The following is a 109,425-nucleotide window of genomic DNA, read 5'->3' on the forward strand; positions in this document are numbered from 1 at the left end:
TTCATTCAAACCGTCTTGTTTTGCTGATTCTGACCGTGGTTTTATTTCACTTTACAACTCGAAACTCGCAGAGATACAAGGATTTTAGTGTTTTCGTGGTGGGACCCAAAATCCGAAAATTTTCTAAACCTAGGCATGATTATACTTTTTTGAACCGTCTTGATTTGCTAATGACAAATATATAAATTCCAGAGCTTGTGGAGCAAAACGGATTGAGATACATCAAGAAATGTGTTTTAGTGTTTTCGTGGCGAGACCCAAAGATCCAAGATTTTCAAATTATTCAGAACCTAGGCATGATTATACTTTTCTGAACCGTTTTGACCTGCTGATTTCAAAAATATCAGTTTTAATTCAATTAGATAAAAGTTGACTGAGATACGGCTCTAAGGGGAATTTCGATTCAACACATACCGTAAAAACTCTATTTGAGTTGCATGCAACTCTATTGTTCAAAGGGTCCGTCGGAGTGCAACTCTATTAGAGGGGCAATTCAAATAGAGGGTGCAACTCTATTGTTCAAAATGTTTTTTAAGATGAAATTTTAATTTTAAGGCGTAATTTTTATAACTTCAATTAACAAAAAAACAACAAATTAAAAAAAAACAACAAATTTAACAAGATTGGATTGAAATGAGATTAATCAATTTAAATTTCATCAACATCAAGTGATTCGTCACTGGAAAATCCTTCAACTTCTTCAGTTTCAAAAAATGCGTCTTCGCTGATTTCCGAGTTATCGATCAATTCCTCAACTGTGTCAGTTGAAATTGCCGCTTCTTGTCTGCGTTTCTTCAATAATTCAAAACCACCTGGCATTTCTCCATCCTCCTTCAAACAATGGATTTTTGTATCATCGGTTCCATCCAACGCATTGTTCAGTCCACATCCAGTGAATGATTTTTCAATGAGTTCTCGTGGCAAATCGTTCCAAGCGCTGACAATCCATTGCAAATAGATGTCCATTGGCGGCGATCTCATGTTTCCAGATGCAGTGTAGGACTTCTCAGCATGCATCATCCAATCCTCATATTGGTTTCGAATTTTTGCCTTGAACGGTGAATTCCAGTACACGTCGCCCGCCTGAAAAACGAATCAAAATGAAAAAACAATTTATCTCTTCGCACCTGAAGAAATTTGGTAGTACCACCCGGAATTACTGCTGTATCCACTCTGAGTTGCTTCAGAACGGACTTCGTGTCAGAACTTATGTGGCAACGAAACGCATCCCAAACCAAAAGTCGGTGGCCAAAAAGTGTTGTTCCTATGATAGAATTCAGGAAATGCTTAGTTATTTCGTCGTTAAAGAATGTATGACCGGACCAGCTGAGTTCAAGTTCTTTTCCAAATCGCTTCTGGATAGCTGGGATCGGACGTTTGTTCGGAAGCAACACGAATGGACGACATTTAAATCCATCTGATCTTGCACACAACATAACGGTCACATGGAGCTTGTCGTGGCCTGTGCTGGTAACCGACACCTAAAGATGGATTGTTGAACTTCAGTCACAGTCAGTTTTTGAGTAGTCTCACCTGCTTTGCTCCTCTCTCTTCCACCGTCAAACTTTTTGAAAAGTCCAGATACACCGCAGTTTCATCGCAAGCATAGACAAATGAATACTTTTTCTCGCTCATTCTCTTTTCGATATACAGAATGAAGTTGATCACTTTTTCCAGAAATTCTGCTGGGACCTTCTGACATACTGTGGTTGGTCTTCTAGACACCAGATTATTTCTTTTCAGAAAACGTTCCAGCCAACCATTACTTGCCTATAATTTAATAGTTTCGCCTATAATTTAATAGTTTTCCTAATGTTTGTGCAAAAAATTGGCTTATACCTTAAAGTCCGAGCATTCACGAGCGCGTTGCTGGATCATTCTTCTTGTAACGCGTAACTTCTTTGCACGTTTTTCGCGAACCCAAGCAGAAAGGTTCTCATCGAAATCAGCGTCTTTGACATGTCGTCCTGCACCGTTCAATCTTCTTCTTTTCGCACCATCTTTCTCTACAGCACTTTCCAGCTCCGCCTGTTGTTCTTTCCAATTCTGGATGCACTGACGAGATACTGAAAACCTCTCCGCCGCTTTTACGTTATTTGTCTTGATCGCAAATTGCACAGCTTCTTTTTTGAAGTCGAGAGTAAAATTGAGCCGGCGTTTACGGAACAACGAATCCTTCGGAATCTCGACAGCTGAGGTATCCGTCATCTTAAAAATACAAGTAATATTCATAATAGGTGAAAAATCAGAAAAAAACAAGAAGTGGCAAAAAGAAGAAAAGAAAAATATAAGAGATTCAATAAGTCTGTACGCGAGAAATTTTAAATGCAGGCGCGGTGTTTGCGTACTGACAGGGGCAACTCTATTAGAGGGGCAATTCAATTAGGGGGTGCAACTCTATTGTTCAAAGCGTCCGTCGGAGGGCAACACTATTAGAGGGGCAATTCAAATAGAGGGGCAACTCAAATAGAGTTTTTACGGTAAATTTCAGTCCATAAGGACATCTGGACAAACAGAGGAACAGACTTCTTCGAAATATTCGCACATCAGGACACATTCAAATCGACAGTCTCAACGCTTTTATTTTAAAATTTTCTTTCCCGGACATCTGGACATCTATAAAGCACAGATCGACAAAAATAATGTTTCCGAGGATATCTGGACATCTGGGCACACAGATAGACACCCCCAAGAGTATTCTTTTCTATTTTGGTTGCAGACATCCGTCCGGACATTCGGAGAGTTGATATACGGAGATTGGGACACACAGACAGATGACACTAACGCCTTTGAAATGGTTTTGATTATTTAGAAACTTCTAAATAAGGAAGACATCCGGATCTTTGGAAACACAGACAGACTGCTATAGATTATCGTCATCAGGACAACTTCATAATTGAGGAAATCTGGACACTTGTACACACAGACGCCCCCTGATTTGATCTACACCTACTTCACACATCTCTCCTCCTCCCCCTTATTCTTCAAAACACTCTGCCACTCGTCCCCCCACTTCTCCCTGGGGACACCCCACCCCTCCTCAAGAAATTCTCCGGACCCGCATTATCTCCTCCTTGGGTCCATTTCGTGCTTTTTTCGGGGGGAAAAAGAAGAAGAAAATGTGCGAATGATCACTTCATTTTTATTTTTATTTTTAGAATCTTGCTGAGATTTTTCCGTTGTTTGTATGTCCTGGCCTAGGGTTTTTGGTCAAAAACGTTTGAACCTAGTGAAAAATTATTTCATCTTTACATGCTTGCTAATTTTCAAGGCTAGGCTTCAAAAAAAAAGTTACTAAATTTTTTACCAAATTTTTTGAAATTTTTTCGAAATTTTACCTTAAAAAATTCAATTTTTTGATGCATAACTAGCTTTTGACTGAATTCTGAATCTTAGTCGATAATTAGTTGAAAATTTTTCAGCCGGGCCGTGGAATTTCTCGTCACGGCCCAGCCTGCAGATACGCGTCTTTAAGTGGCCTATTTTTTCTCTATTTTATCCTAGACCACCATATTCACCACACGACACAAAGAGCACATTATTATTTGATTTGACATTTCCCTTTTCTTGGCCTCTCGGAGAATAGAAAACGTTATTATATACATATTTTTATGACATTCATATATATATATACGAAAGGAAACCTAGGAGATCTCTCCGATTTTGTTATTTTCTTTTTGTTTTATGACTGGCGGCTCTGCTAAGAAGAAACTGCGCTCTACCGCAAAACTGGTAAAAACAATTTCGGTGGAGCGCACTTGTTAAGATTGGGCTTACAGAATGAAAATCTGAAACATCATTTCCTAATCCCATTGAACCTATTGCCTATTTCCCACCAAAAGTTCTCCCAGAAAACAAAAAAATAGCGTGATGCCCAACATTCTCCAAATTTTCACACAGAAGTACACATACTTTGTTAACCAAACTTTTTAATAAAAAGTTTTTATTCTTACCAGAAAAAAAAATTGAGGATAATGTCATTACTAGCAAATTAAATTGTTAGCCGCTGCCTAGCCAGTGATAAGCTTCTGTGGAGTTGTAAGAATCGTTGCAAAGAGCCATTAATTATTTTAATACAGATTCCCATACTTGTCAACCGGGCCGGCTCGTAACTCGCGTCAAAATGAGTATTATGAGCTGAAAAATATACCAAAATGTAGATCTCGACGAGTTCTATGTCCGTGAACTACTACGGGCCGGCTGGCTATTCGTTAATATGTCGCGGGCCGGGCTAGAATGGCTTTTTTGGCCGTTCTCGCGTTTTTTGGCACTTTTTCCCGGCCCGCGGCACATTAACGAATAGCCATCCGGCCCATAGTAGGTCATGGACATAGAACTTGTCGAGATCTACATTTTGGTATATTTTTCAGCTCATAATATTCATTTTGACGCGAGTTACGTGCCGGCCCGCGTCGGCCCGTTTCGGCCCGGTTGACAAGTATGCAGATCCCTGTTTTTCTGAACGCAATCTGAAACATGGATAATATTCAAAATTTATCATAGATCTGCATTTTTTTGAGCTACCCTGAATTTTCTGGAAGCTTAAATTTCACCAAAACTGACGTCATCCTTCTCCCCACAATTAATCACCTACATAATGCCCTTCTGGCTCCTTCAACGTCTACGCCCATATACATTTTCAAAAAATCCTTCTCTTCTCTCTGGTCAAGCTCTCCCTTCCGCTCCGTCGTCTCATTTCAAATCCCACTCATAAATCATGCACACATTCTTCCTCTTCTCCCAAATTTCTATGGTCCACCACTTTTTCTGTTCCAAATGTCCATTTGCTTCTTTTGTTGGAAATTTTGCAGAAAAACTAAATTCTAAGGCGTCAAAGGTGCGCCAGAGTGTCAAAGACACCCCAGAAATGACGTTATCCGGAGTCCTCCCTAATTGTATGTTTGGTGGTGTCCCCCCCTTTCTCTAAATATACATAGATTATCTCATCAAATTGAATTCTGGGAGGGGGTGACATTTAAATTTATTCTCCTCCCCGTTTTTCCGAGAATTTTGTGGCGGACTTTGATGCTCGCATGATATGTCGATTCTTGTTGAAGTTGTGTTTGATACGGTAGTAGAGCTTGTATTCATGAGAAATCTGGAAATTACAAGGGACATGCTTATAGAGCAGAAAATTTAGAGTATTTTGATAGTTGGAAGTTTTTTGATAGCTAGAAAGGGTCAGGAGATATACCGTATTGAAAAGTATTGGAGAGAGAGTGAAAGCGCAGAGAAACGAGAGCTTTGACCGCCCGTATCTCCTCGGGGTTTAATGCTATCAAAAAGTTATTAACTCGTAAAATGTGTAGAATTTTAAGCTCTCCATTTTACTAGTTGACAACTTTTTGAAAGCGACAACTTCTGAGGAGATACGGGCGGTCAAAAGTGAGGAGAAACTCAGACAACTCTCTCCAATATTTCTTTAAACGTTATATCTCCTGACCCTTTTTAGCTATCCAAAAACTTCCAACTAACAAAATACTCCAAATTTTCTGCTCTACATTTTACTAGTTGATAACTTTTTGATAGCGACAACTCCTGAAGAGGTACATCTGTTTGAAAGCGCATGGTTTCACTTTGTTATTACTGTACCTAACGTGTTCCAATTTTTAAACCTCAATTTCTTATCCTATTCATTGTCTTTTTCTCCCTCTGGCCCAACATTACGTTTTGGTATCCTCTTGCACTTTTCACTTGGTTCTTCCTCCTTCTTCTTCTTCCATTTCCCTTCCAGAAGATGAAGCTGTTTGGTGCCCCATTATTCAACGAAGGAGGTGTCCCCTTTTCTCATTTCATTTCATTCGTCCCCTCTCTTGTCGTTTGCAGGAGAAAATGAAAAAAGCACTTGACGCCTTCTTTTTTAGTTTTGAAGAGAGAAAAACAGGAAGATTGCTTCAGTGAGTTTGAGAAGGGATCCTATTTTTCTATTATTTTTTTGAACGTTTGATTTTTTGGGATTTCAATTACATCGAATATTATAGTCTAGACATTGATGATACTTAAAATGAACATTTTTTTAGAATCGGACGAAAACTCAGCGAGTTATTACAGAATTAATACACTTGACTTCTCAATTTCACAAAAATTGAAACTCCGCCTCTTTCTGACATTTTCGAAATTTTTAACATTTGTTTGGCTGAAAATGAAATGCTTATACTCATTCAAACCGTCATGACACGCTAATACTGAAAATGAAAGTTTTTTTTCGAATCCGACCGAGTTATTACAGAATTATTGCAATAGACTTTTCAATTTAAATTTAAAAAATTCAAATCGCCATAACTCCGCCCCTTTCTAACACTTTCAGCGGATTTTTGGTGTAGAATTTCACGTTTTATTTTTTAGAATCTCCAGAATCCAGTACCCACGTATATTTTTTTTGTTTTCGTTATAGAAATGTAAGGGCTACTGATGTTTGTCATGGTTTCCAAATGTCTCTCAATTTAGGACAAGCATACTTGTCAAATCACGGGCCGGCCCGCAGGGCCCGGAGCAAAAAATTATTTTTGAAAATTTTTGAAAAAAAGAATTGAAAGTCTTGGAAATTAATTTTTGAATTACCGCGCACAATTTCTTTAAAGATTAAATTAAAAAATATCTGAAAAATGCAGAAAATGTTGAAAATCTCAATTTTAGTCATAGAAAATTGATCAAAACTTTTAATTTAATCTTTAAAAATATGTTTTCACTTGTTGTCTTTTTATAATTTCTAATCAATAATATGTTTGCCATAAAGTAGTAAACGACCAAACAATGGGAAAACGACGAAATAAAATTTTCATTATTTTGACGGGCCGAACGGGCCGGAAGATTTTTTTAGCGGGCCCGGCCCGGCCCGGCCCGTGACAAGTATGAGGACAAGTAATTCCGTAATTCCGAGGCGGAAGACGGAAGGAATTTTATAAACTTCCGATTGTATGAACAAAATAAATGTAATTCGTTCAAAATGTTTTTGATTTTACTGAAAAATTGAACCGTCCTGGCAGTAAGGACTTTTCAATTTCAACCCGTAATGTCTGCCCCTCTGACCTCCCGTTTTTGAACATATGTATCTCTTCAGTGGTTGTCGTTATCAAAAAGTTGTCAACTGATAAAATGTAGAACTTGAAATTCTATACATTTTACTTGTTGACAACTTTTTGATAGCACTAAACCCCGAGGAGATACGGGCGGTTAAAGCTCTCGTTTCTCTGCGCTTTCTCCCTCTCTCTCTCCGATATTTTTCAAAACGTTACATCTCCTGACCCTTTCTAGCTATCAAAAAACTTCCAACTAACAAAATACTTCAAGTTTTCTGCTCTATAACCCTATCCCTTGTCATTTCCAGATTTCTCAAGAATACGAGCTCTACTACCGTATCAAACACAACTGTAACTTGTATGTAGCTCCGCCTGTGAACTTCAAGACCACCCAATTTTTCAAAGATCTCTTCCCAACCTTACCTAACAAAAAACATAATGATCCCCCTGCTAAAAGTACACCAGCACCCAGTTCTCGCTTCCTTCTCTCTCCCCTTGTTTCCCATATTGTGCAATTCCGCCTACGCATAGTAGAAGAATAAAAGAAAAAGAGAAGAAATAATAATACCTTTCTCTCTTTCCTTTTTTCTATTCTCATTACTTATTCACTTGGCATACATTGAGAGAGACATATTATAGCTCTACAACTCTTTTTATGCTCTTGGCAAGAAAAGGAGAGGCTGGCGTGTCGTTGGCGCGATTTTTGGATTAAGAGATCTGGAAAATGAAAATTCCATGATTTGTTTGTCTGTGAGAGGCGTTTTTACTAATGTTTCCAGACTCTTTTACTTTTCGCAGAGCTGGCGCGCCTTGGGCGCGGTTTTTGATTAAGAGCACCCACTTGTCGGGGGCGCCTTAGTCGCATTTCAACAAGATTTTTCAATGTTAGGGCTATGATATATGTTTTCCAGGAAATCAAATTATTTTTGATTTTTCTGACTTTTTTCGCTCTCCTTCTCCAATTTTCCTTCTTTTCCCTCTTAATTTTTCTCGATTTCTCCCCGTTTTCAGATTTTCAGCGCCCACCACAATGGGTCTAGAAATGTTCTCACTGCATACGAAGGTGATGAATGGAATGGAGGGACGAATGCGTGAATCGAACATGAGAATATTGATTGGATTGGGTGTGGCGGTCGTCTATTTGTTTGTCGGAGCAATCGTTTTTGTTAGGTAAGGAATTTGAAAGTTTTGGAGACAGAAAAATTTGAATGAAATTTTTTTTGCTGCAATTTTCGGTCTGAAATTTTTTTGAGGTTTTGTCACTCATTCAAATCGTCTTGTCATGCTAAATTAGAAAATGTAAATTTTCTGAAAAATTCTGCATTAATTGAGCTAAAAATCAGGGGGAAATGTTAGAAATTAAGTAAGATATTGATTTTCAAAAATTTTCGAAAATCTGAAATTCCTTTGAGCTACTGTATCTCACTCAGTTTCAGCACAAAACAAAAAAAAAACTTATATTTTCAGAATCAGCAAGTTTAGACGGTTCAAATGACTATAATTATGCCTCATTTTAACATTTTGAAATTTTAAACCAAAATTTAAAAATTTTCAAACTTTTTTTCAAACGTAGGCATGTTTATACTCATTCAAACCGTCTTGACACGCTGATACTGAAAATAAATAAAAAATTCTAGAATCCGACCGAGTTATTGCAGAATTTCTGCACTAGAATTTAAATTTTTTTTAACTTTAAAATAAATAAATAAATTCTAATTGCCAAAACTCGGCCTCTTCACGACATTTTCCGCGGAATTTTGGCTCAAAATGTGTAGAATTTTACACTTTTTTTCATAAAGTTGCAAATTTCCAGAATCGAGTACCCACTGGAAAAAATCGAGCGAGAGACGTATTTGGAGTATCAGAACCAGTGGAGGGAGAGACTATTGCAGTTGGATATTGATGGTAGGATGAAAGTGATGATTCTGAAAATATCAGTGAAATATCAGCTGTGCTTTGATACGGTAGTAGAGCTCGTATTCTTGAGATATCTGGAAATGACAAGGGATAGGATTAAAGAAGAGAAAATTTGAAGTATTTTGTTAGTTGGAAGTTTTTTGAAAACAAAAAAGGCTCAGGAGATGTAACGTTTTGAAAAATATCGGAGAGAGAGAGGGAGAGAGCGCAGAGAAACGAGAGCTTTGACCGCCCGTATCTCCTCGGGGATTGGTGCTATCAAAAAGGTGTCAACAAGTAAAATGTGTAGAATTTCAAGCTCCACATTTTATCAGTTGACAACTTTTTGATAACGACAACCACTGAAGAGATACACCTGCTTAAATGCGGGAGGTCAGAGTGGCAGGCATTATGCTCTGAACTCCGAAAAGTCTTCACTTTCCGAAATATTGTAACTTTGCAAATTGATTACTCTTGATTTTTGACTCAATCTTATTATTTTTAGCACTATCTATAAAACGGTTATGTACACAGTACCATTGTCCTTTAAGATACCTTATAACCAACAAAAAAAATATAGATAAGATAGAAAGTGCCTGCGGAAAAATTGATATTGCATTGAATCTTATCAAATTTATATCCGTATGAAAATTCTGATTCAAAAAATATAAAATTTTGAAAATTTTAAACTGAAACTGACTGAGATAAGGTGATTTGAAAGTTGAAGAACAATTAATTTTTCGGAAAATTAATTTTTTTGAATTTGGCGCCAAAAAGGTTAAAAACAGAAAAATTTAGAAATAAGGCATGACTATACTTTTCTGAACCGTCCTAAAATGCCGATTCCAAATATATAGGTTTCATCAATATTGGTTCAGTTCTGACCGAGATACGATAGAAAATGTGATTTCGTGGTGAGACCCAAATTTAGAAAATCTTCAAAGTGGCCAGAAACATGGCGTGATTATACTTTTCTGAACCGTCTTGAAATGCTGATTCTGAAAATTCAAAATTTCTAAGTTTTGGTTTGAACCTGACCAAGTTACAACAGTTTTTGTCAACTATTTATTTTTGGAATTTTTCAAAGTTTTAAAAACTCTCCAGATTTCTTTTTTTGGAGGTTTTTAGCTTAAAATGTTCAGAATTTCATATATTTTTCGATTTTCTTTTTAAAAATAAAAATTTACCAAAAAACCTGACAATCCACTCTGTCTAAACCAACAAGACCGATAAGAGCACAGAACACACCACCACTTTTTTACTGATAACAATTGTAGACTACATCAAAAATTGATTTTTTTTTCTTCTCTCTGTTCTTTGTCTAATTCTTATTTATTTCTGATTTTTTTCGAAAAAAATTTCGAAAAACTAATTTTCCCAAAAAATGTGTCTCTGGTGGACGTGCAGCCGACTGGACCATAAGTATTCCCTACTAAATCGGGCGATATTTTTCGGAATTTTTTTCCAAACGTTCTTTTTGATATTCGGTGCACGGATTATTCAATGGATTGAGATTGACAATGATTTGAGGGCGAGGAATAAGTTTCATTACGAGTTGCAGCAGTTTATGGTTAGGAATCATGTTAGCCGTGGGTTTTTTGAAAGAAAATTTGTGAAAAATTGAGAAAAAATGGTTGAATTGATGAAAAATTGAAAAATGTCGAAAAAAATTTAGTTTGCGCTTTTTCGGTGCCTTGGCGCACTTTTGGTGCCTTGGCGTGTTTTCGGATACTTCATAGATTTGAAGGATTTTAGTATTCTCTGAAGTATTTTAGGTGCATTTCTAGTGTGTAAATGCCCTGACGCATTTTCAGTGCCTTGGCGCATTCTCGGTGACTTGAAAACTTTCAGAATCCGAAATCGATAAACTCTTCATAAATATCCGTGAAGCGGCCCTAAACGGAATATGGATGGACCGTAACCTATCGAGTGACCCCAACTGGACATTCGGACAAGCATTCTTCTTCGCCGGCACTCTTATCAGTACTGTAGGTTACGGTAGAGTCAGTCCAAGGACGGAACACGGGAAATTGTTCACGATATTGTATTGTGTTATTGGTGAGTGGGCGGGGCTTAATCGTATAAAAAATTCTGATTCTGAAAATGAAAAAGTCATGAATTTTGGATGAAAAAATCCGAAAAAATTAAAAAAAAATTTTTTGAATTTGGCGCCAAAAAAGGTCAAAAACAAAGAATTTAGAAATAGGCCATCACTATACTATTCTAAACCGTCAAAAAATTCTGATTCCAAATATATTGGTTTCATCAATATTGGTTACGTTCTGACCGAGATACAGTAGAAAATGTGATTTCGTGGTGAGACCCAAATTTGGAAAATTTTCAAAATGGGCAGAAACATGGCATGATTATACTTTTCTGAACCGTCTTAGCATGCTGAGTCTAAAATCTACAAAACTATAAGTTTTGGTTTCAATCTGACCGAATTACGGTAGTTTTTGTCAATTACCAATTTTCGGAATTTTTCAAAAATTTCAAAACTATGTAACTCTACTATTTCTTATCCAATTTCAATGATTTTTAGCTTAAAGATCTTTAAATTTCTCAAATTTTTCATTTCCCAATTAATATTCCAGGTATTCCATTGACCCTCGCCCTCCTCTCGGCAATTGTGGCTCGAATGCGTGAGCCGTCAAACAAGTTGCGTGGAATACTGAACCAGCGGTTGGGACACTTGTTCACGGTTAATCATATTCAGGTGAGGGGGGTTAAAAATTTAAATTGCAATTAATTAATTGAAAATTATGAGGGGATTCTGAAAATATAAGTTTCATAGATTTTGAGTGGAATTTGAGAGAGTTACTGCAGTTTTTGTAGTTGGGGACTCCAATTCTTAAATTTTGAGATGGTTTTGGCTGGAAATTGACAAAGTATAGTAATATTCAAACCGCCTCAAATAGCTGATTCTGAATTTATAAAAATTATGAAATTTGGATGAAATCTGGCGGAGATACAGAAAAAAAAGGTGAATTTTCAAAATTTTCCGTTAGAACTTTTAACTGAAACTTTGTAGACTGAGAATTTGTAACCTTTAATTAAAATTATACTCATTCAAACCGTTTTGAGTTGCTGATTTTAACAATAAAAAAATTGTAAAGTTTGGGCAAAATCTGACCGAGTTACAGAAATTTCAGTTGAGCAAAAAATTTTCGAACTGATATTTTTTATCTGAAAATTTATGGAGGCATAGTCATGAGTATACTCATTCTGACCGTTTTGAGTTGCTAATTCTAAAATTTAAAGAATTTGAAAGTTTGGGCAAAATCTAAAAGAGTTACGGTTTCAGCAATTTTTGTCTTAAAAAATTACAATTTTTTTATTCAAATCTTTATAACTTTCTTACTTTTCACCCGATTACAACAAATTATAGCTGAAAATGCTCCAAATTTTCTCCTCTTTAATCTCATATAAATATTTCCAGCTAATCCACGTGGGTGTCGTGCTGGCAGGTCTTCTCATCTTCGTCTTCGCAATTCCCGCCTGGATATTCTCATCCATCGAAACCGAATGGACCTATTTGGACGCCTTCTACTATTGTTTCGTCTCTTTAACTACCATAGGACTAGGAGATTTCGAGCCAGGAGACGATCCCAATCAATCATTCCGTGGTCTCTACAAAATCGGTGCTACAGTATACCTGATGGGCGGTCTGTGTTGTATGATGCTATTCTTGGCGACGCTTTACGATATCCCACAATTCAATTTGACTTCTTTCTTTGTTAAGGATGACGAGGAGATGCGGTTTAATGAGGTAAGGAAAAAATTTAAAAATTTGAAGAAAAAAAAATTTTGAATTTTTTTTTGGCGCCAAAAAAGGTCAACAACTGAAAACATAGAAATATGGCGTGATTATACTTTTCTGAACCGTCATGAAATGCTGATTTCAAAAATATTGGTTTCATCAATTTTGGTGTGGTTCTAACCGAGATACGATAAAAAATGTGATTTCGTGGTGAGACTCAAATTTGAAAAAAAATTCAAAGTGGTCAGAAACATGGCATGATTATACTTTTCTGAACCGTCTTTGCATACCGATTCTGAAAATTTTAAAGTTGTGAGTTTTTTTTCCAACCTGACCAAGTTACGTTAGTCTTGTCAATTTTCAATACTTAGATTTTTTCAAAATTTTCAAAGCCCCGTAACTTATTTCATTTTTGAAGGTTTTTTTCGATTTTTGGCTAGAAATAATCTTGTAAATTTGACTATTTATTTCAAAAAATTATTTTATTTTCAGGACGAGGGAAAATACGGAGCACTGGACTCGAATGTGGTGGAGAATGGATTATATGCTCATCAGTGAGAAATCGCGGATAATTTTTATTTATTTATTTATTTATTGACAGAATATTGTGATTTTTATGATGATCTCCGTGGCAATAATATGTACTAGAATAAAAAGTTTCCGATGCAGCACAAGAAAGACGTCAAGGCACAAGAAATGCGTCAACAAAAGAATTTTGGAAATGTATGTACCTATTGGGAATACCAGAAATGCGGCAAAGAACATCAACACCTCTGTAGTGATATAGCTTTCGACTTTGACTGAATCTGGCTACAGTACCCCGACGTGAAAGTAGGAAAACAAAAATTATGAGATTCTCAATCTCAATTTTCAAATCAACATTATTTTCTCTCATTGCAAGACCTGAAAATCGCATCATTGCTCTCTTGGGCTCCATAAAAGTTCTTATTACAAAACCCATCCAATTCCCAATGAGTTTTGATTGTTGATGGAAATTGGTTAACATTGGTTAAGATCGGTTGAGATCTGCTAAAATCCCAAAAATCCAAAACATCTCAAAACATTTCAAGACTATACTCATTAAAACCACCTTGTTTTGTTGATTCTAAACATATTTTTATTTTCCTTTAAAACTCAAAACTCGCTGAGACACAAGGATTTTAGTTGTTTTCGTGGCGAGACCCAAAATTCGAAAATTTTCTAAACCTAGGCATGATTATACTTTTCTGAACCGCCTTGATTTGTTAATTTCAAAAATATAGGTTTCATCAATATTGGTTACGTTCTCACCGAGATCCGATAAAAAATGTGATTTCGTGGCGAACCCCCAAAAAATCCTAAATTTTCTAAATTTTCTAAACCTAGGCATAATTATACTTTTCTGAACCGTCTTGACATGCTGATTTCAAATATAATAGTTTTAGATCCCGTGGAGCAAAACTGATGGAGATATATCACAAAACGTGAATTTCAGATTTTCAAAGCTTTTCGAAAATCCCTTACTGGATGGGTTTTTGTTCAAATTAATGAAATTTGGTATAGAAAATGTGAATAAATAAAAAATCAAATTAATTTTCATTTTGATTTTCTGAACTGACTTTGATGCAACACTATTTTATATAAATTTTATTTGTTATCAGTTCTGACCGATATTTCGACTTTCTGATCTCATATTTAATGACGAATTTAATAAATCAGCCGATAATTATCATTTCGTATCAATGTATTTTAATGAAAAGCTCTGTTTGGCCACCTACCATAATCTCTTCTTCTATCTGACTAAAAAATTCGTCATTACATTAAATATGAGATCAGAAAGTCGAAATATCGGTCAGAACTGATAACAAATAAAATTCATATAAAATAGTGGACACGTTGATTCAAAGTCAGTTAATTTGATATTTTTTTTAATCTTTCAAGTCACATTTCTATACCAAATTTCCTTAATTTGAACAATAACTCATCCAGTAAGGGATTTCGAAAATTTTCTAAAATCTGAAATCCATATTTCTTGATGTATCTCAGCCAGTTTTGCTCCACCAGCTCTAAAACTATTATATTTGAAATCAGCAAGTTGAGACGGTTCAAATGAGTATAATCATGCCTAAGTTAAAAAAATTTTCGGATTTTGGGTCTCGCCACGAAAACACTAAATTCCTTGTATCTCAAGAAGTTTTGAGTTTTGGAGAAAAATAAAAATATGGTTAGAATCAGCAAAACAAGGCGGTTTTAATGAGTATAGTCTTGAAATGTTTTGGAAATGTTTTGGATTTTTGGATTTTTAGCCGATCTCAACCGATCTCAACCAATCTTAACCAACTTTATCCCAAATTACAACTCTATATTTAGTGCCTAACACTTTTTGGTGCTCTTGACGCATTTCCTGTGACTTGACGCATTTCACGATCAATTTTCCAGACAAGCCGTGATCTTTGCCGCCTACATGGATTGTTTTGAAAATTTCTGGATTTTTGGATTTTTAGCCGATCTTAGCCAATATCAACCGATCTCAACCGATCTTAACCCATTTTAACCAACTTTATCAATTTCTTAATTTCCAGGTCATGAACTTGATATTTCTGTTATCTCTTATCACCTTAACCTCTGCAATTTCCTATTCCTCTCCTATTCAACGTACCGGATCCCTTAGAGCCAAACTGTTGAAAAATGGAAAATATCCGGAATTTCTGGCGGCACAAAAGAAATTGAGAGCAGCAACGTCACAACCCTTCTTGGACTACTCGGATGACTATTACAGGGTGAAGATAGAATTGGGAACACCTCGTTTTTTGAGTTTTTTGTAGTTTGTAGTTTCGTCATTTTCTTTTGCAGCACAAGGGTTCACTGTCTCCCTGGATACGGCTTCTTCTTTCCTCTGGGTACTTGATGTGAATTGTAAATCCAAAAATTGCAAAGGAGATCCGTCGCTCAATAACGAAAAAGACACCTACAACAATTCTGATTCCACAACTTTTCAATGTGGAGCCGGGACCTTTGTGGCACAATTCGATGGGCAACCGGTGACAGGGTACCTCGCCAAAGAGACATTCACATTGGCAAACTCATTGAATATTCGGAATCAAGACTTTGGAAGTGCCCAGACGGTCCCTGACCTTTATTTGGAACAACCTGTGGATGGTGTACTTGGATTTGGGTTGCCGGCAATGGCTGTGAATGGGACAAAGACTCCATTGGATACTCTGATGCCTCTACTTGATCTGAAACTTTTCACGGTTTGGATGGATAAAATTACTCCAAAATCAATGGCGGGGAACGCTGGATTGATCACTTATGGAGCATTGGATAGTGTTAATTGTGACTCTAAAATTAATTATGTGCCATTGAATGTGATGGGGTATTGGGGATTTGCATTGGATGGCTTCGCGATTGGAACTTTTACGAGGCAGAGGAAGGAGCAGGTGAGTTTCAAAGGGGGAATTTTCATCTGTATGTATTTTTTGAAGTACAATTTGCATATTTCGACATTTTGAGGCCTAAAACGTAACATTTGAGCGGAAAATTGAAAAGTTATAGATTTTCGAAAAAAAAACGAAAATCTGAAAATCACATTTCTTGATGTATCTCAGCCAGTTTTGCTCCACAAGCTCTGAAACTATTATATTTGAAATCAGCAAGTTAAGACGGTTCAGAAAAGTATAATCATGCCTAGGTTTAGAAAATTTAGAAAATTTAGGATTTTTTGGGTCTCGCCACGAAATCACATTTTCTATTGTATCTCGGTCAGAGCTAAACCATATTTGATGAAACCAATACTTTTAAAATCAGCAAGTCAAGACGGTTCAGAAAAGTATAATCGTGCCTATGTTTGGAAAAGTTTAGGATTTTTTCGAATTTTGGGTCTCGTCACGAAAACACTAAAATCCTTGTATCTCAGCGAGTTTTGAGATTTGAAGGATAATAAAAATATGATTAGAATCAGCTAAACAAGACGGTTTTAAGGACTATAATCATGGATTTTTGAAAATTTTTGGATTTTTGGGTTTTTTGCCGATCTCAGCCGATCTTAACCAATTTCAACCAACTTTATCTCATAAAACCTAATTTGCAGGTGATCTCCGACACGGCGTCCGGCTGGATCGGCGCCCCACCTACCGTAATTTCCGCAATTGTGAAGGCAACCGGAGCGAAATACGACTGGAACCTAGAGCTCTATACAGTACCGTGTAGTCAGATGACCACTCAACCCGACCTCATTTTCACTATAAATGGAATCGATTATCCGGTGAAATCAGTGGAATATATTCTGGATTTGGGATTGGATAACAAGCAGTGTGCACTCACTTTCTTCGGAATGTCTTCGTCGAGTTTTGGACCTGCTTGGGTACTTGGAGACACTTTTATAAGGTCTTATTGTCATGTCTATGATTATGGAAATATGAGAATCGGATTGGCGAAAGCTCATTCATCTGTGTGAACTTTTTGTATTAATAAATAAATGTATTTAATTAATTAATAACCTATTACCAAATCACTTGAGGTGAAAAACTGAATATATTTTTGGAATCAGCGTGTTTTCAGCTTTCCAATTATATAGGCCACGCCTATACTGACTCCATGACCTTCGCTACTATTCCTCATCTTAAAACCTCTGTAACTCGTCTCCAATTATTTTTTATTAAAAATTAAAAACAGATTCAGAATCCTCACGTCTTCAGCTTTCTAGTCATATAACATTCAACCGTGACTGAAACTGGCTACAGTACCCTAGGAAGGCATCAAAGAGTATGTACTTCAACGTGCCGTTCCTTACTCTTTTTTTACTGCAAAACTGCTAACAGCCGGTTATAAGAAAGCGTGTTCAATTTTAATGTTTAGTCATTTAATATGATAAGTATAATACTGTTCTAACTCTTTGAGGATATCAAATTAGCTTTGTTTCTCTTATCAATCACTAAACTGTCACTACAATTATCGAAACCCGCAATGAACCGAAATGTCCTTAAGTAAAATCACATTTTGTGAGGTTTTACTGCATTTTTTTTTCAAAATTTTTCTAGGAAACTCTGCAACTCATTACAAATCCAACCTAAATGAAGTTGGAAACCTGATTCAGAATCCTCACGTCTTCAGCTTTCTAGTGATATATTATAGCATTCGACTTTGTCTGAAATTTGCTACAGTACCCCCCCCACACGTGGAAATTGGAAGGCATCAAAGAGTATGTAGTTCAACGTGCCGTTCCGTACAATTTTATTCTCCTTTTTTAGTTCCAAATTAAAAATTCAAATTCAATACCATTTTTCTGTAAAATTGCATAATATAACTCATATGGCTGGGCTGAAAAACTTTTTTGTCAGTGCAAAAAATAAATTTGAATTTTTTGGTCGCGGACAGGGATTATGCAAATTAAGTGGAGGAAAAGGACAGGGGAAAGAAGTTTATAAACTGATCATAGTTTGCATGGAGACATGCTGCAGTTTTATTTTTAGTTTGAAACTGAAAAAAATTTTCAGCCAAAAAAAACTTTTGTGACAAAAATTGTTTTCCCAATCTCCAGAAAAAAGCATGAAACAACGAAACTTTGAATTGTTGTGTGCTGCCATGTTGGGCTTCGGTCAGCTATGCATTATGGTCGGGTATGATTCTGAATCCTTCATTTTGGAATCAGTGATCCATTCGATTCATGAGAGGAATCCGGAGAAAGTCAGCCAGTATGCTGGTTATTATGGGTTAGTTGGTGTATTGACGTGGTTTTGGTGTTTTGACGTGTTTTTTGTGAGTTTGCGCTTTTTTGGTGAGTTGGCGCACTTTCGGTGAGTTGGCGCGTTTCTAGTGTCTTGAAGCGATTTCGGTATTTTGAGACCTATTTTGAGCATTCTGGCAAATTTATCATTGATGTGAAGCATTTTAGGCCAGTTTTTTTAATGAATTGGCGCATTTTTGGTGAATTGGCGCATTTTAGGTGCTTTGACGCGATTCTAGTGCCTCATACTTTCTGCCACTCTTGACACATTTCCTATGACTTGTCAACATTTTGAGCCAAAATCCAAAGAATTTGAACAAAAACTCATCCAGTGAGGGATTTTCGAAAATTTTCGAAAATCTGAAATTCACTTTTCTTGATGTATCGCAATCAGTTTTGCTCCACAGGTTCCGATGATTACATATTTGGAATCAGCAAATCAAGACGGTTCAGAAAAGTATAAACATGCCTAGGTTTAGAAAATTTCAAATTTTGGGTCTCACCACGAAAACACTAAAATCCTTGTATCTCAGGAAGTTTTGAGTTTTGAAGGAAAATGAAAGTAAATTTAGAATCAGCAAAACAAGGCGGTTCTTTTGAGTATAATTATGAAATGTTTTGAAAGTGTTGAATTTTCTGACTTTTACCCGATCTCAACCGATCTCAACCAATCTTAACCAACTTTATCCCAAATTACAACTCTAGATTCAGTACCTAACACTTTTTTGCACTCCTGACGCGTTTCCTGTGACTTGACGCATTTCTAGTTCCACTTTCCAGACAAGCCGTGATCTTCGCGGCATACATGATCACTTGCCTATTCGCTCCATCAATTCTTCACATCAGCACTTCTAAAAGTTTACTGATCTTCTCCGCTGTCGCCTACACAATGTTTCCCCTTGGATTCCTGTTTTTCAATATTTATTTTTACTTTTTCTCTGCTGTTCTATTGGGTATTGGCATAGCATGTACGTAGGTCAAACTATTTTCAGGATAATATGTAGATCAAAAATTAAGTTTACTTTTCGGGAATGAACAGCTATTTGTCACAACACTCAACTAGAGAGACTATCGAATCGAATGTCTCGATTTCGTGGTCCGTTGGAAATTGTTGGTGAGTTGTTGGCGCACTTTCGGTGCCTTGACGCATTTCTAGATCTATTCAATTTCCAGCCTAATGATTAGTGCATGCATCCTTGCTGGTATCACCTCGTTCACCGTACCAACGATTCCTACAGTAACCCAAAATTCCAATTCCACGTTGCAATATCCACATAAACGGAGTTATAGTGATAATGAGATGTAAGAAGTCAATAAAAAGTTTTGTAAATCAAATTTTTTAAAATAATTTCAGAAAAATGTTATCCGCTGCATTTTCTGGAATTTCAGCACTTGCCATTGTGACATTCGCCTTGATGCCATCGAAAAGTGTGGAGAACTCACTGGAAAGCGCAGAGAAAAAGCACGGATTTATGGATTCTCTAAGTAAGTTACTTGCACCGAAAATGCGTCAGTGTCACTCCCCTTGACGCATTTCTCGATCCGATACCCCAAGTCTTTCAGAACTCACTTGCTCCACAATAATCTCCCCGAAACTAATGCAACTTCTTCCCTTGACAATTCTCGGAGGATTCAATGTATCTTTCTGGTTGGCTATATTTCCGACAGCAATGCATTTCACAAAAAGCAATGCAAGTTTGATCTACATCCCTGCGATCTACAGTCTAGGCGCGGGGCTTGGCGAGGTTTTGAGTAAGTCACGAGAATCGCGTCAGCACAGTACTCGTTTTTTTTCAGTAGGCATCCTGATCTCAGCTTTGTCCAAACGAATCAAGGGATTCGGGCTAAAACCAACTATGTTAATCGGTGCCCTCACTGTATGTATCTATTGTGGTCTGGTCCATATCTCAACACCGTTTGAAGCTCCAATGCGACCAACCAGTCAAGACTCGATTTGGATTCAACAGGGGTATGGTATCCGGAAACGCGCCAAGCGAACCGACACTGACGCATTTTCGGTGCATTGACGCATTTCTCGATCTCATCCTTTTCAGCTACCCTTTGGTCTTCATCATCTCATTTTTCTGCGGAATAAGTGATTGTTGTATCAATGGTGTCAGAAGTGTCATCTGTGCCCTCGTCCTGCCACAAAGACGTGCTCAATCCTATGCGGTGACTCGAATGTATCATGCAGCCGCCTGTATGATTTGTTTCTTCTTCTCACCCATTGTCCCATTATACATTTATACTTTTGTACTCCCCGTTCTCTCCATTTGCTCTACTTTTCTACTCTTCCGAGTCGTCGATAGCACGGTGATCATGGAGAGGAAAATGACAGAGCAGATGAATATTGTGAAGATTGAAGTTTTTAAAACGAATGTTCAATGAAGAATTTTGAATTCCACTGAAAACGCGTCAAGGCACGAGAAACGCGCCAAGTTACGAAAGACGCGTCAAGACACGAAAAGTACGCAAACTCACCAAAAATATTTCAAATCAATGAGAAATGCCCCAAAAAAGCTTAAAAATGGCCTCAAACATATTTTCACTAGAATCGCGCCAATTCGCCGAAAATGCGCAAACTCACGGAAAGTACGTCAAGACAGAAAAAGTGCGGGAAATTCAAAAATTTGCGCTGTTTAACAACTTTTTCCCCGTGACCCCACAACTATTCTCCAAGTCTCCAATTTTTTCACGGAATTCAAAAAAAATCAATACCAAAAACTTTTTCTCCTACTCGATAACATTTCTCATTTCTACTACTCGCCTTTATTCGCAACTCACAATGAGCAGACATTCGAAGGTAAGGCTATTCATCACTGACGCGTTTCTGGTGCCTGGCGCGTTTCTGGTGCACAGACACTGGAAATGCGTCAGCATCCGAATTTTTTGAATTTCAGAATAATTCTCACATCTGGGATCATATGATGTACCAACCAACCATCCGTCGTAACCCATACTATTTGAACAGTACAACTTTTTTTTCGCTAAATTTTTTTTTGAAAATTTTTTTTCAGCCTGTCACGACACCACGGGCTCTTCTATAAGTCTTGTTGAGTATTCACGTCAAGAGATTACGGTAGTCTCGCCACGTATAAAGTGTCCGGTCAAGGTGAGAGGTCAAACCTTTTTTTAAAATTAAAATTAAAATTTTCAAAAAAATATTTCATTTCTCGAAAACTCTTGATCTAGTCAAATACCATGCCTATGTATAATGAAGTCATGTGTAGAATTCCGTCGAAACACGTAACAAAAACCAACAGTTTTTGTAGATCAAAATATTTTCCAGCCGCGACGCATCGAGAAGCCACGCGACGCGTACGTCACAAATCGGGAGCGTGAACAGGCGGAACCACCGAAACAGCTGGCTGCGTGGAAGTTCTCACCGGTTCGAAAAGTTATGGTATGTTGGCACGGAAAGTGCGTCAAGGCACGGGAAACGCGCCAAGGCACCAGAAATGCGCCAACATCGTTTTACTTACAGTACAACCCTCACGACGTCTCCAACGCTTTTGAAGCTTATCAGCACCGTTTGCTGGTCAAAAAGTGGGCGGAGCCAAAACGGACCCATACTCATCACGCTCATACCCATCACCGTACTACTCACAAAAAACAAGTAACCATTAACGAGACGGCAACGGAGATCATCGAGGATAAATGGTAAGCACCAAAAAAGCGCCAGCAAATGTTGAGTTGACGCATTTCCGGATGATTTCAGCCCAAAATACCAGAAGTTCAGTCTTACTAACCAACGAAACGATGAGGTCCAAATCGACAAGTATACGAGTGCAAAAGTGGTTTCTGAAGTTTCTGAAGACGTGGAAAAGCACGATGACGTCGTCAGAATTCAGAAGCCACGAAAACCCGGATTCTATGGAACGATTGAGGCGGAGCTATCGGCGGAGCAGGCGGCCACCCACCTATCGTATGCATGTGAGAATCTGGAACGTCTTCAGTTTGTCACCGACGCCGTCTACCCGCAGGCTTCTGATCATTTGGTAAATGTGGTATCTAGAAAGCAAAAAAAAACATTCAAAAAAATTTCAGAAAAATCTGCGGGAAATCGAAGATGACGTGAAAGATTTTGGCTGTCAGATGAGAAGACGTCGCGTGAAAGTGCCCACGTCGGCAGGCACCGCCACACAAGTCGCCCACTTTATCATTAATGATAATTAATCGATAATTGGCGCTTCCAAATTTTACAAACAAAAAATACAGAGGAATTATTAATTTTCGGGTGTTATCGGGTATCATCACATATCAAAACAGGGGTAATTACACAGAATAAATCAAATAATGCTCGGAAATAATATTATCACAGATTGGGAAGGGTGGTTTTTGGATTATGAGTCGGGGGGAAATTGATGCTTAAAGTTGAATATCACAGAAAATATTATTCACAAAAATTACAAATTATCACAAAGTTGATGATGAGCACGCTGTCTTGGAACGTTCCTCGAATTCTTGAACTCGAATTTCTAGTTGAATCCGTACTTGAGCCAGTCGCGCCCGCTCCGCTTCGAGCTCTGCATTCTGAATTCTCAGCGCCGCGCATCGTTTATTCCATCGCTCCATTCCTTGTCCATCAGTGGCCGCTTGCTCTTCTCCGAGCAAATCGTCGATTTGAGCTCCGATTTTCGAGAAGAAACTCTTGACACCTTCTTCGTCATAGTAGATACCGGTGGTTTGGGTGGAGGCGTCGGTGGTAATGCGTTTTTCTTCTTCGATTACTCGCTGGAACTGGGAGAAATTAGTGGTGTTAAAGATTGCAACGTGGAAATTTAGCGCTGTTTTTTTTTAGAAAATCCACTTTGCCGCGTTTTAGCGCTGCTTACCAGCGCTAAAATCAACTTTAGCGCTGTTAAGCAGCGCTAAAATTAAACTGGTCGACTTTTAGCGCTGGTTAGCAGCGCTAAAATCCACTTTTCAAAATTTAGCGCTGCTAACCAGCGCTAAAATCCACTTTATCGAGTTTTAACCTGCTTAACAGCGCTAAAATCCACTTGACCGAGTTTTAGCGCTTTTAAGCAGCGCTAAAATCTAATTTTACTCACCGGCAATGGAGAAGGAGTGATTCTTTGTGGAATTGGAGGTGGAATACTATCTGGTGTTGCTGAAACTATTTATTTATTAGTTTTTACTCGAAAAAATAAAAAAAAAGAAATTTCTCACCTGGAAACGATGCGAAAGTAGTCGTCGTCGTCGTTGTGCTCACAGAAGTGGGTTGTGGCGGATCGGAATGCGAGGACCAGAGGGAGAGTGTGTTGGGCGGCGCGTCGGACACTTTTCCGCCATTTTTGCTGTTCACTGCGATTAGTTTCAGGTCGAGACTGGCACTTCGATTATGGCCACGCTGTTGAGGGCGAGCGGGTGGCGCTGGTGGAGGGCCTGGAAAAAAGTATATTTTATACGGTGAAACTCGGTTAAATCAGTGAAAATCATGCAAAAATCGAATTTATATTTGAATTTCAGCAGACTTTTAGCTCTGTTAAGTTTTACAAGACACTCTCGTTTAGCGCTGCTAAACAGCGCTAAAATATTTGACACGTGGAAGTTTAGCGCTGCTTAGCAGCGTTAAAAATGACATTGTCCTCTTTTAGCGCTGCTAGCCAGCGCTAAAAGCATCTTCTTTTTAGCGATTAGCGCTGTTTAGCAGCGTTGAAAGTCCAATGTTCGTTTTTAGCGCTGCAAACCAGCGCTAAACTCTTTTTTTTAAGAATACATTGCTTTTTGATGTTAAAAGCCCCTTCGGTTGCGAAGTAGCACATTTTTCTATTATTTTTACTGACCAAGTGGGCTTTTGAGTGCTAAAAGTGCTGAATGCTTGATAGCAGTCGGCCTGCTATCCACTAGCAACGGTGGTGTGTCGGAAAACTGTTTGATGATGGGTTGAGTTGTCCACTGAAACGAAATGTTTTTTTTTTGAAAAAATCATTTTGAAGAATAAAAAAACTTACACTTTTCACTGGTCCATCGCTGATTTCAACTGTTCCCAGACTTACAGCTGGACTCACTGCTGGTTTCTCTTTCTCCAACTCTTTCTCCCTTTCCCTTGGTTCTGTGATGGGCGGTCTTGCAAAAATCGGCAGTGCATCTGGAATCGGAACCTCTCCTTTCACTTTCAGCACAACCAGATGCATTGCAATAGAGAATTCATTTAAATCGAGCCATCCGTCTTCATTTACATCGGCTAGCGACCAAATCTTCGAAAGGGATCCCATGTCTAAAGCGGAGCGTTTGAAGAATGCGACAATCCGCTGATCGGCGCCACAAAGGGCTCCCGATAGGTCAACTGCGCCTTGTGTCGTTTTTATCAGATGTCTAAAGCATTTTGTGTAATATTCCTGTTGTTTTGGTGTGATTTTGAAGAGGGAATCTGACGTGGAATCGGCTGAAATTGATGGAATTCAGTCTCGACGGAAACTTGACTTTTGTTACCTGGGCTAGCATGTTTCAGCCTTCTGGGACTGCTTATAATATCGGCAGCGACCTTCTCGAAATCACTATTCGAAAAATAAGACGATTTTTTGTCGTTTTCTGTCATGGAAATTGATTTTTCTGTCTGTTTTGTGTAAATAAAGTGAAATGGCGACGGACACGGCAGGTGCGTCAATTCACGAGAGACACGCCAGCAAGGCGCGATTCTCGTGTCCGAATTTTTGTGAAGACGTAAGGTGCTTTTCGAAGGATTCTGAAAGCTTATTGTGAAGTTTCTGGTATAAAAATAGCCAAAAGATGTTCAAGTGCAAGTAATAATTAATTTTTATCAATAAAACTCTCAATTTATGCTCAGAAATGGGCTAAAATGGCTCAATTTTCAATGAATACCATTGTGGCAAGATTTCATGTAAAGTTATGTGTATTTCTATAAATTTTCTGTTATAAATAAACAAAAACAAATCAAATTCCTTTAAAAATTGTTAAAATTATTTGCTCTCTTTGGTTTTTTGGCTGAAAATCGATACTTTGCTCTGTTTTGGCAGCTTATCTTCATTCCCGCGTTGCCAGGCAACAAGAATCCAATCTCTCACATTCTATCACCTATTTTCAGGTAAACCATGTCTCAAAACAAGAAACTGACGAAAAAAGAGATAAAAACGCTGAAAAATGCGCTCGGAAAGCAAGGCATAACGATGGAAGAACACGAAAAAGCGCAGAAATCCACAAAACCGTGTGAAATTCTGCAAATCGATTGTTTCACGATTGGAGATAAGGATAAACTGTTGCTCAGTGACGGATGGTACATTGGATATGCTGTCGAGTATAATGGAGTTGGAATGGAAGCGGGTGGAGGTCTTCGCACTCCTCCCGGTGAACCAGAAGAATCGGATAGCAGCGATGAGTCAGAAGAAGATGTTGACGCAGAAGATAGTGACGAAGATGAAGAAGACACAGAAAACGAGACCAGCGGATTTGACTCAGATCCACCATCAGATGCCGAAAATGGTGAAGGTGCGGAAGCTGCACCGCAAGTTCGAAACCACCTTCGCCGTCGCGATAGTGACGAGGACAGTGATAAAGGACAACTTTTGTACGGACTGGACGAGAATTTTTATGTGGACAAAGGGCGGATGACTGCAGTTAGTACCACGTTGTACGATAGGGCAATCAAGAAAACTTTCAAAACTGGGGATTTGATGTAAGTTGTCTTCTTCTCGAGTTTTTTCACTGCTTTTCATCTTTAGCGCTGCTTCACAGCGTTAAATCCTGTGCTTGGCGGAAGTTTAGCGCTGGTTAGCAGCGCTAAAATCAGCGACGTGGAAGTTTAGCGCTGCTTAACAGCGCTAAACCATTTGCAACACTAAACTTTAGCGCTGCTAACCAGCGCTAAACTTTCATGCCATTTCGTGGTTTTAGCGCTGCTTAACAGCGCTAAACCCTATGCTTCGCGGAAGTTTAGCGCTGCTGAACAGCGCTAAAGCTCCACGTTGTCGCCTTTTAGCGCTGTTGACCTTTTCATTTCCTTAACTCAACGTCACCAAGTTTCAGAACAACCGAACGCTTTGTAACGGAGAAATCAAATCGCTACGAACTTCATCGAGGATACCAGCTTATCGGCGATGACGACATTCCTTGTGTGATGACGGAAGACTCCGAAGAAGAAGAGGAAGACCGAAGTTCGGAGCCAGATTACACCGCTCACTCAGGTCTCTGGTGTAACTTTGTGATTGCTCCGATTGAGTTACAAGATATTGAAACGAGGCGAAAAGCGAAGATTGCGGAGGAGAAATCGTCGACGATACCGTTGGATAAGGATAAAATTGCTCAAATATCCGCGGCTATGGCGAATATCAAGCTGCCGACACCTCCAGGATGGGAGGGTATCAGTGATTCGAAGATTTTGGAATTTGTTAGAGATAAAATGTAAATTATCGCATAATAAATATTTATTACTTTCTTTTATCTAATTTTCCACTTTTTTATATGGGTTTATCGCCCTACTTTTATCTTAATTAAGTGTTTTCCTCTCGTTCGATTCTCCGTTTTTTTTTCAGTCAGACTCAAAATGACGTCGACTACGCGGAAACGTTACGACAACGATGTCGATTGTGAGCTGGCAAAACGAAGCATTTGGCTGGTAAAAGTGCCCAGATACTTGTCAGAATTGTGGGAGGCCAACGAAGGACATGTCGTCGGAAAATTGCAAATCGGAGCTCAAGTGGAATTTCTGACAGCCAAAGGACTCATTCAACCGACGCCAAAGGACGAAGGAGAGGGAACGTCAGCAGCGGCATCTGCAGCCAACGCGGAAGCTTCAGAAATTCCAACTCAGTACTCATTCATTCTTCATGATGTCAAAAGTCAGACAATGAGTGTGTTGAGTGAGGATAAACAAGCACTTGGAAGTGAGGCAACCGTGAAAACTGGACGACTAGCTATCGAAGGACGAATCATAAAAAAGGCGGAATGTCGCCCACCGGCAACGTCTAAATATATGAAGATGAAATTGGCGCATATTGTCAAGAATACACAGCCAAAGAAGACGGTGAAAATGATTGATAAGGCGGCGGTGAAGTTCAAGCCAGTATCGGTGCACGCAGAGGATATGATAAAGAGTAAACAGAAGAAGGATGGAGCGAAGACGTACAGAGCTGATCGGGATGTCCTCAGACAGGCGTTGTTTAAGGCGTTCGAGAAGCACAGTTTCTACAGGTACGGGTTAAAGTGGCAATAACAACGCTAAAATACCACTTCTAGTCTTTTAGCGATGCTAAACAGCGCTAAAGCTCAACCTTGACATTTTTTAGCGCTGTTTAGCAGCGCTAAAGTGCCCTGCTGTCACCTGTTTGCGCTGTTTAGCAGCGCTAATGTGTCCCGTTGACATCTTTTAGCGCTGTTTAGCAGCGCTAAAGCTCCACGGTTTCACCTTTTAGCGTTGTTAAGCAGCGCTAAAACTCCACGTTTTCGTTTTTTAGCGCTGCTAAACAGCGCTAAATTGTGCAAGGAGGGATTTCAAACTAAAATATCGTAATTATGAATGTTTTCACATTTAATATTTCTAATTTTTCCAGACTCCAAGATCTCCAGCAACTCCTTCAACAACCGGTCAGCTACGTCAAAGAGGTTCTCCAAGAAATCGCCGTCTACAACACGGCGCCACCACACAAGTCACTGTGGTGTCTGAAACCCGAGTATTGTAACTACAAAGTCAATGCTCAATCTGAACAATGATCTTGTCAAATGTTTTATTTATTTTGTCTCGTTTTTTATTGGATTACACGAACGTTCTTTCGAAGAATGAATTGAAATATAAATATTTTTAAATCTGTAATATTTTGAATTCGTGTTGTTAAATTTTGTGTTGTGATGTAGGTAAAAACTGCCTATTTTACTTGAATTTTGTTAAAAGAGGATATCGGCACTGTTAAGCAGCGTTAAAATTATCGAATTAACAAATTTAGCGTCGAATTTTAACGTTTATCCGCTGATCGTTTGCAGTAAAGTTGTTCGAATAAAACCAACAAGTCTTATTTTTCAGAATGGTAAAATTCTCTATCGAAAAGAAGACTTTACTCGGACGTTTAGGTAAAATCGAGTCATGGGGTCCTGTAGAAGTAAATCATCACACCCCATCGTGCATGACTTATCTACGAGCCGGTCACATTCCTCATCTAACATGGGATGTTGCTGAAAACCAGCTAAAACTCGAGCAGACTCCAATCTATCAAATGACACTTCCATCTCTTGTCACGAATGCAAAAATCATTGAAAAATTCGGAAAAGGCGCCGCAAAATTCTGTGGGATGCCTGGGAAAAATGCGATTCATTTGAAACCTTTCGATCCATTAGGGAAGCTACCCGGAGGTTATAATGATTCGAAATCGATTGCTGTTTGGACGGCGAATGGAAAAGTTTCGTTGGATGTGAAGACGTGGCGATCGATTGTGAATTCGTTCGGATGCTCGTCGTTTGAGAGTTTAGTTGATTATGATACACCGAAAGACGCCGGACAGAAGAAGTTGGTGAAAGCGGTGGATAGAACGAAGACATTTCATGAACAACTCTTTTTACAAGTACTTTATCTCGGTTTCCCTCTTCAAATTAGATTTTTCTTATGTTTTCAGGACGAAAAAGTGTCTGGGGAGCGAGTGGTAGCGCTCGGCGGCGGTTTCAGCAAATATCACAGAAGAAAATGTGCAGTTGATGTAGGATTGGCAGAAAATACATCCGCTTACACTGTTGAATTCCATGAATTCATTGAAGGAAAAGAGACGGATGAGAAGGAGATGAAAGAGCTGTTAGAAGAGACATTTGTGAGTCAAAAAAGGTTTTTAGCGCTGCTTAACAGCGCTAAAATGTAGTCGATAAGATTTTAGCGCTGTTAAGCAGCGCTAAATATCCACGTTTTCAACTTTTAGCGCTGGTTAGCAGCTCTAAAAATCCACGTTGTCGTCTTTTAGCGCTGTTAAGCAGCGCTAATATGAAGCCGATTATGTTTTAGCGCTGTTAAGCAGCGCTAAAATAGAGTCGACAAGAATTTAGCGCTGCTAACCAGCGTTGAAACTCACTTCAAGCCATTTTTCAGTCACCACTTCCCCCGACAAAACTCCGTTGCATTTCCGGACCATTCAACCCGAAAACCGTCCTTTTCTTGGTTCAACAAGGAATCGACTTCTTCGACTCAACGTTCCCCATCAAATTGGCTGAAGATGGGCATGCATTCTGTCTCGCCGACGACTATCCGACGTCTTCTAAATATGAAGTTGTGGATTTCAATAATCAGAAGTTTGCCGACGACTTCACAACGCCTTTCGCAGGGTGTGCATGCTATACTTGTACGAAATACACGAAAGGATACCTGCAACATCTTCTTAATACACGAGAATTGCTGGCATCGATTTTGTTAGTAATGTAAGTGAATGCAAAGCGAATTTGTCTGAAAATATATGCTTTCTTTCAGTCACAACATGACGGAGTACGACCGAATGTTCAAATTGATTCGGAAGTCGTTGGAAAACTCGGAGGGACTTTGATACCTTGAAAATTGCTTTATTCTTGTTAAACTTATTGTTAATCTAATATTTCTGTTATTTTGTTCGTTGTTCTCAGTCTTAAAATATCAAAATGCATTCCAATCTTCTTGCTGTGTTTTATAATCTGGTTTTTATGCCAGTTTTATTTCTTTATACTCTAAAAACCACGACTTTCGCATGAAACTCCTTCAGATGCAATCCATCTCCTCATCTTCTGCAAATGTGCGAATGGATAGGCGATTCGATTGGGTTGGGCCGCCAGATAATGTATCGAAGATTCGCAAAATTATGTGAGTACTAAAAAAACACTGAAAATTCTCTGAAAACCCATTTTTTCTGCGAAAAACTGTCGAAAACCGACTAAAATCCGCAATTTTTTCACTGCCGCATGGAAAAGGGGGCGGGGTTTTGTGTTGCAACAGCATCGCACACTTTTTCATCTATTTTTTCTGTTAGTGGCGAAATTAGTTTTTAACGGTTTTCAGCGAGTTTTTAATCGATTTCTTTTGTTTTTCTTATCAACTACGTTCTCAAAAATTGATTTATTCATATTTGCAGGCTCCGCCGCGTCGCCAATGAATCCGAACTCGAGCGACAATACCGAACGGCTCGGGAAGAGCTGAACCAGTGGAATTCGGATTTTTGGGCGGAACACAATCAACTATTCGATCGACAAAAGTCGGATTTTGTTGAGAAGAAGCAGAAGGCGTTGGGAAGGTTGGAACATGTGTCGGCGAACGAGTTGAGCGAGTTTTATCGCGATTTTTTGAATGATCGGCATGTGGCAATGATGGCTTATAATAAGTGAGCGTTATTTATCGATTTTCTTCATTAAATGTTACTTTTCAGAGAATGGTATCGTCGGAATCTTCAATTAATTTGGCCAGCTCTCAAAGTCAACGTCATCCGATTCTTCCGAATGGCCAAGAAATAATTTTTTAATTTTTTGTAGCTTTTCTGTAGATTTGTAGCTATTTTTGTTGTTTTTATATGAAAATATCTTGTTTTCAAGTCTTCTATCAACTTTTTGAATCGGTTTCACAACCATTCTGTTATCTTTTTGTGATTTTCGACTCATTTTACTCAGTTATTGTTCTAGATGGTCGCTGGAAAACGTACAGGCGCCGCGAAAGGCTCCCGACACAACAAAAAGTATTGGAGAAAGGGAACAAATATCGATGAGATTGAGGATGCGATTCGTATGTGATATATAGAGAATACTGGCGGAAAACTACGATTTTTCAGACAACAAAGCCCGTCAAGTCGCTACCGGAGTTGTCGTTGAGGATATGAAAGATGAGGAACTCTTCGTCGTCGATCGTACCGCTAGCGCAAAGAAGGTCGAAGAACCAACGAGAACCCGTAAACAGCAGGCTGCATTGGATAAAATCGCCAAAAATATCACTAAAGAGCAGGTTTCCCTGCCGAAACCCATTGGAAAAACGCTGAAAAAACCAGCGAAGCTTCCACGCGGAAACGCGATTCTGATGAACAAGAAAAAAGTGGGAAAAGCTGTCAAAAAGGCGCCCAAATTCGATGTCTGGACTACCGATCTGACACCATCGATTCCAGCGGAAAAGTTGAATGTTCCAGAGGCGGCTGAGCACTTTTTGAAAGTTGTCAAGAAGAAGCAACCGAAGACTCCAGGAAAATCGATCACAACTCTGCTTCCAGCAGTTGAAGTGGCACAAGGAGGTGCTTCTTATAATCCAGAATCGAAGGAATACCATGATTATGTGATGAAGATTGCTGGAGAAGAGCAGAAACTGATCGATTCGGAGCAAAAGATCAAGAGAGGAATTGAGCCACAGTGGGAGAAGGTGAGTACTAAAATGCCGGAAAATGAGAGTAAAAAATATTTTAGCGTTGGTTAGCAGCGATAATTTGCCACGTGGAAGATTTTAGCGCTGCTAAAGCGAGCCAGTGTTGTGTGAAAGAATGACTGTTTACCAGCGCTAAATGTTCCTCCAATTTTCTGGTTTTAGCGCTGGTTAGCAGCGCTAAACTGCCACGTCGCTGATTTTAGCGCTGCTAACCAGCGCTAAATTTTCCTCTCGTTTGGTTTTAGCGCTGCTAACCAGCGCTAAACTACCACGTGGTTGATTTTAACGCTGCTAAACAGCGCTGAACATTCTCCTCCATTTCTATCAAATTTCTATTTTCAATTTTGTTTGTTTTTAGGTCACCACGGAACACGAGCGCTTTTTGGAGATGGCCGAAGGACTTCGAATCCATCCGAAATTCGGAAAAGACGATGAAGACCATCCGGCAACAGAGGGAACTGCTACTGAAGAGACTGTCAAAAGCGAGCCAGTGTCGTGCGAAAGAATGACTAAGGAGCAGAAAAAGAAGAAGGCGAAGGCAGCTGGATTGGAGAAGGAGGAGAAGAGACGTTTGGATGAGAAGGCTAGAGAACAGGATTCGCATAATGTTTTCCGGTAAGAAAATTAAATCAGAAAATCTTTTTTTCAATCCAAAAAATGTAAAATTGCAGCACGAAGCAAATTCACAAAGAGCTCGACGAGGAGGAGAAGCAACGTCACGAGGAATCAGAAGATCGCAAGAAGAAGAAGATTCTCAACAAACTAACGAAACGCCAAAAGTTGGGACGTGGAAAGTTTGTCGACGCCGAAGAGCCGTTCTTGCTGCAAGAGGAATTGACTGGAAATCTGCGACAAATCAAGCCACAAGGACACGTACTGGACGATCGAATGAAGAGTTTGCAGAGAAGAAACATGCTGCCGATCGGAGGAAACAAGGCGAAGAAGCTGAAGACAAGTCTGAAACATAAGATTGTGGAGAAGAGAAATGTGAAGACAGTCGTTAAGGGTAGTCGTGTTATTTGAGTTGTCAACTCTCAATATTTTTTGTTTTAATTCCAAGTTTCCTAAATTTTCTCGTTGTTTTTGTTGTTCCTTCCTTCCGTTCTTCATTTTATTGTTAACTCGAATATGAAAATGTCTTAAAATTCAATTCCAGAGTGGTCAAAAGTGCAAATAATTTTATTAATCCAAACCCTCTGATGATGATTCAGGTCAGGGCTGTGCGAAATTTTTTTCGAGAACTTTCTACCGAAAAAATCGGAAAACTTTTTTTCGATTTTTTCGGTACTGAAAAATGAAAAAAGTAAAATTTTTGACCGAAAAAACCAAAAAATTCGAAAAGAAAATTTCAAGAAAACTGTCTGAAAAATGAGTTCTTGTAGGCAAAAAAAATTGAATTTGTATCAAAACTATAATGACTCCGGAATTTAATTTTTTGAAAATTTTTAACTTAAAAGTAGAAATTTCCAAAATTTTTCGAAAACTATCGGAAAAATTTTCGTCGAAAATTTGTTTCAAAAAGTTTTAACCAAAAAATTTCGAAAGATTTGGACCGAAAAATTTTTGTCGTAAAATTTTAGAAGAAGACAAAACAAAGTGAAAACTTTATTCAATCTTTTTACATAACAATATATACAAATCGTACCATTCCATACTTAAAATACTCGAGAAACAACACTATTCCTCACTGTCGTGTTTCAAACAGTTAGCCATATCCTGAGCAAGGATTCCAATCATTGCCTGATATCTCTCATAATTTGGATCTCTCTCCGTAATATTATTATTTTTAAAGAAGAAACTACTAGAACGAAGTTGCAATTGAACAGCATCCAAACCAGCTACATATGCCAAATTGGCAAAATTTGCATTCGGAGTCGGGTACTTCACTTCAGGGAATTGCTTCGTGTACTCGGCCCAACAATCTGGTTTCTTGTACATTGTGCTGATAGTTTTCATATTATCATTTTCTATCACTACCAGCATCGCATTGTCCTTCCGGAGGTATGTCTTCCGGGTGAACATTTCTGTACCTCCACTCTAAAAAAGTTTAGTTATCGGGTTATCGAAAACTTGAGAACTTCACTCACCGGAAGATCCGAAGTAACTTTACAAACATCCGCCAGTTGTCCCCGATCCTGAATTTGTCCAGGTAGCTCACCAAGATAGAATTTCGGTGTGCACTTATTCATAAACTCCGATCCGTGCTTTCTATAGTGATAGAGTGCCTTGTAGGGATCAGCGAATTTCAGCTGATTCTTGTTTCCAATTTCCGTAACAATCTTCAGATCTTTCTGGATTCCAGCGGTAAAGTTTTTAACATCGCCAGTTCGAACAAAGTTGGAATCTTCTGGAATAACGGGATAATTGAATAGGAGTTGTTCTTAAGTTCTTACGTTTTGCCTGTGCCGCTACCATCTCCACGATTGACATGAAACCATCCGGGTTTTTAGTCATTTTCACTTCATTAGCTACTTTTGTTGCAAAGTTGACAACGTGCTCATCATACTTGGCAGCTCCTCCGAACACCTGAAATTATCTAGATTTTGTTGTCAGGAAGCCTCAGAATTCAAACGATAGAAGTTGCATTACATGGTGATATATGTGCTCACATTCTTAACTAATTAGTCAATATCTTGTTCTATTTGATGGTACACAAAAGCCATATCCTGAATCAGAACCGCTCGACCAAAAGTGCCAAAAAATATGTAGCTGTTTAAAAACTGCGCTGATTTGTATTAGTTCTGACACTGTCACCTCCCTGCTCACCTTATTCAATCTTCCCACTTGCTGGTCATTCAACTGTCCCAAATGTTGATGATCCTTATAGTCCTTCCCTCCAAGACACGCTTTAAGTTTTGCTGGTTTTTGAACTGATGGAGTACCAGACTGTCTATTTTCGGAATAGTTCACCCTGAAAAAATACCAAATGAAAGTATTTCGATATTACGCATTTAAACCTACCCGATTCCCAATTGATCCAAGTTCTTGACGCCATTGAAGAATGCATTCGGATCTTCCATCTTTAGGAGATCCCTCACAATCTTCGCACCATCATGGATACCTCCTTTCCCCTTATTGGCATCTAGATACTTCTTGAATGCAACTTTTGCATCTGCATCTGTCATCTTCTTTGAGATTTCTTGGATTTTTTGATTTTGTGCCTTCTTGATGATTCCAGTGGCAGTTTTTGGTTGGATCAACATGTTTCCAAAGAACAGAGTGCTCACTGAGAACTGAAGAACATCGAGGGTTGTTAACTGATCCTTGATAGCCTTATCAATCAGATTCGTCAAATTCAGCAAAAAAGAAAATGAGTCCACACCGACTACAGTGAACATCAGAAGTGTTGCCAACACACGTTGTGTCTGTGAGAAGATTCTTCCAGATGCTGCACCAGCTGCCAATTTGGCTCCAACAAATCCGTTGAGAAGATTCAACGGAGCAGCAGCCAAAGATAACCATAGAAGTGCACTTTCCAAATCAGTCAGACTCTCACCATGAGTTCCCTTGTCAATGAGTCTCTGAGTTGCTCTGCCAACACCCCATCCAGCTGATCCTGCACCCACTGACAGAAGAATCGGACCACTGATGAATCCGGCTGGTGTGAAGATAGCCACAACACCAACTGTCATTCCAACTGTCGTTATGATCACATCAGCAACTCTAGCTATACGGGAAACCAAGTCACACGCTGGAGATGTGTTGAATCCCAATACCACTTCCTCTTTCTCATCGAAATTGTAAGACCAGTCGTTGGTACAAGTATAGAATAGATTCTCTGGATGACAGTACTTCATCATTGGCATATGATTGTTTTCCTTCCAGTCTTTGGCACAGTCGTAGACACGGAGAGAAGTGTCAATGTAGCGATTGGTGTCGGTATTACCTTTCTTTTCCCAAAGAAGACGGAATAGGGGAACCTGAAACTGGCATATTTTATGGATGAAGTGTCAACTGAGACTGTAGCACATTCCGGTTTCACAAATGGCTATTACCCTTTCGCCGGTGACTGACCACTCATTTAAAGTTCGGCCCGGGGACCCGATTTACGGCGGCTCTCTACCGTACTTTACCCATAAAAACGTTTTAATACTACGGTAATCGCAACGAGACCCACACCTTGTCCCCAGGACGAACTTTGAGTGAATGGTCAGCCAACAACAGATGGGTAATATCAATGAATACGGTCAATTCAATGTGCCTTACTACTAACAAGGGAAAACATTGGAGGTGTGGTTTTCAAACGACCTATAAGTTTGGTCAAGGGTATTTCCGACTACGAGGAGTCCATTTCTAAAGTCAAAATCTGTTAAGCGTGTCTGTGAGCCTAGTTATGGGCTCTCTAACCTTTCATAAAGTTAAGTTTTTTCACATCGTGTTCCAAATCGGCAAAGTATATGCAAAGATGTTCTTATTTTTTAAAGTACGAGCACAGGTGAACCGCTGGGAAAAACATTTGGAAATGGGACTGATTTGGAATACCATGTTAAAAAGCTTGACCATTTGAAAAGTTTGGGAGCTCATTACTCGGCTCACAGACACATTTAATAGTTTTTACTTTAGAAATGGACTCCTCGTAGTCGAAAATACCCTTGACCAAACTTTTAGGTCATTTGAAAACCGCGCCTCCAATGACTACTCTTGTTAGACTTCAATACTCTCTCCCCCTTCCTTCAAGCTTCTCACCTGAAACTCCTTGTCCCCTTCCTTACAGAACACAAAAATGAATCCCAACTTGAATCTTGGCTCCGGCGCCTTCTTCCACATTTCCAATATCTTATCGTAGCACTTCGTCCCGAATTCTCGTTGATCTTTGGAATACGCTTCCTCCAGAGTGTCCGCCTCTTCAATTGGTGGTCCATAGATTGCATAACATATCTTTGTAACACGCAATTCGACGCTCAAATCAGTCAAATCGTGGAATTGACTACCTCCGAATTGTAGATAAGTGCATTGTTGCATGTTCCGAGCGGTCTCTTGCCATTTTTTCACGTCAGCGTTGTCCCAAGTACTTAGGTATTCACCGCCGAGAGTGTTGCCCATTTTTCTGTAAAAAAGTTGGTGGATTGAGAAGTTTTTAGAGAAATCTCAGAAAAGAAAGGGAAAAACAAAAGGTATGCAAGGTGACTGTTTGACACAATTTTAAAAAAACTGTAAAATTTAAGAAATGATATTTTTATTTATTCATTCGATTCATTCGATTCAAACCACCAATAATGAGATTTCGGTATTCCTGTCAAGTCCACTTCCTCCCATTCCACGTTTTCCGGTTCCACACCTTCCGTATTCTCAATAAATCCAATGATAGACTTGACATGTCTAGAATTGATGAGCTCCCGGAGCCCTGCCTCGTTTTCCAATTCTTCAGAAATGTAAACCAATCCGGAGAGAACTTTCTGAGCATCCTGTCTTCTATCGATATTCATACCAATATCCAATTGTTTGATAGCAGAATCCAGGAGAGGGATTGACTTGGAAACGGCAGACGATGCGATGAGCAACTCATTCGATTGGAATAATGGTTTCGGTTGGGAGAAAGCAGTGGCGAGACAGCTGAGAGCATCTCCGAAGGTGGTTGGAGAGGGATGAGCATGTTTGGAGAGGTTGATGAGGAGAGAGAGCACTGTTTTGGAACTCATTGAGTAGGCTGTCTGAAAGATTGGAAATATACATTAATTGGTTAATGGGTGTGTTTAGAGGCGTTGGAGAGAGTAACAGGACAATTTTGGAATCAATAATAAGTCTTAGCGTTGGATGAGTGCTAAAGCACAATTGCAGTTGATGACTGAGGAGTTTTCTGTTATCTGAGAAACATCAGGCCTAAAGGATGCTGACCTACAGTACTAGCCATAAAGAATGCGGTATTTGCAGTTTTTAGTTGAAAATGGTCAGCTTTGTTATTGTGACACGGTCTCCATGATAGTCTCACAATATTCATTGTTTATTGAGTGTATAGATCACAAATAGAGCTTCATTTTCGAAGTTGGCAACTTTTTTTTACGGACATATTCTAAGAAGTTATCAATCGTCAAAGAAAGCAGCTCAAAAATTTCTCCTTTTAGCACGGACAACAATTGCGAGAACTTTCTTTGACGATTGATAACTTCTTAGAATGTGTCCGTAAAAAAAAGTTGCCAACTACGAAAATGAAGCTCTATTTGTGATCTATACACTCAATAAACAATCAATAGTGTGAGATTATCAGGAGGCCGTGTCACACTCACAAAGTTGATCATTTTCAACTAAAAACCGCAAGTGTCGCTTTCTGTATGGCTAGTACTGTATACCATTGGAAAGCTGAGAAAACGCTAATTTCAAATATATATTTAGTTTTTGCACTCGAGATATGGTAGTCAAGAAAAACTAGGTCAAAAATTCGGAAAAATAGAGTTACTGTAAAAAAAATAAAGCTCGGCTAAGAATTTTCAAAAAAAAAATTTCGCGGGCAAAACACTTTAGCTCACAAATGCACTAAAGTGTTTTGCCCGCGAAATTTTTTTTTTTGAAAATCCTTGGCCAAACTTTATTTTTTTCACAGTATTACCTTTTAACTCGGAAATTGCAAAAAAAAATCAAGGAATTTTTCCGAACGTTGACGTTGTATTTCTCAAATACCAGATCTCAAGGTCAACAACTGAATATGCATTTGGAATCAGCGCTTTCTCAACTTTCCAATTATAAAGCTCACGTCCCATTGGTCCAAACGGACTTCATGACCTTCTCTAGTCAGTGGTCTACTGTAATCTCAGAAACAAAACCGACCGGTATCGGATACTATTAATGATTTAAGTATCAGGCCCCATGGGTGCTACCCTATATTGGAACGGATTATCTAGAAAAATACTAAAAAAAGGCATTTTTATTCACTCTTTTTAAAAAAAATTCAATTCGCACCGGTTTGTTATAGGAATAAGATCAGATCCAAATAAAAATACCACACCTTGAAAAAATAAACAAAAAAGGGTAACAAGAAAACGATTCAAATGCATTTTTCGAAAAAAAAGATGATGCAATGGGAGAAGAGACGTAGAGATGGAGACACATGTTTACTATTTATAAGTTAACAGTGAGCAAGAGTTAGCAAGTGGTGATGGGTAGCAGGAAAGAATAAAATTCAGTTTCAGGAAACAGTTGTGTGTATTGTTGTGGAAATAAGGATGAGCAAGAATGAGCAAAGTTTAGAATAGTTGTAATGAAATGACCACGGCCTCCAGCGGAGGCCCTCTTAATGCACTGCGCACAGTACTTTGAGAGGGCCTCTGTGGGAGGCCGTGAATGACTGAGAGTTTAGAAATGTATGTTGCTTTTGGGTTTCCAGGATTCACACGGATCGCACAATTTAGCTCTGCAACTTCGCAGTATCAAGCTCACAGAAAAACTTTAAACAAATTGATAAATTAAAGAAGAGTGAACGAATGGAGTGCTCTGTAATCAAAAATTTGAGACTATTTGTGTTGGTTGAGTAGATCTTGACCCCTGTTCCGTACAAGTTGCCACTAAAAAACTATGGATGATTGGAATTTGACAAACTGCAACTTTCTAGTACGGTATAGACAAGTCGACTATGGTCCCAACGAACTCTGACAATCCGATTATAGTTAAAATATATTGAAAACGTTCAAATACCGTAAGAACCGAGTCTCATAGAAGGGCCCTAGATGATAGAAACTCACTAGGGAAGGTCATGGAGTCAGTTTGGAGATATAAGACATGATCTTTATCATTGGAACGCTGAGTAAACGTTGATTCCAAATAGATATTCAGATTTTACCCTCGAGGTCTGGTATTCGAGAAAAGCAAGGTCAAAGTTCTGAAAATGACAATTCATTACCTTTTTGAATCGTGAAAAACTGCTTCAAATCAGTGTGCTCCACCGGTGAAGAAACCGGCGAAAACCCGGTTTTTTTTCACCGGTGAAAACCGTTATAATCACCGGTGAAGTTTTTCTCGGTTTTATAAAAATAAAAACCGGAGTCAAGTTTGGCGAAAACCGGTGTTCACCGAAATTCCCCGGTGTTCAAAATTGAAAAACCGCTTTTTCCCGGTTTTCATTTTTCACCGGTGCCCGGTTTTCCCTGGGGAATCCCCGGTTTTCACCGGTTTTCACCGGTTTTTTTGATGATGCAAACACTTCAACGTGAACGAACATAACAGCAACCGGCCATTTTGCAATCGGACATTTTGAAACAGGACATTTCGAAACCGGACACTTTGAAACCGGACGTTTTGCAACCGGACACTTAAAAACCGGACGTTTCGCAACCGGACATTTTGAAACCGGACGTTTCGCAACCGGCATTATTTTTTTTTTCGAAGTGTCATTCGGTTGCGAAACGTCCAGTTGCGAAATGTCCGGTTGCAAAGTGCCCGGTTGCGAAACGTCCGGTTTCGAAGTTTTCTGTTACAAAACGTCCGGTTTCGAAACGCCCGGTTGCGAAATGTCCGGCTTCGAAATGTCCGGTTACGAAATGTCCAGTTTTGAAATGTCTGGTTGTGTCGCGCCCGTAATATGCTATATTACAACCGCGACCCTTTCGGCGACTCATCTTCGACTCGTCACCTCACGATGTCTACACTAACCGCTTCCGCTCAGTTCCGCAGCTCATAATGGCTCAATTCCCCAATCGTCATCGTCCCAATCAATAATCCCCGCACCTCGCGGCCGAGGGACGAGGAGCAGTGGCCGAGGAAAGCCCAAAGGAAACGCGCCCCGCTGCACCGGCGGCAAAACATGTTTAGGCGGGATTTTCTCAATTCCTTCTAGAACAAACAAGTTTCCCTTCGCCTCACTTACTTTTCACTTCACTTCACTCGTTCACTTCCCTTTTAACCATACTTGCAAACCGGGCCGAAACGGGCCGACCCGGGCCGGCGCGTAACTCGCTTCAAACTCAATATTATGAGCTGAAAAATATACCAAAATGTAGGTCTCAACGAGTTCTATGACACTGACCTATTACGGGCCGGATGGCTATTCGTTAATGTGCCGCGGGCCGGGTTAGAATGGCTTTTTTTGCCATTTTTAGGTTTTTTGGTACTTTTTCCCGGCCCGCGGCACATTACCGAATAGCCATCCGGCCCGTAATAGGTCAGTGTCATAGAAGTCGTTGAGATCTACATTTTGGTATATTCTTCAGCTCATAATATTGAGTTTGAAGCGAGTTACGCGCCGGCCCGGGTCGGCCCGTTTCGGCCCGGTTTGCAAGTATGCTTTTAACCTGTTAACTTTCCCATCGAGTGGAGAGGTGAGTTTTCACCTCTCCCTCCAATAAGTTATCCCCAGCTGTTGGCTCTAACCAATAAATGATTATTCCCTAACTCGTATTCATTCTCTACCACCACTGAACCACACAATACCACCACCACTGAACCACAACTCGTCTTCAACGTCTTTCTATCTCCACCGATGCCTATTTATCTCTGCTCTACCCGAAGAGGGGAGTCGGCGGGGATAAATAGATCAACTTCAACCAACGGCGTCGCCACATGGTACATCGACCGGAAAAGGAAGAAGATTTTTTTTTTCCAAGAAGAACTCGAAGACTTCGGACGCCGATTCGCGCAGAAGAATCCTTTGGCTTTTCGAAGAGAAAAGTCGAAAAATTTTTTTTTCGGAAGAACACGAAGAACAGGACGCTGACCGATTGCGAAACAAGGACAATTTCCCAAGCGAGTAATCGATCGATAATGATGCAATAGGAGGAATTCGAGCGTCATGTTCTGAGGTGAAGAATCTCGGAGCATTAGCGCACAACATCAGGACAATTCCATCTGTTTGCAATTATCGGAGAAGGAAAATTACTCGCTGGACACAAATTTCGTTCAATCGAAGCGAAGAACAGGACAGCAGTGACAAAATCGACCGATAAGGATGAGGCGAGAGCGAAAGCTTGCGATGAGCCCCGGCGACGAGCCAAGGCAGTATTCCGCGGTGAAGAACCGAGGAATCGTCGCGTAAGCGTCGCTACAGATGTCGCAACGAAGAGTTGTGTCATTTGTTGCGATAATTCGCTGAAATTATCGATTTTTGTCGGAAGATTTCAATATTTCGTGATGGAACAAACGAAATCATTTACTGGAAGCGAGCCAGCACCCATATCTCGCGGAAACGGAGGAGAATGTTTCGCCTAGTGCGATTATTCATGCCTTCAAGTACGATAATCTAAAATTATCAGAGATATGGAAGCTGGGCAAGTGAAAAGTCACCTTAGCATCACACAGTCCACTACCTCTGCCTCCCCAGCTTTCCTGAGCTACAGCGACAACGCTGCCTTCTTGGGGCACCGGCGAGCAATCGAATTCGGTACCGGAAGGATTAGGGAAGCTGCTCGTCGGAACAACACCGAGCAGCGAATTCCACAGGATTAGTAAGGGAAATCCGAAGAGGATATCCCGTGGAAGTTTCGCGCCCGACAGCATGACGCAGAGGAGAGTGATGCATAAGAAGAAGACGTCTTGGGCTCCCTTCAGTAAGGAGCAACGTGGCACCAGACGCACCCGGAGCAGCTGCCTCTCTACTATATGAAGCCCCGGCCAAAGAAACTGCGTAGTTCTACAACGCTAGGACATACGTACTGGAAAGGCTATACTAGAGACGCTCCAAAACCTTGTACCAGTTTGTTAGGTGAATATCTGATTTAACAGAGAAGCTAGTCAGTGCGAAGAGCACAATTATTAGCTCAACTAGAAATTCTGTTAAACCAATCGGTTTTTCCACCAGCAACTCTCTATCAGAGCAATCAGCGGGTTTAATCCCCAAGCGCTTTGGTTTCTTGGATGTCAGAAGATGACATAACGCCAGAACAGGCTACGAGAACAGAGACGTACATTGTACCCCAGCGAAGATATCAACGGATCAAAGGATAACGAAACAACATTGGCATCAAGGAAGTGAGGACGTCAAGACTAGGCGATCCCCATCACGAAGTGTCATCGAGATTCTGAAGCCTTCACCACATCAGCAGCGACGGATTCTGGAGCCTTCCCTTCGGCCAAAGGGATACGGAACTGGAACTCGAAGCTAGAAGCAAACAATGCGAGGAAGGATCGATTCTACAATCCAATGTGTTGAGATTCATCGCTCCCGGAAGAAGGGATGATCAAAAATGGAACAGGGTCCCAAAGGCTAGATGGTCGGAGGGCGAAGAGCCGAAGACCCGCCCTGAGTCCTACCGGAACAACTTCAGAGCTGCCGATTAGCGGGTACCTTAAGCTAATCAGTATGCCGAGATGGCAAAAACCTGCCTAGAATAACACGCAGGAAGTTTCGGGATGGTTCGATTTGGACCATGATAGCTATCGAATCTACTTGGGCGGCGTCCCACTACAAACACCGTCCTTGGTTCAGGATCCACTACAAAATTCTACTTGGGCGGCGTCCCACTACAAACACCGTCCTTGGTTCAGGATCCACTACAAAATTCTACTTGGGCGGCGTCCCACTACAAACACCGTCCTTGGTTCAGGATCCACTACAAAATTCTACTTGGGCGGCGTCCCACTACAAACACCGTCCTTGGTTCAGGATCCACTACAAAATTCTACTTGGGCGGCGTCCCACTACAAACACCGTCATTGGTTCGGGATCCATTACAAAATGCCACTTGGGCTGCGTCCCACTACAAAACCGCACAAAGGATGGTAACCCAACACAATGCAACGTTACCCTGGGTTGTGAATCCATTAAAGATCACATGGTCGCCCCAGCAAGAACTCTTTGTTCTAGAGTTGCCGAAGAGGCATCTCGAGGACGAAACCAGTTCAAAAAGACCGAAACATCCCCACCCCATTACAAGGAACGTAACTCAAAGAAGGCAAACAATGTTACCTACGAAGAAATACGAAAGCTCGGGAAGATCTTCACACAAGATATCTCGAAAGAGAGCTACCGAAGAGGTAGCTTGAAGACGAGAATCATCTTGTAGAAGACGGACAACAACATCTTCATTCCCCACCGTCCAGTTCACATCTACACAAAGACAGCTTCCAGGATTCGTTGCGCAGAAGACACCATCGAAGGAGTTCGTCCCCTAGCGGATGCAAGATGGTTAGAACGGTACACTCTAACCATCCACGTGACAAATTCAAGTCAACTACTTCATGGACGTCTTCACCAACTGCCAGCAACAACGAAAGAAGCAAATTGGACTGACAAGTCAGGATCAAAGTGATCTGAAACCGAAGAGGTTTCAAGATTACTTATGTATGAGATAGTCTTATCTCGTACATGACCAGCTGGTCAATAGTCCACCGGAGAGGAAGTGATTCAACCAGAGCTCGAACTTCTATGAGCATTGGAACGAAGCTTGAAGAAAACAAGTACTGAAGTCCCATTCAAGGAAAACAACGTCCTCATCAATTGTCCAATCACAAACCAGAAGAACACAAAAAGGCATCCACGAAGTCAGTAATGTCTCCGAAGAGGGGATATAACTGCTCCTGATCGTCCACGATAAGGCAAAGGAGTCATCCCAAGCCCGAATAACACCCCAGCCTCAACACAAGACGAAGTCAAGGAGGAGGAGTTCCGATTCCCAGACACTTACGAGGCCAGTGGACAAAGGAGTCTAGTTGCTAGACAAATCAGGAGGAATCAATTCGTTAATTGGTTGCCAACCAAATGAAGAAACTTTCTGAAAAGTTTGTCCCCGAAAGAAACTTCAAAAGCCAGGAAAAAAGGATCAAGGACAGTCAAGAAGACATCTTCAACGCTCTACAAGGAAGAAGAAAGAAGAATTTTGACAACGACCCTTTTTCCCAGCATCCAAACTTCAGTCCAAGGAGCCAAGTATGCCACAACATCAGGCAGAAGAGTCCGAGATGAGGATGCAGTCGTCAAGACGTTTCGGTCAGAAGTGTCGAAAAGCCTCATTGCTCACCTAGCGCATCTTCAGAAGCAAAAAGGAGGATGTTCCACAACGTCATTTTGTCGCGCTACAAGCCAGGAAATAGTTGTCAAACACGTTCTTTCAGGAGATACCGGAGAGGTATCACTTGATTAAGAACGTCAAGATCACAACCATGATCTGGTCAACAGAGCACAGAAAAAAGATGTTGGACAACGACAAGTCGACCACAACATCAAGGAAGACACTCATCGCTCTTCAAGCAAGGAACATGATCGTCAAGCACGTTCTTTCAGGGGATACCGGAGAGGTATCACTTGATTAAGAACGTCCAGCTTACAACGACGATCTGGTCAAATGGAAGTGTCAAAAAGCATCACTGTTCATCTCAAAACAACAGAGGCATGGCCAAGGAGATTCACCAGACGTGGACAACACCCGTTTACGATGATTCCCCAGCTCCAGACTCAGCAACATTGCATCTCCGGATCATCAACGTCAGAAGTGAAGCTCACAGTTTCAACCCAACGGAAACAAGCTTCTGACAAAGAGGGTCTGCCGAAAACAGTTACTCATGAGATCAATGCATCTGGAGACTAAAGGAGTCTTAGCTTCCGAACTAGATTCCCCAGCTACTTCAGAGACGATCTGAAACAGCACTTTGCCCAAACAACAAGCATCTAGTTTTCGACATGGTGCAAAAAGGAATCCAGCAAGGAAACAAGCAGTGGAGCATCTAAGCAAATCGATTCTCGAGTCGTCAACAAGCCGAAACACAGGAATCCCTAGCTCAAAATGTCTGAAAGCTGGATATCAACAGAAGCTCTATGATCACATCAAAGAGCAGAACGACAGCATGCAGACGTCGCGACGAAAAGGAAACACGTCAGTTGACAGCTTGAAATCGGGAAAAGAAGCTTGATGCTGTCGCCAAGAAGAGGCTCTCGGCCCCACCTGGCTATCCAAAAGATCATGAAGTCTCCCCAGTCAGTCCAGATACATCAGAAGCTTGAAGGAGTCATAACGTACCAACAGGATTCCCCAGCTGATTCAGAAAAGATCTGAAACAGTGAAAGATTCCAGTCAATAGCTCCAACAAGCAAAGAAGGTCATTTCACGGGACACCGTCCAGACAAGACAAAGGAAAGATGGATTCAAACCCCAGCGACGCCTCGGATGACAAAGACATCAAAGATCAGTTGTCACGGAAAAGGAGGACGAAAACCACAAACTCTAACTGAACTCGTCACCTAATTGGTTGATACCAACTGATGTCCCGTCATCCAAAGTCGCCTACAAGGAAACCCTTCACTCCAAGCATTGACTAGTCGGAACAACAACACCTTCAGAGAAGTAATCACGGAACGACAATATGCATCTGTCCCTGACCCAGCAATCAGCTATCAGCTAGTGAAGCAGCACATAGATGTAATCGCGGAGAATCTCTTGTCCAGAATTACCGAAGAGGTAATCTGGATAAGACACTGTCTGGCAGCCTAGAGAAGATCTAGAAGTTGCTTGTTATAGCTTCGAGGAAGCCCAGAGCCTAAGAAGCGTAACACTCCCAATCCTGAAACGAAGTGGTTCTGGAACTACCATCAGAGAACAAACTCCAGAATCCCAGCAAATCGGATTAGTACAAGAACGAGGAATCGGACATCGTCAATCTTCAAGCTCTTCCCGAAGAGGGAACGAGTATTGATGATTCGATCGGCAGAAATTATTGCAATTCGGAGCAATAAGTTCGGCGGCTGCGGAAAAGGAAAGAATCAAAATCCTTTCCTGCTAATCAGCCGTCTCACAGGAAAAGCTTGAAAAGCCAAGATGGATCTCAGCACCGAACAGATCTAAATCAGTTCGATTGATCCATCACCGAATTGCAACAAACTCTTCTCAACCAAATCGTCAATTCATCAGTCATCACTTGAAGACAGTCAACGATTCTCGACAAGGATTCCCCTTCGAAAAACCTACAGATTTGCCACGAAGGATTCATCCTTCGAACAATCTAAGGATTCGCCACGACGGATTCACCCTTTGAACAATCTTCGGATTTGCCACAAAGGGTGCCCCTTCGAACAATCAATCGATTTGCCACGAAGGATTCCTCCTGGAACAACTTACCGATTTGCCACCAAGGACTCGAGCAAGATGTCAAAGAGTGACGACAAACTCGCCCCAGCTCAAGGAGAAGGATGAATGCCTTCAACAAGAGCGCAAGTCGAGGAAAACAGCGAAGAGCTGAATATTCTCTTCACGCAGCTCGTGACGACAGATCAAGGAGATCAGGACAGCTTGTTCCCGAAAGGAGCCAGTAGCAAAAAGGGACAGCTCCAGGACAGGAGTACCAGCTCAACTCTGCGCCACAACAAAGATCAGGCGAACAAAAAGATGTCTACATCCCCAGCTGAACAAGTCAACAAAACTAGGCGGACCGAATCGAACTCAACGACAAACGGCACATCGTCAGAATCAGAAGATGATTCTAGCGAAGCCAGCAATCAGTCAGAGATCGAAACACCGCTACGGCTTGGAACTATCTCACAGCTGATCTTACTGTTCGACGGAAAGATGATCAACTATGGAATATTTAACTCTCAGTTCGACCATCTTATCGACAATCAACGATATCAAGCCAGAGCTGAAGCTACTTGTCAAGCTCTTGTCATCGAGTCTAGCAGAAGAGCTTTGCCCAACAGAGTTCTCGGAGCAAGAATACATCTCGCTTCGGAGACGCTTGGATCAGCAGTACAGTCCCCAAGCTCAACGGATTGCCCTGATTTAGGAACTGAAGAACTTGGAGTTCCCCAGCGACGACTACGAGTTGCTGATAAGCTCAGTTAACATGTTCATCAGATACATGGGACAGCTGAAGACACTTGTATCCAATCTGGACAACGAATGCCAACATGTTTTCGTTTGCAAGCCGAAAGGAGGCATTCAGCTAGAACAAGCTCCAAACCTACAACAAGCTCACCAACAAATTCATCAAGGAGTTCAAGGAGTACCACCCCAGACGGTGAAGGAAGAATCCACATTGGCCTACCACACACTGGTCGACAAGGAGAACTGGTAGACAGCTCTGTCGTCGCGAAACAGAGACTGTCGTCGCTTCTGGGAAGGCACCTTCAGGAGAAGGGAGCTAGAGAAGCCTACCAAAGTATCATCGCCCAACAAAAAGGATTCTGGAATCACCGAAGAGGTGAAGCCAAAGACTTCAACACTTGGACCAGAGGATGATTCTCTCAACAAGTACTTCATCAAGCACTCCATGATGATCACAATACGAGCCGACAGGAAGAGCCAGGAACACCAGTTGTTTCGAGTCGAAGGAGCTGAAACCTCCGACCAATAACTCATCGACATGCTCTTCCAACTCAACTCTTCAATTCCCAGCAAAACACCCCAGCTTGGCCAACATCAGCTTCAAACAATCGAGCTAGAAGTAGAGTACTCGAAGCGGAAAACTCCCGTGAAGAGCGGAAGTTCAAGCAGACAGTACTTGGCTTGAACAAACCTCAAGAAGCAACCAACAATGGGCCAACAACGACAGCAGGAACTGGAGAGGAGTACACGAACGAAGAGTTCGTAAGACAAGCTCACCGCAGGTCGACAGAAGTCTTCGTTCAGCCAGCCAGGCTCTCCGTCAGCAACGTCGTCTGCAGAACATGGTCATCGTTGTCAACACGATTGGTCAATCTGCCCATCCACAGCTTGCCCAGCAAACTTCCCCAGCTTCAGGACAAAATGCCCCTCTAGGACAACCGGATGCAACTACGAAGAAACAAATCTAAAATTTCTTCATTTTGTTTTTCTCTTTGTTTATTTACCCTTGTTAGTCATCTTCCCCATTTTTAGCCCCAGTTTTATTTCCCCACTTCTATCTCCCAACTTCATTCCCTATTCCCCTTCAACCACAATCATGGTGAACTGCCACAACTGCCCAGCAAGTGAATTGCCACAAGTCGAAAGGATCCAAGCAATTGTCCTCAAGGAACAGCGAGGAGCCGAAGGAAACAGGAAGATGAAAACTTTCTAGGCAGAGGAAGACTCTCCTAGAAAGCTGAAATCAGAGCAAAGCAAGGAGCTACAGCACAAAAGCGGAACAACACAAGCGAGGAATCTAAGAGGAGACAACGATGGAAGGAGAGTGGTCAAACTACCAGCATCGTCACTCAAAGATGCACCACTCATCGACTTCTTCTTCAAGGACAGTCACCTGCCATACAACCCTTCTCAATCCACCGAGACGACTCCAAGGACACCCATCCAGTCGAGATGACACGAGAAGAGCCACAAGGACAACTTGGTCAAAGTCCAATACGACCCGAAGAGGGTCTTGGTCTGGAATTCTTCCACACGGAAAGCAGGTTCCTCTTCCTCCCGGAAGACGGTTCCTCTTCCCTCCGGAATGTCATGCTCATAGCCTGTTGGTTATTAGCGTGACCTCTTTCGGCGATCCAGACCCGGACTCAGAAGAGCACCAGCCACAGCGTGAGATTCCGTCAGACCCGAAGAGGGTCGGGGAATTTCGCAAAACTAAGTGGTTCAACCTACTTTCTTTGTTTCACTCCGAAAGTAGGTTCCTCTTCCCCCCGGAATGTCGCGCCCGTAATATGCTATATTACAACCGCGACCCTTTCGGCGACTCATCTTCGACTCGTCACCTCACGATGTCTACACTAACCGCTTCCGCTCAGTTCCGCAGCTCATAATGGCTCAATTCCCCAATCGTCATCGTCCCAATCAATAATCCCCGCACCTCGCGGCCGAGGGACGAGGAGCAGTGGCCGAGGAAAGCCCAAAGGAAACGCGCCCCGCTGCACCGGCGGCAAAACATGTTTAGGCGGGATTTTCTCAATTCCTTCTAGAACAAACAAGTTTCCCTTCGCCTCACTTACTTTTCACTTCACTTCACTCGTTCACTTCCCTTTTAACCTGTTAACTTTCCCATCGAGTGGAGAGGTGAGTTTTCACCTCTCCCTCCAATAAGTTATCCCCAGCTGTTGGCTCTAACCAATAAATGATTATTCCCTAACTCGTATTCATTCTCTACCACCACTGAACCACACAATACCACCACCACTGAACCACAACTCGTCTTCAACGTCTTTCTATCTCCACCGATGCCTATTTATCTCTGCTCTACCCGAAGAGGGGAGTCGGCGGGGATAAATAGATCAACTTCAACCAACGGCGTCGCCACAGGTTGTGTGTTACCAATTTCAAAAAAACTCCGGCGAAAACCGGTGAAAACCGGGGAAACACCGGTTTTTTTCACCGGTGTTTCCCCGGGGAAAACCCGGTGATCACCGGTTTTCTCCGGGTTTTCCCCGGTGAAACACCGGTGAATTTCGGTGAAAACCGGTGAATATTTTCACCGGTTTTTTCATGAAAAACCGGTTTTCACTAGTTTTAAAATCCCGGTGGAGCACACTGTTCCCGATTTTTTCTGAAAAATATTTCTTAAGAATAATTTTTTGTAGGTTTCGAAGGTTTTTAAAAAATATACTTGAGGAAAAATATGAAAAATTTTCAGAAAATAAATTTTTGGACAAAAAATTGTAGTGGAAAAAGTTCAAAAATTCAAATCCGGGCCTGGCCGGGCCGGCGGGCCGGCCCGGAATATTGCAAGTCTGGTATAAAACGGTGCTTGATGCTGGTAGTTTTCTCAGTTTTTCTTTCTTGTATAACTTTTTAGTAATAGACGTTTTGAAACTTTCTGGTTGAGATGTGTTACTTTAAAACACTTTTTACCGAAATCAACCAAATTGTTTACAGAAAAATGGGCAACACTATTAGCGGTGAATACCCTGGTTTCATGCATTCATGGGAGCTGCCGGAAGTGAAGTAGTGGCAAAGTGTGGCTCGCAACATGCAACAATGCACTTATCTGCAATTCGGAGGCAGCCAGTTCCACGATATAACCGATTTATCGAGTGAGCTACGTGTCACGAAAATCTGCTACGCTATGTACGGACCACCGTCTGAGGCGACAAACGACTTGGAGACTGCGTATAGTATACAAAACTAATGTATCTAAATTCGATTTTATGGTAAATCAACAATTATTGTTGAGAACCCGGAATGTGATATAACTGCCGAAAAGAAGTGATCGTTAGAGTTATAGTTTTCCAGGGAGTGCCCGTACATCGAGTGCTTTGAATTCATCGGAGAAAGGGAGCTGACTCTGATTTTCAAATAAATAAAAGAATTAATAAAGTTTTTACCAAACTCAGAATGTGATATGACCGAAAAGTTGGCATCTTTGAACGGTTATAGCTTTCAAGAAAGTGGCAGGACAAAAAATTTTGCCAACATATACTCAATGGAAAATACTTATGGGGACTTATTTTTATAGAAAATGCATTACAATAGTATATCAACAAGTCAAGGACAATACAGATAGAAAACTCAATTATTAAAAATGTATGGTACAAATAAAAAATATCAACAAAATCCCTATTTATCGTCATCATGCTCCATACAATTCGCAATATCCTCCGCCAGAATCTCAATCATAATCTTGTATTTCTCGTAGTTCGGGTCCTTCGAGAAGTCATTCTGATCTTTGAAGAAGAAGCTGCTGGATCTAAGTTGCAACTGAATCGCATCCAATCCTGCGACGAACGCCAACTTCGAGAAATCAGAATCAGGAGAGAAACAATTTTGAAATCTTTGAGTGTACTCCGTCCAGCTATTCGGCTTCTTGTACATTGTGCTGATATTTTTCAAATCCCCATTTTCAATCATAACGAGAATCGAGTCATTGTCACAGAAATAGGTTTTCCGGGTGAAAACTTCCGTGCTTCCATTCTGAACTGATTTTTTTAAATTAAAACTGAAATTCGGTCCTCACCGGAAGCATTGATGTCACTTTACAAACATCTGCCAGTTGTCCCTGTTGCTGAATTTGTGCGGGTAGCTCCCCCAGATAGAAGTCAGGCGTGCACATTCTCATAAACTCGTCACCGTGCTTTCTGTAATGGTAGAGTGCTTTGAATTCGTCGGAGAAAGTGAACTGATTTCCCATCTCTCGAATCGCACTCAAATCTTGTTGAATTCCAGCACAGAACTGTTGAACATTTCCGGTTTGCGGAAAATTCGGATCAACTGAAACACTAAAATTCTTGGGGGCATTGAGGTGGAGTTTAGAAATTTGATATCGCAAAGTAGTCTTAGCGCTGGTAAGCAGCGCTAAATAGTGAGTTCAGCGCTAAATAGTGAGTTTTAGCGCTGGTAAGCAAATTACATACGTTTTGCCTGCGCCGCCACCATCTCCACAAGTGACATGAATCCATCCGGATTGTTAGACATTTTCATCTCATTCGCTATCTTTGTAGCGAAATTGACAACATGCTCATCATACTTGGCGGCTCCTCCGAAAACCTGAAATTCCACAATTTAGGATGTAATCCTCCTAAACTAAAGTGTATACTTTATTCAATCTGCCGATCTGTCTATCATCCAACTGTCCTAAATGTTGGTGATCCTTGTAGTCCTTCCCTCCAAGACATGCCTTCAACTTCTCTAATTTGTAAACTTTTGGAGTTCCGGATTGAGTCGATTCAGTGTATTGAGCTCTGAAATATGATATAATAACCGGGCTTTCTCTCTAAACCTACCCAATCTTCACATCCTTAAAACCGCTCGCCGACTTGAAAAACGCGTTGAGATCTTCAATTTTATTCAAATCTCTCACCAACTTGGCGCCATCTCCAATCCCTCCGTCTCCTTTATTTGCCTCCAAATACTCTTTGAACGCCGCCTTCGCATCAGCATCAGTCATATTATTAATCAAATCTTGAATTCGTTGTTGCTGAGCCTTCTTGATAATTCCATTTGCAGTTTTCGGCTGGATCAGCATATTGGCGAAGAAGAGAGTGCTAACTGAGAATTGTAAGACATCAAGTGTCGTCAGTTTCCCATTAATAGCCTTCTCCACGAGATTCGTCAGATTCATCAAAAATGAGAATGAATCCACACTCAACACTGTCCACATCAAAAGAGTCGCTAGAATCCGTTGGGTTTGTGAGAAGATTTTTCCAGCGGCGGCGCCAGATGCTAGCTTAGCACCGACGAATCCATTCAGGAGATTTAATGGAGCAGCAATAATGGATAACCAGAGCAAGACACTCTCCTGATCCGTCAAACTCTCTCCATGCGTCGCCTTGTCGATCAATCGTTGAGTGGCTCTGCTTACTCCCCATCCAGCTGACCCCAAGCCAACTGAGAGAAGAATCGGACCACTGATAAATCCGGCTGGTGTGACAAGAGAGAGCACTCCTACAGTCATTCCGACAGTTGTGACGATGACATCAGCAGATTTCCCGATTCTTGCACTCAAATCACATGCTGGAGAAGTGTTGAATCCAACTGCAACTTCCTCATCCGGATCGAATTGGTACTCCCATTCAGAGTGACACGTGTAGAATAACTTCTTTGGATGACAATATTTCATCATTGGCATGTGATTATTATTCTTCCAATCACTGAATCCATCATAGACACGTAGTGAGGTGTCAATGTATCTGTTGGTGTCCTGACCATTCTTCTTTTCCCAGAGAAGTCGGAATAGCGGCACCTGAACAAGGAAATGAAAAAAATTGTTTTGAAAATATTTCATTATTTCAAGTACCTGATATTCCTTTTCTCCTTCCTTGCAGAAAACGAAAATAAATCCCAATTTCATTCGTTTCTCCGGTGCCTCACGCCAGACTTCTCTGATCTTCTCGTAGCACTTCATTCCGAATTCTCGCTGATCTTTGGAATACGCCTGCTCCAGTGTCTCCGCTGCTTTCGTCGGTGGTCCATAAATTGCAAAACAGATCTTTGTAACACGCAATTCGACGGTCAAATCAGTCAAATCGTGGAATTGACTACCTTCGAATTGTAGATAAGTGCATTGTTGCATGTTTCGAGCGGTCTTCTTCCATTTCTGCACGTCTTCATCGTCCCACGAGCTCAGGTATTCTCCACTGACAGTGTTGCCCATCGTACTGTAGAAATGCGGTTAGGCAAATTCGTACTTGCTAACGAATAAATATGAATAAGAATTCATACATCTTTACAAATTGAAAAAAATCCAATAAAATCAAGTATTTATTATTTGTACCAATTTCTTTTAAACGAAAAATGAAAGAGTTGAGTTTTTTGCACAGAAACTACAAACATTCATAAGAAGTGAGCTGGAAATTAGAGAAATTGAAAGGAATCCGTTCGTTTTGGATGAGTTACCTGAATAATCATTTTAATTGGGCGAAAAGAAATAATTTTCAAGTTTAGCGCTGCTAACCAGCGCTGAGAATCGACTGTAGCGCTGCTTAACAGCGCTAAACTCACAATTTAACGCTGCTAAACAGCGCTAAAATGACCTTGCAGTATTAAACTCACATAAAAAACATTAAACAAATTGATAAATTGAAGCAAAGTGAGCGACCGGTGAATGAGCGACCGGTGAATGGAGTGGTCTGTAAATATAAATTGGGACTATAAAAATGTGGATCAAACTCACTTTTCTAACCGAACTTGTTATTATTTACTTCCCGTTTTGAACACGATATGGTTGGAAATGGCATTCCCGCTTCGACATGATCACTATAATCATCTTCTTTTTCTGCATCTTCTCCCATTGGTTCTTCACTCGATTCCGAACTTTCAGTTGTGTACCAGTAGCCAATCGTCTCTCCAAGACGCTCCTCATCGTCTTCATCATCGAATCGCGCGATTTCCGACGCAGAACTTCCGCAGATGAAATCTTTGGAAAGATAGTCCAGTTTGTTTCTGGTAACTCTTTTTGCTCGAATTTCGGAATCCTTATCGTTTGAAGCAACGATTTCAGGTGGCTTCGATTTGAGCTTTCCAACTTCCTTTATGATGAATTCTTTCGGGTCGTCAGGAATAGCTTCCCAATGGTTCATGTTGACCACCTTCTTCACGGAACAATACGTTTGACATCCTTTTCTAAAACATCTGCAACAATCGACTTGAGATTTGTTATACGTTTTCAAAATTTACCTATAAGTCGGATGTTCTCGTACTTCTCCTCTAAAGCGCCGGCTTCTTACGCCAAAACGCATTGTACCATTACACAAATGACACTGGATAAATTCCGGCACTTTTCCGGTTTTTCCTTTCCAAGAAATTTCAAGCATTTCAATGGTTTCTGAGGCCAGATATGTCAGTTGCACTTCTTTCCTCTTTGGTAGTATAGGATACTTAAATTGCACCGGACTATGGTCCCTTTTCTTCGGAGCTTTGTAATTTCTGTCCCAGATTGTCCCATATTTTTCTTTTCTCTTCATTTCTTGAACACGTTCCAGGTTTTTGAACAGAAGCGAAGAAGAGCGTGATAAGGAGTCACTGTATGCCGGGTATTTTGAAAGCGCATGTGGTGCTTTCACGACCTTTTGGAATGAAGACGAATCATCAGGTGGTTTTATTGACTTTTTGAATATTTCAGAATTCATATACTCGGTAACCCGCAATTCATTGAAAATTAGCTTCTGAGCCTTCGCCTGTTTTTGACGGACCGATTCGTAAAGTTTTGCTTTTTTCGAATCAATAAGTTTCAGTATATCTAGTTCTAACTCATCTTCCGATTGACCTTCTTCTTTAGGCTCCTCAACTTCATCGATAAGAACAACGGAGCGGCTTCTAGCCTCTCTATTCATTACTTCTCCGTCCTGAAGAATAAGAGCCGGCCGTTTTCCGAATGGGAGAAGTTGACTCTTCGTGAAACGCTTTACTGTGCTTTGAGCGATTCTACTAATCTCTTCAATTTTGTTGTCCGGTACGTCTTTCATCGGTTCTTCAGCTCCGAGGAAGATTCGATCTACTGGAGGCTCGTCAACGCTTGTTGGTTTTTCTGTCTTGAAAACGGGAATGTCAACTTTTGGTACGTCTTCTGTCCACGTTGGATTTATTGATTTAAGTCGTGGGTGCTGAAATACAAACGTGGTAAGCGCTAATCAGGACTGAAAATCTGCGTTAGCGCCGCTAACCAACATTAAAATTCGTTGTATCAAAGTTTTAGCGCTGTTAAGCAGCGCTAAAATGTCACATTGTCAACTTTTAGCGCTGTTTAGCAGCGCTAAAATTCCACGTATTACAATTTTAGCGCTGATTAGCAGCGCTAAACACTCTATTTATCTTGTTTTGTTTTGAAACATGACCGATGTATTGGCAGGTAAGTGTCCTTTTCTGCTGTTTTTACTTACACTGTTCACCGGGAGGCTTGTAGCTCTCTGATACGAGTTGCACTCTTGCTCATAATCGTCGATTGGCTCTTCTTTCACTTCAATTAGTTCATCTTTCACCACTTTATTCACTGTTTGACACTGTTGCAAAGCAATTAACTGCCGATTTCGTCTGTTACTCCAATTCAGTCTTCGTGAAACACGCATTTTGTTAGATGCTCTGTTCGGAGATTTATTGAGCTCAATTGGTTCGGCTTTTGGTTCTTTTATCAAAATATTACTACTAGATGGTCCAGCTTGTTCTTCGATTATTTCATTTCGGGGAGGCATCTTCCGAACGAAATAAATTTGCTTCTCGACTCTCTTCTGTGGGGAAATATGATTCAAAATTGAAGAATCCGACGTAACATCTTCTGCAGCAATTGACACAGTATCTTTTCGAATTTCGGTTACTTTTCCATCTTCTGAAAAACTATATTATAAATAGACTAAGTTTGAAACTTTGAACTTACGATAACTTATACTCCGATTTTGTTCATCAAGCATTTTTTGATTTTTCTCCCAATTCGTCCATTCCAGACTGCATTTCTTTGCGGTAGATTCTCCCATGTTATTTGATTCTACGTATCGATTTTAAGAGCGATCAAGAGAAGCAAAAATAGAAGAAATGGAATTCACACGATTGCGAAATCGAACAAAAACAACACAAAAATATTAATTTATTTGAACCGACTTTGTTAAGTTATCAAACACAACAGAACGCAACATTATCTTTTTCAAAATACCAATAATCTCAATCTTGCACTCGATTTTCTCCATCTTTCCGAAACTTCTGGAGAAGTAGTACGCCAGAAGGTGTACACAAATCCAATCGACTTGTCTTTCGAGCACGGATACTTGGAAGTATCGACAAGGACAGTAGTGGACTTGTGGGTAGAAGAATTGAAGAGATTCCTTTCGTTTTGCGTGTTCTACCTGCAAAAAGACGATGGATTTGACGCTAAAAGTCATGTTAAGGCAAAAATGACACCTGCGGTTTAGCGCTGTTAACCAGCGCTAAAAATCAGCTTTAGCGCTGCTAACTAACCAGCGCTAAAATTCAGCATTAGCGCTGCTAACCAGCGCTAAAATTCAGCATTAGCGCTGCTAACCAGCGCTAAAATTCAGCATTAGCGCTGCTAACCAGCGCTAAAATTCAGCATTAGCGCTGCTAGCCAGCGCTAAAATTCAGCATTAGCGCTGCTAACCAGCGCTAAAATTCAGCTTTAGCGCTAAACACACTTACCTCTACAAAACTTCGCTGTAAATGTCTGAAATTCTCCGATGCTTTTTTCCTTTTCGGTCGTCTCAACTCCCACTCACTTCTCCAATCGAAAATCGGTTTTTCTTGAAAATCTTCGAATACTCGCGGCTTCTGTCGGATTTCGGAGCGCGGAGTCGTCAACTCTCGCACTTTGCCACGCTCCATTAGCTGGAAACTCTGAAATTTGAGAAATAGTTGAGGAATTTTTCGCCGGTGACAAACCGTGGCCACAACTTCGGGTTTTATGAGACCACCGATGGCGGTGAGGTCTTCCAGGTAGGTTTCTGAATCGACGGCATCAGAAATGATGGAGAGAACTGTCTGAAATTTACATTTTTTGAGGTTTTTAACCGGTTTTTCATCAAATTTCATAAAAAATCACCTTTTTCACAGCGTTAAAAACTTCCATTTGAATGCGCGGGCTGAAATGGCTGGGGGACTAACAGGATTTCTCAAGGTCGCACTCCGTGTACTCCACGCGGACAAGTGACGAGCAATTTATTTTTTTTACAATTTCATTCAACTTTTCTTGATATTGTTCTATTTTCTTGCCCTTTCTTCAATATTTTATGAAAAATAATGAAAAATAAGTTATTTTCCAGGTAAAAACTGACTAAAATGCACCGTCTGTCTCACATATCCACTCGAAATCGGTCAACTTTGGCGGATAAGCTGAGAAGTGCCGTTGGAGGCTCAGATTATGGAAAATCGAAGCAAGCATTGGCTGCTGGTTCTATCGCTGCGAAAGATGAAAATGTAGGTGATAAATTCAACGAAATTTGATCAAAATTCAGGTCATTCATTTTGCTTTAAAAGAGAATTTCGCCGGTAAAAATTCAGACAGACTCATTCTTTTCAAATTTCATATCAATCTTTCAAATTTTCTAGGGCGAAGACTTCCGCGAACTGTATGTCATGCCGAAGCGAAAACTTCGCGGTCAAATCCAACTGGAGCAGAACACTGGCCGTGCCGAGATCAAGACACGAAGCAGATTCGATTTGATGGATCGTCTCGCTGAACGGCCGCCAAGAAGTGAAGAAATGGACCCGGAGAAGAACAAATGGTCAGATGTGTGGCCGGCAGCTCGTACATTTGCTGCAAGTGTCGTTCCACTGCCAGTGAGAATGGGATCCCGGCCGAATGTAGAAAAACGAGCGCCGTTCAAAAAGGAGGGCAATTTGGAGCTCGTGAAAATCCCAAATTTCCTTCATTTAACACCAGTGGCTATCAAGCAGCATTGTGATGCTATTAAAAGTGAGTTTTATAAAAGTTTTATAAAACCAGCAACGTTAAAAACCAAATATTTTCCAGAATTCTGCACTCCATTCCCACCAGAACTCATCGCTACCCCCTCTCTCGCTGCCACGTGCCTCCCAATCAGTGTTCAATACTCCACGTATATCCATCAAGGAACCAACATTCGTGACATTAGAAGTCGCGTTGTCACCATGATTGTCGACGTGGAATCACTGAAACTCACTGAAAATGCACAAGAGAAGTTCATTCGTCTCGCCGGAAAACGATACAACAAGGAGAGTAAGAAGCTGACAATCATCACCGATCGATGTCATACGAGGAAGCAAAATTTGGATTACGCACACTATTTGTTGACGGTTTTGTACCATGAGGCGAATAAAGTGGAACAATGGGCGGAGCTTAAGGTAAATTTTGTGAAGAATCGGCAGAAATAAAGATTTTAGCGCTGCTAATCAGATGTTAGACAGCGCAAAAATTTCAATACGTGGAATTTTAACGCTGGTTAGCAGCGCTAAAAAACGACAACGAGGAATTTTAGCGCTGCTTAACAGCGCTAAACTTTTGATTCGTGGAATTTTAGCGCTGGTTAACAGCGCTAAAAAACGACACCGTGAAATTTTAGCGCTGCTAAACAGCGCTAAAATTTCGATACGTGGAATTTTAACGCTGGTTAGCAGCGCTAAAAATTGGAACGAGATATTTTAGCGCTGCTAACCAGCGCTAAAATTTCGACACGTATAATTTTAGCGCTGCTACACAGCGCTAAACTTTTGATACGTGGAATTTTAGCGCTGCTAAACAGCGCCAAACTTTTGATACCTAGATTTTTAGCGCTGCTAAACAGCGCTAAACTTTTGATTCGTGGAATTTTAACGCTGCTAAACAGCGCTAAAATTTCAAAACGCCTTTTAGCGCTGCTAACCAGCGCTAAATTGATTTTTAACGCTGGTTAGCAGCGCTAAAATTTAAACATCACTAATTTTATCAATTTTCAGGAGCGATCCGACAATCTTCAAGTAGAATTCGAGGGCTCCGAGACGAAGACAAAACTGGTGGACTTGATAGAAAAAGCGAAGACAGCCGGATTGAAACCAGATGAGTCATCGATTACGGAGTTCGGCGAAATGTGGAAATCATATCGAAATAGTGAGGAGACTGTGGACAAAACAAGAGAATACGGACGACAGATGAAGAAATTGCTGGGAATTTCTGGAAATAATTAATTGATTTTTTGTAGAATTTTATATACATTATTAGTGTTCTTTAGATAATTGTTTGTTTTTCCGCTGTTTTTTGTATTAGAATTCGAAATAATTGTTATGTTTCATATCTTCACTTCCATTTTCAGAATATTAATTTCAATAATTGAAATCCAATTTTTGGACCGAAAGTTCAGCATCCTCCTATCGACGCCTGAAACTTTTCTGTCATTGACACTTTTTAGAGACAAAAAGAAGATAAGAAGTTTGGAAAAAGTGCAAAGGAACAAAGAGAGACTGGAAATTTATCAGATTTTTATTTTTTATCAGAATATTTTTTGCATTGCTTCTTTTTTTTGCTGGAGTTGGTAATTTTTAGCGGAACTTTTAGAAAATTTTCAAAAAGAAAACATTTTTTGACTGATCAGCTAAACACCAGGCAGTGCCAGTGTGTTGATTTGAACTTGCTGATTTTGTCAATTTAGGTGTCTAATGAACAAAATAAATATGATGAAAAGTCAGAAAAATGATAAGAAAGGGGGGAGGAGCCTAGGGGACAGGGCGGGTTGTCGTCATTTTTTTGAAACACTTTTTTTCTTTTTTTTGAGTTTTTTTCCGAATGAGTTTTCTGGAGAAACATAATTGTAGCGTTAGGATTACTGTAGCTTCTCCAGGTTACTGTAGCTTTGATATCACTATTCTATTTTTGCAGAATAAAAAAGAATGTTTCCCCTGAAAGGTCGCCTCTTTTTGGCCACCCTCTCGCATGCAATATTCTCACAGTATGGAGAAATTATGGCAGCATGTTTGAATCTGATGAATGTTCCGATTAAGGAGTTCTTCCGAGAAAGTTTGAGAAAGAATTATGGAGTGGAGAGTGATCAGAGGTGAGTTTTTCTGAAATTTGAGTTTAAAAAAAAAATTGATTATCGTGGCGAGACCCAAATCTGGTTGAATCTGAAAATGTAGATTTCTTGAAATTTGATTAAGAACCGACTGAGATACAGTATTCTTTATGAACTAGTTTTTTACGTCATGTTATTCGAAGTAGCTGGAATCAAAGAATCTGGAAACTTTTTGGGGTACTGTAGATGTTCATTTCGAGACCTGAGACCCAAATATACATACTTGTCAAGGTCCGCCCTGGAAAGGCTGACTTCAAAAAAATAACTGTTTTTTTCCGATTTTTAATTGAAAATGTGAACTTTTCTGATGATGTTTCAGAATTTCATCGAAGTCTAAAGATAGTCATAAATTTGACAATTTTTCCAAAAAAAAATCGAAAAATTGAAATTTTAACTTTGGACCCAATTATCCGGGCTTTTGCACCAGAGTTGCATGGAATTCCGACTTTCGACTTCCGTCATGGAATTTACGGAAAGTACATTTTGCAGAAATACATTGAAAAGTTATCTAAAAGGATAAAAAACTGGCTTTTCTTCAGCCAAAAATTAATTTTCTACCGATTTTCGCGAATTTTATGATCTTGCAGTTTTTGAAAATTTGTGAAAAAAAAATCTGATTTCGACTTCCGACTTCCGACTTCCGGATAAGAAATGTTCACTTCCATGCAACTCTGCTCTGGACCTGCCGAATCTTAAAATTCAACTTTTGACAATTTTCAACCATTAGGTGAAAGCTGTATGCGGTACATTATTTTTTTAATAGCGGAGAATTACAATTTCGTGGTGGGACCCAGATCTGAAAGTTAAGTTATTAAACATTTCCATAGTTGTCAAGGCCCGGCCCGGGCAAATTGGCGCCAAAGTCAAATTTTCAAATTTTTTAAAAATTTTTTCGAATTTTTTGAATTTTTTCGCGAAAAAGTCTAATTTTCGACTATGATTCAGAATTAGAAGAAAATCTGAAAAATAGTAAAAAAAATGGTCACATTTTCGATAAAAAATTGAAAAAATTTCGAAAAAAAATTAGGAAAAAAAGGGACATTTTTTGAAGCCGGGCCTTGAAAATTTTCTACCGGCCCGGCCCGGGCCTTGACAACTATGAACATTTCTATAACTATAGTCATGACTGTACATTTTAACATTCTAATTCTAAAACTCAATTCATTTTCTCCAATTCCAACCCCACATGACTCTCTTCCGTGATTTCTTTTTCCCGCAATAAAAAAACTCTCCACCTATTTTTAGTGCAGAAATTTGACCTACCTCAATGACGTCCGAGTAGGAACTTGAACTGACTGATAAGAGGTGTTGTTATCAATAAGAAAAAGAGGGAAAACGTAAATTTTGTTACTATGGGAATACTATGAAATCATATGTGATTTCATGTGACTTAAAAAAGACTTTGATCATTAAAAATTGTTGAGACAATATGTAGAAAAAAAGTTGGTGTCTTGAGTAGGAGGACAGGACAAATAAACAATTTTTAAAAGTGCTTGAAAATAGACAACATTGAGATAACAAATACATTTTACTAAAAAAATTATTTTAGATACCGGGAAGTTGACAGAGCCCGGATAATTGGAAAAATTCAAAATTTTCGTAATTAGAAGAAATTCTGAAAAATCATCAAAAATGTTCATATTTTCGAGGAAAAATTGGAAAAAATTGGTCAATTTTTTGAAGCCGGCCCGGTTTCAAGACAATTCTGATGAATATAATAATCTTTTAAACATTCAACATATTCTTCCAGTTTCGAAACGATATTCTCAGCATGTGCCTCTTTTATGTTCATCGGATTGGCTATCTCATTTGCAGTTATGGGAAAGTTGATGGATGGTTTGGGAAGGAAGGAAACGATATTGTTACGGTAAGTACTGCACGTAACCTTTACCTTAAAGGGGGGACACCGGTATTCCAAAAATTGAGATTTTTTGATATGGATCAAATCAGAATTTTGCGGAATAGAGAAAAGTCTCTCGGAGACAGGTCCGAAAATTAGTCTAACACGAGTTATGAGGCCTCAAAGTGTCAAAAAAAGCCTCTCGTCGTGAAGATTTGCCTCATATTTCAACGTAAAATTTTCTCGCCGTGCACGTGGAAAAATGTTGAAATATAATGAAAAATTCCATGCGAGAAGCCCTTTTTTGGCACTTTGAGGCCTCACAACTCGTTTTAAACTAATTTTCGGACCCGGCTCCAAGAGACTTTATTCTTTTCCACAAAATTCTGAGTTGATCCATATCAAAAAATCTCAATTTTTGGAATACCGGTGTCCCCCTTTAATGAAAAATATCAGAAAACAGAAATAAGTAGATTTTTTGTCAAAATGTGCAGTAAGATATACAATTTGGAGAGGGTGTTACGGTATTGCTCTTTGTCCCAACAAGAACTTTTTTATGGATCATACAGCTCAAGGGTAGAGCTCCATTTTTGAAGTTGACAACTTTTTTATACGGTCACTCCCCAGAGAGTTATGGTAATTTTAAGACGACAGGTCGATTCGAGGAAGAAATTACTTTGTCGATATGTAACTCTCTAGGGAGTGTCCGTAAAAAAAGTTGTCAACTACAAAAATGGAGCTCTACGTTTGATCTACCCATTGTTATAAAATCTGAAAAATATGAATAAAATTTGAATCTGTGACAGTGTTTCAAAATTGTAATACAATTTTTAACTCAATTTTTTCCAGAAGTTTCCTTGGGATCCTCGGATCAGTATGCATGCTAACATCCCTTCTTACCAACCGATTCGAATTATATGTCATCGGACATCTGATAGCAGGAATGCTTCAAGGACTCCGAGTAGTTTTGATCATATGGATTGCCGAGTGTTCTCCTGATTCAAAAAGAGGTCTCACCTCACTTTTTATTAATTCTGGAGGTGTTATTATGACACTTCTAGTCACTCCGTTGTGTCTACCAACTGTCTGGGGCACTCAGCATTTGTGGTGAGTTTTTTCTAGGTGAAAACTACCTATCTCGATTACATCTGAATTTAGACAAATTAAATTGGCATTTTTGAAACCACGAGATTCTCAGCTTTCAGAGAAGTATAATCAAACCTATGTTTGAAAATATCAGATTCCGGGTCTCGCCACGAAAAACTAGGTTTAATTCAAACTACCGTATCTCTGCCAGTTCCGATCCAAATTCCACGAAAGTAGCATATTTGAAATCAGGAGACTCTCAGCTCTCAGAAAAGAATAATCATGCCTAGATTTGAGATGCAAAATTTTTTCAGCAATTCTTCGAAATTTCGGTTACTGTAGGTATCGTGGTGAAACCCGTAGTGACCAATACCTAGACATGATTATACTCATTGGAAAGCTCTTGATTCGCTGATTATGAAAATGCTAACTTTGTAACGCTAGTCTCAAAACTAGCCGAGATACGGTAGGTTTTGTAGTTTTTGGACAAAAATACTTCAAATTTTTTCAATTCCTCAATATTCCAGGTTCCTCCTCCCCTGTATAACCGCTCTCCTAGCCACAGCCCATCTCATCGTCACAATCTTCCTTCCCCAGTCACCAAAGCATCTATTCATCCAGCAAAACGATGAGGAAGGAGCTAGAAAAGCGTTGAGATTCTATTACGGAGACAATGAAACCAAAGAAATCGACGGTGCGATTCGAGAAATGATTCACGAGAATAAGCAAGCAGGGAAGGGGAAAACTAGTGTTCTCGATATTTTGCAGCATAGGACACATAGGTAATGACAAAGTGGGGGAGCTGCTTAAAATATTTAATTTTTTAGATTCTCCCTGTTCCTTGTCTTCATTTGCTCCCTTGTTCCAGTCTTCTCTGGCCTTAACATCAAATCTCAATATCTAGTAGAAATCCTGATATCCTATGGACTATCCCAATCCAACTCAACTATCGCAATTATGGTAATTAGTGCAATCTCCCTCCCGGTATCCTTCATCGCACCACTTATCATCGAAAAATACGGAAGACGTCCGATTTTTGTGCTCCTCACTTGGCTTTGTGCCTTCGAATGGGTTGGATTAGCGATTCCCGAAATGGCGAATAACTTCGGATGGCTATTTGAAACCAGATGGATTTTTGCGTGTCTCGCTGCAATTCTTGGACAGAGTGCTGTCAATTTGGGAATGTTGGTTATGGCACCGATTATGATTTCCGAGTTGTGTCCACATAATATTAGGGCGACAGTTGGACAGGCGACACAGGTAAGAAAAAAGAGAAAACCAACTTTTAGCGCTGTTCAGCAGCGTTAAAACCAAACTTGTCACGGACCGGGCCGGGCCGCAATTGGAATTTTTTTGTCAAAATCGGAATTTTTTGATTATTTTTCCGAAAATGTCGAATTTTTTATTATAATTCAAAATTCAAACAAAATCTAGTAATGCATGGTGAAAAGCCACTATAATTGTCTTTTTTTTGTCAAAAATTTCAGAAGAGTGAGCTGTCTGGCGCGCCTTTGACGCGTTTTTACTTGTTTTAGAGCGGAAAATCTGACTCAAAAACGCGTCAAAGGCACGCCAGACTGGCTCAGAATGTGCCAAAATTGCGATATCGGCACTATTTTCAACTAATAATTTCACTTTTCCAAAAACGCGTCAACGATGCGCCAGACTCGCTCAAAATGAGTTTTTTCCCACATTTCTGACATCATAAAACGCGTCAAAAGCATGCCAGCCGACTCGAAATGAGTAAAAATCTGTCAATTATCCGAATTTTAAAAAACATCGAAAATTCAAAAACGTGTAAGAAGCCGGGTTGGGCCGAAATTTGACAAGTTAGGTTAACATTAGACTTTAGCGCTGCTAGCCAGCGCTAAAAAGACAAGTTTAGCGCTGTTAAGCAGCGTTAAAACTAGATTTTAGCGCTGTTTAGCAGCGCTAAAAAGTCAGGTTTAGCGCTGTTAAGCAGCGCTAAAACCTTGAACGCTGCTTCCCCCCACTATAACCAACTCCATTCAGGTCCCACCTATCTTTATTGCTGTCCTCGAAGTCTTCATGTTTCCTACTCTCCGAGCTCATTTCGGATTCTCAATGTTTTTGTTCCTTGCCACGTGTTGTGCAGCTCTTGCCACGATTCTCCACACTCAGGTTTGACAGCAAAAAACTTTTTTTTCTAACGAAAAAATTATATCCAGATGCTTGAAACCGCTGGATTAGCTGTTGATGAAATCGTTGCTCGACTTGGCGGCGAGCCCACACTGACCAGGTCAAACACCTCTGTTGGTTGGATGCACTATGGCAGCCTTTGGGAGAAGGAACCGGAGCCAAGCGCTCGGAAAGCAACGAAGGATTTACTTATTTTTTAATTAATCTCAAATTTTTGTACATTTTCTAACAAGTATCTCCTTTTTTTAACGGGTTTTTAATTGAAATCGCTGAAGTTTCGTCGAAATAAAAAATTTCCACTGAAAACCGTACACTTTAAAGGAACAAACAACAAATCCATGCGCGGAGTCTCGCTGTGAAGCCGCGCGTGTAGTCCTCTCGGACAAGTGTTGTTTTCAAATTATTTGTTTTTCGCTCAGTCTCGCGCACGCTTTTCCCATCGCTTTCTGCTGTCTCTTTTCATTTTTCTGTTGGTTTTTTTATTTCGATAGGTAACAAAATAAATAAATTTGCATATTTTATCTCTTTACACATGTTCTATTGACAGATGTCTGCTCAAATATCTCATTCATTTTTATATTTGTTAAATTTTTACAGATGCTCGCCTAATCGCTCTGAGTCTCTGAAAAACGCAAATTTCGGATCCCACAGCGACAAAATCACTTAAATTGATATCGCTCAACTCGCAGGTTTGTGAAAAAAAAGTAAATTGAAATTCCTAAATTTATTTTTCAGAAAAATGGGTCAAACTTCGTCAAAGACCCTCCAAGTGCCACAACAGCCGATTGTTCAGCAACAACAATCAGAGTCCTTGGTGCAAACTGTCCAATCAGTGTCACCCGGATTTGGACGTGCACAAACGATGCTCGATGTGACACAGGCTCAATTGGCATCGTCCACAACGGATGTTGCCGTCGGTGGACTCCCACGTTCGACGTCAGATCCAGCACTGAATACGTCGTCGCAAAGTAAGTTTATTGACAGAAAATCACAAATAGTTGTTTGCCAGCGCTGTAATTCTAGCAAGGAGGATTTAGCGTTGCTAAACGGCGTTGAGACCAAGTTTAGCGCTGGTTAGCAGCGCTAAAACCCTCGTTGAGCGCTGAATATTTTTCATCGCTTCTATCACGATCTTATTCACTCATATCTTCATTTCCTATCTCTTATTTCAGCAGCCTGCCAAAAGTCGTACCAACAAGCGCTGGAATGGGGACGCAACGAGCAGTTCCTCAAGTTGGCTCACACTTTCCACACCAACAACTATTGAATTTTCTTTTTTTCTCGCTATCTATATTTTTTCCATTTTTCTCCCCTCTCTCCTCATTGAAAATTCCTGTAAATGTTGTATCCCTTTTTCTCCCCTCTTCTCATTTCATTTTTTTCACCGTTTTTCGATGTATTTCGGGTTCCATATCACTTGCTTTATACCTCTTTGTGCCCGAACAAGGCATCGGAATGAAGCTTTTTCGCTGAATTCAGCGATGAAACCATTTTTAACCATCCCCTTTCGAATTCCCTCGTATTTTTTGCCAGGAAAGGCAAACACGCTCCATTGGACACGACGGCTCACAAACGCAAAAGTGGACAAAACACGCTCCTAATTCATCGATTTTCGGCGGCAATTCGAATGGAGCCGTCTTCATCACAGAGTTCCGGAGAGAAGAAGCAATATGTTGATGAACAAGGACACATTTATAGTGGTTTGTAATGCAAATAGGTTGAAGTAAATAATCATTTGTTTTTAGCAGAGCCAATTCAATACGAACCGATTTATTACGAGGAAAATGGCAGCGCTCTTGTTTACGAGCATTCTTATCAACCGCTGACGCACGAGATTTATCACGAGGAGATTGTTGAGGATCAGGAATATGTTAGTGAAAGAAAAGTGACGAAAATCGATAAAATGTACAAAACAATGCACTTGGATTTTAGCGCTGTTAAGCAGCGCTAAACGTTCTACTCTTGTGGATTTAGCGCTGGTTAGCAGCGCTGAACTGCCACGTGGCCGATTTTAACGCTGTTACCCAGCGCCAAACGTTCATCCCATGTGGTTTTAGCGCTGCTAACCAGCGCTAAATTGCCACTTTAGCACTGTTTTAGCGGCCAAGACTCTGAAAATTGAAAAATAATTGAAAATAATGAAAAATCAGCTTTAATCTGCTTTAAATTTCAGGTTGATTCTCTTCCCTCGACGTCAACCGCACCTCCACCTCCTCCCACCAACAAGCATCGTCTAATCAAAGATGGTCCATATCCTACAAGCACAGTTCTCTTAACAAATCAAACACTGAAAGCTGAAAATGCCACGTTTATAGCGAAATCTGGAAAACGACCTGTGAAAAGACATGAAGAAGAGAAAAAAGTGGCGACGATAAATGAGAATGGATCGATTCTGAACCGAAATATACCGGGAATGTCGAATCTTTTCAAAGTTTTGAAAGAATCTGCTATGAAAAAGTCGGAGGATATGTTGAAACAAGAGGATGATGAACAGGAAGGAACAGAAGAGAAACCAGTACTCGCCACCGTGGCTTCAGAAGACATTGGCCATGATTCTGACACTCCACCACCAATGGAAAGGCTGGGAGATTTCGATGAACAAGAGAATCAAACTGTATTCGATCAATGGCCACTTTACAGTAATAAAGCTATCGATTTCAAAGAATCGTGCGAATTATTAATTGGAATTCAAGAAATTGACGACGAAAAAGTGTGCAAAACAATTCCATTGCAATTCAAGCATGAAGGAACGTTTTTGATTGATTCGAGACAGATTCGAGATATCAATAAGGATGATAATGGTGGTTGGGGTGAGTACCATGATTAACAGCGCTAAAATGCCAACTCATCGTTGTTAGCGCTGTTTAGCAGCGTTAAAATGCCAATTCATCGTTTTTAGCGCTGCTAAACAGCGCTAAAATGCCAACTCATCGTTTTTAGCGCTGTTTAGCAGCGTTAAAATACCAACTCATCGTTTTTAGCGCTGTTTAGCAGCGTTAAAATGCCAATTCATCGTTTTTAGCGCTGCTAAACAGCGCTAAAGTGCCAACTCATCGTTGTTAGCGCTGTTTAGCAGCGCTAAAGTGCCAACTCATCGTTGTTAGCGCTGTTTAGCAGCGTTAAAATACCAACTCATCGTTTTTAGCGCTGTTTAGCAGCGTTAAAGCATTAAAAGTTCACATTTCAATAGTGTGTTTTTCAGAAGTTCCGAGTGGAAAAACTCGATTCTACAAAGAGATGCCTGATGGAAATCTGGTTAGAGCTGACGATGGAAAAGGACGATTAAACGCATGGGCGAAAGATTTCACTTACAAAATAGTCTTGAAACGATACGAAAATCGAGTGACTCGCAACGCCGATGATGGTCGTGGTAGTTTTCAAAAGAAGATTTACACGGGATTCAAAGGCAACGAACGCCTTCCTTTCACCATCATCACCTACTCATGGAGCTCTGGTCGCCCGTGGAATTTTGTGCCGCCCATCGAGGGAAAAACGAAGCAGAATTGGGAGAAAAAGTCATTTGAAAAAGTGAACATGACAAGTATGCCACAAATGATGTCCGCGTATTACGAGGGATTCAATATCTATTCGCATTGCGTTGTTACTTTCGATGAGGCGGCGGCAATCATGTTAGGTGCAACTGTGGTGGATGCTAACAAGCTCTGTTCCTCTGTTCCTCTCGGATACCGTCAAAACGGCACCTTTGTCATCGATCTTAAAAGAATGGGTCACTGTACCCTCGAGCTCCGTCGAGATGAGAATGGCCTCTGGACGAAACCATCTGGATTCAGTAGATTCTATAAATTCGTTGCAAATGGTGATGCAGTGAGAGTTGACAAGACTGGAAAGTTGCCTCCAGGCACGGATTTCGATGTGAAAGTTAGCTCGAAACGATACGAACATACACAGGTTGATAAGAAGTTTGTGAGGAAGATTTATACGGCGAAGGGAAAAAATACAGAAAGGTAAGATCGTTTTTGAACGGAATTGAATATGCTCAAAATATAATTTCAGTTTCCACGGCTCCCCCGAATTTGCTGTGATTGTCTATTACTGGAAAGGCGATCCAATCCAATTTGAGCCGGCTTACAAACAGAATGCAGTCAGGACTGAAGTCAAGGAATATGCAAGATACCAACAAATCGCTGATGAGGAGCAAGAGTTTGTGGAGACTTCTGGAACAATGGAATCCCGTGGAATTGAGGAGGATCTTGGTGTGAGGATGATGGAGAAGTGAGTGAAGCTTTGTGTAACGTTTAGCGCTGGTTAGCAGCGCTAAAGACCAAGTTTAGCGCTGTTTAGCAGCGTTAAAAAGTCAGGTTTAGCGCTGTTTAGCAGCGTTAAAAACCAAGTTTAGCGCTGGTTAACAGCGTTAAAAATCAAGTTTAGCGCTCGTTAGCAGCGCTAAAACCATCGTTCCTTACCAATATTTCTTTGCAGAGACATCCAACCACCACCACTGAAACGTGCCCGTTTCTCCAATGAGCACGTCGAAGCACAACATGCAAACGTCCTCGAAATGAAAATGAATCTGATTCGACGAGAAATGGAGAATCAAGACAGATTCTCGGCACTGTTAGACCGAGCGGAGGGAATGTTGACGAGAATAGAAGACAGATTTGAAATGATAGAGCCAGTGTACGCGCCACAAAATGTTGTACAGCAATGGAATAATGGAGAGGAACAGATTATTGAAGAGGAGGTCATCGAGGAATACTAATTTTTGTATATTCGTTTGTTGTTGTTGAGAAATTTGCATAATTTTTTTCTTGTTTTCGGGTTTAAAGGTGCCTAGTCATTATATTTTCACCTCTATAAATACCGCAGACTGGTTTAATAAAAATTAAATGTTTTTCTATGTTTTTCCAATAAAAATAGTGTTGTTTCAACACTTGCTGTACTTGCTGTAATTTGAAAGACATATTATCGAAATAAAAAAGTTCCGACATTTTTTACCGACGCGTGTTTGCGGACTCAATGCAAAATTTAATAATTTAGCACTATGTCCGCAAACACGCGTCGGTAAAAAATGTCGGAACTTTTTTGTCGCGACAATATCTCATTCCAACATTTAAACAACATGTAATTTCAAAATTTTAGATGAATAAATTCTTGGAGCAACTGGAAATTTTGAAAACCACGTTTTCAGAACTCCCGGAAGAGTGCCTGATAGATGCGATAGGTTGGAAACAGAGCTATATTTTCGATAAAATGCTTGAATTTTACAGAGCGAATGGATCAAACTGTTGAGCAGCTCTCTCGAAGTGTTGTGTTCGTAGAGGGAGATCCACAAGCGGATTATCTGGCTGATATGGGGAAAGATGTAGTGGTGAGTAGCAGAATTTAAAAAAAAAATTGGCTAAAAACATGATTAGCGCTGTTAAGACGCACTCTCTGACTCGTTCGATCACCCATGTTCACCCGAAAAAAGTCGACCATCTCCGATTTGCCAATCCTTTTGATCAAAGGTAGTACCAAGTGTTCTTAGCAAATTGGGGTACTTTTTGGCCAGGTCCGTCACCTGGATACCTAGAAAAATAAAAAAATCGATATTTTTCGAAAATTTTTCCTGAAGGAGTTAGGAATGAAATCTCAACGGGAAATTAATGTAGACACTATTTTAAGCATTTTTTGTGTTCAGAACAAAATTCCAGCTCAACACCTTCATAGTGAAAATTTTGAAAATTTATGAAATTTTCGGGTTTTTTTCATGAAATCGTTTTTATCTCGGCAGGGACACGAGAAGACATTGTTTTTTATTTGATATTCGAAATCTACATAAAATTTGGTATCGGATACATGTTGTCCCTACTCGTAACTCGGGGACCAAAGAACGGTTTTTGAGGGAAGAATGAGAAAAACTTGGATTTTAATTTTCGAGGTCCTCCGGTAAATCATTTTTGATGTTTCAAAATAATGGTTTTTTGAAGTTTTCATTTAATCATGTCATTTTTATTTAGTTCCGGTACAATTTTCGATCAAACTAACAAAAAAAATTTCGAAAAAATTGAATTTTGTGATTTCTGAAAATTTTCTCCCGAATTGAATCATTCCGACTGAAATGTTAAGGATAGCATTATAAAATCAGGAGAATATGACTGGAATATTCTTTAGGTTCATAAAAAACTTGATTCCCACTGTCTGGTCACCTGCTACTTACGTGTTCATGGTGAAAATCAGCGAAATTTTCAACTTGGGAAGTTGGTGCAACGGTACTTCGTACTTGCAACGTTATTTGACAGGGAATTGCGGTGAATATGACAGGAATAGTGAGAAAACGGCAAAAATTGATAGATTCTGCAAGATTTACGAAAAAAGCTTTAAAAAATTAGGACTCATAAATGTTCAATGGTCTGACCTTTTTATGGATATCAGGAAAAAACTATTCAAGTTTTTTTTTGAAAATCTTGCAGAATCTATCAATTTTTGCAGTTTTCTCACTATTTCTGTCATATTCACCGCAATTCCCTGTCAAATAACGTTGCAAGTACGAAGTACCGTTGCACCAACTTCCCAAGTTGAAAATTTCGCTGAATTTCACCATGAACACGTAAGTAGCAGGTGACCAGACAGTGGGAATCAAGTTTTTTATGAACCTAAAGAATATTCCAGTCATATTCTCCTGATTTTATAATGCTATCCTTAACATTTCAGTCGGAATGATTCAATTCGGGAGAAAATTTTCAGAAATCACAAAATTCAATTTTTTCGAAATTTTTTTTGTTAGTTTGATCGAAAATTGTACCGGAACTAAATAAAAATAACATGATTGAATGAAAAACTTCAAAAAACCATTATTTTGAAACATCAAAAATGATTTACCGGAGGACCTCGAAAATTAAAATCCAAGTTTTTCTCATTCTTCCCTCAAAAACCGTTCTTTGGTCCCCGAGTTACGAGTAGGGACAACATGTATCCGATACCAAATTTTATGTAGATTTCGAATATCAAATAAAAAACAATGTCTTCTCGTGTCCCTGCCGAGATAAAAACGATTTCATGAAAAAAACCCGAAAATTTCATAAATTTTCAAAATTTTCACTATGAAGGTGTTGAGCTGGAATTTTGTTCTGAACACAAAAAATGCTTAAAATAGTGTCTACATTAATTTCCCGTTGAGATTTCATTCCTAACTCCTTCAGGAAAAATTTTCGAAAAATATCGATTTTTTGATTTTTCTAGGTATCCAGGTGACGGACCTAGCCAAAAAGTACCCCAATTTGCTAAGAACACTTGGTACTACCTTTGATCAAAAGGATTGACAAATCGGAGATGGTCAACTTTTTTCGGGTGAACATGGTCTGTTGATCGATGCTCGAACGAGTCAGAGAGTGCGTCTTAAGCAGCGCTAAAATGAACTGTCAGGGACCGTTTAGCGCTGTTAAGCAGCGTTAAATTGTCACCTCATCGTTTTTAGCGCTGTTTAGCAGCGTTAAAATGGCACCTCATCGTTTTTAGCGCTGCTAAACAGCGTTAAAATTCCCACTCATCATTTTTAGCGCTGTTTAGCAGCGTTAAAATTCCAATTCATCGTTTTAGCGCTGCTAAACAGCGCTAAACTTTTCAGTCAGTTCGCAAAAAATTCAATAATTTCACTTAAAATTTTCCAGCAAGACTTCCTCCACACAACCGACTTTGATTTCTTCTCATCCGCCCCCTCCACGTCATCAAATGACTTTCCCATCCAATTTCCAAATTTCCCATCCACGGATATTCAACAGATTGCAGCGTCACCATTATATTGTTACACGTGTGGCGAGGGTTTCAATAATCGGAAAGCACTGTATCGCCACGGAAAATCAACGAATCATAGTACGAGGCCATCGAAATGTCATCAAGAAGTGGAAGCACAGGGAGAAGAGATTCAGAAGACATTAAGAATTCAAACAAGTTCAGATTCAGACGAGCGACGACCAGTTGAGAATCTGAATAGTCTGAGGGGACCGTGTGATATATCGCTGGCAGCATTGCATTTGGGGCAGGAGGATTTCTTGGAAAGCACGAGTTTTCTGGAAAATTCTGAGCATGACGAGGACGGCGAGTCGAATATCAGTTGCTTCGAATGCAAACGAATTTTCACAAATCGAAAAGCGTTGTATAGGTAATTTTTAAATTTTCACAGCAAATTTCATCAATGATTGTGAATCACATTCCTTCCAGACACGGTCAACAAACCAACCACCGTCTCCGCCTGAGAAGAGCAACAAAGGTGAAAGGAGGGCCCATTCGATGCACTAAATGTAAATACAGCACTGATAAATCAATGAATTTTCGAGCCCATCTCCGTCGGAATCACAGCGAGACTCCCCGCGATAATGTGTTCTAAATTTGTATGTTTATTCATGTTTCTAGTCAATTTTAAAAACCGGTTAATGTATTTTTGTGATCTCTGATCATTGTTTATTGTGATGACAAAACTTTTCGTGATGAAATTTCAGCGAAATATTACAAATTCTAGTGTATTTAGGAATGTACTTTACTCCTCTGTATAATTTTAATAAATCAGACCATATTTTTCAGATTTTTCAGAGTTTTTGTCACAGTTTAGCCTACATTGTGGCTGATTTTTCATTATATTTTAAATATTTATGTTTCAGCGTTTTGGAGTCCTGTCTAGCAGCGCTAAAGTTTGGAATGCAAAGTTTTAGCGCTGTTAAGCAGCGCTAATCTTTACGTGAACATATTTTAGCGCTGCTAAACAGCGCTAAACTCCCAACTTGGCAATTTTAACGCTGCTTAACACCTCTGAAAACCTATATTTTAAAAAATTTCAGAGAAATGTGCATTGGATTCATCAAAGTAGCGACATCTCCCGATGAGAAATACAAATTGATAATTCTCAATAATCGTGACGAAGACTTGGACCGCCCTACCGCTCCAATCCATTGGCATGACGGGATTCTCAGCGGAGTCGACGAGAAAGACGTAGCACGTGGCACTTGGCTAGGGATTGATGAGCATGGAAAGGTTGGAATGCTCCTTTCGATAACACAACCAGTGGATTCAAAGCATACAAACGCACCGAGTCGAGGCGGGATTGTCAATGAATTCTTGAAATCTGGCAGTGATTCTAGTCAGTTTTTTGAGAATTTGAAAGGAAAAGCAGAGAGTTTTAATGGATTTCAGTTTGTAGGAATAGAGAGGTAAGGACTCAGATTATTTTGATGGTCAGGTCATCTATACCTTTCCCATATTTCAGAAATCCGAAATCCGGTCTATTCGAAGTTCGATCGCTTACCAATCAACTTGTCGATCAGATTGAGATCACTAAATGGAATGATAGTGAGTTCCCTTAGAAGAAAACTTCAAATTTCTATAATTCAAAAAATTCCAGAATTCCACGTGTATTCCAACAGTCCTCCGCATATTCCATTCAAAAAAGCTGAATTCGGCCTGAAAATCTTCTCGGAAAGTCTGGAAAAGACTGATGAATTGGATATTGATGAGATTCAGAGACGATTATTTGAGATCGCCACGTGTCGAACTCACTGCTTCCCGGATGATCAAATCCGAGTGCAAACTGGATTTCCGGGAGACGTCTACAAGCCATTGACCTCGATTTTCGTGAGATTTCCGGAGAGTAGAAGGTAGGCTTGGCGCTGCTTAAAAGCTATGAAGCTTTTTTTTAAAGATATGGAACACGCTCTCACACTCTTATAATTGTCGACAAAGAGGATAATGTGACTGTACTGGAGAGACAGATGGAAGCGGCGCAAAAAGTGGAAGAATCCACTTGGCACGATGAGAAGATCCAGTTTAAATTGTGATAATATTATTTGTGATTGGTGAAAATAAAAAATTTTAATACTTTTGTTCGGTGTTTCAACAGTTCTCCTTTTATTTCTGTTGTTCCTACAATATTTTAAGACGCACTCTCTGACTCGTTCGATCACCCATGTTCACCCGAAAAAAGTCGACCATCTCCGATTTGCCAATCCTTTTGATCAAAGGTAGTACCAAGTGTTCTTAGCAAATTGGGGTACTTTTTGGCCAGGTCCGTCACCTGGATACCTAGAAAAATAAAAAAATCGATATTTTTCGAAAATTTTTCCTGAAGGAGTTAGGAATGAAATCTCAACGGGAAATTAATGTAGACACTATTTTAAGCATTTTTTGTGTTCAGAACAAAATTCCAGCTCAACACCTTCATAGTGAAAATTTTGAAAATTTATGAAATTTTCGGGTTTTTTTCATGAAATCGTTTTTATCTCGGCAGGGACACGAGAAGACATTGTTTTTTATTTGATATTCGAAATCTACATAAAATTTGGTATCGGATACATGTTGTCCCTACTCGTAACTCGGGGACCAAAGAACGGTTTTTGAGGGAAGAATGAGAAAAACTTGGATTTTAATTTTCGAGGTCCTCCGGTAAATCATTTTTGATGTTTCAAAATAATGGTTTTTTGAAGTTTTCATTTAATCATGTCATTTTTATTTAGTTCCGGTACAATTTTCGATCAAACTAACAAAAAAAATTTCGAAAAAATTGAATTTTGTGATTTCTGAAAATTTTCTCCCGAATTGAATCATTCCGACTGAAATGTTAAGGATAGCATTATAAAATCAGGAGAATATGACTGGAATATTCTTTAGGTTCATAAAAAACTTGATTCCCACTGTCTGGTCACCTGCTACTTACGTGTTCATGGTGAAAATCAGCGAAATTTTCAACTTGGGAAGTTGGTGCAACGGTACTTCGTACTTGCAACGTTATTTGACAGGGAATTGCGGTGAATATGACAGGAATAGTGAGAAAACGGCAAAAATTGATAGATTCTGCAAGATTTACGAAAAAAGCTTTAAAAAATTAGGACTCATAAATGTTCAATGGTCTGACCTTTTTATGGATATCAGGAAAAAACTATTCAAGTTTTTTTTTGAAAATCTTGCAGAATCTATCAATTTTTGCAGTTTTCTCACTATTTCTGTCATATTCACCGCAATTCCCTGTCAAATAACGTTGCAAGTACGAAGTACCGTTGCACCAACTTCCCAAGTTGAAAATTTCGCTGAATTTCACCATGAACACGTAAGTAGCAGGTGACCAGACAGTGGGAATCAAGTTTTTTATGAACCTAAAGAATATTCCAGTCATATTCTCCTGATTTTATAATGCTATCCTTAACATTTCAGTCGGAATGATTCAATTCGGGAGAAAATTTTCAGAAATCACAAAATTCAATTTTTTCGAAATTTTTTTTGTTAGTTTGATCGAAAATTGTACCGGAACTAAATAAAAATAACATGATTGAATGAAAAACTTCAAAAAACCATTATTTTGAAACATCAAAAATGATTTACCGGAGGACCTCGAAAATTAAAATCCAAGTTTTTCTCATTCTTCCCTCAAAAACCGTTCTTTGGTCCCCGAGTTACGAGTAGGGACAACATGTATCCGATACCAAATTTTATGTAGATTTCGAATATCAAATAAAAAACAATGTCTTCTCGTGTCCCTGCCGAGATAAAAACGATTTCATGAAAAAAACCCGAAAATTTCATAAATTTTCAAAATTTTCACTATGAAGGTGTTGAGCTGGAATTTTGTTCTGAACACAAAAAATGCTTAAAATAGTGTCTACATTAATTTCCCGTTGAGATTTCATTCCTAACTCCTTCAGGAAAAATTTTCGAAAAATATCGATTTTTTGATTTTTCTAGGTATCCAGGTGACGGACCTAGCCAAAAAGTACCCCAATTTGCTAAGAACACTTGGTACTACCTTTGATCAAAAGGATTGACAAATCGGAGATGGTCAACTTTTTTCGGGTGAACATGGTCTGTTGATCGATGCTCGAACGAGTCAGAGAGTGCGTCTTAAAATTTAAATATCCGCCAAAAACGAGAAAAGCGCCAAGCATGCACCGAAACCACACCAGGCCCCGATTGCCGGCGCGATCGTGGTTTTTTCGAAAAATAGTTTTATTTATTCTTCACACTTATTTATCACAACTTTAGAGTTTTCTTATCAACATCTTTGCTTAAAAACAACAAAAACAAGATTCTCCATCGATTGTTGACCGTTTTGAGTCAAAAGAGTCTAAATGAACCCTTCGTTTTTCCTGTTTTTTGATAAATATAGTTTTCTAGAACTTTAATTGGTCGTTTTCCAGAGAGAATGGTGACAAAACGTCACCAAGATGTGGTGGTGACACGAGGAGCTATCGAAAACGACACAATATCAGCGGTAAGCTTCAGAAACATGAGAAATTGTGAGAAAATTGGGATTTTTCTTTATAAATGTGCTTGAAATAGTATTTTCAGCAATTTTAAATGAATTTGACACAGAAATAAGTAGAAAAATCGTTTTTCCAGGTCGCCGCCAAGTACTGGGCTCCATTCACAAAAGAAACACATGAGAAGTTCGACGCGAAACTAATCGACACAATTTACGAGAATGAGATGCTCAAAACACAATTCAATCCGAGAAAAATCATGATGCTCGAATTTTCACAGTATTTGGAGGGCTATTTATGGCCAAATTATAAGGCGGCGGACGCGTCGAAAGCTTACAACTTGTCGATTGTTGTGATGATAAATGAGAAGTTTCGAGAGCGAAATCTGGATTCGTGGGCGTGTTTTACGAAGAACGCAACGGAGTTTTCAGCGTTTTTCAAGAGAATTTTGGAGCTTTCGTTGCAGGATGATGGGTTAGTAGAAAAGAACCACAAAAAAGTGAACCTTTTGCGAACTAACTCATACGTTTAGCGCTGCTAAACAGCGCTAAAATCGATGTGTTGGCATTTTAACGCTGCTCGGCAGCGCTAAAAACAATTATGTGAGATTTTAGCGCTGCTAAACAGCGCTAAATTCCACGTGTCTCTCGTTTTAGCGCTGTTTAGCAGCGCTAAAGACCACGTTTAGCTTGCAGCGCTGACAAGAATAACAATTATTGTTCCCGCCGTTTTTATTAAAGACAAACTACTAAAATTTAAGTACAACTTTTTATTTCCAGACTGAGCCCATCGGAACACTGCGCTCTCCTCACATTCCTCGTCAACGCATTTGGCTCCGTGGAGACTCCAATTGTACACAACGAGACAAAGAAGCTAGTCTCCATCGAAATCTGGTCAGGACTGCTTGAAAGTCAACGGGAGGACCTCTTCAAAAAGCAGAAGAAACTCCGTAAAATTTGGGATAATGTCGTCAAAAAGATGAAGCCAGAGACAGCGTTCCATCGGGAATATCTATGGAATTTGATAGAGAAATTCAAGAAAACTCTGAAAAATTTCGATGGTTCGGAAGGAGAAGAGGAGGGAGAGGATCCGGTTGATTCTATCAAGTATTGCGAGAGATTCATTGAATTATTGATTGATTTGGAGTCGATTCTTCAGACACGACGATTCTTTAATTCAGTACTTCATTCCTCTCACCTCCTCACAAATTGCCTTCTTTCTCCGCTCATTTCCACCGATGCGGGATCACTTTTCTTCCAATTAGTTCAACTTTTGAAGTTCTATGCTAGATTTGAAATCGATGACTTATCTGGGAGACAGCTCACCCACAAAGAAGTGTCCGAACAGCACTATCAGAATGTCACGAGACTTCAAAAGGCAGCCTTCCGCTTTTTCAAGGAGAACATGAAAGAGTTCTATCTGCTGAATGTTAGTGGAGTGGATACTCGACGTGCACTTCAGAAGCAGTTTGGAGATATGGCACATGAGGAAGTCTACCGATTTGCAGAATATTTGCATTTGGTTCCACCGTTTGGAGGTGAATATGAGATTATTTTAATAATAAAACTAGATTTTAGCGCTGTTAACCAGCGCTAAAAGCTTTGGAAGGTTTTGGAATAAAAATTTTAACGCTGTTAAGCAGCGCTAAACTCGCAGCAAAATTTTCAAAACTTAAGTAACAAAAATAGTGGTTTTTCCTGAAATTGTTCCCAATTTTGTACGCAAAATCAGGTTTCTGGGAACCTATACTCGAAATTCTTACAGTTTTCTTACAAATTCAATATTTTTGGTTCTGAAAAACTAATTTTTTTTCGAATTTTTCGAAAGTTTTCGAAAATGTTTTTCGAACACCCCTGTTCCAGAACCTTCCAAAGATTTTAGCGCTGTTAAGCAGTGCTAAACTCGCGAGGTTCAGGTTTTAGAGCTGCTAACCTTGTGATCTCCGACACGCCCGCTCGTTTCAATCGTTCTGCAACGAGCGGGCCTGTCGGAGATCAAAATGCGTGACCTTTAAAAAATGAAGCAAACCATATTTTAATCACTTTCTACTATTCCAACCCTCTCCTTTTCCAGAAGACTCCGCCCAACAGTCCGATCTTTTCACCCGATTCCCGCACAACCATCTCGTCGAAACCATTACCCTCCACTGTGAAAGACGCCCGAATCAGTTGACTCAACTCAACGAGAAGCCGCTCTTCCCAACGGAAAAAGTGATTTGGGATGAGAATGTGGTTCCGTATGAGAGTTACACAGGCGAGGGTGTGCTGGCATTGGATAAACTCAATCTGCAATTCTTGACACTTCACGATTATTTGTTGAGGAATTTCAACTTGTTCCAGTTGGAATCTACTTGTGAGTTGGTTATCTAGGTAACTAAATCAAAAAAGGAATTTTAAGATGAAATCCGTCAGGACCTTGAAGATGTGCTCTTCCGAATGAAGCCATTCCAACATGAGTCTCGCAACGAAACAGTGTTCGCCGGATGGGCTAAAATGGCACTTCCCATCGATCACTTCCAAATATCGGAAGTCGCGAAACCACTGGTCGGAGAGAAATCACCGGCTGTCGTCAGAGCGGTGGTCACTGTGAATGTTGGACGAAGACAGGATATTCGACAGGAATGGGAGAACTTGAGAAGACATGATGTCTGCTTTTTGGTGGCTTGTAGATCCCGCCGTGGAGCTTCCGGACTGAAATTCGATGTCCGTCGCCCATTCGCTGAGCAAATCGAAGTACTTAGTGTACGTGGATGTGATGTGGAAGGAATGTTGGATCAAGATGGACACCTTCTTGAAGAATACACAAGTTACGAAAAGAAGACCAAGATTCCAGGAGATATGAGAAAGTTCCGACTGCTGTTGGACCCGAATCAGTATCGATTAGATATGGAACAAGGGAATAAAGATGACATTTACGACACTTTCAATCTGTTGGTCCGACGGGATTCCAAGACGAATAACTTCAAAGCAGTCCTCCAAACGATTCGAGATCTTCTCAATACAGAATGTGTGGTCCCTGATTGGCTAACTGACGTTATTTTGGGATACGGAGAACCTGACAGTGCTCATTACTCGAAGCTTTCCAGCGCTGTCCCAGAACTCGATTTCAATGATACATTCCTATCCATCGAGCACGTGAAGCAAAGTTTCCCTGGATATAAAATCGAGCTCTCGGGAGAGGCCAACGCAATGGTACCGCCTTTCAAACTTCACTTCCACGAGCTCGACCGTCGACAAGATGTGGAAACGAAGCCAGCAGACTTGAGAACGATTACAGTGACGCCGTTGATTCGAAAGAAAAATACGCCGTATTCCTATGCGGTGAACAAGAATCAAGTACAGTTCACACCGGCGCAAGTGGAGGCCATCAAGTCGGGAATGCAGCCAGGATTGACGATGGTTGTGGGACCACCGGGTAAGGAAATTCTCAAAGTTGCGTTGTGAAATCAGCGCCAATCTCAGTTTTAGCGCTGCTAAACAGCGTTAAACGGGTTCGATTTTAGCGCTGTTCAGCAGCGCTAATTTCCGCGTGTCTCTCGTTTTAGCGCTGTTTAGCAGCGCTAAATTCCACGTGTCTCTCATTTTAGCGCTGTTTAGCAGCGCTAAATTCCACGTGTCTCTCGTTTTAGCGCTGTTTAGCAGCGCTAAATTTCTTGTAGTTTCGATTTTAGCGCTGTTTAGCAGAGCTAAACTGCCATGCTAAGCGATTTTAGCGCTGTTTAGCAGCGCTAAATTCCACGTGTTTCTTGTTTTAGCGCTGTTTAGCAGCGCTAAAATAACTCGTGATTTCCGTTTTAACACTTCAACAAACGAAAAAATGTTTTTTCTTACTCCCATCATTCCAGGAACTGGTAAAACCGACGTCGCTGTCCAAATCATCTCGAACATCTACCACAACTGGCCAAATCAGCGTACTCTCATTGTGACTCACTCCAATCAGGCTCTCAATCAACTTTTCGAGAAGATCATCGCTCTCGACGTAGATGAACGACACTTGCTTCGTATGGGACACGGAGAGGAATCATTGGAGACGGAGAAGGACTTTTCAAGATATGGACGTGTCAACTACGTGTTGAAGGAGAGATTGACGCTGCTCAATAGTGTGGAGAAGCTGGCGAAGGCGCTGAAAGTTGTCGGAGATGTAGCGTACACTTGTGAGAATGCTGGATACTTTTTCAGATTTTCGGTAAGAAAATTAGCTCGTTTTTGTTTCTAATTTCACTCTAATTTTCAATTTTTAGGTCTGTCGTGCCTGGGAGGAATTTCTGGCTCAAGTGACTGCTAAGGGAGCCGCCAAACTTGCCGATGGAATAATTCCAGAGATATTCCCGTTTGCCGCATTCTTCAAGGATATTCCCAATCTTTTCTCGGGAAACAATTCGGACGATATGAAGGTTGCTCACTCGTGCTGGCGTCATATTGAGCAAATTTTCGAGAAGTTGGATGAATTCAGAGCGTTTGAGCTGCTGAGAAACGGAAAAGACAGAACTGAGTATCTGTTGGTAAGGGATATGAGTGACAGACATACAAACAGAAATCAAACGGAATTTATTTGGAATCAAATTGATTTCAAAGAATATCAAAATTTATGGGAATTCCGAATTCGTATTTGGGTTCGCTGCATTCTTGGGAGGACCCATCGCCTTCAACTCTTCCAATACATCAGTGAGCTTCTGCACGCCCTTTTCATCGGAACTTTGATTCTCTCTGAACCACAACATAACCTGTGCTTCTGTAAGCCCAATCTCGTCTCCCAACTTCTTTCGTTCTTCAAATTCAATGTAGGGCTTCTTCTTGAACTGATCTTTCAGTTTCTCCTCCTGATGCTTCGAGTAGGATATCATGGGAGCGGAATGAGGTTGTTGACGTTGCAGATCGACCAATGCATTCGCGTAGGCCTGAAGTTGGTTGTTCATCATAGCCTGATTGTCCAATAGAGACTGTACTTGGAGATTGTAGGCACAAACGATGTTGATGAGAGTCTTGATTGTCTCCTGATCAGAGAGACTGCTCCCTGGTGCAGAGGTTGATTCCTGAGTTGTGAAGCTATAGTTCTTGCTGCCCAATGCATCGAATTGTGGTGGTTGGAAAGGTGTGATGACTTCCGTTTTGGGAGAAGGCGACGCTGAGTTGCACGAATCAGAAGAAGTGGGAGGGCTGGATATGGAATGGATTGAGAACTAAAAATGAGATATGAATGGAATTTACCTCATGAATGCAGTTGACATTTGATTTTGAGGCTGTGCAATCATTAGAAGTCCTTGATATTGTTGTGATCCTCCTGAAATCAGAGGCCGCGCTCCTGGATCATCGATTGATGTGTCCGGCGAGCAGGACACTAGAAGAGGAGCTTCTTCTCCAAACGTGCTCTCAGTTTCCAAGGATAGCGGTGCGTCGAAGACAGGTGTGAGACCCATGGCTTCAGAAGGCAACGACGGAGTTGAAAATTCCATTAGTGCAACCTCTGTCAAGTCTGAAGATGTTGAGTCGATACTGCTGAAATAGAAACATTAATTCCTGCATAGCGATATGTGAATGACATACCTCCTGGACTCTCGCCTAAGAATTTTCCGCCTCTGGATGAACCAATTATTGATGAAACTTTCAGGGAATCCCGTCTGCTTACACAACACGGCCTTGTCCTTTTTTTTGAGAAACTTTCTCTTTTGGAAGAACTTCCCCAAAATCTGAATCTTCTCTTGAAAATCCCTTGAAAAGGAGTATCGGTTTGACATTTCTTTCTGAAAATGAGGGGGATAACGTTAAAAAAGTAGAGCAATTATCAATAACGAGTGAAGAAAAACAGAGAAATTGCACGGTGCAAAGAACCGGTAGCAAAAGATAAGATAATGAATGGTAATCAATAATTCAATTTTATTGGACAACAGTGTAGAACGGGGTGCCTTAAAACATTTTGAACTCAATCAAGAAAGATGAGTTTCTAATCGAAAGAATCCTTGCTTTCATCGTTCTCCTGGAAGTCGTCCTCCTCGGCTTCATCGTTCTTCATGATAGTCAACTTTCCAGTTTTATCCATCAACTCAGTCTCAAGTCTCTCCTTCTCCTTCTCCGCTTTTCTCAACTTGAATCTCCGATTCTGGAACCAGATCTTGATCTGATTCGGTGTCAAACCGATAGCTCTTGCTAAGGTTCGACGCTCATCAATCAAGATTTTATCACTTTTTGAGAATCTCGCCTCCATCATTTTCACCTGCTCTTGAGTAAATGGAATTCGTCCTCTTTTGTATTTGTCGCCTGCCACATCGAAAGCTTGCTGGATATCTTGTGGTGTCATAGCGTTCGGGTGTTGGTAGAGCATTTGTTGAGAATTTGGAGCTCCGGGATGTTGATGAGGGAAATGAGCTTGTTGGTAGTGAAACGGTTGGATCCAGGTGAAATAGGCGGCCTGGGCTTGCGCACTGAAAAAAGAAAAAAAATTAGGTTTGTTAGAGTTGAAATAGTCAAACTTACATTCTTGCGGACTCCTCCATTTGCTTTTGCAAGTATTGCTGGACAGCCTGAGAATGGCCTCCCGGACGTTGGTATCCCCCTGGTGATACCTGGCCTGGCGCCGGTTGATTGGGTTGGGGAAAGAACGGCGAAGGCATTGGAGTACACATTGACATATCAGGGTGTGGATAGCTCGGAGATACCGCCGGTGATGTAGAAGACACCGTCGGATTGCCGTAGTATTCACCGGATGGATAGGGAAACATCATTATTCTCGGGATGAGAGATGAATGAATGAGCTCTTGGAGATCTCTTGGACCTCATTCTCAATCTTTGCGTCAGAAGGAGTGGGCGGAGCAATCTATCCGCTGATTGACATCCATTTTTGGGAAAATTGTCGGAAAAGTGCTCATGTTGAAAGGGGAGCTGAGAGAATTTTGAGTCAGTTAAGAAAGTGACACTAATGGTTTTATGGTGGGCAGGTGGAAGGTGGGAAGTAGGGTCTCTGGGATGTTTCTGGGGAAGGAAGAGGGATGAAAGAGTTGTAAAATGGATGGGTGAACAATGGAATGTGGTTAGAAATAAGCGAAAATGTGATAAAAGTGGTTGTGAAGGTGTAAGCGGAAGGAAGAGATAAGGTTAGGTGATTAGGGAAAAAAAACGAAGTTTTGACATGAAATTTGTGAATTTTCGGAAGTTTCTACAATTATTAGAGGTTAAACAAGCTATGGGAATCGAAACATTAGAAGGATTTAAATGGGTTCAGATGAAATTCTGCCCTTCAAGTTTGAAATCGAATTCCACGAACATTTTGTTGTAAAATCTTTGAGAATTGAAGACTGATCGACGAATTTGAATCCCCAATCCAGTCTCCTTATAGTTCTACGGTTTCTGAAACATCGGAGTTCATCAAAAACTCGCCGGAACTTTTGTTAGTTCTGAATTTTTCGCTTTCTAATCAAAACTTCGTTTTAAACTCATCAGAATCGTTTTTTCTGCTCAAATGCATTGATAAATCACACAGACATTACACATTTAAACAAATTTATTCATCTTTCTTCCCCAATTTTCATCATTTTTTCAGATAAAAGAAGCAAAAATCATCGCAATGACATGTACACACGCAGCACTCCGCCGTAACGAACTCGTCAAACTCGGCTTCCGTTATGACAACATTGTGATGGAAGAGGCCGCGCAAATCCTGGAAGTCGAAACATTCATTCCACTGCTTCTTCAGAATCCGCAGGATGGTCACAATCGATTGAAGCGATGGATTATGATTGGAGATCATCATCAGCTGCCTCCGGTTGTACAGAATCAGGCATTCCAAAAGTATTCGAACATGGAGCAGTCGTTGTTCGCAAGACTTGTCAGATTGAGTGTGCCGAATGTCGAGTTGGATAGACAAGGACGTGCGAGAGCACAGTGAGTTTCAAATCGCTAGGAATTGTGGAAAACTTGGCAGAGAGACATTAGTTTTAGCGCTGCTAACCAGCGCTAAACCTGGACTCTAGCTCTGCTAACCAGCGCTAAACTTTGACTTTAGCGCTGCTAAACAGCGCTAAACTCGGATTTTAGCGCTGCTAAACAGCGCTAAACTTACACACTTCAGCGCTGCTAAACAGCGCTGCTAAACAGCGCTAAACTTGTACTTTAGCGCTGCTAACCAGCGCTAAACTTGTACTTTAGCGCTGCTAACCAGCGCTAAACCTGGACTTTAGCGCTGCTAACCAGCGCTAAACCTGGACTTTAACGCTGCTAAACAGCGCTAAACATCGCTAAAGCTCTCATGATTTCAACATCGTTCTACATAAAATCGTCACTTTTTTCCAATATCGTATCAAAAACACACTCTCCTCTATGATCGACAAACTTTTCTCACGCCCATTCCAATTTGTTTCCGATTGACAGGAGGTAGTCGGAAAACTGATAAAGCCTCTTATCAAATTGATGCTCCACTCAAAATGTTGCCAAATTTTAATTCAATTTAGTAAATTTGGGACCCGAAAGTATATATTTCTAGCTGAAAAAATGGCGAGAAATTTACTGAATTCTTTTAATTCCGAACATGTTTCTAATTAGTTTTATTTCAGAATCGCCGAACTCTACCAATGGAGATACAAGGGACTCGGAAATCTTCCACACGTCGACGGTCTTCCACAATTCCAGGTTTGTATGAAAGCTAAAGCTTCTCCTTCCCTCACTCTCAGCTGACCTACATTCCATTCACAACCATTTCGTCGTCATCTTTGAAGCGCTCTCCCTCCAAATTAGTCACATTTTGAGTCACATTGCATCACTTTTCCCCACTATTTCGTTCATGTATTTGCCTCCCCTCTGCACCGCCCTATAGTGAATGAACGGAGGGTATTTCCTCATGGCGCCCACGTTTCTTACTGCAGGAGATAGTTGGAGACATAGACGACGAAAGCGATGTGTTTTACGAGTTGTCGCAGTTCTCGCGTTGCATTGAAACGAAAATGTACCTAAAATCGGTCAAGTTTGGCCTAAATTCGTAGTTTTTTGTATGATTTGAGCACGATTTGATTGCCAGTTGAGCTAAAATTGTGTTTTTTTGAAATGTCTCCATCCGATACTACTCTTTTGTCTATTCGCAAAGTTTTAGCGCTGCTAAACAGCGTTGAAGTTTGATTTTAGCGCTGCTTAACATTGCTCAACCCCTTAATGATCCTTCCCCACTAATTCTCTTAATTTTCAGAATGCCAACGCCGGTTTCGCTTTCCCCTTCCAACTCATCGACGTACCAGATTTCAACGGACAAGGAGAAACCCAACCAAGCCCACATTTCTATCAAAATCTGGGTGAAGCTGAATACGCTGTCGCTCTCTACACTTATATGAGAATCCTCGGTTATCCGGCGGAGAAAATCTCGATTTTGACGACATACAACGGACAAGCACAACTGATTCGCGACGTATGTCAGAGGAGATGCGAGACGAATCCATTGATTGGAATGCCTGGAAAGGTAAGTATAGCTACATCTCCCTAAATAAAAATAGATATTCCCGGAGACCAGATTTATTAGAGCAAACAGATTAGTGTTTGGCAGTAATCATGAAAGTGCAAAATCCTTTGTTTCTAGTTGTTCTTTGGGAAAAATAGGTTGTAAATGGCACTAGTTGATGGAAGGTGAGAGAAAATGTCAGGGAATCAATGTAGAAGATGAGAAATTCGGGGATCAAATGGCTAAAAAAAATGTAAATTTCAGGTCTCCACCGTGGATAAGTATCAAGGACAACAGAACGACTACATCATTCTCTCCCTTGTGAAAACCCGAAATATCGGTCACATCCGTGATGTTCGTCGTCTCGTTGTGGCGCTCTCTCGTGCTCGTTTGGGTCTCTACGTGCTCGGACGTGCGAAAGTTTTCATGGATTGTTTGGAATTGACGCCAGCGATGAGAATTTTCGCGAAATCGCCACGGAAATTGATTATCCTCCCATTCGAAGCACACCCAACACAACGGAAATGGAACGAGAGATCTCAGGATGGAGAGCCGATGGAGATCGAGGATACTCTTCATATGACACACTTTGTACATGAATTCTATATGGGTAACTTGCCGGCGATGAAAGAGGCTTATGATCAGGCGATGTCGGAGTATATGGAGTCACAGAGGATTCTGAATCCACCGATCGATGAGAGCCAGATGGATGTGGAGACTGAGGAGGAGAAGAAGCGACGAGAGGCGATGGAGAGGAAGAAGAAGCAAGAGATGGATGATAAGAAGGAGGCGGATATTCATTTCGAGGATATGGATCATGAGATGCAAGAGCAAGAGGCAGCGCCAGCTCAGCAACCACCGGTACAAGCACCTCCACCAACGAATCCATAAGAAACTTTTGCTGTCAATTAAATATCTTTTTTTTACTGTTTTTAACTTATTTTCACTATTTATTGAACTTTTTATCGTTCGTTTTCAGCTGTGAAAGCTCTTTCCCGGATACATTTTTCATTTCATGATCTTCGTTTACTTTTGAATTGATCTTCTCTCCCGTTTTTAACCATTTCTGATTACACGTATAAATTCGAATTTTACGGTGAACAAGTATTTATTCGTTTTGTCTTTTATAGTAATTGTGTGCCTTGATCACATTTTTATACCTTAAATTTTTGTATTTTGTAATTTTGTTTTGTCCGCAACGTTTCTTGTTAACTTTCTTTCGAAATATGACTGATTTTCCGTCCGAGGCCATTCTTTTCAAAAAATGACAAATTTTTCGTTCTAGATATCGTTTTTCGACGAAAAATCTCAATTTGCCATTTCCAGGGTTTCAAGTAAACATGGCTAATCCAGCGCCAGAAAATGTTGAGGCGAAAGTCGAAGAGCTCCAAGTGAACGGAGTCGCCCATCAAGAAGAGGAAGAAGACGACGATAAGGTGACACCTTGGGAAGTAACGACGACAAAAGCGACAGGAATCGATTACGATAAACTGATTGGTAAGGGAGAAACGATAAGATGTGGAGAAGAATGAGCGAGAATGGGGGAGAAGAGCCTTCAAGCGGCAATGCGGAAATCCACGTGGCAGATTTTAGCGCTGCTAACCAGCGCTAAAGCCTAATTTTTCTCATTGTGCCAGGTTTAGCGCTGTTAAGCAGCGTTGAAATCCACGTGGCAAGTTTTAGCGCTGCGGAACAGCGCTAAAATCTGAGTTTAGCGCTGCTAACCAGCGCTAAATTTCTCAACGTGGAAAATTTAGCGCTGCAGAACAGCGCTAAACTTGGATTTTAGCGCTGCTAAACAGCGCTAATGTTTCGCTGTTCTAGCAAACAATTTATTCATTTTTCACTAATTTTCTTTTTTTTTCAGTAAAATTCGGTTGCCGTAAACTCGATGATGACGTCATTGCTCGTTTCGAACGGGTGACCGGACACAAAGCATGCCCAATGCTCCGACGTGGAATGTTCTTCGCTCACAGAGACTTCGTAGCGATCCTCGATCTGAAAGAGCAAGGAAAACCATTCTACCTGTACACTGGACGTGGTGCTTCATCGGGATCTCTCCATTTGGGACATCTTGTGCCATTCATGTTCACAAAATGGCTTCAGGAGGTGTTCGATGTCCCATTGGTCATTCAGATGACTGATGATGAGAAATTCTTGTGGAATGAAAAAATGAAGGTCGAGGACGCCAAGAAGATGGCTCGTCAGAACATGAAAGACATCATCTCCGTTGGCTTCGATCCCACCAAAACCTTCATTTTCAATGATTTCGATTACATGTGTCCACCATTCTACGAGAACATTGTCAAAATCTGGAAGGTTGTCAATGCGAATCAAGCTCGCGCGATTTTCGGATTCACCCCTGAAGATTGTATGGGCAAAGCGGCATTCCCTGCCGTCGAAGCCGCCCCATGCTTCGCCTCCTCGTTCCCACACATCTTCGGAGAGAAGGGAAAGAAGAATGACATTCCTTGCCTGATTCCATGCGCCATTGACCAGGATCCATACTTCAGAATGTGCCGTGACGTGGCACCAAGACTGAAGGCGGCAAAACCATCACTCATCTTCTCCAGTTTCCTGCCAGCGTTGCAGGGAGCTCAGACGAAAATGAGTGCATCGGAGCCGAATACTTGTATCTTTTTGAATGATACACCGAACCAGATTAAGAATAAGGTAGAGTTTAGTGAATTAAGTGAGCAAAACTTCAGTATTTTACCCATAAAAGCGGTAAAATAACTGAATGAGAAAATGATCTCCGTTGAACTCCATGTCTCAACTTTTATACGAAGCACGTTGTTATCAATGAGGAGAACATCATCATTAACTGAAAAATGATGATATTTCTGGTTTCTCAACAGTAATGATGATAATTTATAAGTTGTACTTCTTATCAAAAGCACGCACAAAAAGGTTGAAGAAAAATGTAGTTTTAACGTTTTTTGTGTTTGAAATTGAGAAATTGTGATGAAAAATGATGTTCTCGGCGATAAAAACACTGCTTTTCGCTAGAAAATCACTTAAATTCGTTCAGAAGCAAGTTCAAGACTTTTAGCGCTGCTAACCAGCGCTAAACGACGATTTTAGCGCTGCTACCCAGCGTTAAAAAGGAATTTAGCGCTGTTTACCAGCGCTAAATTCAATTTTAGCGCTGCTAGCCAGCGCTAAATTTGCCGATCAACACAACTTTTTACTCATTTCTCAACTATTTATTCTTTCAGATCAATAAATACGCATTCTCCGGTGGCCAACAAACCGTCGAAGAGCACCGCGCGAAGGGAGGCAACTGCGACGTGGATATTAGCTTCCAATTCCTTCGTTTCTTCTTGGAAGACGATGCGGAACTCGCCAGAATCCGTGAACAATACACGAAAGGAGAACTTTTGTCGGGAGAGCTGAAGGCCCGTGCCACGTTGGAAGTGCAGAAAATTGTTGCGGAAATGAAGGAGAGACGGGATAAGGTCACTGATGAGACTGTCAATGAGTTCACCAAAATCCGCTCGTTGGCTTATCAATACTGATTCGTTTCTGTTTCTTGAGCGATTTTGAGTAACTTTTCACTCAAAATTCATTTTCTTCCCCAATTTAGTACCGTTTGTTGAGCTTTTCCCCAATTCCGTTGTTGCTTTTTATTGGTTTTTAATATTATTCACTACTCTTATTGTTTCTCACAGCTTTTGATGGATTGTTCCTCCAAAAAGTCCATTTATTTTTCCAAATCTCTCCCAGTTCTTCTCATAAAAATCATAATGTTTCCCTCTTTGAAATTATCCAATCCTTTCCTACAAATATACACCCTCCTTGCTTTTTTAATTTATTCCTTATTCGTTTCCTCCCCAAATTATTGCACTTTTAGTAGTTTTGTCTGTTTGCTTTTCGGTCTTCTGGATTCTGGGGTCCTTTTTAGTATAATATCAGTTTTGTGTGGTTATTCGATAATAAAATTCCCCCGGACTTTGGACAGAAAGTAAAAAAAAGGTGCGAAAATGTTATGAATTTCAGGTGGAAAAGTAGGAAATTGCGGGGTATAATTGGTGGGAAAATGAACTTTTAGCGCTGCTAGCCAGCGCTAAAATCGAAGCGACGTGGAATTTAGCGCTGGTTAGCAGCGCTAAAATCTGCAACGTGGCAGTTTAGCGCTGCGGAACAGCGCTAAATTCAATTTTAGCGCTGCTAACCAGCGCTAATCCCGCCGAAGCATCTAAGCAGCTCCAACACCATACATACCAAGCCCCGCCCCCTTTTAGCAAGGGCCTTCTCCCGAAAATCCCATTCCAAACAAAAAAAGGAAAAAATTTCGCTGATTTACCACTAAAAATTTGCATGAAATTAGTTGTTTTCGTAGTGTATTCGGAGATGCAAATTTAGAATTTTTAGAAGAAAAAGGGGAAAGAGTAATTGGATGTGTTTTGTATGTACCCCCTTCAGATTTTGTTGAATTTTTGAATTCTGAAGAGAGAGAGAGAGAGATGACGTGTAGTTAGATGACGTGGAGGGGAGGCTCCAGAATATTCTTAGAAAGAATCTTCTGAATTTCCGCCCCCTTTTTATTACGATTCACTATATACACCCCACTCTTTCCGGTGGTTAATTAGGGACCGGAAGGTGGTCTAATTAGCTTACAGGGGGTACTGTAGTGAAAAAAGGGCGGAGTCTAAAAGGGGCGGGGTTTAGCAGGAGATCTGGAATTGAGATGGGCGGCCGTTTCGTTTGAGAAAATTTTATTTGCTGAAATAAAAATTCTCATCTCCTGCTAGTCTTTTCCCCAAGAATTTTTGAGTTTCAAAAAATGTTTATTTTTCAAAAATTTTGTGGAAAGACTGACAGGATTTTGATAGGAGAATTACTTTTTTTTGAATTTCCCGCCAATCTTTTTTCTCATTTTTCGACAGGAAAATTTCGATGAATTTTTGCGATTTCCAGGTAAAATGAAAATGCAAATAGTGGGACTATTGGCCGTCTGGCTCACCATCATGCAGCTCACTCAGGCAGCAAGTCTCTATTTGACAGGTTAGTTTGGAAAATTGGATTGATAGAAAATCATAGTTGTCAAGGCCCGGGCCGGGCCGGGCCGGGCCGGTAGAAAATTTTCAAGGCCCGGCCCGGCCCGAAGGCCCGGCTTCAAAAAACGACCCTTTTTTTTCCAATTTTTTTTTCGAATTTTTTTCAATTTTTCATCGGAAATGTGACCATTTTTGACTATTTTTCAGAATTTCTTCTAATTCTGACTGATAGTCGAAAATGTGACTTTTTCGCGAAAAAATTCAAAAAAATTCAAAAAATTTGAAAAAATTTGAAAATTTGACTTTCGCGCCAATTTGCCCGGGCCTTCGGGCCGGGCCTTAAGCCCGGCCCGGCCCGGGCCGGGCCTTCGGGCCGGGCCCTGATTTTGCCAACAAGGCCCGGCCCGGGCCGGCCCGGGCCGGGCCTTCGGGCCGGGCCCTGATTTTGCCAACAAGGCCCGGCCCGGCCCGGCCCGGGCCGGGCCTTGACAACTATGTAGAAAATAGAAAACATTCTGCACATTTTGAGCTAAAAATCTGCTGGAAATGTTGATTTTCACAAAAACTGAAATATTTTGAAAATATTTTTGAAGAGAAAAACCCATATCTCGCTAATTTCATTGCTGAGATTCAAATCCTTGTAATTTGCAAATTGAGCATGCCAAGAGCTTTCAAATGAGTATAATGATGCATAGGTTTGAATAATTGGGTCCCACCACGAAAGTTCATGATACTGTAGCTATCGTGGTGGCACCGAAATATCCTGAATCAGCGTGTCAAGACGGTTCGAATGAGTATATTCATGCCAGGGTTTGAAACAAGTTGGGTCTCACCACGAAACTATGGTGTGCGCCTTTAAACGGGACTTCTGTAGTTTTCGTGGTGAGACTCAACTTGCTTCAAACAATGGCATAATTATACTCATTCGAACCGCCTAGACCTGCTGATTTCGAAAATGTCAAAATTTTGAAGTTTAACGCAAAATTGAAAGAGATATAGTAGCTTTTCTGAAAATCTGAAAATGTTGAATTTTTCGAAATTTTTTTCACAGTTTTTTTAATGTCGATTTTTAATTTTAGGCCTACCATCCGAATCTGAGCGACCAATGAAGCGAAGCGCCTTGCTGCAACCGGAGAACAATCCAGAATGGAACCAATTGGGATGGGCTTGGGGTAAAAGAAGTGTGCCGGGAAGTGAGGTAAGAACCGTAACTTCATAAGATTTCGTGTAAACTCCAAAATTACAAAAATTTTCGGAATCAGCAGGCCGAGACACGCCGAATGACTATAATCATGTATAGGTTTGATTCAATTTTGGTCCCAGCATAATAACTACAGTAACCCGAATTTTCGTGGTGAGACTCTAGGCATGGCATGATTATACTTTTCTGAAAGCCCAGAGAGTCGTGAATCTGAAAATATAAATTTCATTGCATACAAATCAAAACTGAGCAAGTAATGTTTAGTTTTCCGAGTTTTCAGATTTTTTTTTCTGAAAATTGAAATTTTCAACCCTCCTTAACTTTACTATCTTCTACCCAATTTCATTGAATTTTGGCTTCAAAAATAGGGAATTTATTCTTCTTTCCAACAAATCCATTTTCAGATCCCCCGTCGCCTTGTCCGTGCTCTCCACCCGGTCAAAAAGAACCCCGACTGGAACGATCTGGGATTCGCGTGGGGACGCAAATAGGCCGTCTCTTTTCCCCCCTCTCTGTTAAAAATCTCGATTAATTTTTGGACAAATTGAAAACGAATTTCAGAATTTTGTTGTCATCCTTTTTTCTCTATCAGTTATCCTTTTCTTCTGTGTGCAATGTTGATGATTTTGTGTGTGTCTCTCTTTCTCAGCGTCTCTCTTCGAAATCACACTCTCTTCTTCCCACTGCTCACCTCCGCTATTTATATTTCAATGAAGATGGACATTGTTAATTATTTCTCACAATTAGTAGAAAAAATTCCGCGGTTTTTGAGCTAAAATTTGCAGAAATTGGTTGTAAATTAAGGAATCATGGAATTTTAAAATTTTTCGATACCCTTAAACTACTGTAACTCACTCCTTTTCGTGGCAAGACCCACGAAACTTATATTTTCAGAATCAGCAAGTCAAGACGCTTCGAATGAGTATAATCATGCCAGGGTTTGAAACAAGTTGGATCTCACCACGAAAACTACAGTAGTCACGTTTAAAGGCGCACACCGTAGTTTCGTGGTGAGACCCAACTTGTTTCAAACCCTGGCATGATTATACTCATTCGAACCGTCTTGATGAGCTGATTACAAATATTTGGGTTTGATGGAAGAGTTTTGGGTTTCTAGGCCACCAGGAGGTTTTAATTCGAACCGACTGATCTTGAAAATTTAAAAAAATTGAGGCCCTGACAATGTTATGACCGTCAAAAATTTTTATTAAAAATTAATTCATTTTTCTTTAAATATAAAATTTGAACTGATAGGGAACATAAATAAAATATAAAATATGCGCGAGATCCTCTCCAAAATAAATTGTTTTTCAAAACCAAAAAATACAAATCACAATTCACAAAAATCAATCAATAATCGGTGTATAATCCCCAAACTCTCGTTTTTCAAATTTCAACTCATTCCCAAACATTGGTCGAATAATCAACTCGGCAGCCACTCGCATCTGGTCAGTTCTCAGTTTCGCCTTCACTTTCAGATTTTTCAAAATTATAGCCAATATGCACTTCTCCTCCATCATTGCGAATCTCATACCTGGAAAAGTGGAAATTTGAAATTGTCAGTGTACACAAAATTTGGTCGGTTACAATGACCAAAAAAGTTACAATGACCAAAAAGTGTCAACTCACCAATACAATTTCTACTTCCTGCGCTGAATGGAATGTATGCATACGGATGTTTCAGCTCTCCACTAATAAACCTCTCTGGATTGAAAATCTCCGGATCATCCCAATATCTGGGGTCCTTATGTACCATAGACGGTACCATAACCACAGCGGATCCAGCTGGAAGTGTATGCCCTCTGACTTGAATATCTTCAACACATTGTCTTGCAATCAATGGGACTGATGGGTACAAACGAAGGGTCTCTTTGAAACAAGCCTCCAGATATTTCAGTTTTCCCAAATCTTCGTATGAAATCGGGCGGTCTGCTTCTCCAAGAACATCGTCTATCTCCCGTTGGACCTTTGATTGGATTTGTGGGTTGGCACCCATCAGGTGGAGGAACCAGTTCATCGCGGCAGATGTTGTGTCGTGGCCTGCAATAAATAAAGTTTCAAAAAAAAAGTTGATAAAAACCATCGCAACTCGGTCAGGTTTGCATCAAATTTTATGAAAATTATATTTTCGAATTCTGCTAGTCAAGACGGTTCGAATGAGTATACTCATGGCAAGGTTTGAAGCAATTTGGGTCTCACCACGAAACTACGGTATGCGCCTTTAAGCCTTTGAGGGACTACTGTAGTTTTCGTGGTGGGACCCAACTTGCTTTAAACCATGCCATGATTATACTCATTCGAAGCGTCTTGACGAGCTGATTCAGAATATTTTAGCTTGGTGGAAGAGTTTTGGATTTCTAGGCCACCAGGACGTCTAATTTATTTTGATATCCGGAAAATGGGTCCCGCCACGGAATATCAAGTATTTATGCGTGGATTTCTTCACTTAGAAATATAATTAATTACTAGTTCAAAAATTTCAGAAGTTCTCTACATTTCGAGTTAAAAATAATTCTAAAATGTTGAAAAGTGAAAAAGCTATGAGGGTTTGAAAATATTCATTAAAATTTTGAAATGATGATTTCACAAAAACTATCGTAACTCTGTCAGTACCGTGGCAGGACCAAAGAAATGTATATTTTTAGAATCAGCAAGTCAAGATGGTTCTAATGAGTAAAATCATGGCTATATTTGGTAAATTATGAAAATTTTCGGATTTTTGGGTCTCGCCACGAAAACACTAAAATCCTCGTATCTCAGCGATTTTTGAGTTTTAAAGGAAAATAAAAATACGGTTAGAATCATCAATTCAAGACGGTTCGACTTCATTCAATTTTTGACCGACATAGGCGCCTTTAAATTCCAAACTTCCACTCAAGACCCAAAAAACCGAATATAGCCTTGATTATACTCATTCGAACCGTCTAGTCTCACTGATTCCGAAAGTGTAGGTTTTTTGGGTCTCGTCACGAAACTGACAGAAATACAGTGAAATTTCAGACACGGGTTTCAGCTCAAAATGTGTCAAATTTCAAGAGGCTCTTCTAAACTTAGTTTCTTCATCTTTTTTCAAATTTCAATCTCAAAAAATCAGTGACTAACCTTCAAAAGTGAACGTATCCACCTCCTCACAAACGCCCTCCATCGGCAGTTCTCCCTTTGAGTTCATATCCAACATCAAGTCGAGGAAAGCCATCCGCCGTCTACCTTCAGCTGTCTCTTGTGCTAATAACTGTTCGACTCCTCCAGCAGCATCTACTTTTGCTTTTCTGGCATAGATCGCTTTGGAGGTGAATTCGTGGAGAATCTGGAACAAAAATACTACATATCCCTCTATCTCTATCATCTCTATCATCTCTATCATCGCTATCTGGGGCGCCTGAGGCGCGTTTTTCAGGAAGGAAACTTGATAGTTGTTTGAACTCGAGTCTAGGGTGTCTGGCGCGCCTACGACGTGTTTTTAGAAAAAAAGCCTAATAGCTAAATTGACTACGACTTTCTGAAGTTTCAAGCTGATTTTTTTCAAAGCTGGCGTGTCTTTGACGCGTGTTCTGTTTCCCTACCTTAACACATCTGTCATGTTCTGCTCCTGGTCCGAACCACTTGAAAATTGGTGTCAAGTACATCTGTGGTCTCAACATTCTATAGAATACAATATCCTTCATTTTGAAGACTGCATCCAAATACGGTGAGTCTGGATCCTTTTGAGCATTTATCGAAGTACCCAATGCAGCCTCACAAATCACATCCAAAGTGCACAAAGTGATAGTGTGGAAGACATCTTTGTACTCGCCAGTCTCTGATTGGTTCTCGAATTTTGAGAGAAGAGTTCGGCCGTGTCTATTGTAGACCTCAACGAAATCTTTGAGAATGTCGTAGTGGAATGTGGGCGTCAGGAGTTTACGACGCGGACGCCATTTGTCCGGTTTTCTGGAAATTTAAGAAATTGGGGACTAATTAAAATTGTTAATGGAGATGAGCCCCGTGAAAAATGACCGACCGATATTTTAAATTGATGATATATTTTTATTTTTTTGATAATTTAGAACTATGTAAATAAAATTACACACATTTTGAGCAAAGAATCATTCCAAAATATTGAAAACTGATTGAGTTATAGTTGATTCATTGCGAACAGCCAGTAGTTTCAAAAGTTCTTGTTTTTTGCTGGGAAAAATAAGTTTTAGTGAAAAAAAAATTGGTTGAAAATCTTGAAAATTGACAAAATTACAGAGAAATAAAATTTTTGTATCCTGCAACCAGTATGGAGCTGTGAAACGGACCGGGCCCCGCCGAAATCACCCCGCTCGGCCCAAAAAAATCCTGGTCAGTGTAAAATTTGGTCACTGTAACAGTTACACTGACAAAAACCTTTTACACTGACAAACCACTGAATTTTCGAAAAATGAAAAAAAAATTGTTGAAAAAATGAGTCCCCATTTTGGAATCCGGGCTGAACGGGCCGCCGGCCAACCAAATTTTTTATAACTCTGGTCATATTATGCAAAAAAGTAACCAACATTAAAAAAACTGTTTGAAAATGTCAAAAATTGACATCAGATACGCCAATTTGAAAAAAAGTTTTACTATTTTTGTGTATTAGCTCAACACAGCTCTTACAACTGTGCTCCACCGATACCCCATTCAAAATGTCTCTTTTTCTCTGATTCTCTCAATTTCGAATACAATTTTTTTCGGTTTCGGTAGAGCGCGGTTGTAAGAAGTATGTCATGCTAATACTTTATCAACTTGATATTCTTTCTTACCATTATTTCATTGCTACTCCCCTAAACACAAAAATATAAAAAGACTTACGAAATAAGTAGTCCATCTCCAATCCATGCACTCAAGAACCCATACAAAAAGGGTTTATTCAACATCTTCGGAGACCCAAGAACCGCTTCCATCTCCTCTGCTCCATACAACAAAATGAATGGCAGTCCACCCAACCAAATCCTTGTTATCCTCTCATCCCCCTTTCTCATCATATAGGCAATCCCTTGACTCTGCTCGAAGAATTCCTCTGGAGAGAAGTGGAATTGATGGAAGTTTCCGAGGAGTGGGAGGGCGGCAGGCCCTTGGAATACTGTCAGTTTGTCGTAGATGAATTTTCCCTTTCGGAAGACAAAGTGGATGATCCAGGTGATGGTAAGGACTATTAGGGAGGCAGTTATTATACCCATTGTGTTGGCTGGAATTGGGATATTTGGATATACAGACAGACAGAACGAGAGAAAGAGAGAAAAAGGCGTATAGACTTCCGGACATTTGGATAGACAGACAGACAGATGGAAAGAGCAAAAGAGAGAAAGAGACATCTGGATAGACAGACCAAATTTTCGGAAAAGAAGTTTTGGAGAGATAGACAAACAGGCACACAGACAGAAACTCACGAATAAAATTCTTCTATCAATCATGAGGACATCCGACACGACAGACACATGGGCAGATAAAAAATTCAAAAAAATTCAAAAAAAAAATCACGATGTAGACAGTGATAGTAGACCGACCAGGGTTCGAGTCCGCACGGTGGCAAAAAACTATATTTTGGAAAGTTTTTTTGTTTTTTATTGTTTGTTTTTGGCATATTCAGCAGAAAGACGACAAAATCAATAAAAATTCGAAAAAATTGAGCAGAATCAATCGATTTTGAGGATTTTCCTACCCGGCGAGAAGGTTAGGTAGACAGTGGTAGTAGACCGACCAGGGTTCGAGTCCGCCCGGTGGCAAAAACTTTTTTTTGAACTTTTTTTTGTCATTTTGAAAAGTTTCAAAACTTTTCACCGAACTCTATCTAATCAATTCGTGAAATTTGAGACAAAACGTCATGCATTGTAGTAAAACCTTTAAAATGGCAAAAAAAATAAAAACAGAAAACTATTAAAAACTCACATGGTTTTTGGGTCAAACGTGTTTGCCCAAAAGGGGAGTCTATTAGCGAGATTTAGGAAAAAGAAAGGGGTAATTGAAAAAATAAACGAAAGGGGGAGTGAAACAGTTAGGTAAGTGGAGGTGGTGGTCAGTAGACCGGAATGAAAGTACTTTTTTTTAGAAAAAAGAATATCTTAGTGTTCAAAGTGTTCTAGTGATTCTTGTGAAGAAAATCACAAATATTCGGATTTACAAACCCACTAAAAGTCGTTTTCTTGGTTTTTGTGCACTCCAAATTGTGAATGACTTTGCGCCCTAATAGGGAAGGTTATGATGTCAGTTATGGTACGTGACCTATATCACTGGAAAACTGAAAAAACGATGATTCCAAATATATATTCAGTTTTTGCGTTCGACACCTGGTATTCGAGAAAAACGAGCGTCAAATAATTGAATTGATGAGTTCTTGTCATTGTAAAAGGTTTTGGTCACTGTAACTTTTACAGTGACCAAATTCTATACTGACAATTTCACACTGACAATTTTTGCCAGAAGTGTCAGAATAATAATAATTTGTCATTTTCCTAACTTTTACCTTGTTTTTCTGGAATACCAGACCTCGAGGGCAAAAACTGAATTTAAATTACATTAAAATCCTAATCTGACAAGAAAAAAGTACAAATGATCTCGTCCACTTCTTCTTCGATATCTTTCCCCGTCTATGTCTCTTTTGATAATTATATATCCAATACATTCTTCCCTATCATTTCTTCCTCTTTTCCCGGAGAAATTAATAGAAACAAGAGAGAGGGAGGGGTGTCTAGTGTCTTCTAATTGTCTGAGAGAAAGATAGGAAGACTCAAGGACAAAAGAAAATGGAAAACGATAGGGGGATCAGAGTAACAAAATTCTATTGTGGTTGCTGGCGTGACGTTGACGCGTTTATTAGAAGTTGGTATAGAGGAAAAGAGAAGGTATGGGAAGCTCATAAGATAGGTAGCAAAAAATAAGTCTGGCGTGACGTTGGCGCGTTTAGAAGGTGGAATAGAGGAAGAGAAGTGACCAAGGTAAATAGAGAGCATGGGATGGGTGAATGAATTGAGGAGACAGCTGGCGTGACATTGGCGCGTTTAGTAGTTGAATTTGAGAATGAAAATGGTATGGAAAGCCCATAAGATAGACGGTGACCTAGAAATCCAAAACTTTTCCATCAAACCCAAATAATCTGAATCAGCTCGTCAAGACGGTTCGAATGAGTATAATCATGACAAGGTTTGAAGCAAATTGGGTCTCACCACGAAAACTACAGTAGTCTCGTTACAGTAGTTTTGTGGCGGGACCCAACTTGCTTCAAACCAATGCATGATTATACTCATTCGAACCGTCTTGACTAGCGTAATTCGAAAATATACAAATTTCAGAGATTCCACAAATTCTGTTCAAATTATGTCAGTTTTACAAAGACAATTTAGGAATGGCTAGGTCTAGAACACTTTCTTCCCTCCCTTATAGTAGATCAAAACACGGATCCCATTCTGGAAAACTGAAACGAAACGAGGTGAGATAATGAGGGAGAGAAGAATGCTATCTAGGATTCTGGGAAAGCGAAGAAAGATATGCAACAAAGACTTTTGCCTTTTTATGGATTGTAATCTGTTCTGGATCGGCGCGGGCGGATGGATGCCCACTTGGAGATGGCGCGTATTGCAAACAAGTACAATACGTTACATTAGCATCTTTTTGTTAGATGGAGGGGGATAGATAGTACTAGGGGGAGTAAGAGATTGAATTGAGTAGGGTTCCGGGACATCCGGATGGACAGACAGACAGATAGATGTGTAGAAGAACTGAGAGTCGACATTCGGACTAACAAATCTACAGACAGGCACAAAAATTTCTGGAGAGAAATTCACGATAAAAATTTATCAAAACTGTGGACATCTTACCTGACAGACACACGAACAGCAAGAAAATTCAAAAAAATCGAGCAAAATCTATCAATTTTGGGAACTTTCCCATCCGGCGAGAAGGTCCGGTGGTCAAGGTAGACACTGGTAGTAGACCGACCAGGGTTCGACTCCACCCGGTGGCAAAACGTTTTTAGGAACGTTTTTTTTAGGCTTTTTTGGCATTTTCAGCAAACAAAACAACAAAATTGATGAAAAATTCAAAAAAAATCGAGCAAAATCGATCGATTTTGGGAACTTTCCCATCCGGCGAGAAGGTCCGGTGGTCAAGATGGACAGTGGTGGTAGACCGACCGGGGTTCGATTCCACCCGGTGGCAAAACTTTTTTAGGAACGTTTTTTTCGCTTTTTCTGGCCTTTATTTCCTACTGTACCTACCAGAGAGAAATTTCTGGCCTGGATTCCAGATGAATTCAGTAAAAATGAGGTAGATATCCGGATAAACAGGCAGACAGACAGACAGGTAGATACTAAACCGAATGAAACAAAGGTAGAGGAAGAAACTGTGTTAATCTATTCGTATTCGCCTTCACACTGTGAATATATTAATGGGATTAATCGAAGGTGTCGCCGGGAGAGGTCAAGGCTGGCGTGCCTCCAGCGCGTTCTTCTTTAAGCGATTTAACGTCAGAAATCTCATTTTAAACACTGAAAGTTCAGTGTAGATCAAATCAGATCATAATCTGTGTAGCCTAGCCTACAAAGAACATGATCGGACATGGAATAGGAGATGGCTACAAGGGGGGGGGGGGGAGAAAACTGAAAAGGGGGGGGGGATGGAAATTAGATTTGTGAACCGGTTCCCTAGAGTCTGGCGCGCCGTTGGAGCGGTATTGAAAATGTAAACGAACATTGATTGAGCTAAGTGAGAAAGGCGCCTGAGACAGACAAATAGGTTCCTGGGTTCAATGACGGACATTCGGACATCCAGACAGACAGACAGACAGATAGAGGGGACATCTGGACACCGGGACACACAGACAGAGGTTGACGGCTCTTAAGTAGCTGATGAAAAAGGTGATATATGGACAAATTTAAATATCTTAATGGATATCCATATACACAGACACACATACAGACATCATATGAATTCTGAAGAAAAAATCGTAAAAATGCCTCTGATCTATCGAACCCTTTTGTTAAAAATGAAGATATATTCTCATCAAAAAACCGGTTTTCAAAAATTAGATTTGGGTTCAAAATAGAGACGGAAAACCTTTGATTTTTAGGCGAACAACCATCGGAAGACGGTTAAAAATTTTTTTGTGTGACGTTGTAGACGGATGGCTATGGCAAATAGGAAATTTGGAGTTTGGTCACAGACTAATGAGATGGTTATCTCGGACTAGAAGATAGGAGTAAACATTTTACGTCACAAAAAATGCGTCAAAGGCGCGACAGACAGACGAAGAAAAGGGGAAGATCTAGGCACCATTGACGCGATAAAACGTGAAAATGAGTCAGATTTTCGCAAAATTGGTCATTGTAAATTTTAAAATGTCAGTGTAAAAGGGAAAAATTGTCAGTGTAAAAGTTTTTTCGCAAAAATTCCCACAGATTAGTGAAAAATTTCATTAAAAACGCGCCAACGGTGACCCAGATTGGAAATCCCAAGACGTTAAAGCTTTTTGGAAAGGTAGTGGTGCATTAGGCTCTGCTAGGAAACGCGCCTAAGGTGCCCCAGATCCAAGAAGCACCCAAGGCACCCCAGCTTCAATAACCTAAGACCAAAAAGGCTCCCAATATGTAGAAAACTTCAAAATTAAAAGAATTCTTGATCAAGTAGCGCATCTCTCGAACACTCTCTCAGCCAATTCAATAAGGAAAACGGACACTGACGGGTACGGTGAATGGCACCGACTGAGGAGAAAGAGGATGGATGAGATGGTTATCTGGAAGAAGGGTGTCTTTTATCTGGACAGAATACGAAGAATCCGGATCCCTCTTGGAGATTTGAAAATAAGATTTCCAGGGGAGAGAGGGGGGAAAAGTCGCGTACACTTCAGGTAGCCACGTTCGACCTACAATAGAATTTTCGGGCTAAAATAGGCCGGGGATCTAGATGATCTAGATGAATCTGGCGTACCTTTAGCGTTTTCGCTATCATCGGTATCATCGCTAACTGTGGCGCCTCTGGGGCGTTTCTTGGATAGATCGATGAAAAATCTGGCGCGCCTAGGACGCGTTTTTGGTAAGACTGATTGACTACGACTTTCTGTAGTTTCTGGCTAATTTTTTCCCAAAGCTGGCGTGCCTTTGACGCGTGTTTTGTTTAAACTGCGATGGTTTAGAATGGAAACGTTTATTTCATGTTCAATTTCTCAGATATCTCTGAAAATCTCCGGATGAGAATACTCGATACAGTAGACGTCAAATATGTCGGCGATTTCTTGTTTCTTTCGGCATTTCCAGATGTCTTCCTGGAAGAAAATCGGGGTTTTCTTAGGTCTCATTACGAAAACTACAGTAACCAAAAAATTTGTTTCGTGGCGAGACCCACCTTAATTTTATTATTAATCCTCAACATCAATGACAACCTGCCCGAATAATTAGGCATCCTCCACTCGTCCACATAGAAATCGTGCAGCTCATTCGCCAATTTCTGTTGAAATTTATCACAAATCTCCATCGTTTTCCCTTGAAATCGTTGTCCAGCATACTGTAGACACGCTTGGCATATCATGAAGGACAGTTCAGCGTCGGAAGGTTTCAGGTCTACCATGTAGTCGACTAGTTTGTAGAGAAAACTGTTTTCAGTGTTGTCGATGAAGCTGGAACAAGGGTAAGCTTAAAAACAGCAGATTTAAACGGCTCCGTGAATTTTTCAGAGGAATTTGTTTTTGTAAGAAACTCTAAAAAACTCTTCATCGATTGAGCTAAAAATCAGCGAAAAATGTTAGAAATTGAGGGAGATAACGATTTTCGAAAATTTTCGAAAATGTGAAATTCCTTTAAACTACCGTATCTCACTTAGTTTCAGATCAAAATAAATAAAACATATATTTTCAGAATCACCAAAAATAGAGCTTTAAAATGAGGATAATCTTGCCAAGGTGTGAAAAAATCCGAAAATTTCAGAATTTTAGGTCAAAATTAAAAAAAAATTTAAAATGTGACATGATTATACTCATTCGAAACGTCTTTTCATGCTGATCAAGGTTTTCCCAACAATTCTGCGTTAATTGAACTAAAAATCATGGAAAAATGTTAGAAATTAAGTGGACATGGGTCTCACCACGATAACTACAGTAACCCAATAAGCACCCAGGCATGATTATACTTTTCTGAGAGCCCTGGATTCACTGATTTCAAAAAATTAACTTTCATCAAATTTAGGTCGAACACTCACTGCTGCATCTGCTCATTGCTATACTTTGTACACCACGAATAATCAAATTCAATTTTCGTCAAATCCATCGCAGTATACTCTGTATCATGACTGATCATAAGCATCTGCTCCTCACACATCTGCCTTCGTTTCCCCATCGCAGCAGTTGAAAGTTTGTAGAGACGAGCGAACACATGCCAGATGGCTTGCATTAGTTCTAGCTGAATCAAAAAATAAAATAAAATTTCAGTTACTTTAAAAAAAAAGTAAAATCTCACCCTCTCCTCAATATTCAATTTTGCAAACTCTTCATAATAAGAGAACCAAGTGGTCGCTTTCAAAAAGTCCATTTCAAAGAAGGAAAGGACTTCTTCTTTCCCGTATTTTGTGACTATTTTCACTGGAGCCGTGGGGGTATGAGCGAGATCAAGATTTTGTAAAGCTTGTGCCAGTTTTAGGAGAGACGATTTGGCATGGAGAGGGGTTTCGCAGCCCTGGAACACCGTATATAAGAATTATCTGAATACTGTAACTGTCGTGGCGGGACCCAGTTCTGACAGATTCTTCTGGATTTGGAGATTCCAGATATCTATATTTCATCATTTTTATACAAGTTTTCTTTTTTTCTCCAAAATTATTTTTATCATAACCGGCAGCATTTTAATACCATTAGAAAGCCCGTACTTTTCTCTATCGATATAATTTAATTTAAATAAAAATCGCTTTAAATTTATCCCGGAGTTATGATTGATGGAAATTTTTGTCAGTGTACAGAATTACACTGACCAAAGTTGGTCATTGTTATTACACTGACAAAAAATATTTAAAAAATCATAACTTTATTAGTTTTGAACGCATCAGCAGAATTTATATACCATCATAAAGCCCGTTTTTTTCTATCGATTTAATCTGATTTCGAAAAATGTTCTTAAACATCAGCCCATGTGGAGTTATGAATGATTGAAGTTTTTGTCAGTGTACAGAGCTACACTGACCAAAGTTGGTCATTGTAGTTACAGTGACCAAAATATTTTTTATCATAACTTTTTCAGTTTTTTTTTCGCATCGGCAAGATTTTTATACCATTACAATGCCCGTATTTTTTTCTATCGATATAGCCCAACTTTAAAAATATTAACTTTGAGATTAAAACTATAGTGTTACATCCTAACATCTGTGAGACCTGCCTTATAAAGGTGCTGGATTACTGTAGTTATCAAAAATATTTTTAGTTCAATTATCGCAGAATTTTTCACAGAGTCTTCCAAAAAATAACAGGATTTTTTCAAGCAGGTGGGTTACTGTATCTATCGTGACAAGACCCCTTACCTCTGACAATATCTTGTTTGCCTTCTCCATGAGATCACTGCAATCAATGAGATCTTTTTTGACTAGAAACTTCTTGTCAGGCTCCACAAATATTACACAGTGTGGACGGCCCAGAAAGTTCTCCATGCTCTGAAATAACCTTTTAAAAAAAGAATTTTCAGATTTTCAGACATACCTTTGGCACCACCACTTCTTTAGTGCTAATTGGGTCACGGTCGAACTGGAAATCTAAATTTTAAATTTTTTTCGAATTGTTGACTGTGGGGTTACTGTACTTGCTGTATTCATGCCGACTTGATAACACTTTTGTAGTCGACACCATTTACAGTCGAACCATCCGTTATTGTTGAGTAGCGACTGACATTTCCCACCCTTCTTGCAGGCTTTTACGGTGGTTTTCGAGGCGTCGGCTCGTCTGGAAATGGAGGGGTACTGTACTTGTCGTGGTGGGACCCATGCTCGAAAGTTTTCGAAAATCGATACCTCACTTAATTTAGGACATTTTACCATAAAAATCACAAAAATCGGTTGGAAACTGACAAAGTTATGAAGGTCTGATAATTTTCTCAATTTTCTCAATAAAACTCAATTTCACTAAAACCAACGTAATCCACTCAATTTCGTGTCAAGACCCATGAAACTTAAATTTTCAAAACCTACATGCCAAGACGAGTCGAATAAGTATAATGATGTCATACTTTAAAATAAAAAAAATATTTTGACCCCTGGGTCCCAAAATTCTTAAATTTTCAAATTTTTTCAAATCTCGGCAAGATTATACTCATTTTGAAGCTCTATTTCTGGTGATTTTGAAAATATATGTTTTATTTATTTTGAACTGAAACTAAGTGAGATACGGTAGTTCAAAGGAATTTCAGATTTTCGAAAAATTTCGAAAAATTTCGAAAATCAATATCTCCTTTAATTTTCAATATTTTTCTCTGATTTTTAACTCAATTGACGCAAAATTTTTCAGAGTTTCTTCCAAAAATAAATTCTTCTTAAAAATTCTCACCTATAAAACGCGGCACACGCTCGACACGCCACTGCTCCGAAATGTTTCCCCCTAGCCGGCTGGGAGCACACGGAACACAACAGTTCACAGCTCTCCTCCTGTGATGACGATGACGACGGAGAGGTGCTGCTACGAGGCATTTTGTCTGGAAATCAAGAAATGAAGGAGGTTTTTTAAAAGGAGGTGGTGACCACCGTCATAGACCGCCTAGGGAAAATAGGATTTCCAAGATTTTCAAAGATATATTCCCCTAGATTATCTGATATTACGTACACTGGAGAGGATGCATTATTCAGATTGATTTTTTGGTTTCAAAACGTGGATGAAGCTGGCGTACCTTTAGCGCGTTTTTGGTCGCTATCGCTATCATCGCTATCATCACCTACTTTTTCTCCGATTTCCATAGGTAAAAACGGTGGCTTTTTGGGTGTGAGGGAATAGTAGAATGTGATTCATTTTTGGGAAGGATCAAGTTTTTATTCAGACTTATTCAGACGTGTCGTTATGATATAAGCAGGTGCAATTTTTGGTTTTGTTATAAGAGAAGGGGGGGGGGGGGGGGGGGAGGAGAGAGAATTGAATATTGAATTATTCAAAAGATTAGAGAAATCTTTTGTGTTTTATGGTTCAGTGGGCTTTGAAGTTTCATTGTGTCTAGGAATATCACGTTTTGAAACCAAGAAACTTTAAAACTGGGACGTTTTAAAACCGGGAGATTTTTAATCTTTTTAAAACCAGACACCTTAATGCTGGGACTTTTTTACACTAGTTATTTGAAGACGGCCAAAATGTCCCAGTTCCGAGATGTTCTGATTTTAAGATTTCTGAAAGTTTTGGGTTTAAAAACGTCCCGGTTTTAAAAAGAATTAAGTTTTAAGACTTACTGATTTCAAGACTTTTTCTAGTTTGCATTATTTCAATAACTACCAGTTTTTAAATGTCCCGGTTTCTGAAGCACAGTTTCAAAATGCCATCGATTTAAAACAATTTTTGACATTTTTGAGAGTTTTCTGTGCGAAAAAACAGCAAAAATTAGAGATTAAGAATCGATGAAGGGGGCGGAGCCTAAAGCAGTTTAATTTTTGACATTTTTTAATGGTTCTCTGTCAGAAATCAGCGAATATTTGCGATTTTTACTAAAAAAAAATGGGCGAAAACTGCACTTTTCCTTAATTAGTCTGTAAAATTCACGAAAATTGGAAGTTTTTTGTCAAAAACGCTTAAAAATCACTAAATCAAACCACCTCAGTTTTGAGTCAGAATTTCTCGATATTGATTTTCGGTTTGTCGCGGTTTTTGCAGTGTCCCAAATTTCCCGTTCCGAAATACCCAGGTTTCGAAATCGTCATTTTCAGAGTTTTTCTAAGATCAAAAAGTTCGTCTCTACCAGACATCCCAGGCTTATGACTAATGTCTACTATGATGCATGAACATACATGTCATTATAATAATATGCACCCGTCTGGAAAGAGGGGGAACAAAGTACACGAATCTTAGAAAATCAGGGGGGGGGGGGGAAATAGTAAGCAGATGAAAATAGAATTCGAGAAATCTCAGAACTTTTAATAAAAACATTCCTTACCAAGGAGTTTCGCATAGTTTCCATTAAAATCGCTCATATTTTGGAATATTTTGGAGGGGGTTACCCCGGAGGAAAATGAGAGAAGGAGAGGAGAGGTGAAGAGGTATTAGATAACATCTAGGAGGAAACGTAGAAAAGGGTAAAAAGGGGAGAAAGACAGAAGGTCAAATTAGGAGACTCAAAAAATGTGTGATGGGACACAGATATTTGTATGGCACGCTTCTTACAATCGCGCTCCACTGAAACCAAAGAAAATTGTGTGCGAAATTGAGAGACGCAGAGAAAAAGAGACATTTTTAAACGGCATTTCGATGGAGGGCAGTGGTGCCGAGCTGATGGGTCTAGGACGTTTTGAAACCTAGATTTTTTGAAACCAGAATGTCTTGAAACCGGGATATTTTTGGTTTCAAAACATCCCTATTTCATATTCCCTAGTTTTGGGTCGTATAGTTTTGAAATATTCCTTTCTTTTTGGTTTTAGAATGTCTTGGTTCCAAAACTGCTTGTTCTCAAATGCATAATTGCCGCCGAAATCAAAATTCAATTATTTTTGAATATTTTGTTTTTAAAATATTTTTTTTCGTGAAAACGTCAAATATTAAACTACGAATCAGAGTTATAAGAAATTCTGAAAAATCATCAAAAATGCTAACACTTTTAATGAAAAATTGGGGTTTTTGGATCGTCTTGTGAAGGTTTTTTCTCAACTTTTTTCACTTTTTTTTTCAAATTTGATAAAGTTTATTATCGCCGGAGGGATCTCATTGAAAAATTCTGTCAATCTTTCAAAAAAAAACAACTAAATTATCATAAAGAAAAAGGAAAAAACTAGTACCTAAATCGGGAAATTTATTAGCATGAAACATTGAAAACCAAAAAAAATGTTTTTTTCAAAAATCCCATATCCTTGAAAAAACGGGCCTGACGGTCATTTGACAAGTACGGTTTCGAAAGGTCATTTTTTCAAAATTACTAGTTTTAAAATGTCCTATATTCATTTTTCTCGGTTTCCAAAGTTCTGAAAATTTCTGATGTAAGAATCTAGTTGAACATAAAAATGTATCGTTTG

At 40.0% G+C, this 109,425-nt stretch overlaps 27 protein-coding genes and 1 pseudogene across 28 annotated transcripts; 19 read left to right on the forward strand and 9 right to left on the reverse strand.

Moving 5' to 3' along the window:
• Nucleotides 1-8,049: 8,049 nt before the first annotated feature.
• Nucleotides 8,050-13,233, forward strand: GCK72_021591 (uncharacterized protein; the record flags this gene model as incomplete). Its single annotated transcript, XM_003098049.2, has 6 exons — nucleotides 8,050-8,189; nucleotides 8,833-8,924; nucleotides 10,767-10,973; nucleotides 11,510-11,631; nucleotides 12,355-12,684; nucleotides 13,168-13,233. The coding sequence occupies 6 exons, from the start codon at nucleotides 8,050-8,052 to the stop codon at nucleotides 13,231-13,233; spliced, it is 957 nt and encodes a 318-aa protein (XP_003098097.2).
• A 105-nt stretch (nucleotides 13,234-13,338) lies between these two features.
• Nucleotides 13,339-17,110, forward strand: GCK72_021592 (uncharacterized protein; the record flags this gene model as incomplete). Its single annotated transcript, XM_053734375.1, has 4 exons — nucleotides 13,339-13,398; nucleotides 15,237-15,459; nucleotides 15,508-16,094; nucleotides 16,745-17,110. The coding sequence occupies 4 exons, from the start codon at nucleotides 13,339-13,341 to the stop codon at nucleotides 17,108-17,110; spliced, it is 1,236 nt and encodes a 411-aa protein (XP_053583288.1).
• Nucleotides 17,111-21,164: 4,054 nt separating this feature from the next.
• On the forward strand, nucleotides 21,165-22,555 carry GCK72_021593 (uncharacterized protein; the record flags this gene model as incomplete). The annotated part of the gene is made up of 6 exons (XM_053734376.1): nucleotides 21,165-21,182; nucleotides 21,280-21,349; nucleotides 21,397-21,491; nucleotides 21,669-22,039; nucleotides 22,098-22,377; nucleotides 22,427-22,555. The coding sequence occupies 6 exons, from the start codon at nucleotides 21,165-21,167 to the stop codon at nucleotides 22,553-22,555; spliced, it is 963 nt and encodes a 320-aa protein (XP_053583289.1).
• Nucleotides 22,556-26,885: 4,330 nt separating this feature from the next.
• Nucleotides 26,886-28,051, forward strand: GCK72_021594 (uncharacterized protein; the record flags this gene model as incomplete). Its single annotated transcript, XM_003098091.2, has 2 exons — nucleotides 26,886-27,532; nucleotides 27,892-28,051. The coding sequence occupies 2 exons, from the start codon at nucleotides 26,886-26,888 to the stop codon at nucleotides 28,049-28,051; spliced, it is 807 nt and encodes a 268-aa protein (XP_003098139.2).
• Nucleotides 28,052-28,359: 308 nt separating this feature from the next.
• GCK72_021595 (uncharacterized protein) lies at nucleotides 28,360-29,853 on the forward strand (the record flags this gene model as incomplete). Its single annotated transcript, XM_003098060.2, has 4 exons — nucleotides 28,360-28,893; nucleotides 28,945-29,133; nucleotides 29,406-29,731; nucleotides 29,781-29,853. 4 exons carry the CDS (start codon nucleotides 28,360-28,362, stop codon nucleotides 29,851-29,853), a joined length of 1,122 nt encoding a protein of 373 aa, XP_003098108.2.
• A 192-nt stretch (nucleotides 29,854-30,045) lies between these two features.
• On the forward strand, nucleotides 30,046-30,787 carry GCK72_021596 (uncharacterized protein; the record flags this gene model as incomplete). Its single annotated transcript, XM_003098046.2, has 3 exons — nucleotides 30,046-30,143; nucleotides 30,412-30,657; nucleotides 30,703-30,787. 3 exons carry the CDS (start codon nucleotides 30,046-30,048, stop codon nucleotides 30,785-30,787), a joined length of 429 nt encoding a protein of 142 aa, XP_003098094.1.
• Nucleotides 30,788-30,952: 165 nt separating this feature from the next.
• GCK72_021597 (uncharacterized protein) lies at nucleotides 30,953-32,699 on the forward strand (the record flags this gene model as incomplete). The annotated part of the gene is made up of 4 exons (XM_003098042.2): nucleotides 30,953-31,052; nucleotides 31,099-31,673; nucleotides 32,035-32,291; nucleotides 32,348-32,699. The coding sequence occupies 4 exons, from the start codon at nucleotides 30,953-30,955 to the stop codon at nucleotides 32,697-32,699; spliced, it is 1,284 nt and encodes a 427-aa protein (XP_003098090.2).
• A 654-nt stretch (nucleotides 32,700-33,353) lies between these two features.
• Nucleotides 33,354-36,719, reverse strand: GCK72_021598 (uncharacterized protein; the record flags this gene model as incomplete). Its single annotated transcript, XM_053734377.1, has 6 exons — nucleotides 33,354-33,713; nucleotides 33,764-34,023; nucleotides 34,070-34,202; nucleotides 34,443-34,587; nucleotides 34,638-35,596; nucleotides 36,363-36,719. 6 exons carry the CDS (start codon nucleotides 36,717-36,719, stop codon nucleotides 33,354-33,356), a joined length of 2,214 nt encoding a protein of 737 aa, XP_053583290.1.
• Nucleotides 36,720-36,856: 137 nt separating this feature from the next.
• Nucleotides 36,857-37,315, reverse strand: GCK72_021599 (uncharacterized protein; the record flags this gene model as incomplete). Its single annotated transcript, XM_003098095.2, has 1 exon — nucleotides 36,857-37,315. The coding sequence occupies one exon, from the start codon at nucleotides 37,313-37,315 to the stop codon at nucleotides 36,857-36,859; it is 459 nt and encodes a 152-aa protein (XP_003098143.2).
• Nucleotides 37,316-41,498: 4,183 nt separating this feature from the next.
• GCK72_021600 (uncharacterized protein) lies at nucleotides 41,499-42,095 on the reverse strand (the record flags this gene model as incomplete). Its single annotated transcript, XM_053734378.1, has 2 exons — nucleotides 41,499-41,687; nucleotides 41,883-42,095. The coding sequence occupies 2 exons, from the start codon at nucleotides 42,093-42,095 to the stop codon at nucleotides 41,499-41,501; spliced, it is 402 nt and encodes a 133-aa protein (XP_053583291.1).
• On the forward strand, nucleotides 41,856-42,700 carry GCK72_021601 (annotated as a pseudogene). The gene is made up of 2 exons: nucleotides 41,856-42,043; nucleotides 42,478-42,700. Coding segments are annotated over exons 1-2 (411 nt in total).
• A 4,020-nt stretch (nucleotides 42,701-46,720) lies between these two features.
• On the forward strand, nucleotides 46,721-47,365 carry GCK72_021602 (uncharacterized protein; the record flags this gene model as incomplete). Its single annotated transcript, XM_053734379.1, has 1 exon — nucleotides 46,721-47,365. One exon carries the CDS (start codon nucleotides 46,721-46,723, stop codon nucleotides 47,363-47,365), a length of 645 nt encoding a protein of 214 aa, XP_053583292.1.
• Nucleotide 47,366: 1 nt separating this feature from the next.
• GCK72_021603 (uncharacterized protein) lies at nucleotides 47,367-48,315 on the forward strand (the record flags this gene model as incomplete). Its single annotated transcript, XM_053734380.1, has 4 exons — nucleotides 47,367-47,593; nucleotides 47,654-47,846; nucleotides 47,918-48,109; nucleotides 48,160-48,315. The coding sequence occupies 4 exons, from the start codon at nucleotides 47,367-47,369 to the stop codon at nucleotides 48,313-48,315; spliced, it is 768 nt and encodes a 255-aa protein (XP_053583293.1).
• A 2,668-nt stretch (nucleotides 48,316-50,983) lies between these two features.
• On the reverse strand, nucleotides 50,984-57,431 carry GCK72_021604 (uncharacterized protein; the record flags this gene model as incomplete). Its single annotated transcript, XM_053734381.1, has 14 exons — nucleotides 50,984-51,337; nucleotides 51,381-51,634; nucleotides 51,778-51,910; nucleotides 51,960-52,104; nucleotides 52,147-53,105; nucleotides 53,160-53,520; nucleotides 53,915-53,991; nucleotides 54,064-54,493; nucleotides 54,539-55,464; nucleotides 55,741-56,183; nucleotides 56,505-56,694; nucleotides 57,005-57,199; nucleotides 57,245-57,343; nucleotides 57,405-57,431. 14 exons carry the CDS (start codon nucleotides 57,429-57,431, stop codon nucleotides 50,984-50,986), a joined length of 4,593 nt encoding a protein of 1,530 aa, XP_053583294.1.
• GCK72_021605 (uncharacterized protein) lies at nucleotides 56,434-57,437 on the reverse strand (the record flags this gene model as incomplete). Its single annotated transcript, XM_053734382.1, has 4 exons — nucleotides 56,434-56,694; nucleotides 57,005-57,199; nucleotides 57,245-57,343; nucleotides 57,405-57,437. Coding segments are annotated over 4 exons (588 nt in total), but the record flags the coding sequence as incomplete, so codon positions are not given.
• Nucleotides 57,438-57,640: 203 nt separating this feature from the next.
• On the forward strand, nucleotides 57,641-59,503 carry GCK72_021606 (uncharacterized protein; the record flags this gene model as incomplete). Its single annotated transcript, XM_003098051.2, has 4 exons — nucleotides 57,641-57,778; nucleotides 57,911-58,277; nucleotides 58,335-58,684; nucleotides 59,276-59,503. The coding sequence occupies 4 exons, from the start codon at nucleotides 57,641-57,643 to the stop codon at nucleotides 59,501-59,503; spliced, it is 1,083 nt and encodes a 360-aa protein (XP_003098099.2).
• A 699-nt stretch (nucleotides 59,504-60,202) lies between these two features.
• GCK72_021607 (uncharacterized protein) lies at nucleotides 60,203-65,670 on the forward strand (the record flags this gene model as incomplete). Its single annotated transcript, XM_053734383.1, has 7 exons — nucleotides 60,203-60,366; nucleotides 62,135-62,251; nucleotides 63,074-63,331; nucleotides 63,838-64,092; nucleotides 64,138-64,570; nucleotides 65,324-65,452; nucleotides 65,500-65,670. The coding sequence occupies 7 exons, from the start codon at nucleotides 60,203-60,205 to the stop codon at nucleotides 65,668-65,670; spliced, it is 1,527 nt and encodes a 508-aa protein (XP_053583296.1).
• A 539-nt stretch (nucleotides 65,671-66,209) lies between these two features.
• On the forward strand, nucleotides 66,210-66,737 carry GCK72_021608 (uncharacterized protein; the record flags this gene model as incomplete). Its single annotated transcript, XM_003098016.2, has 2 exons — nucleotides 66,210-66,438; nucleotides 66,643-66,737. 2 exons carry the CDS (start codon nucleotides 66,210-66,212, stop codon nucleotides 66,735-66,737), a joined length of 324 nt encoding a protein of 107 aa, XP_003098064.2.
• Nucleotides 66,738-67,097: 360 nt separating this feature from the next.
• On the forward strand, nucleotides 67,098-70,190 carry GCK72_021609 (uncharacterized protein; the record flags this gene model as incomplete). The annotated part of the gene is made up of 6 exons (XM_053734384.1): nucleotides 67,098-67,170; nucleotides 67,216-67,340; nucleotides 67,644-68,280; nucleotides 68,673-69,435; nucleotides 69,485-69,703; nucleotides 69,911-70,190. 6 exons carry the CDS (start codon nucleotides 67,098-67,100, stop codon nucleotides 70,188-70,190), a joined length of 2,097 nt encoding a protein of 698 aa, XP_053583297.1.
• A 380-nt stretch (nucleotides 70,191-70,570) lies between these two features.
• GCK72_021610 (uncharacterized protein) lies at nucleotides 70,571-73,796 on the forward strand (the record flags this gene model as incomplete). The annotated part of the gene is made up of 4 exons (XM_003098028.2): nucleotides 70,571-70,652; nucleotides 70,699-70,799; nucleotides 73,081-73,571; nucleotides 73,631-73,796. 4 exons carry the CDS (start codon nucleotides 70,571-70,573, stop codon nucleotides 73,794-73,796), a joined length of 840 nt encoding a protein of 279 aa, XP_003098076.2.
• Nucleotides 73,797-74,248: 452 nt separating this feature from the next.
• GCK72_021611 (uncharacterized protein) lies at nucleotides 74,249-75,237 on the forward strand (the record flags this gene model as incomplete). Its single annotated transcript, XM_003098025.2, has 4 exons — nucleotides 74,249-74,613; nucleotides 74,670-74,752; nucleotides 74,805-75,057; nucleotides 75,102-75,237. 4 exons carry the CDS (start codon nucleotides 74,249-74,251, stop codon nucleotides 75,235-75,237), a joined length of 837 nt encoding a protein of 278 aa, XP_003098073.2.
• A 2,354-nt stretch (nucleotides 75,238-77,591) lies between these two features.
• GCK72_021612 (uncharacterized protein) lies at nucleotides 77,592-83,796 on the forward strand (the record flags this gene model as incomplete). Its single annotated transcript, XM_003098029.2, has 9 exons — nucleotides 77,592-77,660; nucleotides 77,789-78,123; nucleotides 78,429-79,186; nucleotides 79,723-80,001; nucleotides 80,047-81,063; nucleotides 81,494-81,834; nucleotides 81,890-82,429; nucleotides 82,870-83,037; nucleotides 83,578-83,796. 9 exons carry the CDS (start codon nucleotides 77,592-77,594, stop codon nucleotides 83,794-83,796), a joined length of 3,726 nt encoding a protein of 1,241 aa, XP_003098077.2.
• On the reverse strand, nucleotides 82,235-83,383 carry GCK72_021613 (uncharacterized protein; the record flags this gene model as incomplete). The annotated part of the gene is made up of 3 exons (XM_003098078.2): nucleotides 82,235-82,805; nucleotides 82,857-83,144; nucleotides 83,193-83,383. 3 exons carry the CDS (start codon nucleotides 83,381-83,383, stop codon nucleotides 82,235-82,237), a joined length of 1,050 nt encoding a protein of 349 aa, XP_003098126.2.
• On the reverse strand, nucleotides 83,590-84,367 carry GCK72_021614 (uncharacterized protein; the record flags this gene model as incomplete). The annotated part of the gene is made up of 2 exons (XM_003098032.2): nucleotides 83,590-84,067; nucleotides 84,120-84,367. 2 exons carry the CDS (start codon nucleotides 84,365-84,367, stop codon nucleotides 83,590-83,592), a joined length of 726 nt encoding a protein of 241 aa, XP_003098080.1.
• Nucleotides 84,368-88,403: 4,036 nt separating this feature from the next.
• Nucleotides 88,404-90,581, forward strand: GCK72_021615 (uncharacterized protein; the record flags this gene model as incomplete). The annotated part of the gene is made up of 3 exons (XM_003098018.2): nucleotides 88,404-88,560; nucleotides 88,931-89,736; nucleotides 90,282-90,581. 3 exons carry the CDS (start codon nucleotides 88,404-88,406, stop codon nucleotides 90,579-90,581), a joined length of 1,263 nt encoding a protein of 420 aa, XP_003098066.1.
• A 1,413-nt stretch (nucleotides 90,582-91,994) lies between these two features.
• Nucleotides 91,995-93,755, forward strand: GCK72_021616 (uncharacterized protein; the record flags this gene model as incomplete). Its single annotated transcript, XM_003098017.2, has 3 exons — nucleotides 91,995-92,070; nucleotides 93,143-93,261; nucleotides 93,669-93,755. The coding sequence occupies 3 exons, from the start codon at nucleotides 91,995-91,997 to the stop codon at nucleotides 93,753-93,755; spliced, it is 282 nt and encodes a 93-aa protein (XP_003098065.2).
• An 855-nt stretch (nucleotides 93,756-94,610) lies between these two features.
• Nucleotides 94,611-98,447, reverse strand: GCK72_021617 (uncharacterized protein; the record flags this gene model as incomplete). Its single annotated transcript, XM_003098064.2, has 5 exons — nucleotides 94,611-94,798; nucleotides 94,894-95,304; nucleotides 96,367-96,571; nucleotides 96,828-97,194; nucleotides 98,080-98,447. The coding sequence occupies 5 exons, from the start codon at nucleotides 98,445-98,447 to the stop codon at nucleotides 94,611-94,613; spliced, it is 1,539 nt and encodes a 512-aa protein (XP_003098112.1).
• Nucleotides 98,448-103,423: 4,976 nt separating this feature from the next.
• GCK72_021618 (uncharacterized protein) lies at nucleotides 103,424-106,914 on the reverse strand (the record flags this gene model as incomplete). The annotated part of the gene is made up of 8 exons (XM_003098039.2): nucleotides 103,424-103,522; nucleotides 103,603-103,873; nucleotides 104,452-104,651; nucleotides 104,709-104,924; nucleotides 105,760-105,888; nucleotides 105,935-105,987; nucleotides 106,035-106,174; nucleotides 106,775-106,914. The coding sequence occupies 8 exons, from the start codon at nucleotides 106,912-106,914 to the stop codon at nucleotides 103,424-103,426; spliced, it is 1,248 nt and encodes a 415-aa protein (XP_003098087.2).
• Between the last annotated feature and the right edge of the window lie 2,511 nt (nucleotides 106,915-109,425).

Source organism: Caenorhabditis remanei, chromosome V, assembly GCF_010183535.1.
Source record: "Caenorhabditis remanei strain PX506 chromosome V, whole genome shotgun sequence".
NCBI lineage: Eukaryota > Metazoa > Nematoda > Chromadorea > Rhabditida > Rhabditidae > Caenorhabditis > Caenorhabditis remanei.